A 104,008-nucleotide genomic window follows, 5' to 3' on the forward strand; every position below is an offset into this window, starting at 1 on the left:
AGGCAGCTTATGTTGGCCATCTTCTTTGGCTTTAATATTCAAATTAAACATTCTAAATATATGAAATTCAATATTTTAAATAAATAAAAATACAAAATAAATACAATATCAATAATAATAAAATTAACAAAAAACAGTTAAATAGATTGGATAACATATTTTATTAAATAATAATTATAAAATTACACAAATGGCTGGGGGTGTCATGACACACTCAGTTCGCCAGATGAGACAATAGACGAGATTTGGTCTACCAGGACAAGATGAGATTTTTTATTTTAAGAAAAGTACAATGAAAAATTCTAAAAAAAATATTTTGCAGTGTACTTATTTAACAGAGATTTTATGACTGACAAAAGGCTCACTCTGTTCATGCCATCGTTCTATTGAACAAGCATGCCAAGGTGCTGAACCCTCTTCCTGCCTGTTTGGAGGCAAGAGACGAGGGAAAGAGGCACACATGCGCATGGCATTTCATTTTTATTTATTGTGTGATTAATTCATTAATTAATTACCGTCACAGGCCTAGTTAGTGCCCACGACACATTTATTTTTCTGAACGAGAAATCTTGTCACGTTTTCATGTCTTAAGATCTTGTGACACCCCTACAAATAACTAATATCAAGCATGCATGGTGTTTCATTTACAATGAAGTATCTTGAATGAAGAAATAAATACATTTGAAAATAATCATAATACTAAACATGTACTTTATGGATCAACTCCAAATGAAACACCTTCATTCTGATTTTTAACAAAACAAAACCATTAAAATAAAAATGCACTCATTTTTTAAGAAACACAATTCAATAAAGGCATACAAATCTGAATTATGCATACATAAATAGCATATTAATAACAGCGTTGCGAAAAATAAAAAGTGTTCTGAAAATCAAAACATGAATCTGCACCTTTCATTATGAATAAACATATTTTATACGCGCAGTTAGGCTGTCATCTCTCTTATTGCGGTTTACTGTACCGTCTCTTTGTGCTCACTTAGGCGTCATGCTTGAGAATGATGTGAATGCAGGCTTTGAGGGTGAGTGAAAGCAAAGTTGAGTCATGGCATGCTGACGCCGTACACTGTACTACAGCTGCAGACTGCATGTTGAGGTAAACACAAACAAAACGTGACCCATTTATCTTTTTGTCCCTCGAGTCAGTCCAAAGGGGGGTGGAGACAAAAGGGGGAGGGCGTGACCCTTTAGGGCGCCTGTCGCTTCGTATGTTGCCTGCGTTACCCTCGGCAGAAGAATATCAATGATTTATTTCTAAGTTGTCATGGCTGCATTCCCGTCTTGTTTGATTGCATGTCATGCTTGATGGCTAAAATGCAGGATTAGCGAGTGTGTGTGTGTGTGTGTGTGTGTGTGCAAGTGTTGGAGGCTATGCAGTATACTGTAGCTAATGTTGAACAACTTAGTGGAAGGAACCAGCATCTCTGCATGCTGCTGGGTGTGTTTGTGTCTTATATAATAAATAAAACACAGTTGTATTAGGCTATTTGTATGTATCTACAGCATCAATGCTTGCCTTAGTATCATAAACTATGCAGAATACTGATCGTTGCATAGACGTATACAAATGTTGTTATTGGATTTGCAGTCCTGACTGCATTTATCATCATGCCATGACGTGGCATAATGGCATATCATTACACGATGCTACACTCAGTCGCACAGAAACATGCACACAGTTTGATTTGTCTGCATTTAAAACAAGTTGCAGATCACAAAGGTGTTCCTGTGCCGCATGTTGGAAATACTGAAAGGCCTCAGATGTGGGGGGGGGGATGCTGCACTGTGCTCACAGGTGTACAAATGAAAAGCTGAGTTTTTAACATTCTGTCCAAGATTATTTATATAAATTGTGAACAATAGCGGACCCAGCACGGACCCTTGAGGAACACCTTTTTCATATGGTATATACTGTATATCCCATACCATTACCATCAGCATTGCATCGCATGATGTTTCATCATAATGTAGCAATTTTGTGCTCATAATGAAGAATGAAGGCAACACAGCTCTTCTTCCTCTTCTCACAGTGAGCTGCATATACAGCGCCTTTGTTTGGGTTTAGTTGGATGAAAACACGACGCATTATGCGGCACGAGAAGGCAAAGGATCCAAAAGTCCACATGTCCCGTGGCGGGAAAAAACAGCACAAATGTGTTTTGTTTGTTTCTGCTCCACTGGAAACTGCATGCTTGTCATGTTGTTTTCATGCTTCTACCGCTATTTGTTTTTCCCCGTCTTGTCTGTCGGTGTGGCGGAAACTTCCAGAGCATCACGGCAGCATGTTGATCTCTTGATGTGCTTCCGTGCATTGAAGCTTCCAGGTTGTCTTGCAGCGTCTTTGCACATTCCATGTTGCGATTTTGTCACTCATTTGCAATTCCACTAAGGTGGTGCCCAAAGTGTGGCCCAGGTGACTGCAGCGTACTTGAAAAAGAAAACAAAATGAGATCATTGCAAAGGATGATTAGGGCCATACTGAAAGTAAAACACAACCTTTAAAAGTTATTTGTCATGTAAAAAATGAAGACATTTTGGTCTACCTCGCATGCAATGGTGCTTTTTAATTCATTCTTTAATTCATTCTTAATTCTCTATTAACGCAATTGGCTATTTACAACACAAACAAAGACATTCTTTGTAAAAATGCATGCTCAGCAGCAGCTGTGGCCACCCCCCCATGTAGTCAGAATGGTACAATCTTGATCGCATGACAATTTTATATGATTTGAGAGCAACCCCTTCGAATGGAATTGTCCAATAGTTGACTATTCTAAGACACCCTATTACACAATAAGAAAATATCTAAACATTTTTTGAATTGAAACCCTTATTTCTTCTGTGTGCGGCCCTTGATGGAAAATGTTGGGACACCCCTGCCTTAAAGGTATTGTCGCAGTTCAAAAACCGTTCATGGAACACACTCAGGAGGTTATATGACCTTTTGTTTGTTGCCTTCCTCGTTTTTTATCCCCTCCGGATGATGAAACGCCCTCATTTGCCTCTCTGTGTGTGCTGACCAATATCTCCCATACTACATTCCCAAGCTGCCGAACAGACCTGGCCGGAAGGCAGTGTGGACTCAGCACTTCTCTGGAGTTAGTGTGTGTTTATGTTTGTGTGTGTGTGTGTGTGTGTGTGTGTGTGTGTGTGTGTGTTTGAGGCAAGGAGTCTTTCATTTTCCCGGCTCTGCTTTTGCATTATTCTCATGAAGTCAAAGCGACAGGAAGACAGAATTTGGCCTGGGTCGGCCACATTTGGAGAAGTTTGTGGTCAGCATTCTAAACTTACTCAAACTTTCACTGATTATTCGTCTTTGTCAAAGCAAATTTAAAGGTCCCCATTATGTAGAACACACTTTTGAATGGAGTTCTAACAGTCATATGTGTTCCTAGAGCGTGTTTAAATGGCTCCACGTTTGAGAAATCGCGTGCTCAAACGCTCGCTTTTGAAGAGCCATTTTTTTTATAACACCATGAACCAAAAGCAGGCTTCGCTACACATCTTAAAATGACGACTGGAGCTCTGTTAACTATCAGTCAGCTACAGATGTGTGAGCTGTAAATTTGATTATTTTTCCTTCAGGCTAACCCAATATGTGACTGTACTGCGAGCACTGTAGCTCACACAGCTATGCTAACGTTGCTAATGTTTGTGCCACCCGTCCCACTCGTTCATGTTACCTCATGTGTGTCATGTGTGAATGTGTATGTTTTTTGTGGTGACACCGGCAGTTTTGGCTCCAATTGCACATTTATATTTGTAGACTTGGGGTAGGACAGATTATTGATATTGTTATGTAACGTATCTCGTATAGTACAATATCTATACACAAACATAAAGTAGGATACCTGTCCTATGTCCGGGAAATTTATGGCAATTTTCTAACTGTTCCAATGCAGTAATCTGTATACTGTAATACAGTAATCCCTCGTTTTTTGCGGTTAATTGGTTCCAGACCCGGCCGTGATAAGTGAATGTCCCTAAAGTAGGATTCCTCATTTATAAATCAAATATTTTCATAGTTAGAGCATAGGATACCTATTTACGACCTTCTAAATACGGTTTTTAACATTATTAGACAGGAAATAACATGAAATAACACTCCAATATAGTAGCTATGGTAAGAGTAAATAAGACATTTAAGACATAAATAAGCCTTGTCCCACAGGGGACCTGAAAGAGGCGGGAAGGAAGCAACATCGAGGGTTCAGAGTTGAGTTTCAGCTTTGCGTGGGTTATGCCCGCAAAAGTAGCCCGTGTTTTTATTAAGCATTTTTATGATGGATTATTGTACCTGTTGTGAGATAGTCCAAACCTGCAGTAAAAGCCTTTTGTTCCGGTGATCAAGTCTGGTGATTGTGTGTTTCACTGGACATTACAGTAACATTACTGACACCTAGTGACCAGTTTAGAATACTACATCTCGTCAATGCGTCTTTTGAATGCCTTATATTTGTATTTTAGTTCATTTAGCCATTTTTATGCTTGAAAATGCTTGATTTAGGCAAAACATACAAAACATTTGCTTAAACATGCATACGTTTTGACTAATAATAGGCCGTATTCAGCCACGAAACAGCATGATTTTTTTAATTAATACATTTTTGAAAAACCGTGATAGCGTGAAGTCACAAAATTCAGACCGCAATGTGGCAAGGGATGACTATATATCAATTATCACACAATTGCTTTATCATGCTATAATTGGTATCGTTGGCATGGCTTAATCTCTGATTCGCACCCGTAGACCCATCGTGGACGCATTGAGACATCCAGCATAGTAAACATACACTATAACATCAGCTATGAATACACACTGGGTCCCTTCAAGACCTTTTATTCGATACAGGGCCAATGTCTCTTTCAAGAGCTGCAGTGCAATTATTCAGTGAAGTCAAGCATGTCTTGGCGTGACAATGCAAATTGCTTTTTCTTTTTTTTTTTTTTTGGACTGTTCCTGATATAGATAGAGCTGGGAGCGCTGCAGGAGATACCAGCAGTTATTTTCTCTATTTGTGTGTGCTTGCCTTTACACAAATGCTAGGTAGAAGCATTATGCTGGACATGTTTGTCTTACAGTTCATGCAGTTTGAGTGATAGAAGTCAAGTTGTTACATGCTTTTTAGAAATTATCATCTGGAACAACTGTGATAGTGGATGGCAATGTGACTAAATGGTAAACAATACAGACAGAAAAAGTGCTTTTTTTTACCAGGAAAAACTCTAACAACTATGCTGTAGCTCAAGGTAAGCCGAGGCCGGAATTCCCAGCACGAACAGATCGGCTGTACAGAATCTTCGCTTAGGCTTCTGTTGTTATTAGATCTGAAGGCCTGTCCTGTCTGCTAATATCCTTTTTGTGTCCCCGGAGACACCAGTGACTCACTGAATGTCTGAGTGGTTTGTGGTGGCTCCCACAACCCGTCTCGAAATTTAGAACCACCCCACTGCTGCTCGTAGCAAAGGTATTGATTTTTAAACATGGACAAATATGGGATGGTGTGGTTTATTTGTTTCAGACGTGCTTAAAAGAAAACTGCACTTTATTTGGAATTTTCCCCATCATCTACAATCCTCATGTGAAACACAAGCACACATTTTCCCTTTTAGCGTGAGTTAGCAAAACGGTTAGCATGAGGGAGCTAACAATGCACGTCATGGGACACACCTATTTCGACTATAAAGCCCTATAAAAATCCTCCAACAACATCTTATGGTTTATATACATGCTGTGACCATACAGCAACAGGTACATTCACGATAACATGTAATACTTACAGTATTTTGTCATACTTTGATCATTTTAAACATTACCGGAACTTCTTTCCTGGGCGCATTGATTTCACATAGCCCACAGATAGGAGCTAGCGCTAACACCATCAACAACAGTAGCGTGTCAAGCGCATGTCTGTTTGCGACTACCAATCATGGCAGACTTTGTGAGAGCTGCCGCCAGCGACTACTTTTGGACGAATGAGGATGCAGAACCTTATTTTTTTTAGCCTGAATATTCAGAGGTTGAGCTACAGGTTTTAGAAGCTGAGCCCGCAAGAAGAGAGGGTGACACTTAGCAGATGGCGGGGCAAGTCATTACACCGGCATGACTTGGTGGTGTAAATGTGGAGCTTGCCGACAGAAATGGAGTGTTTCTGCTGCACTGAGTGACACACAGTGTTAACATCGATGGAAAGGCTTCGTGTGTATGGCGAGGAGGAGGAGATTGCATCACAACAAACGGAGAATTGTTGGCTAACAAACCCTGCAGTGTTAGAAACTTTTTTCCACCTACCCAAAATGAACTGGAAAATATGCCCCAGACCAGTAGGACCAGACCAGTAAGTCACCATGATATTGATTGTGATACATGGAGCACATTGCACATGATATCACAACACAACACAGTCCATCCACCCGTGTATAAACAAAACACGGAATGCGGGCTAAGACGAAAAGGAGGAAACCAAAATGTTAAAAATAAGAAAACAATGAGATTAAAATGTGATAAGAATCATAAAATATGCCTCAAAAGTCAAACAAAGTTTGGAGTCGAAGCCGTCGTCATGTGTGATGTCAGCAAACGTTGTGTTTAGATCAGATCTGTGAGCGGCATCTGCTTTTTTTGTGCTGTTTTTGTGACCAGCGATGGCAAAGAGGAAAAGTGTGATGCTAACCATAGAACATGAAATTGAGCTGTTTGTGACATAGGAAAGTGTCTGGCAGCGAACTACAATTAATTCAGCCGTATAAATCACATACAGTACACAAACTAAACGTATTTATCCCAGCAATACCAATAAAGCGTCACTAGGTGACAGTATTGTGAGTAAAGTCAATGCTGTAATTATAGCTGGAGTGTTTATTTACCTAAAATGCAAAGACAACAGGGTATTAACGGGAAGCATGTGATAATTAGAGAGCTGTTATTTCCCAAATTTGATCTCATTATATATAAGAAGTACATTTTTTAACTTTAAAAATGTTTTTGAGTGCATGAGAAATGGAAATAAAAACATCGCTCTATTTGACCCACATGGTCATTTATTAACAAGTACACACCACAACACAGCAGCAACAGAAGCAATGTTGTAATAGCGGTAAGCAGCAAACTGCTCAGTCAGCATTAATAGTGCTGCTCAGTTCCTTGTTATGGCAAATGTAACACACTAACAGATTTTAAAGCGTATGCAGAGTCTGCAGGATGCTGACCACTTATGATACTTCAAACGCGGCTACTGCTATCTTGTGAAGTTAACAGAAAAAAGGTTGCCTACAGCCACAGCTGTTAATGCCAATGTTTTCTAGTTGGAGACTCTACACCCAGCGACTATGAGACTCGGCTGTTAATTGAAGTGAGACTTTAACCGCTGTTCTCTGTATCAGGACGGGAGTCTCTTTGGCTTTCTGTTGCTGCGGTGGAGCCCTCTTGGGCTGACTCGGCCATGAAGACGAACTCGACCCTCTGTCTTGTCTGATCTTCCGCTTTTCAACATAATGTCTTTTCAGTCTGTCCCAGTTTTTGACGGACTCGTATATTTTGCCGAGGGTGGCATCGGTGCACATTTTCACAAAAATTCCTTCATTCTCTCCCCCCGCCGTCACCTTCCTCAGCACCTTCACCTGCTTCGATGCTGCCACGTTGTGCTTCAGCTTGTGCCAAACTTGCGTGAGCGTATGTCCTTTCCTCAGTTCTTCCCTCGTTCTGGTGATGAAAGTATCCTCATCATCTTCCTCGTCACAGGTCCAGCGGTTATACATTGCTTGTGCCGTCTCACCCACCCTGATGGTGTCGGAGGTGATGAGCTGCAGCCAAGCTTTTCTTGTGGGGTCATCGACATCACAATTCTTTACTATGTGCCAGTTTGCTTTCACATATAACTTTATTGACTCGTCAGCCATCTTCTGTCGCACCACCGTCTTCAGGGTTTTCAGTCCTTGATAACTTCCTCCCCTCTTCCGGCCGACTGCTGACATGGCTGTCATATCACCCAACCGAGGGGCCAGAACAGTCGCCGACGCAACTGCAGAGCCCACCCCATCCCACACGTCCACCCTGTCACAAATTTCGAAGTCTTTTCGTGACTGATTATAGACAGTTTGTTTCAGGCGTCGAAGCATGACATCATACATTACTGACATAAAACCATCACGAAAGTTCTTTGTCAATTCCGTGGATTTCACCAAGGTGTGATAAGACGGGGTCATCAAGAAGTTTGCTGCTTCCCCCCAGGGCATCTTTATGGTGAACTCAGCCTCTTCCTCTAGCTTTCCGTAGGAGCTAGGGGGTATGGGGTAATCTGCTTGATTTGCCTCTGGCACGTAAGCCTTCCTCCCATCTCTGGTGGTCACGCATCCAGCTCCCAGGTCTCTCGCCAGTCGCTCGGATGCCTTGTAGATGTCTTGTGCCATCACCGGAGCCTTGTTAGGCCTCCTGCACACCCCGGCCCTTATGGCTTGATCTGGCGGCTCAGAAGGCACTGCCGCTGAGCGCAGGCTCGCCGCCGGTCTTCTGTCCATATCTGTATGCACCGGGTCCTGGCCCGGGTTCTATCAACTGCGCCTTGTTGGTCTAACACTAAGTTTGTAAAGTCTGTGTTTCTTCTTAAGAGAGAGCAGGTTGCTCTCAGAACAAAGTCACAGAATGTCAGTCCTTAGATGCACCTACACGTAGTCCAGGGACTCACAAGGAGAAAAAAGCCCCGATAGTTCTTGGGTGCGGTTTTTATATTTTTTCACCCTCTGTCGTCATAGCCCCCACCTTTTTACCCTTCTAGGAACATATTTAAATATTCACGTAAGTTTTGTAACTTCACAGGACATACTCAGCCCCTTCCGACCATCTGTTTTACAAAAAAAAAAGGCTTCTCACAAAGACAAGCAAAATAGAACTTCCTCTTTTGGGGTGCCTGTGTGTGCCTGTGTGAAGGTGAAGGTACTAGGTGAAGGTTCAGCTAACTTATGTCTAAAATGTAGTTACTTTATTTAAGCAATGATATCTTTTAATAATAGCGAGCAAGCCTAGCGAGCCTAAAATATATCCCTCCTGTGAGCATAACCATCTTTCAATCACTATTGCTTATACATATAAGTACATATTACTATGTACTTGTGCAAGGCAAGTTCGACCTAACAATACCAAATTGCATAGCTATAAGCACAACCCTCCTTTTTGCCATGCAACCCCCCATGTCCGCCGATTATACCCATACATGTCTTTTACATTTATCAGTGACATTGGTGTATTTATGGCGTCATATCAACAGGTATACATGTTGTATCATGGCAAATAGTTTTCCTTAACTCTTGTCCTCACCAGTTACCCCCGGCTGGGGTAACTGGCCCAAGAGCGATGATGATAAAGGGGTACCTCCACTTTCCCCCAGTCACTTGGATGACCTCATCGCCGGATACCTTTTTAGGTCATGCCCAGGACCCAGTCTCTCTTCCACAGACCCTTGTGATTGTAGGATTCTTGACAAAGTGTAGTGTTTTACTTCATTTTTGTTTTGTTATACAACGGCTAACTTATCTTTACGTTTACTTTTCTTTTGTAAAATTGATCAAATAGGCTGTATGCACTACAAAAGGGCGTGTTGGAAGGTAAAAAAAAGGTGTCCTGCTGTCTGAGATAAGGGATGAAAAACACGGTCTGGCATAAGAGATGAACCTTCCTTTTGGTGTTCGGTCAGAGTGAGGAAGCGCTTCACGGTCACTGACTTCCTATTTATTTCAGCCCCTTTCCCTCCGGTGGGGTCCCAGTCGATGCGCGGTGGTTTGAAGCCAAAAAAGTGAGCCAGATGGCCAGTCATCTGGACAGAGGTAACAGGAGCGAGAGGGCACGGACAGACCACAGTCAGTTTGGACCACACACACTCAACTCCATGGAAGTCCCTCCTCTATGCACATCAATCGATTTTGTGATGGATTCCATCTTTGCGGAATATTGATTAGGTCTGTGTGGGGAAAGATTCTTAGTTTATGATGACAGGTGATTAGCTCTGAAAAACAAAGCAATAATAAAAATCTGGCAGGATTAGAAGGCTAATTTTCCCATAGGAAATCATGGAAAAAACAATCTTTCTTAATCTTATTATAATCTAAACTAATCTTTTTGTGGAGGCTTTGATCACCGTAAAAGCTTTATTAACTGTACAGTCAATAGAGGAAAGGTGTTAGCATGTTTAACTGCCATACGAGTGTAAAAAGAAGTTGACCACTTCATCATAACACAAAAACAACAAACACTCCTATCGTCTTAACACCCCTTGTCGAGGTTGCTCATGTTTTGTCGCAACAAAGCCAAAGAAAAAGCAAATCACATGCAGAGGGTTACGTGCTGTGTCGGTCTGGACCCCAGATGCAGAGGCGTGAGGCCGGAAAACAGTTACAGTCTCTTTAACGAGAGTCATACAAAGTACAACAAAGCCAACAAAGTCTTGAGCTGGCAAAAGGCACCGTGAAAACTTACTGTTATAAAACAAAACACGAGCAGCGGGCCAGGCTGGAATGCAGGGAAACAACTTGGCATACTACTGTTTAATGTGGAAGAAGTCCAAGCAAGTGCGGCCTCAGAGCATGGAAGAAAACCGGCGTCTCCCAGCTACAAACGATCGAATTGAAGTAGCAAAACAGACCATCATCAGCAGGAGCATCCAGTTGTCCTGCCTCCAGCTGGAGGGAGGACCTCTGAAAGCAGAGACAACACAAAGAGGCGGAGGAGGCAAGGAGTGGCGGCCGTGAAACATAACCCAGAGTTTGCATTCTGATGATTTGTACAACTTAAGAGTCATTTTTTGTTGTCTGCAGAGATGCATGTTGTGCATGACATTGCTTCTTGAAGCCACACACATTATCAAAGATAGGCATGGACAAACACAGCTCATTAGCGTTAAAGCTACAGACACACAAAACGGTGTGTTCCCAGCAGGGCTTACTAAAAATGCTCCAATCAGGGCTTTATGCTGCCAATCGTTCATGAGTGAAATCGGCCGATACCGATACATTTTTCTATTATTTATGATGAGTGGTATTGGTGAGGGGTGCCGTATAAAGGGGAAACGTCAGGACAATTCCAAAAGGTCCCCTGGCTGCCAGGGAGACCAAAAAATAGGGAATTACTAATAAAATTAGTAATTAATTAATAAAAAGCCCCCGCTTTTATTTAGACAAAAACATATTTGACTTACTTTTTCAAGAGAACATATACAGTATCACTTGTGACTCTTACAAAGGATGAGTCACCTTCTTTAAGTTTGGATGTGAGAGTTCATTGGTGGACATCCAGGCAGCACGGAGGTGGGCTCCAAGTGAGAGAGCAGCCGAAGGCGGCGAAGGCGAAGGCTGGTCATCTCGTCCAATGAATTCAATTATTTTTCGTCTTATTTACGCGTGACATACGGGCGAGTGTTGGCCACCGTTCTGGCTGCATTAGCTGCCGTTTGACGGATGAACACACGGCGAGCCTCAAAAACTCATCATACTCCGTCGCTTTTCAACGTGCTAGCCCAGCGAGATAGGTTTCGTGGCATGTGTTGGCAGCTAAGTTCCACATGGCAGACATGATTATTTTTGTTGTGGCACGCCTGCGCAGTGTGAAGGAAAGTTACACCGCATGCGGTGATCGCTGCAGGCTGCAATAGTACGAGCCACAGGTGATCGGTGTTGTGACGGATGGATTGAAAGACATTTATCGGCATATGCCGATCACGTGCTTTTGAGCCGATCGAGCGGAGCATCCCTACTAAAAACACTTTTAAACTCTCTAAATTCCAGTATCAAGGCTAGATTTTGGACAGCACACTACTATTAATGATCAACCTGCAGGTCGGACACAAGTCACTCATGTGTATTTCACTCCCGTCACCGTGCCTTTTCATCTTGGCTACTTTCCGCCAGCATTTTTGTATCCTTGTTAAAACATATTGCTGCAGTACTCCTCCTGTTACAGTCCTCATCCTTCGTACCGAAGATTCATTTACAAGCTAGCAAGCAAGCAAGCTAGCGATGACACAGGAGACACGGCAGGGTGGCACGAAGGACATTGACAAACAGTGGTGTAAAGCCAATCAGGACGCAGAAAACAATGTGCGGTGCAGACAGACGAGAGAGGGAAGCGAGAGACACTCAACTTGCCGCAATGCAGTTGTTCTTAAAGGCCCAGACTCGGATGACGAGTCAGCAATTAGCTTAGTTAATTGTATCTTCTGAGTCAGGACGGTGACTTGGATTTTACGTTAAGTTGCTGGCACTAACAAAAAAAACATTGGTATAGCTGTATCTTGTCATTAAGAAGAAGAATATACTAATATACAAGACATGCTGTATCGCCACCATGCAGCAGAGGTGTTTAGCTGAAGTCCCACTTGTCTCTCTTAGACACATCAAACCATCAGTTCGAGTCCATTCCCAAACGTCCACAAGAAAGAGCAGCAAAGCGCCGACTGAACCTCAATCTTCTCTCTGTTTCCATTTAAATTCTGTTCAAGATGGAGACTCCTCTGAAGCATATTTTAACATTTTGACACGCGTTTACACGTGTTACGGCCAGGTTGATAAGTGTGTGTGTTAATGAGAGAGCCGTGACTTGAGGTGAGTGACAGGGCTCATGAATAGTGATGGCCGACAGCTGCTCATTAACCACCAGACGCTAAGACAGCTAACACACACACACACGTGCTCACAGTCGTGCAGATGTGCCACACAAAACCACATGAATCCCCTTCATCTAGCTCCCATGTGGCCGCTGCAGGCGACGTGGCCTTCTCCCTGGGTAGCGTTATTAGCGCAGCGTGGCTATCACCTGTACTGCACATCATGGCGATTCAATATAGAGATGACGAACAACCTTGAAATAAAGTTACATTCAAGCACAAGGTCACACCCACAGATGTATCTGTTTACATATACCAGGTGAAATACAGTTAAAAAAAAAAAAGGGACCCCTTACTCATTACATGCGGCCGCTATCTTTGATTTGATTTCTATTTGAAGACCTCATTAGACATTTTCCCGAAGTTGCTCCCACGAGGTGAAAAAAAACGTACTAAGCTTTGAATGTGTGGAGGACATCGGTTACAAAGTCATGCTTCTTAAAAGCAGACGTATTTTGGAGAGAGTGGGGAGGCTGAGAGGAAAGCGTGCTTTAGATAGCAATGAATGAAGCAGTTACTGTGTAGTTCCATTTAGGTGTCCCAAAAAATGCCTGTTTGCTTCAGAATTGTAAACATTGCGAGCATTTTTTAGTTATTAAAAACAATCTATTATTACATTGTATGTTATACATCATTTTTTAAAAATGTGTCTATTTATAGTTGCGTTTTTTTATATTTTTGCATTGACTGAGCCTTTATTAAATCTATATACTGTATCTAGCTCGTTAGCTAGATATGTTAGCTAGCTACCACCTACCTTCTTTTCTACAGTTTCATGTACGGTAGGTGTACAAAAAAGGGTTGTTCTTTTAAAAACTGGAAATTATTTTGATTAATAAAAATGATATATTAATGATCATGTTTTTTATTATTTCAGTTGTGCTTTTTCCATATTTATTTCAGTATTTATGGTACCTCCATTAAATCTACATAGCTAGCTTGTTACCTGTTTAACTTAATTCCAAAAAATGCCCGTTTCTTAAGAACAACAGTTTTTAACAATCCAAAAATGTATGTAATATTTGTTTATTTATTTATTTGGATTATACTCACATACATCAATTCATCATACAATGTTAAGTCAAATGTATCCATGTATTGTGTCAGCTTTATCTGACTTTAATTACTGTAATTATTCATTCATTCATTCATTTACTTCTGTATTACCATTATTCTCATTCTGTCATTATTTCACTAATTCACAATAATACAACATGTATTATTCATTGCACAAAGTTCTGTTTATTTCTCCCTTATTTTATTTATTACATTTTATTTCTTCTATTTCTTTTTCTGTCATTCATGCACTTTATTTTCTCATTGAGCTACTACATTATTTATCATCTATTATATCTGTCTATTATATCACTGAACAAGCTAGCCACAAGCTTAAATTGTACTATCTCTCTCAAAAATTGAGATGGGCCTTTTATGTCCGTAGAAAAACGTTTCGATCTTAGAGTACAGCTCATGAAAGATGGGGGCAAAAACAAAAGTGTTCTATTTTTGTTGGGTGTGCTTGTGCGTTGAAACAGGCAGACATTTGAAAGACAATGTGTGCCTTAATGGCATTCAAGCAGCAGCCGTGGTTAAGCCATAACGCACGGGGACGCATATATGGGCTTGATCACATATTCCAATCACATATGGACACCAGCGATGACTGAATGAGTGTTTTTGAAGCGGCAGGCTTCTTCAAGATACCAGTGGGATGAAAGAAAGCACCGCCAAAGGGCTCGTCGTCACCTCACTGTCCATTAGACATCATCCAGTCCTCGCCGTGCGTGACAAAATGGAGGACATCCCTGTTCTTGTTCCAATCCGGGCGCCTTTAGCCCTTCCAATTACAATATACAGGCAGGCTGCATGACAACAACGAGTCACCATGGCAACAACACAACCGCCAGCAGCAAGAGGCTTGTTTGGACATGCAGCTGTCCTCTTTCTGAGAGATCATGATCAATAATATAGACAGCGCCATCTTGAGTTGAAGTTGCAGTGTAGCCCTGCCTGGTAAAGCTGACAATTTTACACCTTTTTTTTTAATATCCTGGTGTTGCATTTGAGTCTGTAATTTTCCAACTTCTGAGGTTGCATATGAGAGCTGTAGCAAAAGCCGTTCTGTTGTGTTGAACGCAATTGTTGCTTTTACAATACAGTCGTCCCTCGCCACTTCAAATTTTGCGGCTTCACTTCACCACGTTTTTTCAAAAATATGTTAATGAATAATTCATGCTGTTTCGTGGTTGAATTCGGCCTATCAGTCAACGCATATGCATATTTAAGCAAATTAATTATTATTTTTTTGCCGAAATAAAGCATTTACAAGCATAAAAATGTTCGTTGAGACACACGAGCACCAAGACTTGGTCACCGGAACAACAGTCTTTCATTGCAGGTTTGAATGATCTCACAACAGACACAATAATCCCTAATAAAAATCAAACCCAAATAAAAACCCGGACTACTGTTGCGAACGTAACCCACGGCAAAGTGAAACTCAGCTCGACCTCGACGTCACTTCCTGTCCGCCTCTCACTCTTCTCCCCTAGGGAACACATTTATAACAACACACACAAGCATGAATCTGAGTTATGTCTTAAATGTTTACTATGTTGGGTAATACGAGTGTAAAGGTGACTATAGGGGTGTTAGTTCTTGTCTGGAGGCTCTGATGATGATAAAAAAACATATTTACAAGGTTGTGAACTGTTTTTTTATGCTCTAATCATGAAAATATTCCCTTTATAAATAAGGAATGGTTCATTTATCATGGTCGTGTCTGGAACCAATCAACCACAATTAACAAGGGATTACTGTAGTGACTTGGAAGTGTGTTGTCCAAAATCTCGTCTTGATGCTAGCATTTAAACAGTTAAAAAGTGTTTTTAGAAAGCCCTACTCAGAACGCGCTGTTTTAATGCTACTGAGCAGGCCTGACATGGTAACACATTTTGCTGGTCGATAATTGTGGACAAATTATTGTTGGTAATTAATAATATCGGCAACATTTTTTGAGACCATTTTTTTCATTATTGTCACTAAAGGTGTAATTCACATTTGAACCACTACATGGTACTCAAGTATAGTGTACCTGTGAGCGATGTTAGCTTGATACAGAAGTTGCCTGTATCATTACTGTATCATTACTTTGCTGAGCAAACGCCTCCACAAAGAGGGTTCACTCTCTCCATTCATTCCACTATAGAAGCAATGTGCACAGACAGATGCAGAGTGAACCCCCTTGTCATCCATCCTGTTTGGTACAGAGAAACGAGCAGATGAAACACATAGCATACATGCACATGTCAATTTAGCAAGGGCGTCATAATTATCCACCTGCTTTGTTTATTTTTTATCGTTCCATTTATCGATTAACATGACAGGCCTACTAATGAGTCGTGTCTGTCCACGCTCCGACAGAGTGTGTGTCTCCAAGTGCACTTTGTACCTTTTATGTCGGCACTTGTCTAACGCAATAGGTGCCATACATCACATACAACAACGTGACACTAACAAGCGGGACAGGAGGACACAAACGTTAGCAACACTGGCATAGCTATGTGAGCTACAGCGCTACCAGCACACATTTTAACAGCAACGTCGCGCTAGGTTAGCCTCATCGTTTAAGAAGAACAAAGTGATCAAACTTACGGCTCCCACGTCTGTAGTTGCCTGACGGATAGTTGAGCTTTATTTTAAGATGAGTAGTGAAGCCCGCTTTTTTTACAAAGTGAAAAGCCGCAACTTCAAAGGCGAGCGTTTGAGCGACTCTTCTCTCAAAAGTGGAGCAAACAAGTGAGGCGGGTGATATATTTTTCTCACGTTTGGCGCTCATAAACAGGCTGTAGGGGCGCATATACTGATGGAACATCATTAAAATGTCCATTTTAATAGGGACCTTAGGAAGGGTCAAAAGTGACACTCGCATTAGGCCTTTGTCGCCTGTCGTTAAACATGACGTCTTTTTTTAACCACACATCGTCACTGCAGTGCTAAGCGTGTCACAGGAAGTGATCCAAAGCAGCAGGGTCATCGATCCTTCTGTGGAGCGGAATGGAGAGCGACGGGAAAGCCGGGGAGAGGAAATTAGTGTAGGAGGAGGAAGGGAGGGTGGTCTTGATGAAGTGCGAGAGGAGTGTGATTCGTCAGGCTGAACGGAAACGATGACGCTCTCTGACTTTTGACTGGAGCGCTGAGCCTCGCCTGCATCACTGTCTCTTGTACTCATTGCTGTGATTTATGGGCAGGAATCATCTTTACTGAGGGATTGGTTCATGCTGCTATTACTCACACACACACACGTGCACATGCACATCGCATACCAGGGCTAGCCTTCTTCATTAGCTCTGCCCGCTTTAGGATTTCTGAACAGCTGTGCATGTCTAAATTGGCCTAAGTCTTTGGTACAAGCTTGCCTGCATGTTTCCTCGCTGGCGAGCCAGTCCAATTTTCCCACTAATATCATCTCCTACACTCGGTTTCCATGAACGCTTCCTTTCCTTCTAATGAGGAATAAAGTTTCAGACTGTCTTCTTTTCCCTTGAGAACCTTCCTGGGCTAAAGAAAAAGAACGTTTCCATAACTCAGTCAGGCCCAACTAGTAGTTTTCTGCCTAAACGGGCGGCAGTAGAAGTCAAAACGGCAAATTTAAAGGAAGTTTTTAAACAAAAAGTAACATATTTTCTTGTAAACATTGCTACAAGCAGCTACGACAGGCGATGGATGGGGGTGAGGGAGTGGGTGGAGTGAGGTTTCCCAGGCTGGCAAAATTAGCATGTTAATATGTAAATCAAGTATCCTAAATGTAAATATGGAAATACAGAAAAACACATTTTATTAGGTCCTGTTTTTACATCTGGCTTCTTATTTACTCGCCGTTCCTGCCGCATAAAGAAGATCTTTAGTAGGCCCTTCGAAACAGGAGAGAACTCCTGTCACAGAAACAGGATCTTTGACTAGAATTTTTGCTGCAGGCTCTTCAAAGCAGAAGGGCACTCCTGTCATATCCACAGGATCTTTGACTAACGTTTTTGCTGTAGATCATTCAAAACAGCAGAGCTCTCCTTTCATGTATAGGATCGTTCACTAGCATTTTTGCTGTAGATCCTTAAAAAGAGCAAGGCTCTCCTGTCAAAGAGGATCTTTGTCTAGCTCAGGGGTGTCCAAATTCTTCCCATCGAGGGCCGCGTACGCTAGCATCAAAGGATGCGAGGGCCACATTGAGATTATACATTTTGTAAACCAACCCATGTAGATGTGCTAATAAGTTAGATACATTTAAAGAACATGCAAACTGCATCTCAGCTTTGTCTTATAGGTGACAAAGTGTATCGTTATTTTTTCTTCACCGCGTGTTTTTCCATTTTTGCCGTTGTTGTTTTTAAATTTTAGAAATACTTCTTGTCATTTTTTTTTTGTAACACTAATATTTTGACTTTATTCTTGTAATATCACAACTTTTTCCCAACGTAAGTTTCCCAAAGAGCAACTTTATTCTTTGTTTTGTTACTAATTAGCAAAAATTCTTGTGGAAATAATTGTGAAAATTGTCCCGCTCTGTGCTCATGCTTTTATTTTGGACTACCTTTCTAGTACTTCCTGTACTTCCCTCGGCTGAATTTACCTTCCTGATTTGAAGCACCTGCCGCTCTTTTGTGTTTTGATGATTTAGTTCAGCCTTTTGCGTCCGTCCGTGTGTCTATCAATGTGCTTGTTGGCGGGTTTCTTTCCCCAGATCCCTTTTTCTGCTTTGCTTCATTCAGCAAAATAAATATTTTTACCTGCACTGGGGGTCCCTTCTCTGAGGTCGTCGCCACAACACACCGTGACAGAAAATTACATTTTTTTCTCATGCTATTATGGCGTTATGCTCGTAATTTTTGTTGTTGTGATTTTGCAGTTTCTTATATGAATAGTATGACTTTATTCTAATATTTCTACTCTATTCTCCTAAAATGACTGCTCTTTTTCCATTCCTTCGGTTGTTTTGTTCAGTTTCCTTTGCAATTGTATTTTTTAAATGTGCCGAGGGGCAATAAAAAATCAGCAAACTACCTCAGAGCCGCACTTTGGACACCACTGGTCTAGCATATTTTGGTCCCAAAAACAGGATCTTTGACTTTTTTTTTTTTTTTTGCTGTAGGTTCTTCAAAGCAGAAGAGTGTCCCTGGCACATATAGAGGATCTTTGCAGTAATGTTGCACCTGGAACAATCGAGTTTGCTGCTTTCGATGCTCGCTTAGCTGAAGTCTCATGAGATATGCTGATGTGTTGTGTGACGTCACAAAGTCATATTTTTCAGAAATATTCCTAAATTGTACAACCTTGGTGTGCTTGAGTTCCAAAGGAGCAGAAGGGAGCGCAGGATAACACGGTTATCTTTCTTCTAGCGTTTGGAAATGGCTGCCAAAGGGGATGAGTGTCTTGATTTATTATGTGTTTGAGGGGAAAGTGTGTGTGTTTGTGTACTGCGTCTGCAGATAAGGATGAAAGGAAAAGGCATTACTGCATGTGTTTATCTTCAGAGGTGGGGGGGGAAAGGTGATTAAAATATGATATTTACCAATTAAAATCACCAGCAAATATGTCGCTCCATGGACCCAAACTAGAAAGTTAGAATCATCCTTCATTTCTGACCTTTCTCTTCATCTTCCCTCCCCTCTGGAGGTCTGAAGCCACCTCATTGAAATAAATGAACACAGCAGGAATGGATGTCATTCTCAACCGACTGGAAGGGCAGCTCATCATTCCACCGTTGGGTTGGGCAAATACGTTTATTTGCCATTCATGCTCTGTACATGTGGGGGTGGAGCAGGGTGGGACAGTACGGGAGGGAGGGTACGTTAGTTCTTTGGCAAACAAATCAAAACTCGGCTATTAAGTCACAAGAAAAAAGAGAAATATTCGGGGACTGGAGATTTATACATGGCGGGGCCAAGCAACTTCTCCCCAATGTGGGTCAGAGTTTTTCTTCCTGTCACACACACACACACCAATGACCACAAATAAGATTCAATTGGAGGGGAAGAAAAGCAAAAAAAAACATTCTTTAGCACCATTTGTTATTATAAAGAAGAGTCATTTACAGATGGCATGTACAACATTACACAAAAGGCCACCATTACACTGGCGGATGCAAAATATCGATATTGTGGTATTTCACAGTACAGTATTGATACAAACATATTTCCTCCACGTTAAAGGTAACGTTTATCACGTCAGGCTGCTCCGAAAAAGTCACAACATCGTCAAAAATGGCGCAGGTTGTTGATACTTTGTTTTAACACACCACACCACCGATGTCGAGCTACTAAATGTACTTTTTAGTGTTAAAGGATGAGAATTTGAATGTACACTGCAATGCTAACATTAAGGGGTTTGCAGAAAAACTTGAGAAAATCCATGATTTGTGTTTTACGTTTGAACATTTAAAAACACTGTACACGTCTTTGTGTCAAACATTGTTCAAAGCAGCTTTTTTCCTCATTATTACAACACTGCCGTGGAAACAGGAGTTCAGAACATTCAGAGAGACTCTTCCATCCCATTTAAAAACATATACAGTACCGTATTTACCCGAATGTAAAGAGAAACTGTTGTCTAGAGACGCATACCAGAAAGTGGCGTCAAACAAGTTTTACCTCAAAAGCTTTTTTTCTTGTCACTCACAGGGTCTCAGGTGGAAAGACCCTGCTGGAAAGTTAACAGTTATGATGCTAACTTTAAGATAATGGTTATCAATGAAGCTGTATAAGTAGCTTAAAAAGTATGATAACCAATCGTTTACTATTGATCAGTTGTTATTTCATTGATACTGGAAAAAAAATATTAAAAAAAAGATTAGTTTTGTCTTTTTTTGTAGTTTTGGATTATGAATCTTTCCATGAATGGGTCTTGCCAAAGAGGGGCTCTCTTATGTCAACATGGTATTTAAAGAAATCACAATTATTGACTTAATGGTGATGTTTTTTCCTTAATGACATGTAGTGAAATGTCCATAATGTCTCTATTTTCATATTATCATGCTGTATTGTGAATTACTATGTGATTCCCACCCCGACTGTAGCACCATTTTTCTTTGAAACAAAAGAGTCTCTTAAAGAGAGTGAGCATAACAGGTCATTTAACGTCAAAAACACTGGTGATGTCACCTCGGCTCCAGTTTTGACACCGCCATCTCCTTAAATAACCTAAAACTAAAGCAATGGCGCACCATGAGTTGAATGTAAGAGTGGAGTTTCCCTTCAAAGCTTTGCTGAGATGTCCCCAGCGACCTTCACTGGCCCTGTGAAATGGGCACAATCAGCCAGAAGATGTGCGACAGCAACCTCCCTTCCCCTACAGCAAACTAGTCCCTAGCCTCAGAGGGTGATTCTTTCTGCTGAGGGAGCAATTGTCGCCTCCTCCCTCCCATCCCCCTCCAATTCGTCCTGTGGTCCAGAGGCACACAAACACACACACAAAAAATAGCACCGACGAAACGTTCATATTTCAACATATGAATGAATGAGAGAAACAAATGCCTGCGAGTGTGGCGCTAAAGTGACAGGAGTTGCATGACATGTCCCTTGCTATAAAGGAGACGAGAGAATATTTTAATCAGCGTGCTCTTAATTCCTGTCCTGGAATGTCCTCACTTTAATTGGACCGTGTCAGCCTGACAAATACAGTACTTCTTACTCCGCAACATGGAGTCGTGTTGGCTAGCCTATTGAATGCTAATCACTTGTAGCAAACTGCACTTGAAGGCGGTAAACAAGGCAAATTCATCACGGCTGCAGACAGAATGTGGGTAATGGCGCCCGTGTAGAGTTAATATGCAATTGTCAGTATAGCGACATGGCGGCATGCAAATGAAGGTGTCAGAGGCGGTCTTTGACAACATTAGGTAGCTTTGCAGTTCATCCTCCAAGAGTGAAGGTTAATGTCAGTTTCCCTTTTGGTCCTCTTCATGTTGTAAAGCCAACACGGGCTGTGAAGAAAGTCTTAAATAATATACATCTAATAAATATTGCTCGGCGCAGTGGTCAAACTCTTTTGCAGTGTTCAGTGGTTTTGCTTTCGCTTGTTGTTTTGTCTTTGTGGCGATGACGTTATCCAGTGAAGCAGACACGTCCCACTTGGAATCCGAACTTCTGGTTGCTGCTGCCAAAGTCTGTCGCAGACACGTCCATAATGGGGAGCAGCTCGGCGGAGGCGGAGTCCATATCTAGAACCGTACTTTCCTGACCTTTGCGGAACTGAAAGAGAAATATTTAAAGCGGTTGTTAGTAGTAGCGCCGCTGTTCATTAGACGGCCTTACAGTGGAACCTCCATTTTCATCATTAATCTGTTCCAAACGATCAGACGAAAACTGAAAGTTACTCACTTGAACTTAAGCAGCAGGTACAAACATCATTGATGTAATGTGTGTCCCTTAAATCCTTCCCTGTGCAAACTCTGTTAACTAGGAACCTTTACATGGCAATCCTATTAAAACAGATGCTACCTTCTTACTCCCTTGAATTCACCTTCTTCATCGAAGTTATGGCGCTTATAAACAAACAAAAAACAGATTCCTCTAACACTAACAAATACGCAGCGCGCTTGAACGACTCATCAGCGGAGTGTGCACAGTGCTTGAAGGGAGGAAGAAAGGAAACATACGGAGTTGTTCACCATTCAGTGTGTGTTCTATGAACAAATAAAACACACACACACACATAAAAAAAGACGATTCAAGGATTCCCTGGCTGGAATCTGTCCATAGTGTCGCAAGACTACAGTAAAAGAACTATTATCCATTCTTCACAGAGACTAAGTAACAACGAGTGGATGCTTTAATTGGTTTGAAAACCGAGACGTACTGTATTTATGGCAACAATTTTTGCGGAAAACTGACTCCTACAAAAGAGATACCACGCTATTTCATTTCAGTAATGAGCCCCCTTTTTAAAATAGTCAGCATGAATTCTTGAGTTGAGTTTCAGTTTTATTTCCTCCTTCCTGCACGGTGCAGCTATACCATCATTGGCCAGCCTTTCGATGCGTGATCTCGCCAGGTCATGGTTGTGATGTCACACAGGGTAAAGTTAATATATTTATTGAATATAGCAAATTAACCAAAATTAAAGATAAAATCAATTCAAATGAAATAATGATTTTATGTGTCGTTTTTATTTGTATATATTAACAATATTTAATAATGCTAAACACAGAAATTAAATAATAATAATTGTAGTCACTATGTTTAATAAGATATTGTGTTTTTTAAATACTAACATGATAAAGTAATTTCACTTTCAATTTCAACTTCACCACAAAAGTATAGTAAGGTCATGGCGTGAGAGCTGACCTGGCATCCATCATGGACGGCGTGGATGAAGGAGCTTTTGGTTTGAGTCAGCTCCTCGTCGTTGCTGCCCCGGAAGCGCACAGCGTGGCGGTAGGACCGTGATGAGCTATCGAACCAGCCCGCCGAGTTCTGGCACATGTAGGTGAACCGCTGCTTGGCCGTGGCACTCAGCAGCTTGAGGAAGGTCAGCTGGACCACGTGTATGGTGTTGCCGTCCATGTCGTTGTAGGAGAACTGGCGGGTGAGGACACAGGAACCATTAGAGCAGATCAGAAACAAACAGGGGGTGATGGTTGTGTACCTTTTTGCCTTTCCTGAATTGACTGTACCAGCTTCCTGGCTTCTCCTTGCTCCATGCTGCTGGTTTCACCTGCACACATCGGCATCGGTTTTTGCGTACTAATGCAGATTAATGCAAAAGATTGGATGGAGTCGCACCATTTCAATCTTCTTGTCAGGATCCAGGCAGGTGTCTCCTCCAGCTGTAAAGTTGCAGTAGACCTTGATGGCATCTCGGTTGCATCCTTGGTTTGGATCAATCCAGTAGTCTCCTGCAAAGCACACACGCATTCAGCATTATGACTGCCCTTAGAAGAATGGTGCTTTGTCCTTGATCACCATCTTTGAAGTCCGGTTGAACCATCATGAGCTCCTTGCATGTGCGTGCAGGGCTCTCAAAGGTCCCCAGCGGCCTCCTCATGAGCTCCACCTCGGTTTTCATAGAGGAAAGAGTGGCAAAGACTTCCTCCATTCCATCTTCTCCTTCTCCTAGAGGCTGATCAGCCTGAAGAAAGTCTTCCATATTGATTTCCACCTCCTCCTCTTTAGATGAGGCTTCGCTGGCGCCATTCGAGTTGCGTCTTTTCTTCTTCCTGCCCTCCCTGATAGGCAGCGGTTGAACCACAGTAGCAGCTGGTCCCTGTGGGTGCAGCGGAAAGATGATGACCAAACAAGAACTTGTCCAAGGGATGCTATGAAGATGCTACTCACTGGGGGTCCTGGAGGGCCAGCACGGCCTGGATCACCTCTGGGACCAACGGTGCCCTGGAAAACAGAATAGTACAACACTTTGTGCCAATCATCTGTCACCTGCAGCCTGTCTGGTACACTGCTCAGCTTTATCCAGGCTGCTACTTTACAGGATTATGCAGCTGTGTGCATCAGCTTTTGCCTCTCCAGACATGGTACATATCAGGTTTCACACACATAAATCCTATTATGATGGCCCAGTGGACAGATACTACACACCGGGCAGCGTGATTGTTCAATACAGTCGGCTTTTAGTGAAGTAAACACTGCAGGTTTTGATTACATTTGGTACATTTAAGCCCATAAACACCTGGAACACACACAGAAAATGAGACCCCTCAGGTGGACTCACCGTATCTCCCTTGGATCCTTTCTCTCCACCTGCACCCTAAAAAACAGGAAGAACTACGGTAACGCTATCAAAATGAGAAATAAACACTGTATAATGCAATAATTCAACTGAAAATTCTCTTATTTCCTTAAACTAGTGGCCTGCGCCAATTCATTATGTGGTGTGGAAACATGTCACTTGCACAGCAGAGATGGCATCTGAGAGATGAATTTTACAATATATGGTTTATATATTCTAAAATATTATTTGAAAGTGATATAATTTATTTGTGGAAAAATGTCATAAAAGAAAAAAAAATGTTTTCAATCAACTAATCAGGGGTTTCCCTCCATTAAATTCATTACCCCCCAAAAAAGACCTGCCACTCTGCTGTTGAGTAAATAAATGCCACAATACAAATACAATTGTAATCGTAACCTACCGACAGACCAGGTGGTCCCGGTGGACCAGTGGGACCAGGTGGGCCAGAAACACCCTGTAGATAAGGAGTATAAGGACAGGTCCTTTAAGACTAGTGTTAGAGTAATCATATCCGATGTTGCAATTCTCCATACCTCATCTCCTTTAGGCCCCTGTGCACCATCGACACCAGGCAGGCCACGGTCACCTTTCTCTCCAGGTTCTCCCGGGGAGCCGACCAGTCCAATCAACCCACCGTGACCCTACAGACACACTTGTAGTTACTCAACTCTACTGTGTTCCAGGACTTAGACTGATCCCCTGTACTAGCGTTGCAGATGTTTACTTTTTCTCCCTGTATTCCAGTGTCCCCTTTAAATCCAGGAAGTCCTGGTGGTCCCTGTTACACAAAATCAATGGTGGTTATCCACTTCAAGCATGAAGCTTCTGAATGGGATTAAGTTGGATTTGACACCTGATTTTTTTAATCATCATAAACCTGTTTTAGTTCATTAGCTCTGTTCTTGTGATCTTACCAATGGCCCAGGTGGTCCAATTTGTCCTGGTTCACCAGTTAAGCCTTGCTCACCCTTCAGATAAAACAAGTGAAAGCCTAATTACATGATATCTTAAGATGGGACACTTAAGTTAGATCCAGATAGGGACTTATACTGTACTGACCGCAGGGCCTGGAATTCCTCGAAGTCCCTCTGGACCAGACTTCCCTGGGTGTCCTTGTGGTCCAACGGGGCCTGTCATGCCCACTGGACCTTGCGTGCCAGCTACTCCCTACCAAGCAAAAAAGGGTAGCCATGAAGACAACCATCACACATTCAGTGGTGTGAAAAAGAGTTTGCTCCATTCCTGATTTCTTTTTTTTTTGCTTGTTTGTCACACTTAACTGTTTCAGATCGTCCAACACATTTAAATATTAGTCAATGACTACACAAGTGAACATAAAATGCAGTTTTTAAATGAAACTTGTTTTTATTAAGGGAGAAGAAAAATCCAAACCTAGATGGCCCAGTGTAAAAAAGTCATTGTCCTCCTGTTGCCCCCCCCCAGAAAAAAAGTAATGAGAGAGCTATCAGTCTGTAAAAGGTTATAAAGCCATTTCTAAAGCTTTGGGACTCCATTGAACCACACTGAGAGCCATTATCTACAAATGGCCAAAACATGGAACAGTGGTGAACCTTCTCAGGAGTGGCCGGCCAAACAAAATGACCCCAAGAGCGCAGCGACGACTCATTCAAGAGGTCACAAAAGACCCCACAACAACATCCAAAGAGCTGCAGGCCTCACTTGCCTCAGTTAAGGTCAGTGTTCATGACTCCGCCATAAGAAAGAGCTAAAACGGGGGCAAAAACGGCCTGCATGGCAGAGTTCCAAGATGAAAACTACTGCTGAACAAAAAGAACATTAAGGCTCGTCTCAATTTTGCCAGAAAACATCTTGATGACCCCAAGACCTGTGGTCTGAGGAGACCAAGGTTGAACTTTTAGGAGGGTGTGTGTCCCATTACATCTGGCGTAAAAGTAACGCCAGAAAAAGAACATCATACCAACAGTAAAACATCGTGGTGGTGGTAGTGTGATGGTCTGGGGATGTTTTGCTGCTTCAGGACCTGAAAGACTTGCTGTGATAAATGGAACCATGAATTCTGCTGTCTACCAAAAAATCCTGAAGGAGAATGTCCGGCCATCTGTTCGTGACCTCAAGCTGAAACTAACTTGGGTTCTGCAGCAGGACAATGATCCAAAACACACCAGCAAGTCCACCTCTGAATGGCTGAAGAAAAACTAAATGAAGACTTTGGAGTGGCCTAGTCAAAGTCCTGACCTGAATCCTATTGAGATGCTGTGGCATGACCTTAAAAAGGTGCTTCATGCTGGAAAACCCTCCAATGTGGCTGAATTACAACAATTCTACAAAGATGAGTGGGACAAAACTCCTCCACAGCACTGGAAGAGACTCATTGCAAGTTATCTCAAACGCTTGATTGCAGTTGTTGCAAGGGTGGCCCAACCAGGTATTAGGTTTAGCGGGGAATCGCTTTTTCACACAGGACCATGTAGGTTTGGATTTTTTTTTTTTGGTCCTTAATAATAAAAAGTTTCATTTAAAAACTGCATTTTGTGTTCAGTTGTGTTGTTATTGACTAATATTTAAATGGGGGCAAACACTTTTCCACACCAGTGTATGCCACCATCCTCACCTTGTCTCCTTTCTTTCCTTGCTTCCCTTCAGTTCCTGCAGCACCCACATGACCCTAAGAAAGCGAATATATGGAATATGTTGATAGAAAGAACAGACAAGCGTACTCATTAGCCTTACCCTTCGTCCAGGAGGTCCCGGCGGACCTGGCTCTCCAGAGGCTCCTGGGGGTCCCTGCAGGTGGTAGAAAAATAATTTGAATCTATAAAATGCCCAACACAAGAATCAAAACAACTCACCACTTTGCCAGGTTCTCCGTTGTCACCCTTAGGTCCTGATCCACCTTCTTTTCCCTAAATGATATATACGTATGATGTTATAGTACAGGAATTAGTCGACCATTAAAATGAAAGAAAAAAAAGAGTGGATGAGGAGTGTCCTGTATTAATTTCTACTGTAAGGAGACACATTTTATCCAAGTGGAGATTGAGGGCAGTAAGAAACCGGACTGCCTCAGCAAGGTGGAGACTGTGGAGTATAATACTCTACTGTAGTGTCCAGCCACAACATAAGCTAACCTAGTTAGCTAACTTATTTCAAGTTGTGTTTCCTCAAATGTTACATCCTTGGAAACTTTGCTGACCAAGTAGAACGTGGAGCTCATGTAGTGCAGTGGAAAACGTGTATTTTTTAAAGATGCTTACACTGACACCAGCTTCTCCACGGGGTCCTGTGTCTCCTGGGAATCCATTAGGACCCTTTGGGATGCAAATGAGTCAGTCACACAATTGCTAATATTGACCGACCTTTTATATGTTAGTGAGAGAGACAAACGTACAAAATTGCCCTTGGGTCCATCCTCTCCTGGTGTTCCTCTAATTCCTAGAGGTCCAGCTGTACCAGGAGCTCCAGAGTCACCCTTCTCCCCCACATCTCCTTTAACGCCCTGCAAAGACGGTGAATGCTGTCACAAAGCCAGGATGGAAGAACTAAATATAAAACAAAGCTAAAGAAAGACATCGACTCACAGCGCTGCCGGTTTCCCCAACTGGGCCTGGGTCTCCGGCCTCTCCATCCTCACCCTAGAATAGAAAAAAGGTTAAAACACAAACAAATGTAAGACTTTGCGTAGTTTTAATAAGACATGCTGACCTTTTCTCCGGGAAGTCCTGGCTGACCAACTCCACCAGAGATTCCCGCTGCACCCTGAAAGACAGAATACTGTAAATAACCGGTGCGTTTATTGGCCTAAACAGCAAAGAGGACGGGGCGCCAAATGTAACCAGACAATAACTGGAGAATTTGAAAACTAATTTTCTATAACAAGTTATTTTTTTTACTTATATACTGATTTGGAGTGCATAAAAACATGGAAAGAGACAGCTTTGACCATATAGTCATTTGGAGCAGGGGTATATAAATGGGACTTATTGGACCTGGAATCGTAACTTTCTTGTACTGTAATTTTCATCTTCTAATATGATGACTTTATTCCCATAATATAACTTTTTCCCCAATCTACTTTTCCAAAAATGACAACTTAATTCTTTCTGTTTGTTTATCATAAAATTACAACTTTGTCTTTTTTCTTTAACATTTCAACTTCATGCTACTAAAATTATTTTTCCTCATAATATTACATTCTTCTTGTGAACGTATGACGTTATTCTCGTGAGATGACAAATTTTTTGTCTTCATATTTTTGACTTTATTCTTGTAAAAAGTCATTTTTTGTTGTTTTTTTTTAGTTTTCCTTTTTTAGTTTGTAGAACGTGCCTGATGTAGAGCATTAACAAGTATATGGTAGCGAGGAGCAAACTGCAGTTTAGATCAGTGAGATCGATAAAGATCAATAAAGTATCTATCCAATCTAAGTGTCACACACACAAGTTCCACACCAAATAAAACAAAACTAAATAAAACAAAATGAAGAGCGGTAATTGCAGAAGTATAAAGTCACAATATTAAGAGAAATAAGTTTATATCTTATGAGAAAAAAGTTGTGATATTATGACAAAAACGTTGTGATATTATGAGGATCAAATTTTAATTTTAGAACCATAAAGTTGAAATGTTCAAGAAAAAGATGTTATTTTTTTATGAAGTAGTATTGTTATAAGAAACAAGGAAAACAGAGAATAAAGTCGCAGTTTTCAGAGAAGTTATAAAATGATCAGAATAAAGGCATAATGTGGTGGCAATAAAGTTATAATATTCAGAGAAAAAAGTTGCAAGAAGAAAGTAGAAATATTTGGAAATTTAAAAAAAACTGCAAAAATGGAAAAATGAACAAGACATATGCTTTTCCACCTACAACAAAACGCTTTAAATATATATACCTTCTTAGCTACACACTATATAACTTCTTAGCTATATATAACTTCTTGGGTTGTTTTGAAAATGAAAAATATACAGTAAATAGCCCCACATCATTTGATTTTTCAGTATGCGGCCCACAGAGGAAAAACTTTGGACATCCTTGGCCGACAACGAGTCGTTAATGCCGATGTCTTTTGGCCCGACGCCAGTGGTAATTTGCTTTTGCAGACCGCACACCTGGTGAATATCCTGTAGGAGATTTAATTGAATAGAATAGCATCTCCAAGGACAGCTTTAAACGATTCATTCTGTTTCTCTCGTTGTTGTGTTTTTCTACTTTTTGGCCTCACAGAAAAACAACAAACATTAAATGTCATGTGTTTTCTGCGCGCATGCAGTCTGAGGCAGGTGTTGTTTGTCATCTTTGTCGAGGCTCATATTTGAATTCACGCTGCATTCGCTGCCTTTAGACAAACCGAATAAGACAAAGCACCTTCTCGCAGAAGCCGAGTGATCTCCCGCTAGCTGGCGGCTGCTCTCATCATGCACTAACATTCCGTTCGCCCCACTAACACCCGTATAGGTCCATTTATGGATCACGGCGTCTGTGCAGCCGCTGTCTCTCCATCTCGGCTTACTGCACTCCAAAGCTGAATAATTGACCAGAGTGAGGTTGTAGATGGACAGCCATTACTGGGGTAAATATAACCACCTCTCTGGGATGATAGTCTTCATACTTCTGAATGATTAATAGAGCAGTAAATAGAACTCTGTGTTGAGGATTATATCCTTAGACTCTTTTAATAATTCAAGTTGCAAAGGCAGATGGGAGTCTGCGGTCGAATCGAAGAAACCATACACTCTAAACATAAATGGAGCCCGTCTGCAGTGTCTCAGGATATGTCTGGACTTTCTCATTAGACCACGGGTGTCCATACTTTTTCCACCGAGGGTCGCATGCTGAAAAATGTTAGGAATCGAGTGGCATTATGCCTTTTCTGCTCTTTTTTCAACTTTTTCTTGTTTTTTTTTTAATTGTTCTTGTTTAATTGTATATTTACAGCAAGCGGCGGGTCAATTTAGAAAAAACAAAAACAATCTGCAGACTGGAAGTGGCCCCCAAGCCGCACTTTGGACACCACTGCATTACACCCCTGTGTACCTAATGTTATGCCATGTGGTTTAAATGGTATTTTGAGTGATCATTTGCTAAACCATCATGTTTTCTTTATGAGTTACTCAGGCATGCAACTGACAATCTTCTGCGTGTTGCATATTTTTCCAGCTGGGTGAACATTAATAAGCTGTTTCAGTGACACAAAAGTATGACATATTTAATAGTTAGAGGCTGAATGGGAAGCCTGTTTATATTTGTATTCACTTTAGATTACAATGTACGAACAGTATGCGTGTACAATTCCCCTTTTTTTATCCATTTGCCATTGTGCCTTTTCCAGTAATTACTTTCTTCTGGCATCTGATTGGCTGAGGCCTTATAGCGTTTATAGAGCCACCTGTTGGTTTGGCATATGCTTGACAGTGTGTTTTCAGGCAGAAAGACATTTTTGTCAACATATTCTTAAACTGAATTGTAGTGTACTCATCAAAAAATATCAATTGTGATGTTATAAAAAGCTTGAGGGTGACTCCTACCTCTGCACCAATTGGCCCCAGGGGGCCTCTGGGTCCATGCTGTCCTGGGGGTCCCTGTAACGAGACAGATCAAATGTTTTTGATAGGGTTTCAGTGCATGACGAAAACATGAATGCGAATAAAACGGCATGTGATCTGATCAGTGTCTTTGAAATCAGTGAGCTTCGGGTGCTTTCACACTTGCCATGTTTGGTTCAGTTATAAGGTAGTCTGGTGCGTTTGCTCTGTGTCAACACCTTTATCCCTGGTGTGCACCAAACAACGGACTGAGACCCATCTCCAAAGAGGTGAAGGTCTGCTTGCACGTGGACTGTCTCTTTGCTCTTCTCTCTCCCTCAGTGTGTGTGTGTGAGATGACGGCGCTCTTTCAAGGTATATTTTAGAAGCTTTTTGTGAAATTCATGCTGGTAAATATAGCAGATTATAAAAATAACCAGCATATTCAAACCAGCAGATGGTATTTTGATTTGGAATATTTTAGTTATGTCAAAAGAGCAATCAAGTCCTTACTTTTTGCAAATGTTCTTTACCATGCAACCTGTGGTCACATGACAAAATCCCAGCGTGGACGCTAAGCAAAAAGTATATATTTTTCACATTTTTGGTCCAGTACATTATGCCGAATCACAAGTGTGAACCCAGCTTTAGAATTTGTTATACAAATCATAATATCAGTGATGTGATAAAGATGTCCAGTCCAGACAGGTCGTTCCCATCAATGCACAGTTTGATTTTTCTCATTTACTCCAGCGCCGCTCTCTCTCTGTCACCTGCTGTTAGTAATAAGAAGGCTGTTATGAACAGGACCATATTCTCTCAGCCAACAGCGTGAGGACGTGATTGGACTGCTCATTGCAGCTCTACAGTGGGCCAAGCAATTAATCCTAAGCGAGCTCAGTGTCTCAGCTGGAGAGGTGTGTGATGTGCAGACAGGAAGAGAGGAGATCTAGCTTGTGTGACGCAGCACATGGGCACACGTTTTGGGAGGCTTCTTGATCCGTAACATTCAGACATGAATGAAGGTCCCCCACGCGTCCTTGGCAAGCCTCGCCGATTCGTTTTTTTTGTTTTGGTTCCATGTCACAGCCAAATCTGGCCATGGAAGCAGAGGGTCTGCAGAGAACTTTCTGGAGCGTGTGTTCATGGTCGACGGCACAGTGAAGATGACTGTCACAAAGCAGGATGCTCATTAGTCAGCCAAGGCTTGGGCTAATCTGATTAGCAGCTGTCACGGCTTCTTCCTTCTCGCAGCCAGTGGCCCGCCTCTTCCTTCCACTCCATTGCTCCGCTTGCTTCCTCTCTGTCGCCCTCATGCCAGTCTTTTTTGTATCTATTTTCACTTTTCATTCACACAGACAGTTTTTCTCATCCTGTAGTTTGTGTCTTTCATCATACTTTTGTGAAAACACTTACGGTTGATTGCATGACACTGCATCAATTTAGATGTTAGTTTACAAAAGTGTTGGAGCCAGGAAAATGGTCTGAAAAAGGTTTAAAGAGTGACCGTTACCCAGAAATCCCACAAAACACGGCTGACATTAAATAATTTTTTACACACACAGTTGTAGGATATTGTCACTGCGTTTTCACATGCGGAATCCCACAATCCAATAGTTAGCGACAGCATCTGGTGTCTGAAATAGTTGTCAGACGATTGTTTTCAACACAACAGGACAGGACAAGTGAGCGTCCAGTATAAAACCATGCACTTCTGATCTGTTATCCTGGCATTCCCTTTTACATAGCCACTATCCAGCTTCTGTTACAGCTCAGATACTCCCTCTTAAAGGCCCTCCAATTATGCAAAGATGACTTTTAATGACGTTCTAACAGTATTATGTGTCTCTAGAGCAGCCATCACCAAATGGCGGACCTTGGTCCGGATATGGACAAACTAAAGTGAATGGGAAATATACTATAATAATATTAACGTGTCATGCTCGTGGGCCGATCGCAGCGTAATTATTTGAGTTATTACGGTTACGTGACGGCAAACGCAGCAAAGTCACTCAAAATGAGCCAATGAAATTGTTTGTTTACTTGCTGAGAAGTGAATGAGTGAAACACGGCTTGCTCAAAAGTAAGAAAGGTTGATAGAGAAAAACGCACATTTAAAAGTAAATGGACGAACCAACATATGTTCATTCGTCCACAATCCAGTGCAAAACTGCTGTGTCTCAAATGCTCTGAAACATTAGCACTGGTCAAAAGCGGAAATGTGACGAGCCATTGCCTGACAAAACACAAATCATTTGAGTGGAAGTATCCACCAAAGTCTGATGTGAGAGTGAGGAAAATAACGTACCTTAGCCCTTAATGAAAAATCTATGAGAGACACGTTCATTTAGAGCACAGCAACGTGCAAATGAGTGTGTAGTAAGGTTCGTATGGATATTGCGGCCAAACAAAAAATCCTTCACTGAAGGGAGAGTTATGAAGGAGGACTTCAGCTGCAGAGCCCTTACTCAAAGATAAACAAAAAAGAGGATTTATGTGACCAAATCGAGCAAATCCCAATCTCAGCTACAACAGTAACAAGCGCATCTGCCCACCTCCATGCATACGCCCAGGAAAGCTTTGTAAACAACAAAAGCAGGCTTTGCTACACATCTTTAAAAAAACCTGAAGCTCTGTCAGTCAGCTACAGACGTGGGATCTGTAAGATCGATCATGTTGAGGAAAAGGCTTCTTGAGACGTCATCTGTACTTCTGTGAATAAGGTGTCGGACGTTTCGCTCCTCATCCGAAGAGCTTCGTCAGCGAACTAATAAGTGCTGGTATCTTAGGCCTTAAATACAGTAAGAGTGGGCGGAATTGGTGTGCCAACACCCTCCTCCTATTGGTTCCTTACACTAAGCCTGGGTGGAGTAGTGGTATAATCCTATCCTGCTGTTAACACCTCCGATAAAAGGGAAGTGTCGCTCCCTGAATTTGGTATGAACGACTCTGATACTGGCTCGTTAGCATCTATTGTTCTGGCTCGGCCCTGGCTTCACCTCATTTGCAAGACTAAGAGCTGTGGGTTTTGGTCTCAGTAACCTGCTGAACACAGGGTCCAAATTAAACCTCAAACCACCATTCCGATTCAATGATGGGTTCTGTTGTTTGACAAAAATAGCTTCCTTTACTCCTCTTTCAAACCATCTGTTTGAGGGCATCGACCATGTTGTTTTTCTTCAGCGTAGGGCTGCAACGAACGATGATATTTTCTTAGTCGATTCATCTGAAGCTTGTTGTTTCGATTAATCGAGTAATCGGTGAGGTCAAACACGGACCAAATCAATATGAAACAAACACAGTCTTTGGTCTGGTCTGCAACATATCAGAATCACATTTGAGAGGCTGAAATGAGGATATTTGCATTTTTACATCTACAGTAATTGGTTAATCATCGATTCATTGTTGCAACGCTACTTAAGCGAAACGCTAACCTAGCATGATAGCTTTTAATGTTAACGTTTGAGTTATTGCAGTGGGGACCCAGACCTTAGCTTGTCAACTCCACTAGAGTACCTTTGAAACCTTTGAGTGCGTTGGTTTGCGTGCACAGTATGACAATCCTGTAGATCAGTCGGAGCACATCAAAATATGCTTTTCAGTCTGCCACCTTGCATCAAATCGTAACAATATTGAGACTAATCTAGTCAGAGCAATGCATCCATGCAACATTCAAGACGCGACCTATCATTTGTCATTCAAGCGTTCAAAACTCATGACCGCAGTGGGTTCATGCGTTTGACAAAGCAGCAGAATCATCTGTCACTATAGAACGACATATAGGCAGAACTTGTTGTAAAAGTAATGAGCTGTAACGGACTGCCTGTGTACCACTGTCATTGTACTGACTGCACTATTTTGTCATTGCCCTCCCAAAAGTAAGAAAAAGAAATGCACAGTTTGTCTGCATTGCCTCCAAATTTGCTAATAAATGATAATGAGGTGGATGCATGCAGACATGATGCCCGGAAGCATAAAAGAAAAGAAAAAGTACTGGACACTCAAATTCCAACTTTCTTTCATGTTGAGCTGACATCAGCTCATCACGGATGCAGATTATATCATAATCTGCTCCAGGCACAGCTCACTGGAAATATACTGTACAGGAACATCCAGTGGAAAAGAGGAAAGAGGGCATTTTTTATGGAACAAGACCTGAAAGAGACAGCATCTAAATATTATAACGCAAGGAATGGCGTGAAGGGGATTTTGTGGAAGCTTTTTATCATTAATACAGCTTCATGGTAGAAATATGGAGCAAAATCTACACCCAAATTTAATGAATCCTTCATTAAAGGTAATGAATGCAACTCGCTTGAAATTCATTTTTTGAAACAAAAAAATATAAGAACACCAACACCGGCTAGCATATGAACTACAAAAAATGTCAATATTTTTCACAGTTAAAATGAATAAATAAAATAGCTGCTGTTCATGTTGTTGTTATGATAGGGTGATGTCCAAACATGAGTTCAGAACACTCATAGAAAATCTCCCATCCCAATATGTAAAAATAAGATTACTCACCAGTGAGCCAACATGCCCACTTTCTCCTTTTTCTCCAGGTAGTCCTGGCATTCCCTGTGCATGAAAACATGGATTCAATACTGCATCTTGATTATGCAGTCAGTAGTCCTTATTACCTGTAGGCCTGCTGGACCATTTGCTCCCTTAAACCCCCTCAGTCCTTCATCTCCTTTTGCCCCGTTCATTCCCTGCTGCCCACGAGGGCCTGGCTCGCCATCTGCCCCCTGAAGCACAAGTCAGATCAGCGCTCCAAAACACATACATATTCCTGTAATTTAGCGTGACTCGTGGTGGCATACGTGCAGTCCTGGCTGGCCCACAGGTCCTTGCGTTCCAATAGGTCCTGGGGGTCCCTATAAAGGAAGACTGACTGTTAAGTACTGATTAAAGCCATCTGCTCATTATACCGCAGGGTTCATTGTCGAGACTAAGTGTTATCATAATGAGTTGTCCCAAACCGATTAGGCAGTCGGGATGTCCTTTACCTCCTGCTGATGCGAGTCGCTCACATAAGACAGAATGAAATTCATACTCACTGCTTCTCCTTTATCTCCCTTGCTTCCCTTCTGGCCGGGTCCTCCTGTCTCACCCTGGGGGAGACAAATGTACAAGTGTCAGCACACATGCAGTCCATTGACTCAGCACAGTAGGAGTCATTCTCCATTCCTTAAAGTATTTCCATATTGGACTCCAAGGGACCGTTTCCAGGGTAAAACTCAATCTTTAAGGGTACAACTCCAGTGACAAGGAAAAGGTACAAGAAAGTGTCTGTCAGTGTTGAATACCTTGTCTCCATCCTCTCCTGGAGGCCCAGGAGGTCCCACAGGCCCTGGCAGCCCCACAGGTCCTTGTTCCCCATCTTGCCCAGCCGGCCCCACGGGTCCCTTGTCTCCCTGAAGAAGAAAGAGCACAGCCATCACATCACTCACATAGCATCATCAAACTGATGCTGCAAACTAGACCGGGAAGGTTTGAAATCTCACTGGTTCGCCTTTCTCTCCGACCGGCCCAACAGGGCCCACATTGCCGGGCCGCCCTGGCTGTCCGATGGCACCAGCTGGCCCATTGGGTCCCCTCTCGCCGGTGGCACCCTAGGAGTCAAAGAGGATGGTCACATAATTCATTTTTTGATTCTTCTTAACTAGAGATGCTTGATATTTTCTTTCTTACCAATATCTGACATACCGATATTGTCTAGCACTTCATTACCATTACATAAGAATCCAATTAAATAAGTCTGGAAACTATATAATTTCGAAAGTTGCACATTTCTATGTGGCACAAACATCCCTATAACAACAAAGTGCAAAGTATGAAACTCTGAACTAATATAAATTGGTGAAATTATACACCGGGCTCATTCAACACTGTTCTTATTTTGATTCAGGTACGTGAGATGTGTGTGACTCCAAGTGATTCTACCTGTTGTGTGATATTAGATTAGAAGTATCAAAGAAAGACACTTTACCCCGCACTAGCAGCTCTTTACAGTCATTTAATATTACATGTTTTCAATCCAAAGGTGCAACTGAGAAATAATTCCAGACCGTGGACATGCTGAGCTAGCAAGCTTGTTGCTGCGTGGAGCAGGACATCACTTGCACATGCCGATATCATTATCAACAGAAAAAACGATACAAATATGAACCGATATCTCATTTTTATGCTAATAGCGGCCGATAATATCGGACATCCCTAGCATTCTACATAATAGACACCCAAGTGTCTGAGGTGAGGACTTACAATGAGTCCTGCAACACCAGGTACACCCTCTCCTCCTTTTAAGCCTGCAGGACCCTGCGGAGACACAAACAACTGTGCAATCAAGCCATCTGATTTCCAGCATTGTGGCATCAAGACATTGCAACAGTTGTCATCAAATGCTGCACACTTTAGCAGAATTTCTTGCAGGCAAATTAGATTTTTCATTACCGTTGCACCAGGGATGCCTCTGCTTCCTCTAAATCCTTGGAGACCCGCTGGGCCACTCTTTCCTGGTGCTCCAGGTGGGCCTGGGTCTCCCTGGAAACCACATGAACACACATGATTAGAGCAAAAGCAAGTGGCCAGCAGCCACTTGGAAGTCATATGATGAAAGAATATTAATTTTTTTGGACTCCTATAGTGGAATTATTCCTTTATTCACTTTCAATTCCCAGATTAGAATGCTCACCCACAAGATAAACTGTGACACTATTCAGGCAGCACTGAGTATGTCCTTGGGTGTTCTTCTAAAAGACCAATGATGAAGTGATACCGCAAACTAATTATGATGAGAAACAACTCACCTTGGCCCCCTCCTTTCCAGCCGATCCAGGTAGTCCTTGCTCACCAGGCGGTCCTGGTGGACCTGGATGACCCCTGTCCCCAGTGGGTCCAGTTTCACCAGATTTTCCCTAAAGTTCAAGTACAATTTTACTGTTTCAAATAGTATTAGATGGTGAAAGTATGAGTCTAATCCTCTTACCTGTGGTCCAACAACACCTGCTGGGCCTGGAGGACCATTTTTGCCTTGGAAGCCCTAATAAGGAAGAACATGTAGGTAAATAAGTGAGTTAAAAAAGAAGAAGTAGGCACTCATAAAGATGGGGGTATTTATTTACTCAACTGATGAGAGTGCACTGTTGTGTTAGAAGTAAAGCGTTCATTAGCTTGGAGACCTATATTTGTACAATTGTATCGTTATCATATTTAATGTATGTTATTTTCACTTTTAAATAAATGATTGTAAAATTACTATAAATCAGAAAAAAATTTATAAAAATACCTAAAATAATACTTAAAATAATACTGTATTGTAATACAAAAATATATAATAAAAATATAAATAATTGAGTAAACTTAAAAGATAAAATACAAAAAATAATTAAAAAAATAAATATATATAATGCAAATTGTATTGTTGTATTCCACTTTTATTAATATGGCATTATATTGTCATTATTCACTCCTTATTATTATTATTTTCCCTCAGCGTTTATTTATTCATATGGATGACACACCCAGAGATTAACTAAGGCCTGGCAACTATTAGAGTGGAAGACATGCTGTATTTTAGTTAAAGATGTGAACTATGTTTTTTATTCTTTCAAATGCCACAAAATCAAAAAAGTCAAAAACTTTTTTCGTACTTACCGGCTCCCCTCTCTGGCCAGGATGACCCGGGAGTCCATCTTTACCAGGCGGACCCTGAAAATGTGTTTCTTTTGTTATTTTAAATAACTCAAAATGTATCAAATTAAGCATTAAGGGCTACTGTAAGTTCACTTACAGTTGGTCCTTTTGGTCCTGTTTCACCATGCCTTCCCTGTGGCCCTTGGGGACCCTAGAGCAATTAATAGAACACAATATCTATAGTATGACTCAAATTAATGATAGTGTTTAGCGGAGATTGTCCATTAAAAAAAATCACCATAGTATTTTGGCATTATCTGAATCAAGAGATTACCTGTTCCCCAGGGGACCCTTGAGGACCATCTTGTCCAGATGACCCCTAGTGAAACAAACAAATGAAGTAAATGTAACAAAAGCGTTCCATCTGACTGTATTCTTGCTCGCTTTAGGTTCACATTCATATAAACGCTATTCTCTATTTGTTTTAAATATGGAGTCTCAAACCACCTTATCTCCAGGCTTCCCAGTGGGACCTCTTGCTCCTCTTCCTCCCCTGGCTCCCTGGTGGGAAGAACATAAGCATAATTCACCTGAAGGTGGAAAATGACCACCGTGGCTGCCCTCCTATCACAGTTTAACTGTGTGTATCTAACAGTACCAATAAAAGTCATAATGTATATCAGCTTGGCACACACATCTCCACTCACATTAGGACCTCTTTGACCTCCAGATCCTGCCTGGCCAGCTGGACCCTGCATTTAGAAAAGATTGCAGGTTAATTATCAGTACATTTTTATGGCTCTCAATATTTAAAGCTACGGGATGTGGATTTCAGTGAGAGGGAGTTCTCACCCTTCGTCCTTTCTCTCCCGGGGCTCCTCCCATACCGAGGAAGCCAACTGATCCCTGGAGAGATGCAAAGAGGTTAATCAGCCTCGCTCCATCACCCACCGCCTCCAGCGTCTCATCAATGCATAATTAACCACTGTATCAAATTATAGCAAATCTAATTCATGAGACAACACAGCCTTTAAATACGCCATTCATCAGCACAGGATGAAATGCTGGCGCTAATGATCTGTTCATAAAAGAGCCAATCGATCATTATTCGAGTCGTAATCCAGTCGGAGACGCACCATTTGGAAAGACAACAAATGCTCAATTACCTTAGATCCTTGACGTCCCGGGTATCCAGGCAGTCCCGGGACTCCAAGGTGACCCTTCATCAGGATTGAATGAAAAAAATAATTAATATGTTTCCCTACTGCCTTTATAAGTACCAAATTTGAGGAAAAACTTATCATCTCCCTCACTTGTTTGCCCTACTTGCCAAGTGCAGAGTTACGGTGAGTTAGGGTGTATGTGTAAAAAGATAAAGTGCACAATAGCGCTTCTTTGGAGGCACACACAGTGTTGGAGGCAGACGTGGGCAAACAGCTATTAGCATTAAAGCAACAGATTATCAAAACAGAGCGTTTCCAGTAGAGCTTGCTAAAAACACTTTTAAACTGTGTAAATTTCAGCATCAAGGTTAACACACTTCCTATACACTATTGTGGGACCTCATATTTACAATAAAATGAGGCCTTTTACTATACCTTCTCACCAGCAATCCCAGCAGGTCCTGTATCTCCCATGGCTCCTTCTTGGCCCTTTAGCCCCTCTGGTCCATCCTCTCCACGAGCACCCGGAGCCCCACTATCACCCTGAAAGTGTACAGTGAGAAAGCGAGCATTTAATCTGCAGAGACAAATGACTTGACTTGTATGCAGGCACTCACCCTGTCTCCCTTGAGGCCCATGTCCCCTTTGAAGCCAGGGAAGCCATCTTCTCCCTAATGAGGGAGAGGAAAGAAAACTCTTAAATAAATGCCATGATTACGCTATTGTGATGTCAAAATCCTCTTTCTGCATAACTCACCTTCTCTCCTTTGCTGCCCTTTAAACCTCTAACACCATCTGCCCCCTTTAAAAAAGATTGAATAAGTCACTAATTTAAAGCATTGCCATTCTTTCCCACTGGTGGATGTGCAGCTGAACACAATGGGCACTTCATTGGGCACAACATAGTCATCTCACAAGAGCCAGTGCAAGATTGTAACATTTGCGTGTGGCCTTTTAAAGTAACAAACCACACTCAATTTTGGAAATTATGTTTATTATTATGTATGTGGTTTGAAGAGGTGTTTGCTGGTTAAATCTAAAAAAAAATGTTGCATGAGATGGACAAAATATACAAAATACATCTATTTTTGTACTAATATTATACTATACTAAACCACTGCAATCTTTATAACAAAGATATTAGAACATTTTAGATCATTATTTTATTATAATAAAACATAGTGAAATGTATGGATTTATGTATTAATGTTTACAATTAAAATAAGTATTATTTAATTATAGTAAAAATATATGTGTTTAACGGTATGTATTTATACAATATTAGAGAATTATTAGTTATTACATAATTTAAAAATACAAAATACCAATGGTGTGCATTTATGAATATTTACATTTAAAATAAATGTATTATATGAAGAATGTATTTGAAAAATGTAAGATAATGATTTTATTATTAAAAATATAAATGGAATATACGTATGTGTATATTAATATTTCAATTTAAAATACATATTACTATTTTATTATAATAAACATACAGTATATGTATTTTTGTATTTTAGTTTAAATACTTCATCATTCTACTCAATACTCAATACTAGTCAAACATAATACTCAATCATTTTATTTCAATAAAATAATACAAATATGTGTAATTTCAATACATATTAACTATGCGTTTATATTTTTATAGTGCAACATTTTTGCTACAAGGCTTATCTTCTTATTCAAAAGCCGTTTATTGGCTATGTTTAAAAGTTAAAGGCACAGCAGTACACACACATACACACGCTCACACGCACGCACACACACACACACACACACACACACACACCCACGCACACAATCTATCTAAATGTGCCATGTCTCCTGTCCATGCACTTTGCTGGCAGTCCCCTTGAGAAGCAAGGAGTTTCTGTCCATCTGTCACTTGTCACTTATAGGGACAAAAACAGCTTGTCCACCAAATTAAGAGCACAGTATGGAATAGTATGTGTAGAATGACTTATAGTGGATGTCTCACCTTGACTCCACGGGTCCCTGGGTACCCAATTGGCCCTTGGATGCCTAGTAACCCCTGCATGTAACATATTATACCATTTATATATTATGCTGTTGCAAGCACAACCAACACAGAAAGGCATTTAAATGAGCATATCACTGCTTTATATATAATCCTTCTTTTATATTTTACTGTCATATTATAGAGTGAACCAGGCTGTGACATGCAGTTACCCACTTGGATGCCTTTGTCTCCTGGAGGGCCCTCTCTTCCTGGGTGACCCTGCAGCAAGAGAATGGGTTAGCAGTAGCGCCATTGTAAATACACTGCCATTGCACTGCGGGATTTCTGATTTTTTCTGGCTGCAGCCAGGTAATATAAAAAGAGGACAGGGACAGTGAGGCTCCATTAAAACGTAATGCAAAAAAAAGCCAACTAAAAATCAAAACATGCAAGATGATAGTTGTAACTGTGGATTTTGCTGCAACTTTAGAGGCACATTTTCCTTCAAATTTCACTACATTTTACAGTACAGTACATTATTTTTGTATGTGGATTTAAACTACTTAAATAAACTTAAGTAAACTACTACCAAAGTATTTTATGGAATACGCAGCTTCATTTGCATTTATTGCTCTGTAAGTCCTTAATATATACAGTATGCATAGTAGTTACATACATGTACAGTACATACTGCATATACACAGCATGTATATACACTAGTACGTATATAATTCAGTATGTTTTTGTGTGTACTTACAGGGGGGCCATCGATGCCTGGTAGTCCTTGCATACCCTGCTTCCCATGGAGACCCTGTATTGCACAGAACAGCATATCATTTCAAACAAACATACTGTATGTGCTTTGTTGCTGCCCTTCAATCAAACACACTTTACAAAAAAAAAAGATGTTTTTGTCCCTCTATGTCCTGCTTCTGGATGCACAAAAGCCAAGGCCGTCCATAATGTCCGCTGTTATTTTTTAGGCATTGATTTGCTGTCTGCATCAATCCTGTCAGTGGTTAGCTGAGTTGTACCGTCCTTCACCGCCGCCGCCGCTGCCAGAGTTGCCCCTGAGCGTATGGCGATAGCGGGTGAAGAGGTCAAGGGTTTAATTCTGGAAATAAAAGTGAGAGACGTGCCACCCACCTTCTCTCCGGGGAGCCCAATGGGACCCTGGGGACCGGGCAATCCCTACAGCAGAACAAAAGCATCAATTGGGTTAAGTGTCACAAGACTTTTGAAAAGTAGTATATTTTGTTTTCTGCCTCAATGTTGGTGTAAGCTGTTTTTTATGACCCTTATGACACAGGAAGTAGACCAAATCGCTCTTACTTTGAAGTCCGGAAGTGTGTTGTGTGGTTTGAGAAAGTCCCAAGACTGTTGCTAAACTTGCCTAGCCGTAACTCCCATCCTTTATTTACACCAAACTTCTACATCAGCTAGCTTCAAAATCAGTCCAAGGGTCATCTTGGAAGCAGCATCACCAGTTTATTCTTCTTCACCACGATGCATGTGTCCCAAGTTTCACGGTTTTACAGCACAACAACATTTTCCCACAACACTCCACTTACAGCGGTCGAAACTTGTAACCCGTCCGGGTCAGAACATGATGACTACCGGTTACCCCTTTGCTTTATGTACATGAGCAAGTCATACCCACAGGACTTACAAACACATATTTGGCTCCTACACTTGTTGTTTAAATACATGTAATTCTATATAATTATATTAAACTATATTAATTATTCATTAATTCATTTTCTATGTCGCTTGTTCTCATTAGGGTCACGGGGGTATGCTGGAGGCTATCCCAGCTAACTTCAGGCAAGAGGCAGGGTACACCCTGGACTGGTCACCAGCCAATCACGGGGCACATATAGACAAAATTCACACTCTCATTCATACCTATGAACAATTTAGAGTCGCCAATTAACCTAAAATGCATCTTTTAGGGCCGTGGGAGGAAAACGGACTACCTGGAGTAAACCCATGTACAAGAGGAGAACATGCAAACTCCACACAGAGATGCCCAACGGAGATTCAAACCCAGGTCTTCCATATCTCCTGACTTTGTATTTTTACAAATGTATCTTTTGTGTGTCCATGTCTGTATCACTAGAGTAGATGAACCGAAAGCTTGTTTACTGAGGGCATTTTATTAAAAACATGGTACTAACACATGGATATTGTCTAAGTTTTGGTCCAAATCCACCCATCCATAGATAATCCATTATGATAAAGTCATTAGAAAAAATCTACAGCATCACAAAACACAGTAACTAAATATAAAAAAATAAACAAAAATATACTATATGTATATATATACAATTGAATTTTATATTTAAAACAGGGTTAGTACCTGTGGTCCTGGATTTCCCTGCTGTCCCGGAGGTCCTGTTTCTCCTGGTGGACCCTATAAGCAAGCAACATCATCTCCATTAACAGTGCACATCATCATATCAAAAGTACTGCAATCCACATAGCACACATTGTTGGTATCGGTAACTCTTTCAGTACTCAATAGAGTTATCTGTGTTATGCTAATGCAAAACATTCAAAATGTAATTATGAAGCAAGACTGACCAGGTTCCCCTTTGACCCTTGCACTCCGTCCATTCCACTGATTCCCTGACAAGATACATAAAAGGTGTAATTAGAATGTTCATTTTGATCTTGTAATCCAGGCCATGTGGATTTACCGGTTGGCCAGGTGGTCCCGGTGGCCCCCTCGGGCCGACAAGACCCCGAGGACCCTGTAGACAAAGCACAAAACTGTATTATCATGCGTGATTATGATGTCGAAGTGGAATACTACATTGTGGATTAGAACTAAGAGGGGGACTAAACATTTATGCTGACGAGTGTGTTTGTGTAGTGTATTTGGCAGGGAAAAAAAAAAAAACACCCCCCACATCCTCTTTGTAGGCTGGCCAAGCCACCTGTTCCAAAGCCACATCTGTGATCTCCTGGGAAGTGATTGATATGGAAATAGAATCATTCCAGCCATGATTTTTATCTCTTCCTTTCTCCTCTCACACTATCAGTGCAAACCCAATTTCTGCCTCCCATTTGTCTCTCACTCTCTCCGTTTTTTCTCCTCTAATAAACAGCCTGGTCTCTTTTTGTGCTTTTATTCACATTGTCAAGTATGCTCTGCTAGTATGGTTCGTTTAGTCAAGTGTAAATTGAATCATCCGAACACTGGTGTGCATCTAAGTGGACAAGACTGCTTGAGAGATGTGTTTTGGTCCGCTTGCAGGTGTGGTTCATTTCACTTGAGTTCAAATGTGAACGCTACACGGAGCAAAGACACAGACCAGTGTTAAAAGGCTCATTCACGCTTAGAGTCTGACACTCTGGTCCGCACCAAAAATGTAAAAAATATACTTGGTGGTCACTTTAGTGCAGTCAGCTTAGCGTTTGTAACAGTGGTCATCCGCGCAGTCCAGCCTTGCACACGGCAGTCGGACTGGCGACCACACATCCCCGCCAAATGACAGTTAAGTCGAACAGCACCAGCCAATGAGCTAAAAGCCCAGGGCCGTCGACTCACTGTTCAGTACAGCTCTTAAGGTGTCATTGAGTGAGGTTTACACAATGTACTACCACCCAGCCACGCTAGCTGGTTATGTTACACGTTCATACTTGGATTTTTGTCAGCGGACCAAATAAAGCTCAGTTACGCAGATGCATAGTCACTCCTCACTCCTCGATTGAACGTCATATGTGACATTTTTTGCATTTTTTGCAAATGCACCCAAAACAGCATGGCATCTTCTGGGTCACATAAACTTGTAGGACTTTCCTTTATATGGCAGTTTTTTTTATGAGCTGACATTTTACCAGCTGAGATGTAACAAAGAGGATATCAATTCTCTAAACACGTCAAAAAGGTTCCCGGAGATGAGACAGAGTTCTGACGACTTCACCAAAGTGCAATGAGCAACACGACCCCTCTGGTGAAACGTTATGTTCTGGGACGACCTGCGAATGGCGAAAAACTAAGAGTAGTGTGTATTTTTGACACACGACACCTTCCCCTCCAATTATTATTATTATTATTATTACTAGATTAGATTCAATTCTAGAACCCTCCCACTCACTTGCACACAATACAGATATAAGCCCTAAATATGCCTCACATACTTATCATTTGCATTTAAAGTATAAAAGGTATAGGTACTCACCACTAATGAATGATAATTGACCTCGCTCCAAGGTTAGGCTGGATTAACTGTCAAAAACTTTTGTGTCTCACAGAGCACACAACTATGGTGCATGCAAGTATTGCCGAAGTGCGGAATCTTGCTTGACGAAGTGAAGAATAAAGACAAAAATATGTAAAAATTGTTGGCTTTCTAACAGTGGTATGTGTATGGTGTTCATGGTGGAACTGTGGTGAATGAGATGTGTTTTCTGCTGAAAAAATGGCCTATTTATACAAAAGAATATTTTTTGACCTAAAATTCGCAAAGTTGCAGGGTTGTGAATGCTGAACCGCAAATGTGCAGGGATTCACTGTATGTAAGAGAAAATGTGTTGGAGTGCTCGTATATTTTAGAAGCTTTTGGGGAAATCCCAGCTGGTAAAAGAGTGGAATATAAAAACAACAACATACACGCATATAAAAGCATGTATTCAACGCGGCAGATGGCGTTTTGGTGTAGAATATTTGAGTTATGTCATGTAATTTGTCACATTAAAGTCCTTAATTTATGGACATGTTCTTTCCTGCGCAGCCTTTGGTCCCATGACAAAAATACCAGTGTGAACGTTAAGTGAACCGCTCCAGGCATCTTTTTTTTTTAATTTTTGGTCTGCAGCCTAACACACAGCTCTCTGAGCAAGCGTGTCTTATGGCATTTTATTCCCCTCCTTCCTTCCTGAGTAGGGTGATGCATTTGGAGGGACAGCAGCCTGCTGAGCCCAAAGCTCCTAGTGGGAGGAAGAAAGAGTGTTAGTCGATAGGCTGGTGTGCTATGCTGCAGAGATGCACAAGAGAAATGACGGGCTCACCAGCCGTGCTCTTAAAAGATCTCAGTCGCCCGTGTCACGTCGCTTCAAGAGGCACTTTGTAGCATTGATAACGTTTGACTGTACAATATCTGTCCATTTGCGTCTACTGCCTAAGCTGCATTTCATTTTAATTTGCAAAAATGCATTCATGCTTATGTAAGCTATGGTGTAGTTATTAGTACTGAATTCCATGGTTGTGGCTGTTTTGTTGGTTTGTGGGCTGTGCATCCTACTCTAAATGTTTTCATACATTTGTTTACTTTGATGGTATTTATATGGTATTTGTTTTGAGGATGTTCTCATTACGTTCTGACCAAGTAAACCCATAGTGCATCAGAAGAGCAGCTGATCCAAAAAATGAATAAAAAAAAATATAGAGAATTTAATTTGATGTAATTTGATGTGAATGTAATTTAATTTAATATGATTTAATGGGCCGCGACCCTATTGAGGATAAGCGGCAAAGAAAACGGATGGATGGATGGATGAATTAATGCGTACATATGGAAAATAGTATAATACAATAACTAGAACTAGAAGAACTAGAAGAGGCAGCTGGAGACCAGGAAGTCTGGACTTCCCTACTGAGACTGCTGCACCCGCAACCCGGACCCAGATAAGCGGATGCAAATGGATCGATGGGTGGATCGATGGACAACGTTTTTTTTAAATAAAGAATTTACATTATTGGAAAGTGCCCAACTTTAAGTATTTCCAACATTCTACAAGCTAAACTTCCTCTTTTACAAATATTACAAATACTAAAAGTATTACAAATATCTCATTGATGACCTTGTTTGGATTAAGTGTTACCTCCCAAAATTTCACATTTTAAAAACGAGTGTTTTTCTACTCACGGGTTCACCAGGTTGTCCTCTTGGTCCGACAGGTCCGTCCGATCCCTAAAAAATACAAAGAAGGCAACAGATTTTCAACGTGATTCACATGGAGCTCACTAAATCAACTTGAGTGGTGAATGAATTCATGTCCTCACTGTTATAGTGTGTGAAAAAAGCTCATTTAAATGAGTCACACTCTCACTGATAAGACTCTTGTACATCCATAAGTATCTTAAAGACTAATAGACCGCTCTCTTTGACTTTTACCAACGTCTGCATCAATTGATCTTGAAAGAAGCTCAGTCGTGTCTTTTTGGGGGGGAAAAAAACAGCTCACAGTGAATGAACTCCAGTGTGGTAAAATTGGATTTGTTACTTAAATTCCGAGCAGCCTGCTTTGGACTGCAGCTTTTATTCAGCATGTAGTGTTGATCCATTTATCTGGCTATGAAATCTCTTTTAACCTTGCAAAAGAAAAGCAAAACAAACAAAAGCTGCATGATGTATTTTCTCTCTGCCAGTTGCCAGTAGATTATGAAAAATAGTCCTGCACTCACCTTTTCTCCTGGCTCTCCGACAGGCCCATGTGGGCCAGGCTTTCCTCTGTCCCCCTGTGAAAGTATAAACACATTAGCTTAGGTTTATTTAAAGGTCCCCTATTATGCAAAAGTGACTTTTCATGATGTTCTAACAGTAATATGTGTCCCTAGAGCTTGTTTATGAGCACATATGTGAGACAATCATTTCCCTCAATTGTGTGGGGCTCAAACTGGGTTTTCGAAAACCCGCCTTCCTCGTGGACGTGATATTTCTCTGACTCTCGCCTAGCTAGATTAGACCACCCCATGTATACGCCCACCACTTCACGGATGAGTTTTGTTAAAAAAAAAAAAGCGGGCTTTGCTACACATCTTCAAATCATTCCTGGTGCTCTACCAACTATCCCTCAGTCAGCTACTGACGTGGGTAGATTATGTCTAATTTGCATAATTGACCATGACACAAAACTCTGGCCAGAGTGGAGATTTCCAAAAGCTCTCACTCAGTGTTGGTGCGGATGTAAAAGTTTTCGGTTTGTGTCATAAGAAATGTGCAATATTATCTCGTGTTTTTAAACCTTATTTAACAACAGTACATGAAGTTATTGACTTATGGGTGTATGTGTCACACGTGCGTGCGCCTTATAGAATGCATGGGCGATTAAAAAAATATTCATGTTGTTTCCTGGGCTCCATGTAGGCTGATTTTAAAGATAATGTAGAAACTATTGTCCCTCTAAAATCTAAATAAATTGATGAACTGATGCGTTATAACGCGTGACCAAGCCAGCTGTGGTATGTGCTTATGAGGTGTGTTAAGAAGCAGAGTTATGATTCCGTGTACTATATGGAGTTATGACAAACTACACACTGTCCCATTATAGCATCTTTGTGAGCAACGACAAATCTAAAAAAAAATAAATAAAAAAAGGCAAATTTATATGTGGTGTTCCAAATATATTCATGGGGGGCCACCACAAATAAATTAATGTATGGTAAACACTGGCAGCGACACCTAGCATTAAAGCCACAGATACACAAAACAAAGTGTTCCCAGTAGCACTTTGAAAGCACTTTTATTCCAGCATCAAAGCTACATTTGGCCAGCACATTTCCAATACACTATTGTGGCACCTCTGATAATTATTTCAAATCGGTGAGTACTACTATAACACAGGACCTTTGAAATCTACTCCAATGGGAACAGTGCTTTGAACAGATGCTACCCCTCTTGTACACTGTTATCATAGAATCACGGAAATGATGCAAATATGCAAATATGCAAATGCGCATTATGGATGAGGCATTCAAGCACGGAGGTGTCGCTTGTGGCTAAAACTCACTTTATGTCCTTTGTTTCCTGGCAGTCCAGGCAGGCCGTCGAAACCTCGGTCACCCTGTCAGGTAATAAAGAATGCATTTGGAGATGGGTCAACATTTGCACAAAGTGATCAGTCAGTCGTTGGGCGAGACCTCTTCATTCCACCTGAATCTTAATGCTTCATTGTAGCGAGACACTGTGGACACTTGGGGAAGTCACTTTCTCTTCCCTTTTCTGAACCTAATCCCATGAAGCACCACCTTCGAGATGAACTAGAATCTTGTTAGTGAGCTAGCACGCCCTCTCTGAAGCACAACAGTGACTTTTGACCTCCCAATAAGATAATATTTCACACAAAAACACTCCAGAATTTTGTAGAACGTCTTCCCAGAAGATTGGAAGCTCTTACAGCTGCAACTGTTTGTAAAATACGCCTGTAAAGTCACACAAAAGTTCAGAGTTTAAATCGGTGAGAAAATCAAAGGATTAACATTTTCCTTTTGCATTTTGCTGCTTTTTGATTACGCTTATTCCAAAAGAGGGGCGGTCAGTATTCACGATGTGTTGATTGCAAATGAAGATTAGAGATGGCTCTTTGAAGTGAGCAAGCTTTTTTCTGTTAAAACCACAAAATGTGTGGTGCCATACGGTCAATACTAAGCAGAAGGGGGAGGGAGCGAAGCGTTACACACACAAGCAAGCTGGAAAGATGAGGAAATCGAGCAGCAGGAAACAAAAGCTGAGGTCCTTTGTGTTTCGGCTTGCCAATCTTCACTAATGACTAGCAAATACTGTTACCTGGATGCTGCTTTTTCTTTTAGTTTTGCACATTTTAATTTATTTTTTGTTTTGTGTAATGTATCGTTGATGTGTTGTTTGACTGTAAATAGTTGAAAATTTACAAACAATACACACAATCGGAAATGGACCTTTTTGTTTAATTGAGATGGGTCTTTGATCATTTGTTTTCATAGCAATCTGTTCCATATTGAGCACAAAAATAAATTTAAAAAAATAAATTTTAGACGTATTTTGTTTAAAAAAAAAGCAATAAAAAAATCTGAGGAGTCGTTTGGGAGCCGAAAGAGACAGCTCTTTTTATGGAGCGGAGCAAAAAGAACCGGTTCCCTTAAAAAAAGCTGAACTTCCCTTCACTTGGCAGTATTTGCAAGGGATGTTATTCACTAATCACGTGCAGTTGGCCGACTCGCGATCAGAGCGGTAGACTATGTTATGTTTCATAGCGGTTAACTTCTACTTACACTTGTGTGACATTTAAGAATATTCAAAAATGAGATGCATCTGTGACGTGTTTGACTCATGTTTGCATCACACCGTCGTCATTGGTTATCAAAACCTGAGTAGTTTATTGCTTTTACTTTTTAATGTTAAGTGGTTAACTTATTTTGACACTTGTATGACATTTAACAATTTTAAAATCCATCTTAAAACATTGCTTGAACAGATAGCTTGACCTTAGAATGTGCTATTTCTATAATCTGTTGGAAAAACAGTTTTTAAATAATTGTTTAGTAAGCAATTACTGTATGCTGGACCCTGTAGTTTGCACTGTAATGGGCTCCACACACGGGAGGCGACAAACAACTGCGATTGTCGAAACTCATCGCCAACGCGTAGCAAACCTTGCACACGGGAGACGACGCTACACCAGTGAGCGATGCGTTTACATCCAGAGCGAATTGTACGAGTCTCCCAAGGTTTTGATTGGCTGTCAGAAGTGGAGTAGTGATATGTCGGTCACGAACAAATCGGCTCTAAGAGCCGACTCTTGGAGATGAATGACAGGATATTATGTATTTTTTACATTAGTAATTACAATACACATAATTTGATAATAAATTTATAACAACAAAAACATCTGAGGAGCCACTTGGGAGCCAAAAGAACAGGCTCTCTAAAAATAGCAGAAATTTCCATCACTAATGTGGAGGGAATTTAGGGGTATCAAAGTAATTCAGAGGAGGAAAAGCAGCCAGTGTTGATCAAGTGCTCTTGCTAGTCCCGGATCTTGCTCGTATTGAAGATACACTTACATAAATAAATACATAAATTCATGTAAACATACCTGATACGTTGACTCTGGCGTCAACGAGTTCCCATGCCACTGCTCTTTTCTTTATATCTCTATATTCTTTTTTAGAAATGTCAAACGACTTTTTCGTCCATGTTTACCTGCAAGAGCGTACTGATTAGCATCCTGTCCGCTCATTGAAACTCCTGCTGATTGGTCCACATCTGGGCGACAGCGATGAAAAGTTGAACATTTTTCAACTTTCTGGGATCAGCATGTGCACAATGACTTGCACAAGCACAAACTTTCACACGCACGAATTTCGCGTGTCGCTTGGCTGGACGGGGACTCGCAATAATCGCCCTATCGCGCAGTTTCCATTGAAAATGAATGGAGTAGAGGCGACGTTCCGTGTGTGGCGGCCACAATACTCACAGCACTGTGATACCTCACCTTAACGCCTGTTTCACCTGGAGCTCCACGTCCGCCATCTGTTCCAGCACGCCCCTATAACAAGAATCAAACTATTGTAATGTAACAATGAGTACACCAGAGTAGGCTTTTGATCAAGGCTAGTACAACATGCTCACCCTCTTTCCTGGCTTTCCATTGCTCCCTTGAGGTCCTGGCAACCCTTGAGGCCCCTGCATTAAGTAGACAAACAAGCAAAAAAAGCAAGAGGATGAAGGGAAATCAATATGGTGACAATGATAGAGAGTGGCACATGGAACTAGCAGATAAACATATCTGTTCTTACCGGAGGGCCAGGGTCTCCTATGTCTCCTTTGTGGCCGACAAGGCCTGGACTACCCTGACAAATAAATGTTGTTGTTGTTTTTGTCGACACATGGAGCTAAAAGGTAGCAATAATCCTTTTTAAAATTGGTCAAGGTCACAGGTGTGGCTTACCAGCGGACCTGGTCGCCCTGTAAGACCCGCCGGACCGGGAGGTCCCTTCATTGACAGCTGGAAAAAAAGTACAATGAGTGCACTGAAATTTAGGGAGAACACATGTACTCCATTGGACCTATTCTGATCAATCCTGTCATATTCAGGATCTATGAGTATACAGGTATATAGTAGCTTCCCAAAAAACGCAGACTGCTCCTGTCATAAAGAAGATCTTTGACTAGCGGTTTTGCAGTAGATCCAGAGCACTTCTGCCATAGAAGACTTTTGAACAGATCCAAAACCAGCAGGGCGATCCTGTCATAAAGGATCTTTGACAAGCATTTTTGCAGTAGGGACTTAAAAACCGCATCACATTCCTGTCATACAGCAAATCTTTGGCTCGTGTTTTTGCAGTAGGTCCTGACAAACAGCAGCAACCCCTTGTCATATGGAGGATCTTTGACGAGCTTTTTTTCAGCAGTGTCCTTAAAAACCACATAACATTCCTGTCGTGTAGAGGATCTTTGACTAGTGTTTTTTCAGTAGGTCCTAAAAACAACAGCAAATTCTTGTTCATTTTTTAAGTAGATCCTGATAAACAGCAGAGCACTCCTGTCATATAGAAGATTGTACTTGCGTGATATTTTTGCATGAGAAACTCCCGTATTTTGCCCTTCTTCCCTGGCGTCTGCCTCTTATTTTTTAATCTCCATGAAAAAAAAAATTCTCTCCAGTCTGCTTGGCCAACACTCTGAAACACTGACAACTTCGGCATAAGGCACATACTGCAGCAGGTAAAAAAATCAGGGCTTCAAAATAAAAGTTACTTACATAAGTATATAAGTGATATAAGTTACTTATTTTCCCCTATTTTCTCATGTCATCTCCATCTCCAGTATTTTCAAATAAAAATGTTGTAGAGGATCCCTGGAACAATGTATTTGAATAGCCATGTTCTAGAGTTAAAGAGGCACCTGGGCTTGTTGCAAGATGGCTTGTGCTTGTGCCTCCTGGGGGGACACTACGGGTCCCTTTTGGGAATCACCTCCATACTGGAACTGAAAGCAAGAATAAAGCAGTCAAAGGTGTTTCCAACAAGTGAATGAAACTCGGTTAAACAGCCCCCCCTTGTGGTCAAAGTGGTTAATCTGCGTCATCTGTGTTGGTTTCATATGACTGAGTCAGGTCTTACTGGTAGCATCAGCAAGGTTCCTGGTGGACCCGGAACACCGTCAGCCCCGGCAAGACCAGGACGTCCTGTGGGACCCTAAAAATACATGAAAAAACAGGCATCATGTATTTTCAAGTTTGCTCTAATAACCATCAACAGTCTATGCTAATCTGAGTAAGATTGTTATTTCAAAATGTCTTTTTAAATCTATTATATTAAGGGATTCATTTGAAAAATGTTTGCACTGTGATTTAATTAAACGATTGTTGCCATCTTCTGATAAGATCTCGGGAAGTAATCTTAGTTGTGGCCACTTTTATTCCCTTCTTGTGAAGAGTGAGCAAGCACAGACAGCAAAAAAAAAAAAAAAGAGGTCAAGTGTGTGTGTCAACATGAGTTCCTTCACTGCAGCCAGTTGAACTCTGGTGAACTGGACCATTGTAATCCTCGTGGAAGTATTTTAATCTGAGGTCAGAGATGAATCCACAGCCAAATACTCCACTCACCACTTCACCGGGATCTCCCCTGGGTCCCGGGGGGCCGATTGGTCCAGCTGGACCAGGAAGTCCCTGAGAAGTAGAACACAGTGTCAGTCAGGCTTTATTAAAAACGAATTTTCCACAAGGTTATCTTTGAAACTCAAAAAAATAATAATCATATTTCCTCAAACAGTGGCTAATAACAATAATAGTAATCGCCGGGTGCGTAGTCCGCTTGAATAAATTAATGCCACAGCTCAAACTGACTTGGTGGTACAACCGATATTTTCAACCACTATGTGACACATTTTTTTAACATTTCAACTATATGCTACAAAAATGACATTACTTTTCCTCATAATATGACGACGTTATTCTCATAAAATTACAACTTTTTCACATTGGATTACACATTTTTTCTCTTATTTTGACTTTATTCTTGTAAGATAACTGCAGATTTTTACATTTTTGCTGGTGTTTTTTGTTTTATTGTTGTTAAATTGTATTTTTAGAACGTGCCACCAATAAATAAAAAACAACCGGAGGCTTCAAATGGCCCCTGGGCAGCACTTTTGTCACCCTTGATGTATACCATAAAATGGACCACTATAATGTCACCAAATGATCAGGACCTCTGGTCCTGGTGGGCCTGGTGGTCCTTCCACTAGTGTACCCTGTGAACAATGGCAGATAAAAAGAATATCAGCTCATTTGTTATTATCTTCCTGCTTAATATTCATGCAATGCTTCCAGCAGCTTACCGGCTCAAATATAGCTGGCTCGCCCTTCTGTCCTTTCTCAGTGGGGAGCCTTGCCTGAGGAAGGGGAAACAGACGAATACAAATCACTTGACACCGACCTCTCCACTTAAAAAAAATAAAAGTCTGACTCCACACTCACCTTTCCTTCCCATGTCTCTGCTCGTTCCCGCTCAGCAAAGTCGTAGCCTCCTTCCTCGTATAGTTCATACTCGTCGTACTCGGACTTGGTGTCGTTGTTGTTGTAGTCGTCATGATCGAGAACCTGGAAGAATTTAAATCAGCATTCGTGACACCTAATATGAGATCTCGGGGTGTAATGGAAAGCCATAACGATGGTATGTATCTTGATTGCAAGGTCACGGGTCGGTTCATTTTGGTTACAATAAGAAGACAACATGCAAAACATAAAACTGCTTAGGTTTTGGGTAGACAGATTTAATGATTTTAAAAACGAAACATTAATAACTGCAAACTCACCAATAATTAAATAAATAAATTGTCAAATAAAAAAAACACAAATTCTAAATACAAAATAATGTAATGTGTTTCTTTTCAGGAAAGTGCAACAATACGGTCAGTAACAGTCTGAATTATTATTTAATCTTTAGGAAATGAAAGTTCCTTATTTCCTGTTGTGCAGCATTATTACTTGCAGCTTGTAGCCCCATCCCACATCTCGACTGCTTTCGTCTTATCCACGTAGCTGTATAATAATTATTTCACTGGGAAGGCCAAGTGCTCCCAAGCAGGAGACTTTAATGATGGAAGACGGTTTTCAAGTTCTGGCTTCTTCTTGGCACTATTGCTGCACGTGATTTCTGCTAGCCAAAGGCTGGGCTGTCCTGTGTTTGTTAACAGAGTACAGTAGATGCGCGACTACTGTATATCATGAGGCAGTTACACTTCCTGTCCCTCACACAAGGTGTACCGTGTGGGAACTCGGTACACCTAATCAGATTACAAACACAGTGGTGTGAAAAAGTGTTTGCCCCCTCGTGATCTCTTATTATTTTGCATGTTGGTCACACTTGAATGTTTCAGATCATCAAAAAAATCCAAACCTACATGGCCCTGTGTGAAAAAGCGGTTTCCCCTAAACCCAATAACCGGTTGAGCCACCCTTTGCAGCAACAACTGCAATTAAGTGTTTGCAACAACTTGCAATGAGTCTCTTACAGGGTTGTGGAGGAATTTTGGCCCAATCATCTTTGCAGAATTGTTGCTACATTGGAGGGTTTTCCAGCAAAAAGCACATTTTTAAGGTCATGCTACAGCATCTCAATAGGTCTCAGGTCAGGACTTTGACTAGACCACTGCAAAGTCTTCATTTAGTTTTTCTTCAGCCATTCAGACGTGGACTTGCTGGTGTGTTTTGGATCATTGTCCTGCTGGAGAACCCAAGTTGGTTTCAGCTTGAGGTCACGGACAGATGGCCGGACATTCTCCTTCAGGATTTTTTGGTAGACAGCAGAATTCAGGGTTCCATTTATCACAGCAAGTCTTCCAGGTCCTGAAGCAGCAAACATCCCCAGACCTTCACACTACCACCACCATATTTTACTGTTGGCATGATGTTCTTTTTCTTAAATGTGGTGTTATTTTTACGCCAGATGTGTGTGACACACACCTTCCAAAAAGATCAACGTTCGTCTCATCTGACGACACAGTATTTTCCCAAAGGTCTTGGGGATCATCAAGATGTTTTCTGGCAAAACTGAGACAAGTCTTAACATTCTTTTTGTTCAGCAGTGGTCTTCGACTTGGAACTCAGCCATGCAGGCAGTTTTTGTCCAGTGTCTTTCTTATGGTGGAGTCATGAACACTGACCTGAACTGAGGCAAGTAAGGCCTGCAGCTCTTTGGATGTTGTTGTGGGGTCTTTGGTGACCTCTTGGATGAGTCGTCGCTGCGCTCTTGGGGTCATTTTGGTTGGCCGGCTACTCCTGGGAAGGTTCACCACTGTTCCATGTTTTCACCATAATGGCTCTCACTGTGGCTTGCTGGAGTCCCAAAGCTTTAGAAATGGCTTTAGAACCTTTTCCAGACTGATGGATCTCACTTAACCTCAGTTACGTTATGTTTTAACAGGGGGGCAATCACTTTTTCACACAGAGCCATGTAGGTTTAGATTTTTTTCCTCCCTTAATAGTAAAAAGTTCAATTTAAAAAGTGCATTTTGTGTTCAGTTGTGTTGTCATTGACTAATATTTAAATTTGACAAACATGCAAAAAAAAAGAAATCAGGATGGGGGCAAACACTTTTTCACACCACTGTGCATGCACAAATTAAATCTGTTGTTCTTTTGCATTTATATTCACACCAACCTCAGATTCTGTAATATTTGTGCCTGCTGTTACTATGGAAACAGAGAGAGCGCTGTAAAGGTCATCACCATACTCCACCTCTGGGCTGTTCAATGACTTCTCCTCCTGCAGGGCCAACACAATAAGCACTTCTCATTAGCCTGCACTGCTTTCAAGTCAGGCAACATTTAGAATTAAATGTTAGCGCAGCGGGTGGATAATCTACAGTAGGAATATGTTGACAGGCTGAAGTTAGCATAGTGACTGCGTCAGTTTAATGGCTGCATGGCAACTACAAGAGCTACGGGAGGAGCAGGGAAAGGTATAATGCACAGAAAAAGTGAATCATTCCGTGTGATACAGCAAAAAGTGAAACATTGATTACATTTTAAGGCAGATGCTATACAAATCAAACAAAACAATTAAAAAGATGATTTAAAGCAAGCAAAGTGCACATGCTGTACATTAAGGATGGGCATTTGACAACATTTCCTTCATCAATCAATCTGTTATTATTTATTTTATATTCTAAATGGGATGTAGCGAGTCTGACAATTCTGAACTCCTATTTCAATATCAGTGCTGTACTTTAATACGTAGCTTGAAGCTTAACTTCACATTGAGACAACAAAGAGTCATTCGAAAAAATTTGGACTACGCTTGTGTAAGCTAACACCTCCACTCCTGAACCCTTGCACACAAAACGTTGAAAATTTGTCAAAACATGAAACCCTACTGTGTTGCTTGTGCTATTATTTTTCGAACAAATACACCACACGGTGTCGCTGTCATTCAGCTCCATGAATCAGATTGACTTGAAATCTCCCACACAGTTCAAAGCGCTCTATGGAACACCCACTGTAACTTTAGCAGGTTGATCCAAATCACCAATAAATTTGGTATACTCCCTTAGGGGACTCACAAGCATAAGCCTGTAAAATTTGAGCAAGGTTGTGTGAAAAACATGGCCACCATCAAGCAAAACATATTTGCAGGGGCACGAGCGGCACTTAGCAATCAATTGTCCATAAGTCTTAGATTTGTTTAGTAATTGTCAAACCTTGAGGACATCTGAATTCATGTATGCTAGCAAGCATTTTTAGCACAAGCTACATATGCCATTTACAGTAAAAAAATAGGACACTGTCAGTTATTGAAACTGAATCAGCAGCACCTCTGCTGGTTACAGTCAGGTAGTGCACTCCATTTTGCATCTCGTCACTTCAAGACATGCAATTAATCAACAATCAAAACAGCCAATTAATGGATTAATTGAATGTCATGCCCATTCCTAGTGCATACCATGCATATGACCTTTTATAGTATGCATTATTATGCATGGTCCTGCATGTTGTACAGAAGGTCAACACAAACAGAAGGCTTTTTTAATATTCAAGGTGCATTCTCCATGCGTCCATTGGGACGGTGTTGGTTAGTGGTGGTCGTGGTCAGCGACTGAGGAAGTGAAACGTACTCTTTTGAGTTTGGGAGATTAGAAGGGGAGTGATGGGTTAGCACCTAAAAACAGTGGTTAAGCTTGTCTACCTCAACAGAAACCTCCATGGTGCTTGGTGAGGGGGCTTCAGTTGAGGGCTCATGTGGAGGCATCTCCATGAAGGTCTCATCCTCGTAGGCTTTTGTGGGAGTGACAGCTCCTAGAGTCCTTTGCACGTCCAAAAATGGTTCCTGGGACAGAAACTCGGGCAGCATTGTGGACACTCTAATGAAGCTGTCCTCCAAAAGTCCCTCCTCCTGGTGTTTTTTCTTCCTGGATCCCTTCATGCCTTTTCTCTTGCCCTTGCCCTTGCCCTTGCGTTTGCCTTTTCTCTTAGAGCCCCTGTCACCATTCCTTTTGTGTTTTTTGCCCTTCCTGTCCTTTTTGGCTGGTTCTTCTGGCTGGTCACTCTGCATCAAGGCATTGAAACCAAAGGGGGAGTTCTTTTCATGAAAGAAGTAAAGATGGAGGACAGGGAAAGACACTGTTGCTGAAATAAAACATCTAGCAAATGAAAACGTCCATAGGTTTCAACACCATACAGGTGGCATAAACCTAGAAGGAACTCGTGCTGGCAAAGGAAGAGGGTCATCAACATGTTTATGTATTACATTTCTTAGAAGTAATCAGTTGTAGGTTGCAGCATATTTTACATATTTATGCTATCTACAGTATGATTCCGCTTGAGACTTTGTAAATTACAAATGTATTGTTGTAGACTCCCGCAATGTACCCCACCAGGCCTCTGTTTTTTTCCCTTCTCATGCATTCCAAGTGGATGAACGCATAATTACAGTGCAATTTTTCTACGTAGTGGGCAAGTTGGAAAATTTCTATTATAGAATTGTACTGTATACTCAAAATGTGGTACAAGTGTCACTGGGTACTCAGGCACCATTTAGTGGTTCGCCAGGGCACAACAGAGATTTTAAAATTTGTACAAACACAAATGTACTAACTAAAGAGTTGCTAAAATTCAAATGAAATTATATTTTCTTTTGCTGAAATATTCATGTTTAACTCACATCGAGTCTCACCGCTACAAGCCACGTGTTTGAAGCTTAACCAAGGCAGGAAAATCTATAATATTGTCAAAGTTCAAATTAATATGTAATGTAAAATTAAATTGATGCATACATTTATTAATTTAATTTATTTAACAGTATTTTTTCATTATTTAATGAATTTAAAAATGTGTGTAATTTAAAAAATAAAAAATTGCAAAAACTATCAAAGATAAATTAATATAATACATACAATTAAATTAATAAATAAATACATATTGTATTTGATTAATTTATTTAACAGTATTTTATCATAATGAATTCAAAATTTTACATAAAAACACAATCATTTCATTATACACTGTATGTTATCAAATATAATTTAGTTTAATTTGTTTATTTTTAACATATGTTAACATATAGCTACTAGACATAGACTAGACTAGACGTTAACACAATGTGAACCTATTTGAAATTACTATAATTGTGACTTCTCTATCCCAACAGCTATAAATTTACTCATATTAATAATAACGTGAAGAGTGTGATTTATATCGAAACGAGGTCAGTGTGTATGATGGGATGCAGGCCCGTAGTGGGAGTGTTGACATGTTTTGGAATTCAGAGCTCATCCCTGTGCTGAAATAGTTCAATAAAAGCCAACTGGATGAATATCAACAAAAAAAGAAAAAAATCCTGGAGCTTTCTTCATGGAGCAGATATTTATTTACAGACGCACGTGCAAAGTCGTACTATGTGTGAGAAGTGTGTCACTGGACATCTTGAAGAACTTCTCTGTCAAGATCGGGGATTGCTTGAGCTCAGCTGTTGTTGTTTGTGTCCCTTGACAAAGAACCACATAGTTTAAAGGAAATGATCTGCTGCAGGCTGCATTTAGGAAGTCATAAATCATAAAAACAGCAGGACTTTGCGCTTTACTCAGCTCTGTTTTGCCGTTTACAGGACGAAACATGTCCAACTTGGTTAGATATGATGCTTCTACTTCAAACTATGAATCAAATGTGTGATCTGTAATGAAGACATGAGGAAAATACTACAAAATACTAGTCATGCAAGTAAAACAAGGATTAAGTGTGATTTGCGTGTGTGTACTGTGTCCGGGGTTCCTCCCCCATAGGTGGTAGTGGCAGTACTGACCCCTTGAAGAAGGTCCAGGGCTTGGCCGGTGTGGGGCAAAGCAGAGTTGCAGTCTGGCATGTATTTGACACAGTAGTTGGCAGCCGCCTGGGGATCCTCGTGAATCAGCAGTTGCTGAATTTCTCCCTGGTATACGGGAAACAAATCTCAGTATGATGCCGTACGGCAATGCATTTCTACACTATCACGCACTACAACAACAATAGCTTTATCGGGCAAGGTGCCTTTGGTAAGTTCAAATGGACGTCACATGCCTGGCAATGAGGCAGTAAATCATGTTATTTCAACCTGCTAATCAACAAAGACATATATTTAAATATAAAGGCATACAAGTTTATTGTACTGATATATCATATACTGTATGTATACTGGAGCTTTTCAGAGTGTGAGGTGGCACCAGAAGATGTCAGGGGAGGTGCAGCAGCTTAAGAAATCTAAAAAAATATATTTTTTTGTGGACTAGGCGAGGGCCCAAACACATATTCTGTGCCACACATTAAAAACCCAGATATATGCTTTTATTATTGTAATTAGAATTATTTTAAAAACAGAAGAGAAAATGTTACTGTAAGTAGAAAAATGTATGGAATAAAACCCATTTTCTGCGGGTATTTTCAAATATATTAATTCACAGTTGCACTCAAAATGATTCAGCCCCACGGTAAATTACATTTGTCTTCAAATGTACTAACTTTCAAAAGATGGCCAATTTTAAGAATCTGTTTTGTAACATTAGATGTGTTGAGCCATAAATTGTATTTTGTTGGTGTATTGAAAGTTTACAAAGTTTGCAAACAGTATTTACAATCAGGGTTGTATCATTTTGAGTGCAATTGTAATTTGACCACCAACAACTGTTGTAATGAATCTCATTAGATTGTGCAGACTGTGTACCTAATGAAGTGTCCTGTGAGTGTATTTTTTTGGACGTGCGGGCAGCCATTTGTGATAAATTAAATCAGATTAACTGTCAGATGTTTTGGTCATTGTAGTTCCATTGTAGTGGCTTTTAATTAGGCTTTAGCAGCCAGCGGTATCACCTTATGATGCTCACAACAGGCCTTGTCAGCGTTGTGTGTTCATTCAAATCAATGAATTGCTTCGTGAAACATTTTCTAGAAATGACTGCTGAAGCACTAATTTGCGTGTTAGTACAGTGAGCATGAAGGTTATCCAAATAATGTCTTTTTTTCTTCCAGTTTTGGCCCTAAGCCAGCGCCGAGCAAGGGCACTTTATTGCCCTCTTCGTCTCGCTGTAGTCGGAGTGAGTTGGCGAGAAAGAGAGGCAACAGGGAGTAAATCCACTCTAATCCAATCACAATTAGAGATCAAAGGCAACACTCTCACATAGAACTTTTCCTATTGTTCTTGCCTAGCAGGGTTTCTCTCCACACTAAAGTGTTGCACCCCCTTCAAAAAATACGCACTCCATCATTCTCCAATTAAGATACAGCTGCAGCAGCAGCAGCATCACAGCCGAATGCACTAGTTTCTGATTGCACAAGAGTTTAAAAAAGACTCCGACTACGCCACAGTGCAGTGAAAAATAACTAGTTCATCTATTTTTATGCTTCTTGGTTATTTAAAGTAAATCAAAAAACACTGTCTCACCATCTGTTACTCTACAGGTGAAATTAAAGGCACTGTATGTAACAGATGCTCCAATGCGACTCTTGATCACATTAAGAACAGATGCAGTTTACAGATGTCAGGAAGTAACTTGCTGCTTTTATCAAGCTATCTAGTAATTTTTGTGCTAATGATTAAATGCCACATTGACAGGTGAGGATTAAATAAGCTCTGCTTCTTCCTACTGCTTTTTGGACATTGTGCAAGTGTAAACGTGATGTACTTCAGTGTAACTTTGCGTGTTTGAAATACACCCAACCATTACCATTACCCTCTTAACTAAGGGTATCACATCATTGGCAGCCAATCAAACGATCAGCCCTAGACTGATTTAGTCTGCCTCTCTAAAATCAACAGCTCAGCTATTTAACTGCAAATGGTTGCAGTCATAATGTCAACAAGGCCATAAATCTATGCCAGAAACATGCTCTATTTCCAGTCCAAATCAAGGCAGAAAGTATCAGATTTTGCCAACAAATAAACACTGGCTCTTATCTAAGCAGTCGGTGTGTTAGCGTCACATAAACAAGGCCCCGAGTCGGCCGCGTAGGGGCGCAACCCAAGACGTGTAGACATTTTTTACGTTTAGTGTTTTGTTGTCTGAACACTTGTTGGCAATCTGGAAGTAATAGAAGACATTAGCAGCCCAGTGTGGTCCCACTTGGTCCCACGCTGCAGAGCTCCCACGCTGGGAGAACTGGGCTGGAACATTGGCCTCCTCCCCCCAGAACCGGGGGCCTGGGAACAGTAGAGCGGGGGTCAGCCTGCTTATAATCTGCCGTCCCCCTGGTACCAGCCTTACTTTTGAGACTAATGACACTAATTCTTATAGATACACAAACAGACATATATACTAATGAACTGGTGAAATTACTGTCTTCATGTGTATAGATCAGGGGTAGGGAACCTATGGCTCGGGAGCCAGATGTGGCTCTTTTGATGACTGCATCTGGCTCTCAGACATTTCTTAACACCATAAAATGTGTTTATTTTAGTTTGTTTTCCTGACATTTTAAAGTAAAACATTACAGAAACAGAAACATTACAAAATTCAAAATATGCATTGTAATGCATTTTAACCCATCCATTTTTTTTTCTAGCGCAATGCCAGCTGTCCTTCCCATGTTTTCCGTGTCAGACACCAAAACTTGATTATTATTGGGGTTGTCCCTCCTTTAATCAAACCTTCTTTAATCAAATAGTCAGCTAGCTAATTGTGAAGAGACAACCCTTTTGATGAAAAAGGAAAAGAAAGAAAGATACGGAGTAGGTCACAAAACCATGCAGCACCAGAAGTTGCATTAATGGTAAAAAGTTATTTATTATTGGTTAGCTTCAATATAACAACATTATTGCAAAGAATACATTCAGAGACTGATATTCTAAAATTGCTAGTATTCCTTAAATACTGTATACACACATTTGGTTGTATTCGGTGTAAATATGATATGGCTCTCACGGAAATACATTTTAAAATATGTGGCTTTCATGGCTCTCTTAGCCAAAAAGGTTCCCGACCCCTGGTATAGATCATCTCAAACTGCGGTACTAGTACCACTGGTGGTACACAAGCTCCATCTAGTGGTACTCAGGGGCCAAGGATTTCTTTAAATAAAATAATAATAACAAGCCACGTGATAGGACATGATGTAAAAGGGTTTGAGAACCACTGGTTGTCATTGTGAAATTTGAGGCTTCACAGCTGGAAGTGACAAAAGTAAACACACACTGGCTTATCCTGTTGCTGTGCCTTAGTTATGGAGGCTGCACTATTATAGTCCACAATCTCCAGTTGACTACAGTGGTGCCCTCAGTCTCCCTTTGGAAAAAATTGTCTGCTTACCATAGGAAGTAAACACATGTGAGCCTCCTTCTCCTTCATTTTGTTTTTTGCCGCCATGCCTCTTTCTCACCGACACGTTCAGTGCAGCTTGGTTTTTACGGTTTTGTGCAATTGCTTAGAGCACACCGAGGCGAGTAGATATAAAATAAAGGCATATGCAGCTGAAAAAACTATGGATTTGTGTTGTACATACAGTAAGTGGTGGTATTACTCCCATTGGTTCACACATGGTCTCTATTGGTTTTGAGAGAAAACAAAGAGACCAAGACTGAGACATACGTTGGATGTAAAGTCAACAAAAAGAGACTGCCTGAAGGAAGGGGGCAAGCGTAATTTACAGCCTGGGTGGATCAGAATGGAGATAAGTAAGTAAAGGCACGAGGAAGGTGGGCAGGTCCTCAGGCAACAGGTGGGCTTGTCCACTCATCAGAACCAAAGCACATCTGGTTTCTCCTGGTGAAAGTCGGGGAGGAGTGGGGCTCTGTCTATTAGGCTGACAACCCTCCCTCTGTACTTTCATCAAGTTTTACGGTGCCATCCATTCTTTTGGTACACCAAGGAAATTACAAATAAGATTTCTGAACTGGACTAGAGTTCCGTTGACACCTCATGCTTCAGCATATCAAACTCCTGCCGGTTTCTTCTCTCCTTTTGAACACCTCTTTTACCTCTGCAACACTTTGTTCCTCACACGCTTGATTGACATGAGACTCATGTCAACCTCTGGCCTCTTGAACCGCAAATTTTCTTTCAAATCTGCTTCTGAGTAGCTTTGAAGCTGGCATGAAAGATGTCACGTGCGCATCAGAATGCATTTGAATGACGACCAAGTACAAATTTAGCACCCTGTTTTGTAAGTGATGAATGTTCTCAAGAATGAATGCATATGCAAGATTTAAAAAATTACTCATCTACTCCTGAACCGCTGCGCACAAAAGGGTGAAATTTGTCAAAACATGAACCCCTACTGTGTTGCCAGTGCTATTATTTTTCTGACAAATACACCGCTGGTGTCGCTGTTATTAAACCTCTTAAACGGGATTGGCTTGAAATTCCCCCACAGCTCAATGCACTCAAAACACCCACTGTAACTTAAGGGTGTTTTGCTAAATCACTGACAAATTTGGTACACAACATGAATAGGTGTGCTATACCTGAAATACACCTCGATCCCCAAGTCGTGATCCAAACACTGTGATGCCCTCCGTGGTGATGATGGCTTCTCCTCCTCGTGCTAGCTTTACAGTGTCAACCTTCTGACAATCCAAGAAGAGGGTGACGGAGTCACCCTTAACGCTGTACGCTATCCTGTGCCAGCTGGAAACAGAAAAAAACAGCTCCTTATTTGGAGAATAACGCAAAAATTACACATCTGCATACCATGAAGATTTGTGGTGGCACAAGCTGATCTTCACAGGTTTGTGTAGAGATGCTCAATATTGACTTCCTTTTACAGGACTTCCTTACTGTTACCAATTGGCAGCAGCTCTTCCCTTAAACTAATTTGTACTGAACACATTATGCTCTTTTCCTGTGATGCCACTGGATGCATTTCACAAATAAACACTGCGCAAAATAATATAAATGCTATGTCATACTATATGTAAGTTATAGAAAAATGCCACATTTATTTAAAATAAAATGATATAGAAAATATATTAAATAATTATAAAATGTCCTCTTATAAACAGAAACAAAATAATTTCTCTGTAGCACAAACATCTGTATAAGAACAAAGTACCATAAATTCTGGACTATTGAGCACGCCTGGATATAAGCCCATCCATCAATTTTCTATGCCACTTATCCTCACTAAGGTCGCGGTGGTACACCGGAGCCTATCTGAGGTACACCCTGGACTGGTCGCAAGGCAAGGCACGTATGAAAGTATGAAACACTGGACTAATATAATCAGTGAAATTATAAACTGAATGTAGCTGCTGGGTAGTTTTTTTCAGTACAGCTGGTCGCTTCTTATCATTATTTTGCTGCATAGCACTGCATGTAATTCTGAGTGATTCTTCCTGAGGTGTGATATAAGATTGTAAGTATTAAAATAAGTCACCTACTCCCCCCACTCATAAATAGCGCTTACAGTCATTGCAATTTGCATATTTCCAATCTGAAAACTTACTACTGAGCGAGCAGACTTTGTTGCTCTTTGGAGCAATATTAATACTGGTAGAAAAACCTATACTAATATGATCCGATATCTTTATTTGTGTAATTATTTTCTCTTTCGACTCATAATGGAAGTACCACCCTGCCTCAGAATCAAAACGGTTCAGTACTGTGGGTGGTAACGTCCGTCCATCCATTTTTTATGCCACTTTTCCTAATTAGGGTTGCTGGAGCCTATCCCAGCTGACTTTGGGCGAGTGGCGTGGTACACCCTGGACTGGTCGCCAGGCAATCGCAGGGCACATATAGACAAACAATCATTCACGCTCACATTCATACCTATGGACAATATAGATTAACCTAACAGTTTTGGAATGTGGGAGGAAACCGGAGTACCCGGAGAAAACCCACGCACGCACGCACAAAGAGAACATGCAAACTCCACAACTCCAACTCCACAATCTCTAAGGAGAGATTGGCTGTGTGGCCAGCATGCTAACCACTCGGCCACCGTGCGGTCCGGGTGGTAACGTCGTTCTCCATAAATGATAAAGTAGCCTCTAACTATGACATTTAGTCAGACATTTTTTTGCCACTTTCATGAGACAAAAGTACTTTTCTTTTGTCTTTTGAGTCACCGATGGAACTGTTCCTCCCACTTGATCCCATTGTCTTATATCAACCTCCATGAACCAGGAAGTAGCCTGCGAAAGTACTTTTAATGACCCCCCCCCCCAACACACACACACACACACACACTACTCTTCCATTCAAGCTGCTCTTCTGCTTTGACTATCTTCTTGATTCTGATTGGATAAAAGGGGCTTACGGTAAGAGTGGTAGTTATCTTCCTGCATGACTTTATTTGTGATACTGTAGTAAAGCTTGTTGTTTATGTTGATTTGTTTCATGTGGCTTTATGATAAGGCTATTCTGCCTTGTTCTTCTCAGAGCGCACTCTACTAATTGCTGATCCTTGGGAATATGATTGTCATATTGTATGGCGGTACAAAGCCCTAAAATCCCTAACCCCATGTTCACTATGTCAACACCGAGCTTCACCTGAGTGGCCAATGTGGTTCAAGCACCTGAAAATACCCACCCTCCGTCAGCCAGGTTGATGCCCTTGAAGGTGGGGTATATGTCTGGTTTGGGGTGCCCGTGCTGGTCCTGATACAGAAAAACAGGCGAAGGACCCACTTCAAGCCCCAACTGCTGCACCCCCTGCTCATTGTACACTGACAGCAGGAAAAAACGCAAACCCTTTTGGGCTCGCACAGTGGCCATCAGGGAGAAATCTGCAGGGAATTTGGAATCTGGAGAGAAGAAAGACATACTCATAAAAGTACAGTTGACCTAAAAATGATCAAAAAAAAAATGCACTACCAGGGAAAAGTTGTTTGGTGGGAGCACTAAGCTGAATCTTCTGGTCTATTTTGTAGGCCCGCTGGGTTCCCTCTACACCCTTCCGGCTGCTGCAGAGACCAGGATGCATGGATACGCCCTCCATGTTCTCAGATAGCTCCAACACTTGTAGAACATCAATGGAATGAGCTGAGAATGAAAAAAAATGACAGTAAGCCCACTATCTTGCCTTGGAATGGATATTGCTTCTGGCAGGTGTAGGCTTCACACTTCTAGTCAAGGTGGTTGTTAAACTTCTGTTGTTGTGGTCTCGCTCGGTTAAGTGCTGTTTGTTGCTTTAAAACAGGCAGGATTTAGTGTTGCTGCAAGCTGCTCTTAAAACTAACGGAGGCTTCCTGCTTCCTAAGAGTCGGAAGAGGCAATCTTCCTTGGAGATGTGAACGTCGGGTGGGCCCCGGTGGTGTTGTTGTTGTTATTATTATTATGGGATAGTGGGGGTGGTACACAGCCCAACCCATAATAATCCCGTTGCGACACACCTGACAGCTGCACGGGCCAGCAGCACACTTAAGGTGTTTGGATGCTCAGCGTTATATCTGGAAGGTATATTTTTGTTTTGAGGTGACTACTAAGAGTGAAGAATTAGTGAAATAATGCAAAGGGCAGAAGGTATTATTTTGACTGCAACAATTGATTTTAATGAAACATATGTACAGAAAATATGTACATTTGGTCCAAATCCTGATAAGAATGTGTATATCGGATTTATTTAAATATGATTTATTTTCCTTATGTGCATCATGATTGAAACAGATGAAAATGGTTGAGTCCTGTCTATTCCTAATACTCCTAACGAATTACATCAGTAGTTCTCAATTATTTTCTGTCATGCCACCCTAGGGTACCGAAACCCCCAATTTGAAATACTATCGAGAAACTGGTCATATTTATTTATTTATCTGTACAAACCATTCTATGAGGCCCTACGATTGGCTGGCGGCCAGTCCAGGGTGTACCCCGGCTGTCGCCCGAAGTCAGCTGGGATAGGCTCCAGCATACCCCCGCGACCCTAATGAGGAGAAGCGGCATAGAAAATGGGTGGATGGATGGATGGATGTAATAATAAATGTATAATATAATTGTTTTAGTTTTTAAAAATGTACCACTTGATGGAGCCTGCGTACCAACAGTGTCACATCAACGTTTAAGAATCATTGGCTACATTCACACTGCAGTGTATGTTGCCCAATTCTGATTAAAAAAAAAACTCTATTATGTGGTCGTTTTGCCGTGTGTTTATGGAAGTAAACAATGCCTCAATTTGTGTTCTCCTTGGCGCATTTGTGGCAATTTTAATGATTTTGTGCAAGCGTCAAGTCAACATTTTCTTAACCAAATGTAATAGGAAGAAAGAAGACAAGACTTTTGGCTATGGCAGTTTGTAGAGAACTTGCTGCGACATCTGTTCCGAGGAGAGTGTGGGTGGATGCCAGAGCCAGGAGTGGTGGGACATTGACGTGAGCCGCATCGCTGAAACTTTTAAAAAATAATTTTCAGATGATAAGAATAACTTTTGTCTCGCAGGGCAAAACACACCTTTTGATGACGTTTAGATCAGATATAATGTATGCGTCCTCACCGTTCAGACTGCAGTACTGTAGCTCGGATACATATTGGATTTATATCTACATACGAATGAGGCCTGAGTTGCATTGAAAAAATTAGAATCGGAAAAATTGAGATACAGTGACATATGAATAAAAAGATCGGAAATGACCTGCAATGTGAATGTAGCCTTTGTGTTATATCATTTTCCATGACCCAGACAGTCCATAAGTTATACTGTAGATCATTACCCATAACCAAAAATAGCGCAGTAGGCTTGTCTTACATTTGTATTTCCTTCTGTTTGCTTTCTAGTTGTCCAAAACGGAGTTTCTTCTTGATTATGATGTCATGTTCAGTGTTGTCGCTTTGCTGCCTCCTATCTGTCCTCTGTTGCAGTGCTCTCCATACCCTGATTACTCATCTGTATCACCTGTGACCAATTACCTGCACCTTTATCAGCTGCTGCCAAACCACTGCCTGTTGCCAGTTATTCCTTTGCCAACCCTGCTTCCTGCACCTTCCTTCCCTGGCTCCCTACTGGTCTTTATTCCTATTTGCCTTATTACTATTGAGATTCCTAGCATAGTGTATTTTTCCTGCTCTGTATGCCGTTTTTGCTGCAGCTACCTTATTTATCGCGTGTGTTTTTTCTTCCTGCCTTGCAGTGTTTTTTGTTAGACTTTTGGACTTATCCCGGAGCATCTTTGTTGTATTTTTGTGCCCTTATTACCTACGGTAATAAATTGTATATTTTTTCACCAAGCGCTGGTCCAGTCTGCAATTTGGGTTCCAACACTCGGCTTACAGCCAATCGTGACATATGATTGGCTAAAAATGGCTAAAATAACCATATATGGTTTGACGCCACCTGCTTATGCATATATTTGGTAGTCGTGAATGCATTTTTATGTAAACAGAGGTATTTTTTTACCCCAAAGTGATGGAATTTTGACTTTCTCTTTATACTATAAGTTTGGGGTACATGGTTGTATTTAATGATGATCATTAGCTTGGATCAGGGCTTGGTGGTCTCTGGATCAAACCATCTCATTAGCACTTAAAATTGTAATCATCTCAAATAAGCATCCTTCATTCCCCATGTGGACAGATTTTACCATTACTTCAACGTTGTTGCAGATAAGTACCACATTGCATTTTGCACAGCAATGACTGTTTATGCCAAGCCTACTTTGAGTGCTCCCCCTCTCAGTCCCTAGGCATTGCAACAAGGCAGCAAATCAGATAAGCTGTGAATCACAGCCAGGCAATGGAGAAAATGTAATGTTAACACCTCGGGGTTTATGGATGCAAACAATAGAAACCTTGCACAAGTGTCCATCATAACCAAGAGCTCCATACATTCTAGGCTCTAAACGATATACCTAATAATAATAATAATAATAATACCTAATAGTGTTTTCATACTGGCGTTCCGCCGATGCATGATGCATAATTCAGCAAACAAACAAAACAGGCGCAAAGTTTCAATCCATGCAGGTTAATCTGCATCCTTGAAGAACTCAGCAGCAGCAGCATCAAATCCATATCCTTCTAGCTCGAGGCTAAGCGTCATTAAAATGTAAGACTCCTTCTTGCCAAAGCACTTTATTGCCCACAGTTGACTTCTTATGTCAAGTCATGTTTATATTCAACTGGCTTGTTATAAAGTTTCCATGTGTCTGTCCAATCCTCCTGTGAGTTCTTGTTTGATTTCTGACTGAAAATAAATTTCCTTTGGGATAGAAAAGTTAGAAGTATGAATTGGAGTGGAAGGCCAATACATTTTCAAGTTGTGGTTTGCCAAAAAGAGATGATTCAGTGACGTAAGCAGTGGTAGCAGGTGCAACTTTTGGGTAAATACTTTAAAAAAAGCTACCTGTCTGTACATGCTTGTGTATACAGGTGTGTATACGTAGCCACGAAATCAGGGAAACATGCCTCTAAATTTGTAAAAACAATCAGCGTTTAGAACTTTGTCATGCATGACATCAAACGACACCTGTGTGTAACTCACTAGAACTTTTTCTTTGGCTTTCGGAGTTTTTTGTAAAGAAGGATCAAGGAGTTCAAAGTTAAGTTTTTTTTGCTATGTTTGCAGTGGTTAACATATTTTCACACTAAATGTGAAATTCATTTGTGCCTGTGCGACAAAAAGTTAAAACTGAAAGTTTTATTCTTTTTACATTTTTATTCTCCAGTGAGATCTTGTTTAATTCCTGAATGCAAATTGGGAATATAATGCAATCAGGAATTTTCTGTGATAGAAAAGTTCGACGTATGTTTTGTATTTGAGTGGAACCTAATTACGTGAGATGAGTCAGTGCTGCAGAAGGGTGCATTAACTTACTTGTGCTGAGGTGGCATCTGCGATTACAGTGGGATTTTGCATACAGTAATTCAAATAGCTACCTATCTGTCCATGTTTGTCTATATTGCCACAAAAATGGGGAAAAAATTCCCTCTTAAGGTGCAAAAGAATTCCATCATGCATGACATGGAGCAAGACCCCAGGGTAATTCTCTAGAGCCTATTTCAGCAGACATCAAGGCATTAACTGCTTTTCCTTTGGCTTTTGTGTAGTCCCAACAAAGGGGTGTTAAATGAGTCTTATTGTTTTCACATGTTAGGAGTGACAGTTTTTTACCCTTTAATGTCAGGTGGGAATGTCTAAAATGACTTGAAAACAATGCCATTACTGTTAATAAGAATTATATGATGGCCACGGTTTGACTCTGGGGGGGATTGCCCACCAAAACCGTACTAGCACTGATCCTGACAGAATGGACTGTCTTAGGCGCAGGCTGATACAAATGTTTCATCGCAAACATGACAACCTGTCAGGGTTCACCATATATTACATTTCTTTTTTTTCGTTGCCCAAAGGGTGACATGTTCCAGCAACACAAGACTGTTGACCTCTGACATGTTTAAAATTGAAACAAAAGATTAAGTAAAAGTGCAAAAAACAGAACAGCATGAATTCCAGCCACAGAAAAAAAAACGTGCTTTCACAGTGTTATTATGCCTTTCACACCAAAGTGTGCAAAATACAGTAGGATAGGTTTGGCAAGCTCTACATGGGGAGGGAAAAAAGTGGGACTCAGGAGGATGCTATTATGCTAATTGTTTGTTGAGTTTCTTTTTCCCTGCTGTGCATCTAATTGTTTACACTCAGTGCAGTTTTGTGGTTAGCAGAAATATCATCAGATAATTCCTAAAGACTCAGGAGTGTTGTTTTGAAGTCACATAATAAGGCCAGAGAACGTGGGAAGAAGCTAAAACTTCAACTTTACGGTGCTCTATGCAATAAATAACACACATATTCTGGTCTGTTTGCTTTTTATTGTTTTTGATGTCACAAAAATACCCCCAATCTGGGGAAATCTACATCCCACGTGACACATCATTTGAGTCATGCATGGACATAATGTGTTCTCTGTGTTTTGTATCACAAAAACCATGTCACGGAAAACATCCCTCCACCATGACTCACACCACCTACACATCCACAGTCCAGCCCGACAAATTCCACTAGGCCTCAGACAATGCAACACTGTAAACTGTGAACTGTTGCACATGGGAGTGACGGGGGAATTGAACTAGAAAGCGAGCCAAAAGGGATTCTGGGCAATGGGATTTTCCCATAGTTTTTTGGACCGCACCCTGAAAAAGAAGAGTGGAGCTGAGTGGAGGGGAGGGGAAAGAATGGATAATTGAAGTTAAATTTACAGCTTACAAATGCGTATCTGTGTCTAATAGAATAGGTGCAGCACGTATATCAAGAACATAGGAGAACTGTACAACGTGCAGGATAAGATGCTAAGAGATGCTACGATTTGTTAATCCAAAGGGGTTTTCCACAAGGCATCTTTATTGTGAAGAGCCTTAAATAGTAGCTGCTGCTAGTATAGACACTGTGCCTCAATTACTCACTTATAACAATAAATGCCTCTCCCCCAAAAAATAAAACATCAGAATTGAAAAAAGTAATAGTAATAAAACTGTTAAATTACATGGTTGCATGGTCTGACAGCCGTGCCGCAAGTGCAAACTTAACAGGAGAAGAAAATTCCACTTTTGGAGTGCTCAGCAAGAGCCCAGACCTCAAATACAATTGGAAATTGTTAACAATAATCGTTGATTAATTGCCTCATGAGGAAATGGTGGCTAAATGCAGTGCACAACTTGGCTGCAACCAGCAGAGGCGCTTTTCATTCGAACTTGACTAAAATGTTGTCTAAGGAAGCCCAGAAAGGCGTTAGTTAGTAAATAATTCTTAAAATAAATTAATATTAATATAAAAATAATGTTGGCAAAATAACAATGAAAGTTTATTTATAGAAAGTGTATACTTGTACTAGCTTATTGCACTATTTTTCATAATTTATTTTTCCCCATAAAATATTTTCTTTTTTCACTCAACTTTTAGAGGTTGGAATTCAGTTTTTTTTTTATATCGATATATATTTTTATATTTTAATGAAATGACTTATTGTTTTCACAGGAAAAAGGGCTGTGCTCACTTTTCTTGTATATCTGCTATATACACTGCAAAACAAGCACGGTGTAGCCAATCAAACCTGAGCATAATATCACCAAAAAGCAATTTGCACCTTCGCCCCTGTCAGATTTCCTCTCAGATGTTTACTCTTCGCATACAAGCGTATCCCCCCACCCCCCAAAAAAGGCTAATTTTAACACCACGACACCATGCTGCTTTCCTCGAAGATTGCAAAATCAGCAGCAGGTCATTATTATTATTAGATGAAGTAGTACTGGGTCTGCTTTTAGTTATTGCTCACATCATTTGAGCATGCCAAGACGAGAGAGGGGTTAAGAAAGAGCTGGGAAAGATTTTTAACATAGTCTCAGTGGAGATATCTCATGCAGTCGTGAATATCAAATATGAGAGCAATGATGAAAGCAATGCATCGAGATCATATTGCAACTTGGTGGTATTAAATCACCCTTAAATGATACTGTAGATACTAGCTGATCATTTAACTTTGGGTCTGGACATTGATGGTTTTTCCACCACAATGCAAGTGTGAAACCAATGTTGTCGACAAGCATGCAGATCTTAATGTGAGTCTGGTCGCAGATAAGATCAGTGGTGCATTCTTCTCTTTCCACAGTTTGTTCGCTGCTCGCCTTTTGTTGACAGGATGATGCGCTAAGAGGCCAAAAAACTGCCGGACCCGTTGAGAAAACACCTGCCCCTCAAGGCCTGAGCACATGTTTATACAAGTACTTCTACTCTTTATAAGGACTCTCTCAAGAAAACCTCAGCACAGTGTCTAATCACTAAACTGCCAAAAGCAATGTCAGGCAGGGTAAGTTGGGGATACCTGCTCTTGAAAAATGTGTAGTAGAAAAGATTTTAACAGCATAAATGCAGCTGAAGCACATGGGTTCCTCTCAACAAAGCATGTGCACGCATGACAATTCATCCCCAAGCTTCATACATCATAACACTTCATGGCAGCTCATAAGCGTCAACCCATTCATCACACTTCATGTACAGCATATCTCTCCATCTACAGTCTCTAATGACACTTGTGAAGTGATGACTCCCAGGTGTTGTGTTCAAAACACTTTGGATGACATGATAGATTACATGTAATATAAATGGTCTTTCACTTATATAGCACTTTACCACCTCCAAGGCACTCAAAGCGCTTTGACACTGAGAGCACATTTACCTACTGATGGCACAGCATCAGGAGCAACTGGGGATTCAGTATCCCAAGGACATTTCGACACAATCACAGGAGGACGGAGGATCAAACCTGCAACCTTCACGTTGGGAGATGACCACTCTACCACCTGAGCCATGCCGCCCCATAAAGATACCCTCAACGCAATTAGTAGCAGAGTCTTGCAAAGACGTTTTGCCAGGCATGACAGGCATGTTTTTCAACCAATCAAACATTTTACCAATGTGTGCTTGTGAGTCTCCTAAAGGTGTGTACCCAATTCAAAATACAGTAATCTGTCGATTATCGCGGTTAACTTTTTCCAGACCCAACCCAAACATGATAAGTGAATTTATAAATAGCATATTTTCATAGTTAGAACATAGAAAACCTATTTACGATCTTCTAAATATGGTTTTTAACATGATTACAGTCGTCTATAACAGCGCTATAATCACCGTTACACTTGTATTACCCAATATAGTAGACAAAATAAAAGTAAATAAGTCATTTAAGACATAAATAAGCATTGTGCTTGTGTGTGTTACTATACATAAATGTCTTTGCTAGGGGACCTGAGTGAGAGGTGGAGAGGAAGTGATGTCGGGGGCTCAGAGTTGAGTTTCAGCTTTGGGTGGATACAGTACCAACAGTAGCCGATGTTTTTATTAGGGATTTTCTTAGGGATTGTGCCAGTTGTGAGATAATTCAAACCTGCAATAAAAGCCTGTTGTGTGTCTCACCGAGCATTACTGTAACATGATTGACAACTAGTGACCAGTGTAGAATACTACATTTCTTCTTCTTTCAATGAGTCTTCTGAATGCCTTATAGTTGTATTTCAGTTCATTTAGCCATTTTTACGCTTAAAAATGAGGAAAAACATCTATGCAACAATTGCTTAAATACATGTTGTTGTTGGTTTTTTACTAATAATAGTATTCAACCACGTATTTGACTACGAAACCGTAAAATTCAAAGTGTGAAGTAGCCTGGGACGACTGTACATACCATATGGTGTATTTGTCAGAAAAATAATAGCACATGCAACAGAGTAGGAGCCTGTCACGATAACAAATTTTGCTCGTCTATAATTGTCCTACAAATAATTGTTGATGATTAATATTATTGACAACATTTTTTGAGACCATTTTCTTCTTTAATTATATGGCACAATAATGTGAGTACATCATATCAAAAGCAATAAACTTTAATTTCTCAAGAGCATTTAATGCTGTAATTGGAATGTCAAGAGTTTTTAAATAAAATAACTTAAAAAAAAAAAACCCCAAGGAAAATAAAATGGACTCTCTAAAATGGTCTCTTTTAGCAAAAATTGCACTTAAATAAAACTCACAATCATAACCAAAAACAATAAAAAATTGACCTTTTCTATACCTTTTCTCTGTTAAGAAAAAACTCTTAACTCCAATAAAAAGCACGCAAAACAATAAATACAATATAAATAAGATGGAGTATGAAGTCTCTGTAAACAAAATTGCTCTTGAAAAAATAAGGAACATTGGTTATTATTCCTTAACAGGAAGGCTTAACATATAGCGAACAACACTGTGAGTGTGCACCATTTTGTTGCTTTTTACTTTCCGACCAAACGCCTCGGTAAGCGTTGACTGTTGGGACCAAGCCTCCGCTGCCCGCGGCACCTCCATCGGCAGTTTTTTTTCCCAGTTGGGGAAAACTGTCGGTGTCGGTCGTCGGTATTCATGTGCTAACCGTGTTCATTCTGTTTAAAACTGAAATATTCCCACACTAGGGCTGTGGCATTCACCTTAGAAACCATCGCTTCTGTGCCTTCATTCATGTTAGGGTATGCTGGCTCACGAGGCTAACTTGCTGCTAGCAGTCTGCATCCACTCACTGGCAACCCCTCCTCCACAAAGAGGCTGAATGAGAGGAGAGTTCACTCTCTCCGTTGAGGAATTGAAACATGCATGCATGCACATGTCAATTTATCAAGGCCAGCATAATTATTGACTTTGTTTTTTTTTTAATGGTTCGATTAATCGATGTATCGATTATCCTGACAGGCCTAGTAGGGGTGCATGTTTTGACTCATTTTCACCCTTGTGTGTGCGGCAGTTCAGGAGTGTTCGCTCACAAACAAATACCCCATGGCGCTATGTATGTATTAGCCAAATTAGCTGTCCAGCTATGTAATGATACCTGATTTTGGTGTTAGAAAGTACTTAATATGAATTTAAACCTTATCCTATAAGTTTATTGGAGCCAAATAGCATCTATACCTACCTGGCTATCTATTGAGCTACCAATCTATCTAGCACCTAACCAGCTAAAAAAAAAGTTACTGCAATTGATACAATTAAACAATTTGTCTACCCTTGTAAAACTTTAAAAAAGTGTTTTTTTAACAAAGCTTAATATAGTATTTGGCTTACAGCAGGTTTGGTAGTGCTGACTGGATAGCTCATACTTGGTTATCCAGTCTGTTAAACCAAAGTGTCTAGTATTTTAGCCTTATATTGTACAATATTAGCGATATTATAATAATTTTTAAGTCACAGGGCATTAATGCCGGCTCACTGTTTGGCAAGGTCCCTCTTGCTGTTCTTCCCCCAAAAATCAGTTTAAAAGTGTTAAAGTACTCTCATTAATATGCAATGTGTTTCTAATTGCCATTGTTGTAAAGTGTTATAGAATGTTTAATTCAGCTCTTTTAGTGGATGTCATTAAATAGTGCAGGTGCACCTTCTGTATGAAACGCATTCTGTTCCTCTGGAGTGAGACATCATTAACACTAAAGACCAAATCCAAAGTGCGCTGGCAGGTTGACAGGAAGATAAAACAGGAGCCATATTAGGGAAGACGTAATGGGAAAAGTCACTCTGCAGCGACCTGCATGGAGCAACTTTCCTCAGACTTTTTTTTTTGATCGGGGATCATAAAGTGAAATCAGATGACATGTACTAAATAGCCCTCTCTCGTGATGATGGTGATGTCTTCTCATTTTAATGCTGCAGGAGATGTCTCCAGCTTGTCCAACAGAGACAGCTGCTTGGAGCCTCAAGTGTTCACAGACTCAGCCGGCCGGGTGGGAAAAAAAAAAAAAAAAGAAATCCAGATGTGCTGTTGTCCACAAAGAGTTAAAGTCTTCACATTAAAGACTGCTGAGAGACATCCATTTAACATGTAAAACTTCCTTGTCTTTATCTAACAAAGTGTGGCTTTCTCTTTTTTCTTTTTTGCCGTCCTTGGGGAATCACTGTTTGCATCAACATTTGCATCAAACATTTGCCTCTTTGGCACACGGTAGCAGGCAGAGTAAACGGAGATGTAAAAGACAAAATACAAAACAAGTGCGCTCATTCAATTGTGAAAGTCATCAGACTAAACGCAGTACAGACACATACACCTGCACACCACTGAGAGCGTGTTATCAGTCAGCGCCACCTTAAATCCTTGCAGTCAGCTTCACTTCACAGGCCCTCATAAGGGAGCAGCTGTGAATGTGATTACAACACTTGGCTCCACTTTCTGTGTCTATCACGTTATTATTTCAGTTGCTGGATTCAAGCAAAGCATCCCAGTGATGACAAAATTAAAACAACATATCTTGTCAAGGGACAATACTATAGAAATGAAACTCGGATATACTTTACAGTAGTCTGTGTGTCGCATGTATAGCAGTATAGATTTACTATGCACTGAAAATGAATCACCACCCAGCCATTGTTGTCGAAATACCTGGCAACACAAGTGAGCAGAAAGATAATTGTGTCTTGCCCACAGTAAAGCATGGTGGTGGTAGCGTCATGTTCGGGTGCTGCACGAGTGCTGTCAACACTGGGGGAGTTGTGGTTCATTAAAAAGAAGCATGAATGTCAGCATTGTACTGGGATATTCTGAAGCCAAAACTGGGCCAGTTTTCCATCATGATAAGGAGTCTAAACACACCTCCAAGATGACAAGTTCCTTGCTGAGGAAGCCGAAGGGGATGGAGTGGTTTCCCCCAGACCTGAAACCAATTGAGCACCTGTGGGGCATCCTCAAGCAAAAGGAAGGTGGAGGAGTGCAAGGTGCCTTACATCCACCAGTTCCACCAGTGATGTCATCATGGAGAAGCGAAAGAGGACTCCAGTAACAACCCGTGCAGCTCTGGTGAATTTCTTGCCATATTTGGACAATAATGGCTGTGTGTTGACTCATTTTCAGTGGATAGTAAATCTATACTGCCAAACATGCTGTACACTGACTACTCTGAAGTATATTTTTCTTTGGATTTCCCCCTTAAAATGATATTTTTTTGTAAAAATGCTTACTGAATTGTCACTTTTGTGAGATACTATACTGTACACTTTTGAGGGTAGCCCAACTTGCTGAATTTTACTGCAACCTCTTCATAGATACTCATGGAAATACTTCACAGCTTATAGCCCATTGTCATTTTTTTAAACTGGAGTAACTTTTTTGCTATTTTAATATTATATCAAGCCGAATACACTTTTAAAAATTATAATGTTGTATTGATTGTTATCATAACCAGTCTTGTCTGTTGTTGTAGCTGGGAGAAATTTTATGGTTTTACTGCCTTATTGTTGGGTTGCCAAATACAGTATGGTTCCTTGCACTCCAAAAAAAAACACTGCCTGATTGATGGATGATTGGATGTTTGTAACTCCCTGAAATAATAAATACAGGCATCCCTTGCCAGTCTGCAGTTCAAATTTTCACGTTTTTTTTTTAAATATATCAATTAAGAAGACATGCCATTTTGTGGTTGAATAAGGCCACATTTTATTTTTTTTCTAAATTAACCATTTCTAGCATACAATTGGCTAAATGAACTAAAATACAAACACAAGGCATTTAGAAGATGCATTGAAAAAGGTGACACTTTGTAGTAATCTACACCGGTCACTAGGTGTCCGTAATGTTCCTGTAATGTTTGCCGACGCAAACAAGCATCTGACTTGATTGCTGGAACGACAGGCTTTTATTGCAGGTTTCAATTATCTCACAACAGGCAAAATAATAATAACATAACAAGTATTATGATAATAGTCATAATAATAACACAGGCTACTGTTGCAGTCATAATCCACTCCAAGCTAAAACTCAACTCTGAACCCGCAATGTCACTTCACTTATAGCAACGCACACAAGCACAAGTCTTATCTATGTCTTAAATCGCTTATTTTCTCGGACTATGTCTACTATATTGGGTAAGACTAATGTAAAGGTGACTATGGGGTGTTATTTCATATCTAGGGGGCTATAATAATGTTAAAAAACGTATTTAGAAGGTCATAAACAGGTTTTCTACGCTTTCACGAAAATATTGATTTATAAATAAGGATCTTACTTTGCAGAAATTCAGGGGGGGTCTTCACCAATTAACCGCGGTAAACAAGGGATTACTGTATCACATTAAAATGACTCTAAAAGTAGCAGGAAAACACACACACCTTTGCAAGTAATTGGAACCAGAAGACACAATTGTCTCATTAATGAGGCTGCAGTAAAACATGCCAACTAATGCCAAGTGTTCCAAAATAACCGTAAGTGAGACACATTTATAGACAACTACAGTGTGTGAGCACTAAACATTTCCATGCCAGGAATGTTAATCTACTCTCTTTATGTCAATGTTCAACTCTTTCTCAAGCCAACGTGAAAGTCTTTCGCGGTCAAGCGGTGCTGCTCACACGCACACGCAAGTGTGACGTCATACGTTTGCACACCCTCACGCATGCTCAAAACCTGTATGATTAAGTTAAGAAACGGAAATGTCATAAATATGAGTGTACGATAGAGCTGAATCAACATGTAATTTTTTCTTGGTTTTTTTTATGTTGGTTTTTTTAATGCACATGCAAGGAGAGGATCATCATTTACAAAATACACAACGTTTCTTGACATTTGCACTATTTTTGTATTTCAAAAGAGAATTTTTAAGATATACTTTACCTGCTTGAATGGTGGTGAAGTGCAGTAGAAAAAAAAACACTAATAGCATTTTCCACCTCCTTAAAAAGCGCTCCATCTTCCCAAATTTTGGGAATCTCTCCCCTCCTCTTCAATCACAACTGCAAAAGTTCCACAAGTGGCAAGAACTAAGCAGCCATGCATGTATTGTAGAAGTTAAATTATTTACAAATATAAAAGGCCAGTGGGTTCTTCCACTGGCTGTTACAGAGGATTTTTTTGTGTTGTGTTGTCTCCTCTAAAGAGAGCTTCTCAGAGACTTCTCATTCAGTTTCTCCTCCTCGCCATCACTCCCTCCTCCTCTTCACCCCTCCCATAAGATGGGTGTGTAGCGAAGCGGTCCAAGCTCCAGAGGAAGACCCCCTGTCATAAATCGCCTTTATGAACGGATAATTTGTTAGGTCTCACTCCTTTAGGGACGGTCATTAACTACAGAGGTGATGTGTGGATCACCTTTGCTAATCCGCTCTGCTATTTTGGCCGCTTAAAAGCGCCATATTTGCTCTGTCATTTGAAGGAATAGCAGTAATTCCATAGATGCCTGGGAGTCAAAAGTGAACAATATACTGCATTGTAGTAGCTTTTAATCATCATGGATATAAAATTGAGCTTCATATTCATCTCTCAGCTGACTTATTCAGCGTTCAGTGGGATCTCAGTGCAGCTTCTGCAGTACGGTAGTTGTCTGATAAGGCTGCATGCAGGTTGACCTCGGTGAGTGATGCTGCTGCAGGCTGGATCCACTCAAATTAAAGGTCAGACCATTTGGTGCATTTGTGGGCAGGCAGCAGCTGGCTGGAAGCATTAGCTGAAACAATGCAGTTGTTAGGTATTTGCACACACCCTGCCACTTTAAGATGAGCGGTCGCCCCACCTTGTACAACTTTCTCATGTTGATAAAGGCCAACATGTTAAAACACACGCGACCCTATGAGATTATTCCCTTAATTTGCACTTTAAGTAGACAAAAAAAATCATATTATGATGTTTTGTAAAGTTGCGGTGTTGCCCGTGATGGATAGACGGATTCAGTAGTTACTAATACTGTATATAACGCAATACGATAGCTACGATGTAATGCGACAGGTATGAAATTATGATATGATATGATATGATATGATATGATATGATATGATATGATACGATACGATACGATAGATTCCAAATGTTATTTTGTACAATGCATGCAATGCAATAAAAACAGTACACTATGGTATGAAAGCAATAGAGATCATATATTTACTATCATGCAATGTGATTGATACGATACAGTGCGATCCAATGCAGTAAAGAATATACGAAGATACATAATAGGACGCCATATAATGAATATGTTACAATAATAAGAAGCAATGTGACATGATTCGATTTATGATGCGATACAAATGATACTGTACATTAAGTGTGATGATGATCGCAAAAGAAATGCTGCCCTTAAATACAGTTGAAAAGCCAGCATTTGAAGAAGTGCTTCAAACGTTATACAGTGCAAATTGCCTGTTGAATATGTATGTTATAAACGGCAATTCCACAACTTTACAGAGTGAAAGATGACATGTTAAAGGAAATATTGCATTATTATCACATATTATCATTATACGTATATTGTCATAACATTAGTGGTTCATTTGGTCTAAAATATTGACTGTAATATCGATTAGCGTCAATTTGTGGAACAATAAACATTTCAAAACGCACCTGTATTGTTTTGTGGCGCGGTTAATTAAAAAAGTTTGTTTGACCAGTCATATTTTTTCATTGTGCTAAAATCTTGTCTCGTCTCTTTCTCGTGGACCCAGTCTAGTGCATCGTCTTGACTTGTGAGTTGAGTGTGTCATGACACCCCTACAAATAATACATTTAAGGCAATATGATGCATACGATTCTATGGTACGATATGATGCGATGGATTGCAATAGACATGATGCAATGTAAACGATACCTTAAATATGGTATGATGCAATATGACAATATGATGTGATAGATATGAGATGCTACAGTTGCAATATGACGCAATATGAAATGATACGATACGATGCACCACATACAAAATGATCCAGTGCGATCACTACGAAATTGTATGATATGAAATGTGATACAATCTGATGCAGTACAATACGATCAAGTAGATGATGCAGTAAATACAATATTATAAATATGAATTAATGGTCGATAAAAACATTTAAGCTTTAAGTACTATTGTTTGTACCAGGGATCACCAACGCGTCGATCGCGAGCCACGAGTTGATCTTTGGGGCTTTGCCGGTCGATCACAAGAATATTAGAAAAAAATTTATTATTACATCAGTGCCCTCCGCTCCGGGAGAGTGACCAACAGGCATGCATTTTGACCACTAAAAACACCCGTCCGCCTCACCACTCAAGGCATGCAGCCCGCAAGCTGCAGCCACGAGCTCAGTCCCCAAAACCTGACCGGAGATACCATGAGTGCACACACACCGGCTCGCCCCGCCCCGCAGCGTTCAGCCACAAGTGTGCAGAGGTCTAGCGACAGTGAGAGAGGGAATGACAGAGCGCAGCGATGTGCCTGCTCACAAAACAATAATTATTGTTTTTATGTCTATGACCTCCTCGTCATAGACATTAAAATACAATCTTTATCCTTAATGATTGTCACAACATTCAAGTGTTGGGAGTAGTGCGGCTGTGTGTAAGCCACACTTAGTGTATTCCAAAATTAAGTTTTTAATTCATTTCTAGGAGCGCGTTTGTAACCCCGGAATGCCGTAAACCGAGGACCACCTGTAAATGGAAGCAGAGTTTTGAGAGAAAAGTCCATCTATGTGGACACATTGAGGCTGATCCAGTGTGTAAACAGAAAAAACTTCCAACCTCCTCCCATCTCCCAAGCAGCTTAGCCAGCCTGAGCTAGTAGGAGCCATGCAGCGCATTCCTTGCAGCTTTTAGCAGATAGTTACTAAGAGTCCAGTGGATAGTCTGAGCCATGGGTGAGAAATACTTGTGCTGTGTACATTAGTCCAACTTGGCGCGGGCGGGGGGGCTAATTTATTTGACAAGTCCACAACAAATGTAAAGCAATGGAGCTATTCATCCATTCTCCTGCCAGCAGCCTGTCACCTTTCATAAATCAAAACTATTGTTGATATAATGCAGTGGAACCTGTAAGGTCCAGCACAATCTATTAGGCGTTTTCCCCTATACTAAATAATGAAAATAATATGTTCCAAGGTCAAACTGTTACCATCATAAAACCTCTATTAACTGTACAGGTGATGTTTGAAGTAACAAACATTGTAAGTGTAAAAAGAACTAAAACTAATAATAATAAAACAGCTACATGAAATGGTTTCGTCCACTACAACCTTCACAGTGCTTTGTAGCTGCAGCCTGTTGCCTGTCAGTCGGCAGTTGCGGCAGAGCAGCGTAAAGCAATGCTGCCACTGCCTAGTAAAATAAAGTCTGGGAGTGAAAATCGGAAAGAGAGAAAGGTGAGAGAAGAGAGGCAAACGAAACATGAATATGTGACCCAGTTTTTTTTTGTAGCTTGGCCAGTCTGTGTCATGGAAATCAACCTGTTAGCTTAATGTCCACAATAAAATAAGATAGCAGTGTTAGCATGTTGTGTTAGCCTACATTTCACTCCTTTAGGTAAAAGGCAGGTAAATGTTTAGCATGTATTATTAAATCAGTTGCCCCCCCCCCCCGCCCCCCCCCCCCCCATTTACCAGCTTTAAAAAAAGATGAGTCAGCAGCAGCCCTGTCTTCCCATACCTTTACCCCTCCCTGTCCCAGTGAAGAAGGTGAGCAACACTGTGTTCAATGACATGTCACTTAGTATCTTAGTATCTCTCTTGCTCATATTACCATTACCAAAAAATTTTTTTATATTTTTGTGATGACAGAAATTCAAACACATATTTTTCCACATAACGATTCCATTTCAAGGTGAATTTTTGTATTTTTTTATTTTTTATTTTTTTTTTTTTAATGGGGCCCAGAATTCCTGGCGACGCCCGTATGTAGACGTAAAACAGAGGACATAGTAGTTATTTTAATAATAATGCATATGGTCATTGGAACTTTTGCACTGTTAAATATTTTTAAATATCAACATGACCAAATGGGGGGTTGTTTATCACCAGACAAGTCTTGAGAAACATCACTTTAATAAATGATACTGTTGAGTGTAATAATACTATTAGCAACATCACATTCAGTGTATTTTGGTGATGATTCATCCCTGACATGTTAAAAAAATTGGAAGTACCTCTCTCTCTCTTGCAGGTTATTTTGTGCTTGTGTCAAAGATAGCCGACATTCATTTTTATCACTAAGTGAATTGAAGTCGTTCATTACTTCCTATTTCGGGGCATGTGCGGTGTAGATGGACTTTCACAATTCTCGTTGAGTGGTGTGTTCAGGAGTAGGAGACCTTTGATTGGCCTTTATGCTGAGCTTCCCACTCAGATCATCAGAACATGCCGGAACAGGCAAACAGCCAGGGAAAATATGCACGCGAGGGTTCCAATGTGAAAGCTTGGAAAATTTGATTTAAGAGGAGAGACACACTGTCATCTTAACAGAGCCTATTTAAATCATGCCTTCCTCCTGGGATTGTATATTACATGATAAAAAAATATGTGCAGTGAATGGTAATGTTTACAGTTAATCAATTATTACATTATTGCGCCACTGAGCTGTCATAAAGGAGCCTGGGATAGTAGTAACTCATGTTTTCGTGGAGGATGCAGCTAAGAAAAAGCGTGAACATTAGCTAAATAAAGTGAACAAAGTATGGAAATGTTGCACTGGTACAGCAAAGGGAAATGCCAGTATGGTGATAATTCTAATTCTTTCAGACATGAAAGCTAAGGGATGTCTGAGGACCATGTCTGTTAAATGAAGCAAACAAACAAAACTAAATAAACTCAAGCTCACCCTCCTGCAACCCACCTCTAAGCACAATGGCAGCTCAGAAGGAGTCTAGTATTGCTATTTGGGAGGAAAAAAAAACACACAAGTTGCTTTGTCAAACAGGTCCAGAAGTTGTATAAAAATGTATGGGCAGAATAGTCTTTCAACAACGTGACACAGCAGCTCGAGTCAACATAATTTGGGGATACATCAATGCACTTTGCTCACTTAGGATCAAATTTCGTTGGTACTTCTGCCTTTTTCCACTTTGGTTGCCATATGTCAACATTAAGCTGGTTGCACACCCTAAAACTAATACTTGGGGAGTAACAGTACAAGTATTTGTAATCTGATTTTCAGTACACCTCTGTACTGTACTGAGTTTTTACACGATACACATTGAGTAGGGGACAGGAAGTGTAACTGCTTTGTGATATAGTCGCGTAAACAAATACAGTGCAGCCCAGCCAAGGGAGAGTGATAGTGCCAAGGAGAAGCTACAGCTTGAAAACTCTTTTCCGTCATTAAAGTCCCCTGTTTGGGAACACTTTGCCTTCCCGGTGACATACAAAAATGCACAAAGACAAGTGAATAACACAAAAGTAGTGTGCCGTCATTGTTCAGCGGAAATGGGGATTGGCGGTACAAGCTACAGCTATTAATGCTGCACTTCAGCCAATAAGGAAATTTGATTTACGAAAAATGAAATAATATTTCAGCCATTGTTGCACCAGCATTGTAAACTATTACATCGTATTTCTTTTTTTTTTATTTGTATTTTTGTTATTTATTAGTGAATTTCCTGCTGGCAGTTTGCCATATTTATGTTTCATTTTAAAATCATAATATTTAAAAAGCTGTGCTGTTCCGGATGCTGCCAGTATTGGAGTGGGAGGATGCTGGTGAAGAAGAGCAAAATACAAACGTTTCCCAAGAAAAACAGGGGGGTTGACAGTTATGTTTTACGGTAGAAGTCTATCCACATTTTACCTTGGCAACAGCTGCTTACTCTTGCAAGAATGCTCCTAATCTGTCAGATTACGCCATCTTTTGTACATGGTCCCCTTCAGGTCACCTCTAATTCAATTCAATTCAATTTCTTTTTAGCACCAAATCACAACAAGTTATCTCATGGCAAAAAGAGAGCCAACTGAAGCCCCACATGTTGACAGTTGCCACAGCTTTTCAGTTGGAGTTTAAGGACTGGGCTCTACCTAGGCCATTCCAAAATACGTTTTCTTGGGTTCGATGATATTTTTGATAGGGTGCTTGTATTGGATCTCATCAGACTGTACGTAATATTGTCTTGTGTGTTTACTTCGTTCTTCTATTATCGGAAACCTTTTTAATTTTGTCTGCTGCAGCTGTAGCTACAGTTTTGCCCCCCAACGAGAACACTTTTCCAGCTCCTTGCTTTCTCCTGTCAATCTACTAACCCCCCACGCCCACCCCCAGCTACGCTTCCATTCTCATCAAGTTTGCATTCCACACCTCCTCTGCAGACGGCACACAAAAGAGCAGAAAGCGCCGGCGATGACCTGTGGCAAACATTCCAGTCCTCTCTTCGCTCTTTCACATGAGCATCATCCTTCTTCCAGCCGTACCGTCACTTGTCCAAAAACTTACAGCGCACAGATGCCACCCACACTGTTTGTAATATACTACCATTTTACACACAAAGCAGCATTTGGTGGCAACTTCAAAGACAGCCCTTGGTAAAAAATACAGTAAATATAAATAAATCCTAAATTCCCCATCATAATATCTATGAAATTAAGCCTAAATATAGCACTTCTGTTATAATATAAAAAATATAAGTAGTTCATATTTGGAGTTTTTGTCCTTCTGTGTGTTATCATATGCCACAGGTAGGATGACGGGACTGTACCATCTTAGGTTAGGGTTAAACAGCAAAAAGAGGAATAATTCGGAAAAAAAAACATATACACATACGTAAGCTGATGGGAACAATTAAGGTTACTTTACCTTCATTGAAGATGTGATGACGTGTTGACAAAGACACTATGTGGCAGCAAGTTCAACACGGACACCACCTTTGTGTTTTGCCATGAGTTATTTCTTGAATTCACCAGTGTTTTTCACCTTCTTTACCAAAATGCTGGACCTTGCAACTTTCTTTGGCTCCATTTTGTGTTATTTTGCAGCCGTGATCAAAATAACTTAAGACAGATTTAAGGGTGAGAAACATTATTGTAATAAAAAAATAACTCATGGCAAAATATGAAGGTGGTCCTCGTGTTAATCTCGCTATTGGATTTTTATAGCACATTTCAGGCAACATTGCAATATAGGCAAAAAGACATTATGTTGTTTTGTTAGTTGTTTTATTGATTATGCAAAGCCTGTCCTGACAGGAGGTATCCAAAATGTTTTTGTTTTTTTTTATTCATTTTAATTTCTTTATTATTATTTTATTTGATTATTTTATTGAGGCCACAAAATTTGAATGATTTGTGTTAATGCTTAGTGTAGAACCGATGAAAGACTGTTCCGTACCACATTTGGTTCTGGGTTGGAAAGAACAGTTCCCTCTTAACTCAAACAGATAGACATGATTAATACATAATCAACATTTTAAAGCTACGACATGACAGTTTTGTGGAGATATTTTGTGTATTTTTTTCCTAATCATGCTAACAAACCAGTGACGATCAAAACAATACTTGTGGCCCGCGGCCCTTGGCGGTGGTAATTATTTTGGAGTCATAAAAAGACACTAACTGGCGGGCTGGAAGTCAATTGGAGGGCAGGAAGACGTTCCAAGATCCTGTGCACGTGTCTCTTCAGTCAGTTGACAGGAAATTGACAATAAATCCGTAACAAAGGCTTGCGATGGGATTGGGTGTGTGGTGGATCAGCTGCTATGGAGAGAAAATCTCTCTGACCTTTTGGAAAAAGAGGTTAGGGCTTATTTGGGGCCCTGAGTATAGTTGAAGTGAGGTGGCGAGGTGTCTGTGCTGAAAGCCTATTGAAAAGTTAGATGCTATAGGTCGCAAAGTAACAAAAAGTGAAGGGATGGTGGGGAAGCAATGCTTACATTGAAAAACATGTAAGGGCTTGAATGATCTCCTCCTCTTTGTCTCGCCTCTCACTCTAACTGCGTCAGTCTTCTGAAATTCCAAAGCGGCAGCTTTGGGGATCTCAAAAGTGGCCTCATCTCCATCCACACCTGTCCACTTTCTCCTCTCTGCAGGCGCAAGAATGTTAGGAACGTCCCTAATCTTCTCCACTGGCTTGTTCTGCCTTATTTTAAATACATTGTCTCGAGGTGGGCTTAAAAATGTTTTATTTTATTCTACATTTTATTAGTAGTCGTAGTAGTATTCAGCTAGCCAGTTGGATGTATGTCATATTAGCTATCCCGACGTATTTGTAATTGGCTGCCAGCATCATATACTCTTAAAAGCCTAATGGTCATAATAATTGATTAATTGATCATCTATAATTTGGTTGATTGTGTGGAATTGATTAATTAATCGCATGCTGAAGCAAAGGCGGCAAAATGGGGTGCACTACTTGGCTGCAGCCAGGAGAGGCACTGTTGAGTCAGCCTCAACTACAGTAGTTTGCTGTGTAAATCATATCAGGTAGTTAGACTGGCATTGAAACCGAAGTTCTGAACATTCAGAAAGAGATTCTCCCACCCCATAAAAAACATTACAAAAACCCCAACAACGCATTTAACTTGGAGGTACTTTTACCGATAATTCAAGTCAATTAAGGCAATGTAGTCAAATGCCTATTTGTCATCCCTACATTGTTTACAGCCACTAGCGGGCATGTTTTTGCCATATCCAAAGATTACTGTGATAATGAGCATTATATCCTCACTTCATTTCTTTCCTTAAAATTTTGGCAGCATTACTCTGCACGGTGGCCTGGTGATTAGTATGTTGTCCACACAGTTAGAGTTCGAATCTCTGCTTAAACATCTCTGTGTGGAGTTTGCATGGTCTCCCCGGTTTTCTACGGGTACTCCGGTTTCCTACCATATTCCAAAAACATGCATGTACGGTACATGGATGTTAGGTTAGGCGACTCTAAATTGTCCATAGGTATGAATGTGAGTGTGAATGGTTGTTTGTCTCTATGTGCCCTGCTGGCGACCAGCCCAGGGTCTACCCCGCCTCCCGTCCGAAGTCAGCTGGGATAGCCTCCAGCATACGCCACATATAAGCAGCATAGAAAATGGATGGATGGCACTCAGAAGTCCCAGAGCCAAGCTGGAAAATCCAATTATATGTTGAATATCTGGGTGTAAAGGTGTTGTGTGGAGATGTAAAAGCAGATGTCAGCTTTAAGAGGAAAGCTCCTTGTAAACTGACAATCTGCCTTTTTTGCAATAATAGTAGCTTTATAACAAGCTCTGTTGGGTGAAAATCCATTTTAGAACATATTTTGATTGCATTTAATGATTGAGGCTTGACTGGTTTCACCATCACCACTAGTGTGCTGCTGTGACTTCATGCGGTAGCCATTGATGCATCAGCTGGAATATCTCCTTTAAGAGTTATGATTGAAGAGAACAGCTGCTCCCCAACAAAGCAGGCTGCTTTTCACCCTCAGAGCACGTAAACATCTCGGGGCCTTCATACTGTGTCCTTTACAAATCTCCTGCTGTGACCGAGTTACAACCTTGATGCTTCACACCATTTAAGATGGAGAAAAGGTCAGGAAGAAGAAAGAGGGGAGGGTTGCAACAGGACGGCATTGTGGTCTTGGTGATGTGCTTGGATTAGTAATTGTCTTTTTTATAGTATTTTCCAACAATTTTCAATAAATCTCAACAATAGTATATTGGAAGCATGTTGTCCAAAATCTAATGTTGATGCTAGTAAACCCTCCTGGGAAAACGCCGTTTTGTGTGTCTGTAGGTTAATATTCATGCGCTACAGTATGTTTGTCCATGCCTCTCTCAGACAGATTGTGTGTCTCCAATAATTGTGCACTTTTTTACATACACACTGTAACTCTGCACTTGTCCAAAGTAACAGATGCCATATATCACATACAGTACAACCACATAACATTAAAGGGTGGGACAGGAGAACACAAACGTTAGCAACACTAGCACAGCTGCAGTACGTGAGTGACAGTGCTAACCTTACACTGACATTTCAACAGCAACATCATGCTAAGTTAGCAGATTTGTTGGAGAAGACCTAAACAGACAAACTTACAGCTCCTGCATCTGTAGCTTTTTGATGTGAATGATGTGAAGTGAAGCCTGATTTATTTATTTATTTTGTAAATATTTAACAAATATTTTTTTTAGATACCTGTATACACTATATACAGTATGTAATTTTTTTTATCTGGTGTTCCTATTACCACTAGATGGAGCCTGCCAATCAATAACAACAATAACGAGCATACTGTTAAATTATAAGGTGTGTACCTAATGTTGGAGAGAGCTAGTGCACAGAATTCTGACACGGTACATCACCTCATGTAGCCACACGCCAAAAGCACAGCAGGCTCCCACACTTTGACCTTTCAGTGGTAGAAGAAGTAGCGAGTCTGTTTGAGATGTTATCTGAGGCACTTTGACCCCTTTCAACATCAATCACGGCCCGTCGGTTGACAGAGCGTAGCTTGCCGCCTCAGCAGAAAAAAAAGAAAAAACATCTACTACAGCTGACAATCTCCGCGCTATTTGTCATTTGTGAGTTTAGTTTATACTTCGATTAGAGTGATTTAATTAGGGATTTACTACAATGCATTCATCAGGCCGGGGCTGTGGTACACCTTTTTACCATAAGATGGCAGCACATGCCAAGGCATTTGGTGACTGGACGTTATTTCAACACAAGTTAGTTGCATAGTGTAAAAAATAGTGCTACAGTTCAGCAGGTAATTGAGTATTTTATAATTTTTAATGTGTATTTTTCATAAAGATGGCATTCATTAACATCTTAAGAGCTTTAATTAAAGTTTTGTTCACATTAAAGACTAAATAAGCATAAGTAGATATTGAAAGGGCATTTTAGCAAACCGGAAGTTTCAGCTACAAACAAAAACAGTGTCAACACTGTAAAAAAAGAAAAAGAAAAAAAAGTGTGTTACAATGTGTCCAGCTTGGTAATCACATAAGCACTGCCCCCTCGGAAGCGCGCACGTACGCACACGCACGCCCTCACACACTACTTTTCCTTAAAGGATTTAACTTTATTTAATAAGTTTAAAAGTGGCAAAGCGGGGGGGCTTGTACGCGATTGCCGCCCGGTCATCTGCTGGGAGCATGTGACCGCATTAGACGCTCACATGGCCGCAGTGGTGATCCGCTTTTAGTCCGCAGCCGAGCAGCGGAGCATCCGGAGGAGCCGAGGAGCGCAGCGAGGCTTTGCACGGCGCCTTACCCCGCACTCATCATGGCGAACGGCGGGCAGAAAGTCGTGCTGATCACCGGCTGCTCCTCCGGCATCGGCCTGCGGATCGCCGTCACGCTGGCCAAAGATGAGAAGAAGCGTTACCATGGTAAAGTTTTCGACATTTTCCCCCATTTTCTCAAAAGGTTTTAGTGGGAAACTAGCCCGTGTTAACTTTTTCTGGTCCCCCAGCAGAGCTGCGCCGTGGCACCGAGTCTCCTTTTACGCACTTTAACTGCCGAACGTCCTGACACGGCTAAAACTCACTGATATGGTATCCATATCCCTTTTTTGGGTTGGGAATCAGTCACCCTCCTCCTCCCCTGTTTTGTGTTGTGTTTGAAGCATTATCATGAGAAAGCCCAGTTTCCAAGGGGGGCCCAGGCCACTATCATAAAAGAAGCCTTGTCACTTCTCTTTCAAGTGACTTCTCCGGCACAAAGACCCCCTTTTATCGCTCACCATTGTGTGTGGACCGCCCGCTCCGGTTTAGTGCCGTGTCTAATGGGCCTGCAGTCCCCAGACCCTTGAGCCACTGCTGAAAGAGGGAGGGGGACAAAGTTTGAGACCTGTACAAGCTGCGAGTTCACTCCAAAGCAGGGGACCCCCGTTTGAAGTCTTCATTGGAGGTGATGGTGGGCTCATCCCTGTTGACTTTGGAGGTGAGGCGTCAAGCATTCATACTTGTTGGGTCTTGACATCTCTTCATTAAAGGGGAGACTGTGGGCACCAGTGATGTCATGGCATTGGCCAAGATCAGAGCACACACAAAGATAAGATAATATAATTGTTGATTAGTACCTCAGCGGGCACACTGACTAATCACCCAACTGTATGACACAATTCTGTGACATCATCAGCAATGCTAGCACAGGGCTGTGGTGACAAGAGACTGACTCGTGCTTATTCTTAAAAACAGCTCAACACTCCTTTGACTAGAGTCCTTGCAGTAGGTCCTTTAAAAACATACTGTCGCTCCTGCCATATACAGGATCTTTGACTAGTGTTTTCTGCAGTAGATGCAAAGGGCCACTTTGATATATACACTATTTTTTTTTTCTTTCAGTAAGAGGCTAAAAAAAAGTTATACAGGATGTATGTACAGATAAATATTTTTATTAGTATCAACATTTCAGCATTTTCTCCTTACATTGTGCGTTTTTGCTCTTTTTTTGGTTTAATTCTATTTCCATTCTTTGACTAGCATTGTTGCAGTAGGTTCTTAAAAACAGCAGAGCATTTGCCATAGAGAGGATCTTTGACTGGCATTTTTGCAGTAGGTCCTTAAAAACATAAGGGTGCACCTGTCACAAAGAGGCTTTTTGACTAGATTTGTTGCAGTACGTCCTTAAAAACAACAGATTATTATTTTATGTGGCCAAAATATGTAATTAAAGGTTTAGTTTGGATTTTTTGACATGAAGTTGTACGACATCCCCATGAGCAGTGTACTACATCAACAGTGACTTACCCCCCTAATTGGTCCGGTTCTGGTCTGAGATCTGTGACGAGGAAGGTAGTTCCGTTTAGTTGCCGGGGCTATTTAAGTAACGAGTTTGGCTTCTCAAAACAATCTGCGTTCAAAAGAGTAATACATTTGCATCGCAAACATGCCTTCTCAAAAAAAATTAGACCTCACAAATCGCTCCCACCGTATCCCTGCGCACTGTCGCCTGTGCATTCTTGTGTATGTGATGAAGACGCTCGCATCTTCTACACTGCTGATGGGGATGTCATACAACTTCATGTAAAAAAAAATCCGAACTATCCCTTTAAGTTAATTCTATCTGTGTTTACAGTTGTTTTATTTGTATTTTTTATTCCCAGTTGTTTCAAACAAGACCACTACAGATAAGCTCTGCTGTGGTCAGTAATAAATCAGATACTGATGCTACAGCGCTGGGTTTTGCATCTTTTTCTTTAGGGGCTTAGGAGGTAAAATATATTCCACAGGGGGGTACTTGTCAACCACTGATAAAGAGGATCTTTGACTAGCATGGTAGGTTTTTGGTTGTGTAACATTTCCAAAGGAATTATAATTGCTGCTTACATAAACTCTACTGTCAGTAAGGTCATGGATAAATACATTAGTCTTATTGTATATAATTATATTCAACCAAAAATGTTGCTAACGTAACACTATTATTCATTGTATTTTTGTAGTACCACAAACTGCAAGAAAACACATTCATGGTTCCCTTAGGTGCAGTTTTTCACACCGTAATCTTCACCCTAAGAGCAATGGAGGTGACCCAATCTTTTCTTAAGAACCTTCGGGGAAAGCAGATTTAATATTGCATTAGTTCCTAAGCCCAGAAAGACTAGTGTTGTGTACAGAACGCTCTGTGGTTCCTTCAAGAATGTTCAAGCGACCCAACAGTAATTCCTGCAGGAGCAACAAGGAGAACAATGGCTCGCTTGTTCGCTCCTTCGCCCAAACATGCATTTTTTTGTACTGCTCCACAGACTTGCAAATTGTTCGCCCTAATGCAGTTCATCGTGTGCCATCTGTACCGCAGACTACGTTTGAGTACTTTACCTCAGAAGACTTCATTATTATATCATACACATCTCTTTTAGAGTACTTTGGCACAACAACAACAACCAAGTTGACAGGGGTCTCTAAGTAGCGCCCGTCAAAAAACATGGAATTAACAGCTATGGCTGTACGTGACTTCCTGATATACTTTTGAACAAGATGCAATATCAAGTATCAGTGCTCAAATATCAGTTATTAGTCAAGAGCGACTGATAGTTTACCTCAGATAGTTGTGACATTGTGCTTGATAACAACACGTGACGCTGTTGCTAATCACTTTTGTGGGCTATTGTGGCCATGGCGGTTAAAGTTCAAACGGAATCAGCTCTGTGGCCTGTGAGGTGTGGCCGTCGCAGGAACGTTGACCTGCATGGCTGACTTTGAGACTACTTTTAGTGTGTGTACGTTGAGGAAGTCACATGGCAGTTGCCTCTAAGATCAAAGTGTTCAACTTCCTGCGTGTCAGTGGTTTGTTGATCAGTAGGGTGTTAACTACGTTGAACATTAGCTACACCTGCACCAGCAAATGAGATCCAATACGAGCTGTATTCTGCCTTAATAAAGACAATAACGCTCACCTTTGAGAGAGATTCAATATACATGTTATTATATTTTCCTTCTAGAGTCTAAAGAGCTTTTTTTTCTGTCCTCTCTTTGTAGTCATTGCGACCATGCGGGATCTGAAGAAAAAGACCAAGCTAGTGGAGGCGGCGGGTGACACGTATGGGAAGAACCTGGTGTTGCTTCCGCTAGACGTGTGCAGCGACGAATCGGTCAAGCAGTGCATCGACAACATTAAGGACCGCCATATTGATATCTTGAGTGAGTGAAGGAGGCCGGCATTGGATAGAATGCAAGATCTACTTATAATATACCACAGTGCATCCCTGCATAGTCGAGATTCAGCAGTCACGTTCATAGTTCACAGAATTTTGGCCAAAAATGTTTTTATTTATTTTTCCACAAAAATAATAATATATTTCATTCATCCTCAGTTGGTAATAATTATAAATATGTGATAATAAAAGTAAAATCTACACCATGCATGTACCACTGTCAAGAAAGCCCACAACTTTGTGTATGTCTTTATGATAATGTTGAGATTTCACACTATGTCCGCCAGCCATTGAACACACCGTAGTTGCCAATGAGACGCAAAAGTAAAACTTATATATAGCTTCTACACCGTGACTCCAATTCCATCTGTTTATCGATCATCTTCCAATATCATTCAATAGTGGCGAGTACCTATACATTTTATACTTAAAATGTGTTTAAGAAGTATATGAGGTATATTGAAGAGACACGGGGGGAGGCCTGTGGAGCTGAAACTGAAACTTTTCTCGTGGATATTTGCCATTCCCTGGTGGTCCTGAAACATAACCGAAAAGTTGCCATTTTCACTACAACACAGCTTTACACAAAGCTTTACAGACATGGCATCTGTAAAGCTTTAGTTGAAGGAGACGTTGTGCTATGGTGGAGGGAGTAGTCAGCGAAAAGTTACTTCAGTGAGCAACAAATGTCGAGTATCATTAAATGTTATATTTGTTGTATTAAATTGTAATATATATCATTTTAAATGACTAGCATTATGTATTTGTGGAAAAATTATAAAATAAAATACAGTATAATGCACTGTTCACATAAAGGCCTCACCCCAAATGAACACCTGACACCCGAGTGAATGCCTGGTACTGTATGCAGTTGAATAAATAATCACCCACAGTAAGCACTAATAAGCATTGTGTGCGTGTGGTGCACCAAACAAGGCTTAAAGCTTGACAACACATTAACCATTTCCCCTATTTGAGGTCATGTGTTGAGACATAAAGGTTCTGTTTAAAAACCCTGCTTACGTCTTGTTTAAAGTCCAACCCCACTTTCACCTAATTACTCAACGAGACTTTTTGCCAAAGCCTGATGTTGCATCACACTTCTCTAGTTTGTTTGTTGTTGTTGTCCCACACTGACCTCTGGTGGCAGCATCGAGTAAAGTATTCAAATGCACTGTTGAATAATAATAACGATGTTGTGATTGATTCTCTCAGTTAACAACGCAGGTGTGGGCTTGCTGGGCCCTGTGGAGAGCATCAGCATAGACGAGATGAAGCGGGTTTTCGAGACCAACTTCTTTGGCGTTGTGCGTTTGATCAAAGAGGTGATGCCCGACATGAAGACGAGGCGGTCTGGACACATTGTGGTCATGAGCAGCGTCATGGGGCTTCAGGGTAGGATGCCGTTACCGGAAATGTACTAAGCAATTCTGTGTTGCTCACTGCCACTAAGGGTGCTATCTGGTGTTTGCTATGATATGCTGTGTGATGCATTAACAAGCTTCCTCGTCTTTAATTCATGTCCATCTTTGTAATGTTTGTCTTGACGACATCATCGCTTAGCACTTACACTTTTTTTTAAATTGTCATGCAAGCGTAAAAATCAGTCAACAAGAAAAAACACTGTGTTAACTTGACAAAGAGAAAGGTGTAATGATTCCCAAAACAGATTCATGTAATTTTTAAACAGTCTTAGTTGCAATGGAAGTATAAAAAGAAATTAACCACTCTAAAGTGTAAAAAGTAACAAAAAACTAAATACAGTATAAAATAAGTGACGACGCATGTAGTGCCCCGATGTGAAAATAGTGCATCTTACGCCCATAAATTCAATTCGGTATGATCATATTGTGTTATTTTTTTCCTCCCTCTTGTTCCTGCACCAGGAGTGGTGTTCAATGATGTTTATGCTGCCTCCAAGTTTGCTATGGAGGGCTTCTGTGAGAGCATGGCGGTGCAGCTCATGAAGTTCAATGTCAGGTAATAATAATAAATACATGGTGACCATCATAATTGATAAATTGCTTATTGGTGATTGTGTGGAATTGACTGTTCATTATTGTGAATGCTTTAATTATGTTGGAAGTGTACATTGCTTGTACAGCAAGTGCATGATGAGTTTCACACAACAGTTGAGTAGCAACATTTTAAGCACAACATAAAAAGGTTGTCTACAGCCACAGTGGGTAATGCCAGTGGTAGAGACCCCTGTGGTTATTTGCTTTTGTAGACCACACAACCGCAGACTATAATTTTTTGTGAACTTTGCATAGAGGTGTTGAAGCATTTACTGTAATTGCAAAATACAGTGTACTGTTGGCTTCTACCAGAAGATGCGCTGTCCGTTCAGTTTCAACAGGACGTTATCTATGGGAATTTTCTCTACATTCCACTTGGGCAGCGTTATTGAGACAGGAATTCCGAACCTTGACAAAGTGTGACTTTCTTTCAGGTTGTCTATGATTGAGCCTGGTCCGGTGCACACAGAGTTTGAGACAAAGATGATGGAGGACGTGGCAAAAATGGAGTATCCCGGAGTGGACGCCGACACAGTTCGTTATTTTAAAGACGTGTACCTGCCGTCGTCTATAGACATTTTTGAAGCCATGGGTCAGACGCCGGAGGACATAGCCAAAGTAAGTAAGCATGTTTTTCCCGTTTTGATTGTTACCAACACTAAACTTTAACTTTTTGATGTTGCTTCTCGTCTCTCCAGTGCACTAAAAAGGTTATCGAGTCGAGCAGCCCTCGTTTCAGGAACCTGACCAACAGCCTGTACACGCCCATCGTGGCCTTAAAGTACGCCGACGAGACGGGCGGCCTGTCGGTCAACACCTTCTACAACCTGCTCTTTAATTTGGGACCTCTCATGCACATCACCATGAGCATCCTCAAGTGCCTGACGTGCAGCTGCCTGCGTCGACGCACTGTCTCGCCGAACTAACTTGTTTTACCCCCTCCTTCAGGAACCAGTAATTACTCCTAAGGAGGCACCTTCTCAAATGACAAGTGATCCAACAGTGTAAAGTCCATGGACAGATGCAGAAATATATTTAATTTGAAAAGGAAGGCAGTGTAGTTTGGGATGAACTTTAGGAAACGCACAAAGTCCCCACAAAGGACACACAGGAAAGCACAAGAGAGAGAGAGACGCAATAATAATAATAATAATAATAATAATAATAATAATAATAATATTAAAGACATAATAATTGTCTAGCATATAGAATACATCAGGAAGAGTAAATCTTATTGCGCCCTAAATATTATCACCTTTGCTGTCATAACTGCTGTTATATCATTTATTTTTTAATCTTTTTGATAATCTTATTGCTTTTCAAGGCTTCTTAAGGGTAGGCCACTTATCCTCTTATTTGTTAGACTGATTTTTAAATAAATTCCAATCTGATTTACCCTTTTAAAGTTTTTTTTTTTGGTAGTGTGGATGCGAGGCGTCTTACTTACCGATAGATGGCAGTATTTCAAAGGCTTTTCCCACTCCTCAAAGCGTGACCTTCACCAAGTGCTCAGATTGAAATCATTCCTTTAAAAAAAAAGAAGAGAAATGCGATAGTTATTAATAAATGAAATGCATTCGATTTTAAAAAAATAATCGCACTAATAGTAGAATTATAATAATTATACAAATAATGTTTTAGATGATGCAGATAGTGAAGGATGTTTTATTATAATAATACAACAAACATATTTATGGGCACGCCAGTACACTGAAAATGTAAATATTACTGGAGCAACAACAATAATAAAATAAATATTAAACTAATCAGGCAAGGCAAGAAAAAAAAAATTAATATGCAGATGATGTTAAATAATATAAAAAAAACCAGTAACTTAATCAGTATTTTGATGATCAGATGGTAAAGTGCTGGTTTATTCCCTTCATAGGATTTGCTACAGTAATATAATGAAATAAAAATGCCTATTTAAATGAAGTTGCTGAATGTGGTATGTATCAAGAGGAATATGAGACATTTAAAGGCGGCATATTGTTTTCTGCTGGTCAGTGAGATAAACTATGACATAAATAGTGCCTTGATAAAACACTTTAATGCGACAGGTGCATAAATGTTAGGTTTTCCTCAACGAGGCCTCACACAGAGTGAAGTGTTTGCATTTGCATGTTCGTCCGTGTGCCCATTAGCATGCGTGTGTGTGTGTGTGTGTGAATGCGTTTTATGTGCACAACTATGGGCCAAGTTAGTGATCTGTTGATGGATATAAAGAGGTCATGGCCTGCTACCCATCAAAAAAAACCTCCCTTGCACCCCCCGCCCCTCTCGTGCATACACCCCGCTTTGTGCCGTGTGAGAGAATGTGACCTGGTTCCCATCCCGAGGAGGGGTGAACCCTAATGACGGCCTCCTCAGACGCATTGCCGAGCCCCCAGAACTCCCTCAGCAGCTGGCTCCCCCCATGTTTAGACCACCACACCAGGACCTTCTTGGGACTTTTTGTCCTGTCTGCGACATCCGGTAGCACATTTCTAGGTCTCACCGCGGTCCTCTGAGTCGAAGGACGGTGCAACTGGTTGCAGACGTGTTGTTTACGAGCTCTTCGGCTCTGCATATGTGTCTTCATCAGAGGCGACAGCTCTCCACAATGGAACAAAGACGCTGTCAATCACAATCAAATGGGTGTGTATGGGGGGTAGGACTAGGTTGGGGGAGGAGTCTTGTTGTCCTGAATGTTCCGACGTGCCAAGACCCAATGTTGGGACGCTGGAGGCTAAGGGCAGGATCCAGGGAAAAGGGGGTGGGAGTGGGGTGTCGGATTTGGGAAAATTTGGGTTCCTGAATGGGAGACCTGTTTACTAATTGAATGAACACAGGACTTGTAGAGAAGTCTCATTGAACCAGGGCGCTCATCAAACCATTGTTTCACAATCAAGGGCCTAATTGCAGCATAATGAGGGCAGCGTGTCATGTTGAGGTCTCCTCTTTATTGTCACCCTGTCACATGTACACTCACTGAGCTGCATGTGAACCACACTTAATAAATATTTATCTTTGGCATGCCAGCAGAATATTTCATTTACATGCAATTGGCTCTCTCTCCCTCTCTTTGTGTTGCTAGTTAATCCACTTTCTAGCATCCTCGTTTTCCCCTATTGTCACAAAATAGGCGCACCACACCTCAATTCTAATTCCGAGAGTGATGAGATGGCCTAAGAACAAAGGTCAGGAAATTGTGAGAACTAGGTTTGGATAAGTTGGCCCCCCGGACGAGGCAAAGAAAAGGCTCGGAATGCTCCGGGATGCAGGCATTAAAAGGAGCTGCTGTCTAGACAGAGTGCTTCACCCTGATCCCAGGTCAGCAGTTTCTTTTTTTTATCGCAACTTCACTTTCAGCTTGCAAGCAGAAAGAAAGCTTCATATCACGTTTGCATGGGATTGGACACAGCCGCTTGAGAATGATTAATATGCAGCTTGTTTGCATGACAATTTAGTACAAACGCAGCTGAGTGAGAAGGCCAAGTTGTCCCGTGGCTGTACGGCGCTTGGGGAGAAACAAACACCACATCCATGCGTCCATCTTTACCTCTGCTGTGCATTGACCTCTCGCAGACCCAACGTGGGCCACTTGTTTATTCAAACACAGAGCGTGGGGGGGTCATTATCTGTGGTTCTGAGTAGAGCTGCTTGTTCGCAAACGCCGGTCAAGATCATTTGGACCATAAATCATAAGACTCTTAGCTTAAGCGCATTGTTTGGCGGACAGAAACACCATGACGTGATTAGCTTGGTCTCAGAACATAAACAATCAAAGAGCCAGTGGCTGTGATTATCAGCGCTGGAATTCCCAAACAAGAGGACGATGGGTAATTCTATAAGCCTGAGAAACATATGTCATCCGATGCCGGGTAACGCGATCGTGCACTATTATTGTCGGATAATGACGTAATATCGGTGTAATATTGCACAATAGATGTCTGATGTGCTACTGATGGTGCTGACAAACCTGAAAGTCCTGTTTGATATAAAGGCAGACGATGAAACACAAAAACACGGAAATACAAGCATCTTGTTTTGATTTGCAGAAAAATACTGTTGTTTATGGTTTGACGATTTAAGAGAAGCTTCAAGGAATGAAAATGTTTAGTGGCTGTGGCTGCACATACTGTACTTTGCAGGCAAGCGCATATGAGTATTGTGATTAGTGGTTTACACTGGTGTTTGTATATGTGCAGCAACCACTAATGTAGGCTACATACCAGGAAAGCTACAGTAATCTCAATTACCATCTAGTCAGGTTTTTTTAATTAAAATTTTGCTTTGGGATGATTTACAAAACCTGTTAGCAGAAATTAAACTTTTACAAAAATGTAAATGAACACAATTGCTCAAATTTCTGTTCCTGCTCACTTGTTGCTAGGCAGACGCTAGTGCTACCCCTAGCTTCAGTAATGAAAACAATTTTGTACAACTTATTTTTACTTGTATCACACAGTGACGTTGTTATTAAAACCCCAAAGTTTGACCCCACAAGTCGGATTGACATTAAATTTTTCACACAGTTCAATGTGTTCCACAAACTTCGGAACTTTAGGGCATTAAGCCGAATCACGGCAAAATTTGGCACACACCTTTGGGGGACTGACAAGCACATGTCGGTAAAACTTGAGCAGGATTGGTTGAAAAACACAGCCACCGTCAAGCACTATGTCTTTGGGGGGGGCACGGGGAGAATTGCCCGAAAGTCAGTTTCAGTGTGAACCACAGGGGGCGCCAAAAATGTGATTTATGTGAAAAAATTATTGACATGACCGTAGCTGTCCTCGGACTGAAAAGCTATAGGCATGGTCACGCTTTATCAAGAAGTGTTTTTTTACTATTAACAGTTAATCTTCATATATACAGCACTTGTGACATAGTTAACGTGCAAAAGTTTTATTACGCCCTTTCATCGTATTTAGTTAAAAGAGTGTTTAAAGGTGTTTTAAGGTGTTAGTTCTTTTTACACTCACATGTCAAAATATCACTGAAAAACATGCCTGTACAGTTAATTTTATGATGGCCACAGTTTAACTCTGGAACGAACTAAAATGCAACTATGGACTAAAAAATGCTAGTACAGTATCAAAGACAGTGTTTTATTAATATTAACGGTTAATCCTCTTATATTGTGATATACATAACAGTAAAAACTACAACTTTTATTATGCCCTTTTTATCGTATTTAGCTAAAAGAGTGCTTAAAGGTGTTTTAAGGTATTAATACTACAGTGGTTAACTTATTTTTACCCTCACATGTCAAAATATTACTCCAAAACATGCCTGTTCAGTTAATTAAAGGATTAATTCAGTTTGCATTACCGTTGGGTTCAGACCCACCTGATAAGAAGCAGGGTATTAAGGTATTAATATTAGTGCATTTCTAAATTTTACACTTATATGTTGAAATGCCTGTACAGTTAATAAAGATTTCATAATGGCCACAGTTTGACCTTAGAACTGATTAAGATAATTTATATTATTTCTTACAGGGAAAAAGTCTTGTGAATTCCAAACAAATTGGCAGACTTTTAAGGTTACACTGTGCTTTTCAGCACCCCAGTCCCCTCAAACACCTGTTCCCCCATTACCCTCCTAAAGTTGTGCTCTGTTCTATCAACACCCACCCCCCTCCAGATGCCTCAAATCTCCTGCAAAGACCCAGGAGTTGAGCACCACACCTGGGCTGAAGGGGCCCCACACACTCCCAATACACATTAAAAACTGTCCCTTCCGTCCTTCAGAAGCCCACCTGCTTTTACATTTAATTGTATGCCTTTAAGTGAAAAAATCTACGTATAAAGTCAAACTTCACTTAGCCTACATAAGTAAGAACAATGTTTTTATGCATGCAGCCAGCGTGCATATTTTGATCATGGCCTTCACTGGAGGCTGGATGAAGGACATCTTTGTGTGTTGCATCTATTGATTCAACGCCGCTGATTTTTTTTCCCCCTCCTCCTCCTCCTTTTCCTCCTGCTGCTTTCCCTCATCAAAACAAAAGAATGCCTCCATCTATTGACCGTGAAAAGATGTTCGTCGATTTGTCCCCAGTGAAGAGACGTCTTTGTTGGTTATCTCCATTGGTGAGCCGCCTGCATTTGGCTCAGCCTAATCAGAACACAAACACTCCTCTGTCGTTTGGCCGCTCTCCCTCGCGGCCCTTATCTCCCCCCCTCCGCCACCACCACCATGTCTGTCTTTTTAACTACAGCAAATGACACTCATTTTAGCTTCTATGTTACCTCCCTATACTTGTTGGAATGTGGTGTATTTACTGTCCTCCAGCTTTGATTTATTTATTATCTATATTTTTTATCTCATCTGCTCATTAAGTTTGGTGAGAATCTCTCCCTCAGCCACAAGCCTGCATGACTTTGCCAAAAGTGAACAGTCGGCTAGCAGTGACAAAGAGGATAT

The 104,008-nt window shown here is 40.8% G+C and overlaps 2 protein-coding genes across 5 annotated transcripts; one reads left to right on the forward strand and one right to left on the reverse strand.

Moving 5' to 3' along the window:
- Positions 1-19,440: 19,440 nt before the first annotated feature.
- Positions 19,441-91,396, reverse strand: col5a3a (collagen, type V, alpha 3a). 3 transcript variants are annotated; one of them, XM_054760119.1, is made up of 67 exons: positions 91,280-91,396; positions 67,670-67,837; positions 67,386-67,599; positions 65,317-65,479; positions 60,691-60,816; positions 58,579-58,938; positions 57,055-57,159; positions 54,870-54,992; positions 54,731-54,784; positions 54,602-54,643; positions 53,997-54,059; positions 53,512-53,586; positions 53,294-53,377; positions 52,338-52,394; positions 52,186-52,239; positions 52,019-52,072; positions 51,882-51,935; positions 49,419-49,472; positions 48,094-48,147; positions 47,555-47,599; positions 44,381-44,434; positions 44,265-44,309; positions 44,041-44,094; positions 42,828-42,872; positions 42,439-42,492; positions 41,916-41,960; positions 41,700-41,753; positions 40,473-40,517; positions 40,333-40,386; positions 40,151-40,258; positions 39,719-39,772; positions 39,405-39,458; positions 39,260-39,304; positions 39,060-39,113; positions 38,887-38,931; positions 38,710-38,763; positions 38,574-38,627; positions 37,906-37,959; positions 37,727-37,834; positions 37,371-37,460; positions 37,182-37,235; positions 36,422-36,529; positions 36,224-36,331; positions 35,975-36,028; positions 35,738-35,791; positions 35,555-35,662; positions 35,439-35,492; positions 30,915-30,968; positions 28,095-28,148; positions 27,971-28,024; positions 27,781-27,888; positions 27,647-27,700; positions 27,242-27,295; positions 27,123-27,176; positions 27,004-27,057; positions 25,470-25,577; positions 25,325-25,378; positions 25,135-25,188; positions 24,944-25,051; positions 24,811-24,864; positions 24,390-24,425; positions 23,999-24,052; positions 23,627-23,927; positions 23,447-23,559; positions 23,310-23,378; positions 23,009-23,242; positions 19,441-21,913 (listed from the first exon to the last, which is right to left on the reverse strand). In XM_054760119.1, exons 2-67 carry the CDS (start codon positions 67,791-67,793, stop codon positions 21,767-21,769), a joined length of 5,433 nt encoding a protein of 1,810 aa, XP_054616094.1. In that variant the 5' UTR covers positions 67,794-67,837; positions 91,280-91,396; the 3' UTR covers positions 19,441-21,766. The 3 variants fall into 3 exon arrangements, with proteins under 3 accessions (XP_054616094.1, XP_054616093.1, XP_054616095.1); XM_054760118.1 differs by lacking the exon at positions 91,280-91,396 and adding an exon at positions 80,899-81,154; XM_054760120.1 differs by lacking the exons at positions 58,579-58,938; positions 91,280-91,396 and adding an exon at positions 80,899-81,154.
- Positions 91,397-91,965: 569 nt separating this feature from the next.
- On the forward strand, positions 91,966-99,525 carry rdh8a (retinol dehydrogenase 8a). 2 transcript variants are annotated; one of them, XM_054760532.1, is made up of 6 exons: positions 91,966-92,310; positions 95,401-95,562; positions 96,792-96,971; positions 97,463-97,556; positions 98,029-98,212; positions 98,293-99,525. In XM_054760532.1, the coding sequence occupies exons 1-6, from the start codon at positions 92,205-92,207 to the stop codon at positions 98,518-98,520; spliced, it is 954 nt and encodes a 317-aa protein (XP_054616507.1). In that variant the 5' UTR covers positions 91,966-92,204; the 3' UTR covers positions 98,521-99,525. The 2 variants fall into 2 exon arrangements, with proteins under 2 accessions (XP_054616507.1, XP_054616508.1); XM_054760533.1 differs by lacking the exon at positions 91,966-92,310 and adding an exon at positions 92,383-92,863.
- Positions 99,526-104,008: the final 4,483 nt, after the last annotated feature.

This window comes from Dunckerocampus dactyliophorus, chromosome 18 (assembly GCF_027744805.1).
Source record: "Dunckerocampus dactyliophorus isolate RoL2022-P2 chromosome 18, RoL_Ddac_1.1, whole genome shotgun sequence".
In the NCBI taxonomy this organism is placed as follows: Eukaryota; Metazoa; Chordata; class Actinopteri; order Syngnathiformes; family Syngnathidae; genus Dunckerocampus; species Dunckerocampus dactyliophorus.

Coding starts and splice junctions, on each gene's coding strand:
- col5a3a (XM_054760118.1), bottom strand. CDS start 80,974: ATGGAGCGCTTTTTAAGGAGGTGGAAAATGCTATTAGTGTTTTTTTTT. Junction 44,310..44,380: donor CGGGACCACCTGGCCAACCG/GTAAATCCACAT, acceptor GTATCTTGTCAG/GGAATCAGTGGAATGGACGG. Junction 27,058..27,122: donor CGGGACCTCCTGGACGAAGG/GTAAGGCTAATG, acceptor TCGCTTTCTTAG/GGTCATGTGGGTGCTGCAGG.
- rdh8a (XM_054760532.1), top strand. CDS start 92,205: ATGGCGAACGGCGGGCAGAAAGTCGTGCTGATCACCGGCTGCTCCTCC. Junction 92,311..95,400: donor TGAGAAGAAGCGTTACCATG/GTAAAGTTTTCG, acceptor CTCTCTTTGTAG/TCATTGCGACCATGCGGGAT. Junction 95,563..96,791: donor CCGCCATATTGATATCTTGA/GTGAGTGAAGGA, acceptor TGATTCTCTCAG/TTAACAACGCAGGTGTGGGC.